The sequence below is a fragment of the Martes martes genome (assembly GCF_963455335.1).
Source record: "Martes martes genome assembly, chromosome: 2".
NCBI classification, from domain to species: Eukaryota; Metazoa; Chordata; class Mammalia; order Carnivora; family Mustelidae; genus Martes; species Martes martes.
The window spans coordinates 197083407-197227585 of NC_137889.1; the positions used below are offsets into that span (position 1 = coordinate 197083407).

At 35.5% G+C, this 144179-nt stretch overlaps 2 protein-coding genes across 4 annotated transcripts; both read right to left on the reverse strand.

Annotated features, from left to right (window-relative positions):
* Positions 1-12030: 12030 nt before the first annotated feature.
* COX18 (cytochrome c oxidase assembly factor COX18) lies at positions 12031-24029 on the reverse strand. Of its 3 annotated transcripts, none has more exons than XM_080797146.1 (6): positions 23543-24023; positions 22276-22376; positions 20089-20252; positions 18245-18366; positions 16006-16113; positions 12031-13312 (listed from the first exon to the last, which is right to left on the reverse strand). In XM_080797146.1, exons 1-6 carry the CDS (start codon positions 23882-23884, stop codon positions 13139-13141), a joined length of 1011 nt encoding a protein of 336 aa, XP_080653272.1. In that variant the 5' UTR covers positions 23885-24023; the 3' UTR covers positions 12031-13138. The 3 variants fall into 3 exon arrangements, with proteins under 3 accessions (XP_080653272.1, XP_080653271.1, XP_080653273.1); XM_080797145.1 differs by having other exon boundaries at positions 12806-13312; positions 18245-18369; positions 23543-24029; XM_080797147.1 differs by lacking the exon at positions 18245-18366 and having other exon boundaries at positions 12806-13312.
* Positions 24030-29211: 5182 nt separating this feature from the next.
* On the reverse strand, positions 29212-116208 carry ANKRD17 (ankyrin repeat domain 17; the record flags this gene model as incomplete). Its single annotated transcript, XM_080796380.1, has 34 exons — positions 29212-30701; positions 31390-31554; positions 31915-32093; positions 32763-33011; positions 41506-41703; positions 45665-47301; positions 48596-48745; positions 50692-50847; positions 51316-51763; positions 52927-53098; positions 62534-62650; positions 64143-64238; positions 66557-66719; positions 67843-68018; positions 68513-68726; positions 69253-69395; positions 72776-72921; positions 73074-73185; positions 81555-81703; positions 86186-86938; positions 88414-88516; positions 88910-89053; positions 89310-89437; positions 90979-91066; positions 92845-92954; positions 93321-93512; positions 96049-96286; positions 98432-98526; positions 101157-101390; positions 103252-103399; positions 103635-103782; positions 106294-106450; positions 114950-115103; positions 116182-116208. 34 exons carry the CDS (start codon positions 116206-116208, stop codon positions 30642-30644), a joined length of 7449 nt encoding a protein of 2482 aa, XP_080652506.1. The 3' UTR covers positions 29212-30641.
* Between the last annotated feature and the right edge of the window lie 27971 nt (positions 116209-144179).

The window sequence follows — 144179 nt, forward strand, 5'->3', positions numbered from 1 at the left end:
CCGAGTAGTTTCTGGTTACAACAGACGGAGAAGGGGAAAACCTTTTCTCTTCAGTATATGGAGTAAGATAAGAATGTTTTGATTTAATATCTCCCCAGGTCAATTATTTCTTTCCAAAAGAAAGCAAGAAATTCTGAACACTTTCTTCCAGCAGCACACAAAGGACTGACTGGGTGGTGGCAGGACTGACATCTGACCGACTGAACTGACACCCTTTTAGACCTGTTTGAAGATACCTGCCTTAGGCAGAGGACAGTATGCATTTAACATCTGAACATACCTGCAAATAAAAGAATGACTCTAAAGACCAATCAATATAAGTCCTATGGAAAGAAAATAAAATTAAAATAAAATAAAGGTCTAGCTCAGAAAAAAAGTGTTAACCCTACTTTAGGTGGAAGAAAAACACCAAATCTTGAAGTTGTATCTCTTTTTGCAGCTGAGCTAGAGAGAGTGTTTGGGAATATAAATTCCATGGACATAATGGTATATCTAAACAATCTCATTCTACTTGGTAAGTCTTTGGAAGAAGAGGAGACTTTAAGCAGCAGACCACCTCCAAGAGGCAAATTTGAAACTTTCCCAATTGTCAATTGTGCTATTTCCCTGTGAAGTATGTGGGACAGTGTGACCTCAGCCACAGACAAACACAGTCCCTTATAAGACCTCTGTTCAAACACCGGGCCTGTCCCATTCACTTTAGAGAGCTAGAGATATTATATTTGGGAGTTACAGGTGGGTTTTTTTTTTCTTCTTCAAGAATTTGGATTTCTAATTTCTCTATTTTGACTTGAGGTTACCCTTTTATTGGGTAACCACCTTGTCTTCTCTCTCCTGATGGCCCCTGCTGGCCATGGGCAATGGAGGAAGAGTGGAGTCACTGCATCCTGGTCCTTCTGGGGGAGGAAGCCTGAAGGCAAGCATTCTGTGTGTAAGTGGGAGAGCAAATGAACACTGAGCTCACGCAGGAAAGCCTCCTCAGGCCAAAGAGAAGTGACCATTTTGCCTAAAATATGACTCCTGCAGCCAGTACATTCATTTGAACATGTTACCCACCACAGGGGCATTCTGAGTTGATTTTAAATACCAAACTCATAGAATTTGTATCCATGGACCTTTTTCATAAAATCAGAGAGTAAAATCTGCATACACACTTCTGTTGATGGATCACTTCAGTCCCTACATGAAAGGAAGCCAAACTTCTAGCAAAGGTTTTACAGGGGAAAACACCTTTGCTTTATTCTATGTGATTAAAGGAAAACTTGAGAGGTGGTCATAAGAAATGTCCTACTTAGAAGGACATTTCCCCTTTAATCCTCAGGGGAACCTAAATTCTAAGAATTTTAATAAAACTTTATCAACAATGTCAGCAACTCTGCATACAGAACAAAAATGACAATGGAGTCCATGTGTGGCTTGCCATGCCTATAAGGCCACTGGGAATTACCAGCTGCATGGTTGCCTCACCATTTTTGATCTCTGAGTGTGTGTCCTGCTTCCATTAAACAACGTTAGGGTAAGTGACAAGGTATCAGAGATATTAAGCCAGGGGTGGGGTAGGAGAAATGAACATCTTATCCCTTGGGCACTGGGTTTTTGAGCACATCACTGAAATATAGATGACATCTGCCACTCAGGTGTAGCAATAGGTGTGGCAAGACAAATTACGGCATTTGTACATTCCAGACATAAAAAACAACTGACCTCTGGAAACTCATTATATGTGTGGTATAATGGAGCAGTCTCCTTGAGATGGATGGCATCAGAGATCAAGGTCAGGATTGTCTTGATAAGGCATTTTAATAACCTCCTGCCCAAAGAAGAGAACAAACCTTGCCTAAGGCACTGACATTAACATCCAACACAAAAACTGGAGGAATTACTTTAAATAAAAAAGCTGCTCTGCTCTCCCTACCACCATCACTGTAAGCAAAACAGGAGGCTAAAGATAGAAAAAGGGAGGAAACAGAGATGGAATGACTTCTTGCATCTAGAGGGTATGGGATTATCCACCACTGTGGTGTGGAAGCTAGAGAAGCATGTTCGTGTCCGCAGATCTGAATCAAGAAGTTCTAGGACCTGAGGAACAAGATCAATAAATGTGACTGAGCATTTTGAGATGGGAAGATCATCCTGGGTTATCAGGACAAGAGTCCTCATAAGAGGGAAACAGGAAGGTGAGCCGGAAAGCAGATGCAACAATAGAGAGGACACAGTGAGGCAGGTCAGGAGCCAAGGAAACTTCAGAAGCTGGAAGACCTAAGAAACCAGATTCTTGACTACAGTCTCCAGAAGGAACACAGCCCTCTGGAAACCATTTCAGATCTCTAACCTCAAGAATTTGTCAGGTAATAAATTTGTGCGGTTTTAAGTCACTAACTTTAGTGCTACAGCACCAATAAGAAAGTAACAAGTGGTTGCAATTTCAAATTTTGGAATTTGGGGCACATACGGGGGTAGAGACTGTGGGATCTCAGTCTCAGCTTCTTTTGCAAGATGGTGTTATTTTTGTCTTTTCTCTTCTTACGTTCTCTGCTAAACGTTCTCTGCTACCCTTGTCTTCCGTGCAACATCCTAGCTGTATAATGCCTGTGGGTTTGGGCTCGTGTGATGGCTGGTCTAACATGATCCACTTACCCAACAGACTTGGTTTCTTTGTATCTCTTAGGTCATATTTTAAGAAGAGATTTGATGGTCCTACTTGGGCTACATGAACAACCCAGATCCAGTTATCTATGGCTTGCCGAGTACAAGTTGCCATCACCTGGTGAAAAGCTACTCTATCTTCCATGTCACAGTGGTAGATAATACTGCACTCTCTAGATGCAAGCAGTCGCTCCGTCTCCATCTGCTCCTTTTTCTAACGTCAGCCTCCTGTTTGTTTATAATGGTGGTGGTACAGAGATCAGGGCAGCTTTTTTATTTAGAATAATCCCTCCAGTTTTTGTGTTGATGTTAATGTCAGTGCCTTAGGCAGGTATGTGGACACAAACAGGTCATATTTCTGTGCTCTGAGCTCAAAGAAATCCCTCCCCTTGAGAGGATTTCATCCCATCTTGTATGAAGACTAACTACAGGCAGGATGGATTCTGTTATCCTTGGAAGGAACAGAAACACTTATACAGATTAAGTCTCAGGTCCATCCCTGAGGATTTACCAGATTCTTATCCCCTGTTCATTTAAATGTGGGCTTGTCTCCTAAACACATCTCAACCAATCCAAATGCCTTCATACAACTACTCTGACCAATGAGAATCCATTTTAAATAATCCATTGTCTGAGCAAAATGCCAATTTCATCAATTAAAACCCTGTGACATTGTGATGAAATAAGAAATACATATTTGGTCTCCATCCATGGTTCCTGGCACACAGCTTCTAAAATCGTTGTAACTTCTTAAGTGAAAAGTGATAGAAGCATCTTTTGTTATATTTGGCCTTCTATGCTCCTGAAACAGCTCTTAAAGGAGCTGAATTTTGTTATTCATAATAAAAAGGCCCTTTTGACCACACCTAAATGTATACTAATGAGGCAAGTTTTGCCCCCTTCTTGGGGCACCTAGGGAGCTCAGTAGGTTAAGCCTCTGCCTTAGGCTTAGGGCATGATCCCAGGGTTCTGGAATTGAGACCCTCTTCCCCTCCACTGGGCTCTCTCCTCAGCAGGGAGTCTGCTTCTTCCTCTGCCTGTTGCCCTGCCTACTTGTACTGGTACTCCCCGTCAAATAAATAAATAAAATCTTAAAAAAAAAAAAAAAAAAAGCCTCTCCTTGATAACCACAGAATGGGGGCTGGTTGCCATGGGAACCAATTGGGGGAGCAGCAACTCAGAACTTTCAGCCCGACCCCTTGACCTCTCAGAGGGCAGGGCTGTAGATTCAATCACCAATGAATGGCCAATGATTTAATCAATAGTGCCTATATGATGATGCCTCCATACTGAGAATGGGAGCTCTGTGCACCCTGCCTGATGCACTGCCATATCCATCTTTTCCTGAGTTTTATCCTTTATTATAAATGGATAGTAATAAGTGCATTTCTTAGTTTTGTGAGCCATTTTACTTAGCATATTAGCAAAGCCAAGGCAGGGGGTGTGGGAACCCTCAATTTGCAACTGAGTCAGACAGAAGTTGCGGGTAACCTGAAGATCCACTACCTGGGACTGGCGTCTGAGGAGGGGCAGTGGTCTTGTGGGACTGACCCCTTAACCTGTGGGATCTGACGCTAACTCCAGGCAGTGGCAGAACTGAATTGAACTGTCGGACCCCCAACTGGTGTCCGCAGAGAACTGGAGAACTGCTTGTTGTGGGGAAAAAAATACACATATTTGGTGGCTAGAAGTGTTCTGAGGGTAGTATATAGAAGAAGAGTTTTCTGTTAGCTGGAGTTTTTCTTTTAAACCCATTCTGCTATGATGAACTGTCCCATTTTAAACTCTTTATATTCCTGACCATTACTTTCTGTAAGTTGGGAATATCGTGATGCCCGGTAATGCCAACATATATTGTATACTTTTAGCACAGTGACAGTGTCACTGCATAGTAAACACAATGTTTGCCATCTAATTCAATAACATAATTCACATTGTACTGTGCCTTAAATGCACGACATCTGAAGTCCACTCTTCTTATTCTGACTGAATATGAACTGGTAAAAAAAAATAACAAAAAGTCACAGTAGGGCGGCAGGCACAGCACTATAAATGTGGAGTAAAAGCTGCATCACTGAAATCACAGTGCGCTGAGCAGAGTAACAACCAGTCAGCTCTGCAGCTGAAGGGTGAAAGCCACAGAAATAGGTTAACAAATAAGCACAGCTGTGTTCCAATAAAACTCTATTTATAGGCACTGAAATACAAATTTTATATAATTTTTGTATATCACAAAATATTATTCTTTTGATTTTTTCAAGTATTTAAAAACATAAAAACTATTAGTTTTCAAGCTATACAAGAAACAGCAGTGAGGTGGATTTAGCCCCAGTGTCATAATTTGAGGACCCCTGATTTAAACTATCATATGAATATCATATCCCAGACACAGGTTGAAGAATAGTAAATTTTCATTCCTCGTGGTAGTTTTGTTCTGTAAAGCCACTGGGAACACCAAATCCGTTACTACCGTACTAAAGCAGGAGGCAAAGGAGGCTTGGACAAGTTGACCAAAGTAACGCCATTTTGGTTTTTAGGTTGACCTTTAACCTAAAAGTCAGCAGGTCATAAAGAGTCATGAGATTCAACTCATGAAAGACCGCAAGACCCCACTCCCTCTGACAGCGGAAGTAATAAAAGCTGGACATTCTTAAAATTGCTCCCCGTGGGGGATTCCACGACCTGAAGACAATGGAAAAACTGACCACCCAATGTAAGTGATAAACCCAAAGTTAAAGAGTAAGCCCCTCCCTATCCAGTTAGCTAATTAAAAAACAAAAACAAAAACAAAAACCAACTTATAAAACCCTTCATTAGAGGCAAAGGTGGGGGGGGGTTCCTCTTCCTTGCCTGGGGGGACAGACCACTACTTTGTCTGGGAAGCAGACAAAGTACTTCTATACTTAATAAATCCTTGTCCCTTTCTCCAAGTGGCTTGCTCTTGAATTCTATTTTGTGCAAAGCCAAGAACCTTCTTGGAGAGGGGCCTGAGGCCCTCTCGGGGCCCTGCCCGTCTGGCATCGATACTATTGTTCCTAGGGGAAACACACGGTTAGGTTCCTGCAAGCCAGTGTTCGTAACACTTTCATCAACCAAACAAGACAAGTGTTCTCCTATGTGTGTGCTTCTGCTTAAAGACATCTGATTTCATATATTTTGCTGTTTCATTAATACTGAACCCCTGGCCAACAGCACTGTGACTCAAGCTTGAACAAAGCTTATTTAACATATAAATCCTCTCCGTGAGACCACCAAACCTTTCTTACACTTGTGTTTGGGGGCCATTTTAAACAGAGACATCATCAATAAAAAGTATAAAAATGAGAAAAACGTGGCAGTAAATAGACCACGAAAAAGACACTTATTTACAGTATGAGAACTGAAACAAAACGGCAGACGGTCACCTTGTTGGATCCCAGCTGAGTGTGAGCACTGGACAGTGTGGGGGGTTTTTTGTTGTTTTTTCAAATAGGCTCCATGCCCCATTTGGGGCTTGAACTCAGCACCCCGAGATCAAGAGTCACGTGCCAGCCAGGTACCCCACCATTCGTATTTTTGCTGCTGTGAGCATGTATGTCTGCTAATACCAGAAAAATCATCATGAGGCTATCACAAATACATTTTAGTGAGTAGATAAACTCACAAATATGAATCTGTGAATAATGTGGACCAACTGTATTTTAAAGTAAAATAACACATTATCAGGTAGGTGAGAGTTAAGGATGAGGAACAAGATAATTCATTTCAAAATCCATACTTGGTTGCAACTGTAATTTACAATGGGAACCGTAGTTTTTATTTGGACCCCAAACAGCCCATTTATATTTGAAAACTCAAGCACAACTGAAGCTTTTATAATAAAACTTTACGGGAATTTCTTACCTGTAGCAACACATACAATAAATTTTAAACAGCATGGAATATGAAGCTGTTAATTCTTTCATAGATACAGGATTTATATTTTTAATACTCCTTACCCTCAGCAGCAACCTTCACTCAAAGAAGAGCCAGGAAGCCTGAGGTTATAATTAGAAGAAATTCCTCAAATGATTTGTGCTATGGTTGGGACACGGCAGAAATGCAGCTGCAATGAAAAGAATATGGTTAGGTATATTTCATAATTCATTGTTTTAAGTTTCCTTGGAAAGCTACAATTTAGCCAGAAGACAAAAACCAGACCTAAATTAAATACAGTGCTGCCTTCCCAACCAAGGCAAAACAAATGTAAATTGCCTTATCAGGGACACATGGAAAAAGCAGCACACCTGTGATATTTTCTCAAAATGGAAAAGATAAAAATGGGGCACTTTCCAAGAGACCTCTTTATCATGAAAATCTTGGCCCTCTGGAGTTAGCAGAGACTCTCCAAGATAGAAATTTCTTTTTGTTGCCTTAGATAGAATAACTCAGTAGCTATTTTCTTAGAGCACTTTTACTTTTATTTCAGGTGTTTCCATTAACGCTTTTGTTCCCAAGCACCCAGAACTCCTCATTTTATTAAATGAAACCAGCAGTACAGGACTAGGCAATTAAAAGTAAGGCTTCTCTGTAAAACTTACCAAAATACAGGGTGGTCAGGAAGGCAGTCAGTGGTAGAACACAAGGGGCCAGGGTTCTCTGCACCTATCCCTTTGGGATAGCTGTGTCAATATCGCCCTCTTGTTCAAGTTAGAGGAAGCAAAGCAAAAAGTTACTGTTTTTTTTTTGTTTTTTTTTTTTAAGATTTTATTTATTTGACAGAGATCACAATCAGGCAGAGAGGGAGGAAGGGAAGCAGGCTCCCTGCTGAGCAGAGAGCATGATGTGGGTCTTGATCCCAAACCCCCATGACCCTTGGGATCATGACCTGAGCTGAAGGCAGAGGCTTTAACCCACTGAGCCACCCAAGTGCCCCCCAAAAGTTACTGTTCTAAAAGCTAGGCAAGGCCTCTGTATGAACACACTTTCTTGATTCAGCTGATTCTTCGGGATTTTGTCGCCATTCGTCAGCTGGTAACTTTTTCTTTCTCTTTCTTTCTCTTTCTTTCTCTTGTGGCCAAGCCTTGCAGTTCCTACGGATGGGAATCAACCAGGATCAAAATGCTGTTATGCATTGCTCCTGAGACTGTGGAAGGCCTTCGGTGAAACAGATATGAAGGCTAGGCTTTCTGAGTGTGGGGGTGGAGACCTGTGGGGAAAGAGGACCCTCTGTGGGGCCTATTTCTTTCTCAGGGGCAATCCCTGAAGCCATCTTAGAAGAAAAACTTGAAAAAAAATCTATCTTCTGTGTCTCCACTATGTGGCAATATCATGAAACGATGCTTCACTTAAAACTATTTTTTAAAACTCCAACAAATACATGCAACAATATCCGCCCCTCGGGAGCATAAGCACCATGAAGGACGTTGTTACAGCATTCAAAGAAAACTTTGATACCTCATAGACATCATATATTTAACCTAACAATAAATTCTAAAATAACACTGCAGTATTAATAAGACCAACACAATTACTGAATAAAGTTAAAAATTTTCTATAATTCCTTTGGTTTTTAGACTATATTCCACCAATGATCCTCTAGTAAATTTGTTCACCAAATCGCTCACTATCTGTGGCAGCGTCGTCCTCATCTGATGAGGTTTCAGTTTGCTTTTTTTGTTGGTGTTTCAGCAGTGTGATAGCTCAAGGCTCTGACCAGGTGGCTTTCTTTTGTGGCTGTCTGCTGCCAGCCGGGACAGGGAAGAGTCTCCTGTACTCTGAGATGATGTAAAATACTCAAAAAGACTATCTCTAGAATCTGCAAAACAATCTTATTTCACAATTACGTGACCTGTGTACATTTTTTAATGACTATGTAATTATAAATACATAATTCACATGCATACTTTCTGGCTGAATAAGCTAATTCTTCACCTATTATTTAATTTCTAGTAGTAGTAAAATCAATGTACTTCTATATATTCAGTCACTATTTTTAAAAATTTGCTAAGTATTATCCTGATCTTTCAAGCTTCTTAAATTTAATTTGCTTTTTCCTAGACATGATATTATAAATCTTGTAATATTAAGATCCCTATACTAACTTAATGTTACATATTATCATACCATGGCTTACAGGTCTAAAGAATTCCCCCAATTAGATTAAGAGTACACTTGTTGTGATGAGAGCTGAGAAATGGACAGAATTATTGAATTACTATATTGTATGCCTGAAACAAAGAAAATACTGTACATTAATTATACTGGAATTAAAATTTTAAAAAACATGTGGATACACAAACATTTTAAACAATAAAAGAATTATACAAACATAAAATTTTACCATCATGAAAATACAAAACATGACAATAAAATAAAAGAAAGGATTCCCCCAATTAGCATTAGCTTGATCCCAGTACTAGTTTTTCACATTCTTAAAAGATTATGAGAGATACCTGGTATCTCTGCATTTCATACGATTAGCAAAGAATACATGCAAATTGTCCTTAAGGTTTGCTTGGAATGTTCATGGATGAAAATTCATATATATGAATACATTAAAAATATATATGAATGCATAAATTCTTATTTTACTTGTTGAAACACAGTACAGAAGTCCAAAATTTCAGAAGTATCTAGGTTTTATTACTGCACAAATTCAAATGTCCCAAAGCTAACTCTTGATTTCACAAAATTCAGTATTTAAAAACAATAATTAGAAAATACCAATTATTACAACTTTAAAATATATTCATAAGGTTCAAATAGAAAATTTTCTGTGGATTCCTATTATTTCCAGATAATTCGTGTCCTGGTAGAATCCGCTCACAGAAGAGGCGAGTGTCAATGATGGCCTATTGTAACTAGTCTCGTGTTTTATGTCATATTGGCATATTTAGCTTTAACACAGAAACCTAAATTCTTGCATGGACTCATAGGTCATACCTGAAATCTTAAATTTTGCGTTCTGTGGTAACTTCATTTATCATCCGGGGAAAAAACAAAGGACATTCTTTGTGTTTAGGATCTGAGTTACTACTGCTTTGGGGGCTTAATCTGGTATTAAAGCAATTTAAAAAGTGATTCTCACAAAAAGATAGATAGATAGATTGATTGATAGATTCCTGGAATCCTCAGAGGAGGAACCTATGAAGATACATGGATGAATTAAGCAGGTACAAAACAGAGAAATTACTGAGGTTTATTTGGGCCCTCATTTTTTTCCACTTTTCCCCAGAAACAATTTCCCCACTATGGTCTAGAACTGGCTGTATCTCTTCTGAGATGTGAGGGTTTGGTTTTTAGTTCTTGAGTGCTTCTGAAGGTACCTTAGAAAGGCTTGCTCTCTTCTCCGAGAGGTTCTGAAACCTCTCCTGGGTTATCCGTGAAGGTGGCAATCAAGGATTTTGCTTTTAAGTAAGCTTCATCTTCACCCCTATGACATCTGGTCCAGATAGGGCTGCTCAGGTTTTCTCTCACAAGGGTTCTAGGGAAAACCTGGGTTGTTTGGCTATGCCAGTTCCATCTCCTAACAGACGTTTGAGCTCTAGTATCATTACAGAATATAAACTGATCCAGGAATGAGTCCCTTTTCCTAACTCTTGGGCTGAGACACACCTATAAAAAAGTGAGTCTGGCCTAGAGACAAAAATAAGGCCCACGTGGAGTTAAAAAACAAACAAACAAACAAAAACCTCCCTTTCAGAGGAGGAAGACAAATAGACAGACAAATAGACTATGGTCTCCATCTGAAATAAAAAAAAAAAAGACTTCCTAAACTCTGCAGGGTCCAGGACAGAGCTCTGCCAGTCTCTCAGCAGCAGAGGAGAAGAGCATCCAAGGGATCTTTACAGTGTGTATGTCCTCCTGTTCCCATCCAATACCCACCTCCCGGGATCTTAGGCTCTGGAAGTGCTCCTGACTATGACAAACTGCTGGGGAAATAAGATCAGAGACCACGGACCTGGGAGTTTTCAGAAACATGACTTGCTATTTACTAAAAATCTGCCTGGAGAAAGAAGTGAGAGGAATATTTACCAGCTTGAAGTCAGGTGACTGATTCACCTCAGTTCATAATGTATCAGTTCTCTTCATTCACGAGTATTTTCAAAGATCCCAGCCACCTTCAACCCTACCAGAAATTATTTTGAGATCTGGGAGGAAGGATCTTGTATTTTCAAATAAATTTGCATGTATTGTCACAGCAATTCAAAATGCCTGAAAACAGGAGAGCAATAGGAAACAAAGTAAACCATCCCTTGAAAAAAGATGTTAAATGTACTTTCAGAAATCGAGGGGGATCCAAGGAAACAAGGTAAAAGCACACTCATGAGAGGAGATGTACTGGAAAAAGGAGTCACTGCAGTCCTTTATTTCTTCTTTTCAGAAAGTGACAAACTTATTTTGAGGAAGTCTGAGTAAGATGGGGGAAGAGAGCTGATTTCCTCCATCTCACTATGAGAGAAATATATGAATCAGTACCCAATGATACACATGGCGAGACTCAACTCGTTCCAGACATAGCCAAAACTTTTCTCAAATTCCCTTTCCTCTTTTTGCTATAATACAACCAGCACAGACATTTCTGCCTCTGCTTCCCTGATTGTACATGTTCCAAAAGGTCAATTCTTGTTATCTGAGGTAGTTATGTTCTGTAAAATTACCACAAACACTGAATTCATCAACACTAAACCACTGCTCCCAGATAATTTACAGGGTTACATTCCTATGAGCCTCTTGTCAAATTTTCAACAACTCATCAATATAAAATATTGTTGATTCACTAATGGTAAACTCATGGCCAACAGCATTGTAATTCACGCCTGAATGAAGTTCATTTAATGTAGGTATTACTTTGTCCTTAAGGAACATCACAGGATTCTTGTGCCTAGGAAAACTAGACAGCACTTCAGATGACAACTGTTGGAGGCCATTTTAAACAGTGAAATCACCAACAAAAAGCACAAGAATGAGAAAAAACACGGCACTAGACCATGAAAAGGACACTTGGTTATTATACAGTCTGAGACCTGAAACAAGAAGACCCGGTGTTGCCCTGTTTGACCTATCTGGGAACATGCACTTTGAATGACTCAAGTTTTTTGCCGCTCTATGTTTGTCCAAGAATAACATCAAAAGCACTGTATTGATTTGGGGCTTAAGCATAAATTTCAGTGTGTAGGCAAACCGGCAAATACAAAGTCTGCAAATCATAAGGATTGGCGGTAGGTAGGTTTCAATGCCTGCACTGTAATTAGAAAGACAGTTACCTCAATAGGGCAGTCACGACTAGGACTGGGAAGTCAGGAAAAGAGAACCAGGTCCCAACTGCCAACTCTAAATTTTCGGTGAGGTGACAACTAAAATACCTAAGATTTAACAGACATTATTAAATGACTTTAAAACATTAAAAATGACAGATTAATTCCGCTTTAGTTTTTGCTTTATTGTTAAACATGAGATGGGATACAGGGCCTCTCAAAATGAGGCTCATATTCCAACTCAATGACAACTTGTAATTTATAATCTTTTCAGATGCCTGTCAAATTTATTCATAAATATCCCAACTGCAGTTAATTTTATTATCCTTTCAGATCAAACAAGCAAAAAACTGGATCCACAATTTATATTATCTATTAATTTTTCCATCTACCATAGCCTAAGCCCATTAGAATTCTCAAACCCTCCAAATAAAGAAGTTTATAAAATCACCTCCATGACAGATGGCTGTCCTTCAGGTTTTCTTCCTTTGACTAAACAAACTTAACATTTAAGATTTTCTACTTTGGGCTCTAGCAGTACTTAGTGCTACACTCTAGTCCACTCATTCTTAAGATATAGAAAAAGGAATGTACCCTTCTTACATTCTTTGAGAGCAGGGTTGAAAGGCAACATCACCTACCATACTAGGTACTTTCTTGTAACGACAACTCTACTGCATGAATCTCAAGTCCATTTGTTTTAGAAGTCACACCCTAACTCATCATCATTGTGTGTTCCATTAGAGTAAGAGTAAAATTTCTCAACCAGGAATTACCAGAAAGCCTCAGGGCGGGGGAAGAGAGGCTCATCAATGAAGGCCTCATGTTCTGAGTCCCAGGATTTTTCTGAAAAGAAAACCATAGCCTTAGCAGATGAACAAATGGGTCTATGATCCTCCACACCTCCGAAATTTCAAGAATCACCTCACTGTGTTCTCTTTATAAAAGCTTTAATGGACGAGATTAGTCAGTGTAATCGGACATCATTCAGTATCTAATCCTGTCTTCCAAAGTTCTGGCCCCTCTAGGAAGGTATAATTTTATAAGGTACTTTGATTCTACTTTTATATTTTTAGGATACAACTGAACATACATTTCTAGCATTTAAAGGGTTTTCAGTATTGTCAAATATATTTGGATTATATCGTAACCCACAGTACTTCACACAATTCACGGTTTTAAATAAAGACAAATTAAATCACATCTGAATTTGTAAACGTAAATATATTGTGATAGTGAGACTTGCAATTGTTTCAAAATTAATGGAAAGCACGTCATTTTCTTGAAATGAACTTGGCGTAAAAGGCAGCAAAGAGGTCCTTATAAGGGGTGTCTGAATCTGACTTGGTCAACGGTATCCGGCAAAGGCGACGAAACCTGGGAGAGCGCAGCAACAAGTTCTGTGAAAGGCCCATGAGGCTGGAGCAGAGCCAGTACAGCACGATCGACTAGAAAGAGAAGAAAGCGCGTGAATGTCAGCACCTCTCAACTCTCCAAGGGTACCGTCGTCCAGACACTGGCAGGCGGTACAGGAGAAAATGACAATGTGGGGAAGCAGCAGTGGGCCAGGATGGCACGAGACCTGTGGCAGCTACCTGATACCTGTGATGATTCTGATAGGTAAGAAAGAAGGCTGAAAGGGCGAAAAAGTGAAAAGAAAGCAACAGGAGAGCTCTTCACAATAGGAAAGCGGACGACAGACAGCAGCTCTCGGGCAGAGGCTCGAGAGAGATCTCCCCTCTCCTCTTTGGCAAGAAAGCACCCTTTTCCCATACCAAGAGTCCTGACAGGCTGCTATACTGGAGGTAGGGCACCGGGGGCACAGCCATTTAGGCTCCCTAGACCCCATTTTCCTCCACACAGTGATCTATCACCCCAGAACTTCCCGGGAGTCGGTTTCTTAGTCGGGAAGGCATTACCTTTGCCTTTCTCAGAGACAGACAGTCTCGACATTATCTTCCACTTTCTTTCGTACTTCCATTCACAGTGATTTATTTCGGTTACTGACTACGTTCTGGAGCCTCTCAAAATCCTCCCACACCTACATCCGTTGCCAACTTTTCTCTGGCATCAGAATGTGATCAGGCCCCGAGGCAGGAGCCTGTGGTGGTTGAGTCCAGGTCCTGGAGCTGAACTGCCTGAACGGGAATTCCGTTCATTTGACCGCAGGGAAGTCATCTTCCTTCTGCTTCAGTCTCCTCATCTATAAAATGGGGACTGAACTATCCCCGCCCCAGAAGGCTGCTGTGAGGAAAAAGGGAGGTAACTCACACAGACAGGTCCGAACAGTAGGTAGCCCGTATTAAACACCTGCATTTGTTCCAAAGCAAGTTTTTCGGGGCAGAAGGTACCACAGCCTCAAAGCAGATTAGCTACCAGTTACAGGCAGGAGGCAAACCGCCTAGATGTGCCTGAGATACTTACGTGATATTAAGTATCATGTAATGGATGAGTGACCTTGAAGGAGCTTCTTACCCTCTCTGTGTCTCAGTTTCCTCAACACTAAAGTGGAGATTGTAATAGCACCTACTTCAGTGCCCACTGGATGAATTAAATGAGCTATTACATGTAAACATTTTAAAATGGTGCCTGACACAAAGTCAATACTGAATGAGTGTCAGCCATCATCATCATCACCATCTGACTTATCCCGTACGCAAAAAGGACTCTGAAACCAACTACGGTAAACTACAAACTGCCTACTAAGAATCCTTCTTCTTCCTTAGTAATAAAATTCTCATTTTAAGCTGGTATACGGCCATCCAAAAAAAAAAAGACTAATTCCCAGTATCTTCTGCAACCGGGTGTGCCGCAAATAACTAGGATGTGAGCACAAGTGTTTGGTGTGACATCTGGCAAGGCTCCGTAAAGGGGCTAAAGGCACTTGAAGCACCCTTTTACCATTCCTGCAAGAAGAGCTCCAGCGGCCGTCATGACCACGCTGTGGCCTTAAGGACAGAAATGACAGGCTGTGGATGGAGGGGCCTAATGAAAGAAGCAGTCTGGTTCCTCACGTCTTCACGGAGCTGCTACATGAGTTCTACACTAAACTGCCAAACTCTGAATTTCCTATATTTGGGGGAATAAACTTTGAGGTATTTCAGACATTGCTTTTGAGATCTGTTACTCACTTTAAACCCAATCCCTCACTGAAAATTCACTGCTCCTATTTTATTTGCTCAGACAGTTTCCTCAGTCACCACTGGTATTATTTCTCCCCAGAAATGCAGTGAGGCTGTACTGTTCTTTATTCACAGGGTATTTTACAGCAATGTTACTGTTACATGGAAAGTAGTATAATAAGCACTTGATGCTATTTTATTAGTTCTCACAGACATTACAAGGTCTATTTCAGAAATGTGGAAACTTACTTATTTTACACAGGATTAGTGGTAGTATTACATCCAAGGGACAGCTTTAAAAATATATTTTTGATGCTGAAAATGCACTGTTTCAGATTCCCAAGACAATGAAGTACTTTGATATATGCTGACAGAGCACTAACTGTCCCCAGTGAATGAATTCTACTTCATGGTCTATGTGCTGGCCCTGAGAAAAGACAGATATAATACCTAAGACAGCTTTTGCCTTCTTTGCACTAAGTATCATTCGGAAATAAGCAAAAGGCTAAAAATATGAAATAACTGCAAACCTCAGTATTTTTTTTTCTAATTCTATCAAAGTGTAATGACATACAAATGGGGGCAGGTGTACCTACCTCACTGAATTGTTATGAGGTTAAACAAGATTACATTCGAACCCGTACGGACTTGGCACAAAGTTTTGTTTCTTTTTTAAGAGCTAAATTCCTTGGCCCGGTCTATGCAGAGAGAAGGAATTCAATATTTCAACTAACCAAACAGAACAAATACTATGTTTACAGTGCTGTGCAAGATGAAAAAAAGAAAGGAAGAAAGAAAAAGGAGATGAGAGTTAACTCATATTCACACAAAGGAAGATTATCTAATCCCAAGAAATACCAAGTGCCACTTGGTAATATGAATTACTACAGAAACTCGGAAACCAGGAAGGGATTTAGCAGTCAAAGGCAGCTCAAAAGAAGACACGGAGTCCTAGCCAGTCTACGTTAAGTACAGAGAGGACTGAGCACATGCTACACACAGTGTGGCTGCTTACTCACCGAAGGTACCGTCGCGGCAACTGGAATCATCAACAACGATACGGCACGAACGAAGTACGTAACGTATGTCTGAAAACGAGACATTCCTATTTTTTGCAGAGCAAAAATCTGAGAGGGAGAATATAAATATACACAACGATTATTAAGCATATTAAATCAGACAAGCTTTAAAATACAATTTGATTTTTGCCTGGTCTCCACCTATATCTTAATAGAAGCAAAAAAAATTAAAACACTGATAAATGTATATAGCCGACCATCTATGTTTCTGGAAAACTTAATAATTAGGCAGATTAAAGGGAGCTTTAATCAATAACAATAAAGAAAATTCAGCTATATTAAACAGTATCATAGCATAATTTTTACAAATCAGTGTTTATGAAAATTTGTAAGACGGAAAGTCCTTTCAAGATAGGTGCTATGTATGAATCGCTACCCTTGTTTTAGTATTTAAACACAGTGCCTGGCATAAAGAAGGATCACAATAGGTATCTCAAAGGTTTGTGATCTGGCTGTACAGAATAAAGGTTAGAACCAGGCTAGGAAAAGCAGTTATGACTCATAAATAACTTATTTAAGAGACAGAACAATGAAATGATTATGAGCACAGACTCCAGATCCAAACTACCTAGATTTGCATGGCAGCTCTACATTTAACGGTTATAGGACTTTGTATAAGTTACTTAAGGCTTCTGTGCCTCGTTTTCCTCCACCTTAAAATGGGGATAATATTAGTACCTGTATCACAGAATTATTCTAATTAAATGAGTTAATTCATGTAAACTGTTTACAATAGTGCCTGACACACGATGTATATTATGTAAGAATAAGTTGTTTGGGTTTTTTTAAGATTTTATTTACTTGTTTATCAAAGAGAGAGTGAGCACTCACATAAGTAGGGGGAGTGGCAGGCAGAGGGAGAAGCAGACCACCCGCTGAGCAAGGAGCCTGGTGCGGGACTGGATCCCAGGACCTGAGCCAAAGGCAGATGCTTTCCTTTTTTTGCTCCCACCCCTTCCCCCCAAAGGCAGATGCTTAACGGACTAAGCCACTCAGGCGTCCCAAGAATAAGTTTTTTTAAACCTTTGTACACTGGGTTGTTAGCTGGTAAAAGGAAAGACTTGAGGACTAACATTAATTCACTGTGACCTTGTGTTTATCATTTTCTTCATTCTAATAAATATTCACTAAGTACCAACCACATTCAATTGTGCTAGGTGACCCTAGGGAAACATACTTGGACTACACATGGAGTCTTTCCTCAAGAAATCCTAGCCCAAAACATTAGAGTATCATCTTTATTCTTCTCATTTGAAAAAAAAAAATAAGAGGTTTGGGGCACCTAGGTGTCTCAGACAGTTAGAGTCCGTCTTCGGCTCAGATCATGGTCTCAGGGTTCTGGGACTGAGCCCCATATATGGCTCCCTGCTCAGTAGGGAGTCTGCTTCTCCTTCTCCCTCTGCCACCCACCCACCCCCCCACCACCGCTGGTGCTTTCTCTCTAAAAAAAAAAAAAAAAATCTTAAAAAAAAAAAAAATAAGGGTGTATTCGATTTCCCAAACAGAGACCAGTGATGGATCTTTGAGACAAAGTTCTAGGGATCATTTCTAAGGTTTCATAGAGTTCAAAGAGTCTATGTTCTACTCCATTAAGAACAGGTCCTTATACAAGTATAGGTTTGCTTCCACTAAACTGCTGAGTAACACAGCACGGGATAATGGTAAGACATAGTTGACAGATCATATTTTATATGTATGTGTTTTTCTATTCCATCACATAAAGAAGTATTGACTTCTCTACAGTCATACAGCTAAAAAAAAAAAAAAGAACACAATCAGACACTATGTTTCCTACTTGCAAATTTACATTTTAAACATATACACAAAATACCAATCTACTGTGAGAATAAAACCATACTGATTAACCATTTTAATTACTGTCTTTACCAAAAACAAATCAAAAAAGTGTGTGTATTAGATTCATATAATTGTAAAGAGACTTTAGAAGTGTTCTAACTCAGCTCTTCCATTTCAATTATGAGCATTCTGCCCCCAGAGAGGTTAAGGAACTGGCCTAAGACTTGCCGATGGCTGATCTATGACCAGAAACCAAGGCCTCTCAATTCTAGTTCAGAGCCAGAATACCACTACCAACTCAAACATTTACATTTGATCTTGGGACAGCATCAAAAATCCCAATAATTTAAATGGCACACAAATCTCATTTAAAACCACTGACCTCCACTATTAATAAATTGATGATACCAACGGAAATAGGCAGAATCCAAGTAGAATCCAGTGCAGTGAGATCAGGAAACCACAGGATTCCCTCAGTAGCTAACTGTTCCTGAACAGAAAAACCTGCTAAGACAGTTTTATAAATAAAACATAGAAGGAAATATACAACACATAAGTAGTCTAATTCAAATAAGATATCCTTCATACTAAAGACTTGCATTGGTTTCATTCACTTTTATTCCACAACATAAATTAGTCCTTCCTGCACTGAGAAAGCAGCAGCTCTCTGTAGCAAACAGCTGTAGGAGCAAAAAGATACATAGCAGTACTCTTTTCTAACTTATATTTATATAATTGTCTATAGGCTACTTTCAAGTCTGTTCAGGTGTTTTCTGGTTACAAATGCCTTTAGGCAATGCTTTAGTTTATAGTTTTTTGTTTGTTTGTTTGTTTTTACAGATTTTATTTATTTATTTGATGGAGAGAGAGACAGCGAGAGAGGGAACACAAGCAGGGAGTGGGAGAGGAAGAAACAGGTTTCCCGCTGAGCAGGAAGCCCGATGTGGGGCTTGATTCCAGGACCCTGGGATCATGACCTGAGCTGAAGGCAGATACTTAACGACTGAGCCACCCAGGTGCCCCTAGTTTATAGTTTCTTAATAAATGTTTACATTTATAACTGTTAATGCTTTTCTGGTCCCTTAATTTTACAAATGGAAAAAATTCTTGGCCAGGAAACTGAATCATGGAATTATAACACTAATTTTATTAGGACTTCCGTGAAGAACTATAGTTGACCATTAAACAATTCAGGGCTTAAGGGTGCCCACCCTGGTGCCGGCCCTCCGAGCAGCTAAAACTCTATGTATGGGGCGCATGGCTGGCTCAGTGGCAGAGCAGGTGACTCTCGATCTCAGGATTGTGAGTCTGAGCCCCACACTGGGTGCAAGATTACTTAAAAATAAAATTGTAAAAAAAAAAAAAAAAAAATCTGTGTATAACTTTTGACTCTCCAAGAACTACAGAAAGCCTATTGTTGTCTGGAAGCCTTAACAATAGCATTTATATGCTTTAAATATCATATACTGTATTCTTACAATAAAATTAAAGAAAAGAAAATGTTATTAAGAAAATCATAATGAGAAGCACCTGGGAGGCTCAGTCGGTTAAGTATTCGGCTCTCGATTTCAGCTCAGGTCATGATCTCAGGGTTGTGAGATCCAGCCCTGTGTGGGGCTCTGTGCTCACTGGGGAGTCTGCTTAAGATTCTCTCTCCCGGGGCGCCTGGGTGGCTCAGTGGATTAAGCCGCTGCCTTCGGCTCAGGTCATGATCTCAGGGTCCTGGGATCGAGCCCCGCATCGGGCTCTCTGCTTAGTGGGGAGCCCGCTTCCCCCTCTCTCTCTGCCTGACTCTCTGCCTACTTGTGATCTCTCTGTCAAATAAATAAATAAAATCTTTAAAAAAAAAAAAAAGATTCTCCCTCTCCCTCTGCCCCCATTCCCTGCTCTCTAATTAAAAAAAAAAAAAAAATTCATGATGAAAAGAAAATATATTTACAGTGCAGGACTGTAAAAAATGTATCTGTAAGTGGACCTGCCCGATTCAAATCTGTGTTGTTCAAGGGTCAACTGTATTACTGTTGTCCCTCCTAGATTCACGTTTTCTCAACATGGCTAGTTTGCTTACATTTAATATTTTTAAATCTATACCCTTGTAAGAAAGATGGTAAAAATACTCTAATTATGAAAAGCACAGGGATTTTTTTCCCCCCTTTTTTCTCCTTTAGACTACAAAGACAACGTTAGAGCACTTATTTGGGGGAAACAGACTTCTATAATAACTACCTTCTGAATGTGTGGCCCCTGTGCTAAAATTCCGGAGAGCAACAGACATGAAGATCCACATTGGAAACTGAATCCAGACCAATACAGTGGCTTTGAACGGGTGGCAGTTATCCCGAACATACAGTTCTGAAACAAGCCTCCGCATATTCTTTAGATAAGTGAGCCTAGTTTGAGAGAAGAGGGGAAAAAGGGAAAGGAGAAAGTATCATGCCCACAGCACAAACACACCCATGTCATAGTTAATAGCTAAAATTTTGTGTGGGATTTTCAGTGGTCATACACGATACTAAGGGATTGCCTAACAAGAGGCAAAAAAGCCTTTTAATGAAAATTCTCTAGCAATGTACATAAATTACATAACACTTTGATAAATTTGACATCATCAAATTATAAGCTTTGGCTCTGGTGGTCTTTGGCCAATTAGGTTTTAACAAGTGAAATTTTACTACTAGCATGGTATGACCAGTCTGTATCACAAATTCTAAAGGTGAAAGCACATTTAACTCAAATCCCTCCACTCCAGCCAAGCTCAATTACTCGATCCCTGAATATACCTTTGTAGCAATGTGATTTTGTAATATATATGCTCTTGACCTATCAAAATGGTTTCCATTCTTCAGCCAACTCTCTTATGAAGATTTTTTAAATCTGTTTCTCTGTTAACCTTATTCGTTATTCCTGTTTTTAAATCCCACTTTCTACAGTCTCCTTGAAGATCAAGTGTTGGGTCTTAATCTCTCAATCTCCTGTAGCATGTTTTATACAATGCAGACATCCAAGGGGCCTGAAGCCAATACACTAGAATTATAGTGTATTACTGCAATAAGACAGTACACGGACATTCCAGGCTTTATAATCTAGACTCTGCCTACTCTTCCAACTTTACCTCTTGCTACTCTTCTACAGACACCTGCATATTCTGGTGCCTACATGCATAGGCTATCCAATAAATCAAATTTCTACATCAGCACGTTTTGGAAGTCATTAAGTCATCTGCGTGGACAGTCCACCTGACAAACTCTATTTTAGCCTTCAAGACTCAGTTCCATTGAAAATGCAAGAAACTCTCGGATGTGTCCTCCCAGACAGTCATCTATATGTGCAAAGATGTGTCTGGACAATCATCCTGCCAATGCTGCATAAACAAGGTACCAGTCTTGCCTAGGCTGCATTTATAATTCAGATGAGCAGCTTCCTAATCTGTTCTTTTGGCCTGGAGTTATCACTCTTAGATTTCGCTGGTCAGTAAAACTTCAAAACTGTTAAGTTTGCCAACTTTCTATTTTTTACCAAGTAAAGATATTAAGCTACCATCATGATTTTTTTAAAAGTCAGATCTAACACCAAATAGAGAAGCGATTTCACACTGAAGAGAGCTGGCAAATTTATACACGTATAGGTAAAAATATACAGATAACCATATATACATTACATATATATATAATATAAAACCCTTATTTTTCTCATTGCTGTGAACTGGTGAACACTTAGTCACAGCCTAGTAAGGATTATAATTTGACTAAATACTAACTTGGGCTGACAGAAGCAGGACTTACAAGTTCCCAGTGGATGACTATAGGCACAGGACTGCAGCATGCAGTTAAGCACCTTCTAAGGGCTTTCTAAGAGCCCAGGCAGACAACTACACAGGGTAACCACAGCGGATAGACAGCACCTTGGCTATCTGATTTCTTCTACCAGAGCATTCACACTTTCTACCTCCCCCTTTTGGTGGGCTGCTATATCATTCTTTCCAAAATGGTCAAGTGTGTAAATAATCTGTATCATTTGCTGACTGAAATCCCAACAGACTAGCACAGTATCTCCATCCATGAAGCCTTCCCTGACTTTCCACTATGACTGAACTCCTTGTACATAACCCTTTTTATAGCACTTAATTTAATCATTATTTGATTACAGGTCTTCTTTAGGAGGCTGGAGCTCCTCATGAAGGAACTTGTTCTGTTTCTCCATTTCTTGCTTTCACTACACAAAACTCATACCACACAAAGTTCTTAAGATATTAAGGAGTGAAAGGACTACTTTGCTGCTAAAGCTACAGAACACCCAAAACTAGAATTAATATAATCACTTACGCAGAGTGTATATATATATACACGTATATATGCAAACACACACACACACACACACATATATATATGGTCTATATTCATAGAATTCGCTTACCTGGCAACTCTTTTGGACCACCTCAACTGATTTGCACGAACCGCAACTTCTTGGTTAAGATGCCTTGCAATGTTTTTTATTTCTGGCTGTAAATTTTCCACCTAGCTAAAGAAAAAGTAGAATTTGTTATGAGCACATAAAGGATCTTTATTCATAACTACTCAGAACTTTACTCTCTATTCTTCTCACTGAAAAATGTGGTTTACTGATAATCTCAAGAAAATTTAAGTCTAAGGATAAGGTGTCAAATTTGCTTAAGGCATCTTCAGTTACAACCAAATTCAAATTCCAGCTTATACTCTGAGCTATGTGATCCTGGGCAAGTTGCTTAAGCTCTAAAACTGTTTCCTCATATATAAAATGTTTAACAGCACCTACCTCAGAGTTATTATAAGGATTAGATAAGAACTGAACCCTATACTTTAATGTTTCATCCCTAGACTTCTGAGTAACGATAACTGAAAAAAAAAAAAGTCGTCAATTAAGTCTTTAAAATACTCTGTAACAGCCACAGTCACAAAAAGTTTGCATTTATTTCTGCTCTGTGTTAATTCTTTCTGTACAGTACCTCACTGCCTTAATGGTGCTGATGATTCCCTTTGCTCATGGGTTCCACCCCCATCCCCAATAATAATCTGAAAACATGAAAACCATTATTCTTGAAGTCTTACATTTGAATAATACTTTGCTTTCAGAGCACTTTAAACCACATTATCTGACTTGATTTCATAACATGGTGAAGTAGACCACGAAGCTATTACTATCCTGATTCCACAGGAGAGAGAGAAGCCCTGAAGCCCAAGTGGCTGCGACTAACCAGAGTTGTAGGTGGTACAGCCTGAATAAGGATACCAAGTTTGCAAACGGCTGGCTTAGCAGTTTTTTCTAATAAGAAAGATGAATCGGAATCCTCGGGACAAAAGATGCTGCCGACATACAGGCTGTTAGGATCTTTAAGACGGCAATTTTACAGGTTTCTCCATACAATTCTGCTACCGCTTCCTTTGTTCGTCTCATTCTCCAACAGCAAGCTTAGTAACCACTAGGGCTTTGAGCACAGACCCAGTAGGGTAAACGAAATGACAGGTACATGTGTCACCAAACATCTCTTAACTCACATACCCAATGCTAAATTTCTTAGCAAAAAAAGGGGTCACGATCATTTTCACTAAGCAACTCCAGAAGCACCCGGGGATTTTAAGCCCCCGGCAGACACACAGCACCCCTCACCGCCCAAGCGGTTGCGCAGGGTGCAGGTGCCCCTCACCTTGGCCAGGATGTAGTGTTGGTAGGCGGCCAGGGGTAGCGTGACTGCGCCGCGGAGGGCAGCCGTGGTGAGACCGATGCAGGCCCACCAGGGCAGACCTGTGGCGGAGTGCACGCCGAGCAGCAACTCCTCCGTGCCCTGCACCGGCGCCGACGTGGCCAGGGCCTCGTACCAGCTGCCAGGGCCGCCAGAGTCAACTGCAGAGACGGATGCCACCGCCCACACCGGCGGAGCAGAGTGTTTAATGCCGCCCGCTGAGGTTGGCACCAGCGGCGGGTCCCGGGCCCCCAGCTGCAGTACGGACAGCGGCCGCAGCCACCTACGGCCCAGCCGGAACAGCATGACTGCGCCCGGGCTGAGCCAAAACACCGGCCTCCGAGAATTGCGTCGGAGCGCGGGCAGCCTGGGAAGGCAAGCGCACGCGCCGGCAACCCCGGGCGGAAAATGGGCGCGCGCCCTCCCTCAGGCACGATTGACCTTCCCGGTCAAGGCAGTGACGTCTTGCGTCGCCCTCGAGATGACGCATTGGCAGGCAGGCCCCGCCTTTTCCACGCGGCACTGGGCGGGCCTTACTGCGCAGACGCAAAACTTTCCCGCTGCCGGCTTGGAGCTCCGCAGAGGCCGGACCGAGTTGCAGAGCTAGGGGCGGGGCTTGCTGCCTCGGGCCCGACTGGGCGGTCGCTAGAAGCCCTTGCCTCTTAAATCGGTCTTCAGCTCGTGCGTTTGCGGTCCTTTTCACTTAAAACCAGTCGTTTGCTTTGTAGTGGATTAAATTTGGTAGGTGGTTTTCGTGACCTAGAGGGTAGCCCCGCCACCTCTTTACGTGCAGCCTCATTGCTTCTGCGAGAGACGAGATGGATTATACGGCGGGAGAGTCAGCACGTCGCGGAACTGCAGGCTGGAGAGAGGCGTGCGCTTCTGGCGGACCTGAGTTTTAACGAGCATCTGGTCATAGTTCAGTATGTGGTATAAAGATTTAACTGGTTCATCTGTTCAGTTAACATTTTCAAACCCAACTGCAAACCGAGTGTCAGTTTTTATCTTCCATTATAAGTAGCAAAACTCAAGGATACCATACCATCTCCTTCCTTTCCTTCCTCGAGGCGTTATCACTGGCAGGGAGATGAGGTCTTCCCTAGAGCTTACATGTATCTTATATAAAGGTTCAAGAGCCTGAACAGTAACATTAACCGTCTTCGAGTTAAAAAGAATACGCCTCAACTATACGGACTAGTTTGGACTTTTGTGTTCCTGGCAACAGTATACAAACTGGAATGGAGTAAGAGTTTAATCACATAAGGGTCACCCCTAAGCCTACAGCCCAAATTGTGTTGTGCGTAATAAAATGCTGGTTAAAACAAGCCTCCGACAAATGTTGGGTAATGTTAAGTTGCAACTATGGTTCTTATTTAATTATGCACCTACACGAATTTTGAAATGCGTTTAAACACACAAATTCCAATTTATGCTATACAGAGATGTTCCCTTTTTAAGAGAAAAAAGGTACCAATCTATCTCCCTATCCATTTAAGTTTTAAAAAAGCAACCCCAGCGCCTCTGTGGCTCACAGAGGATCAGGTGGAGGTCCTCCAACGGAGGCCCCGCTTGGGCTCCGTGCTCAGTGGGAAGTCTGCTTGAGGATTCTTTCCTTCTCTCTTTGCTCCTCCTTCCCACTCATATTCTCTCTCTCTCTCTCTCTCTAGTAAATGAATAAGTCTTTTAAAAATATTTTTAGGGGCGCCTGGTTGGCTCAGAGGGTTAAGCCTCTGCCTTCGGCTCAGGTCCTGATGTCAGGGTCCTGGGATTGAGCCCCGCATCGGGCTCTCTGCACAGCAGGGAGCCTGCTTCCCTCTCTCTCTGCCTGCCTCTCTGCCTACTTGTGATCTCTCTCTGTCAAATAAATAAATAAAAATCTTTATAAAAATTATTTTTAAAAAACAAGCAAAAAATAAAAAAAGAAGCAACTGGTAGGTAGTGACTACTCGTTCAATGTGGGAACAAATTTTAAATGGAAATATCTTCGCCTAAAGATTGTGGAAGTAAAGGAGCAAATTCTATGGTGCTGCATTTCTCTCCGCCCAGAGAACTGACGTCATTGGAAATTGGTCCTTCCACAGTCGCAGTTAAGCCTTGAAATTCTAACCATTTAATATCCAGGAGAAACAGAGCTGATTAAGTTTCACCTTTTCCAGAGTCACATATTCTCATTCTAAAGTGTTTCATTGCTTGAGTTTCAATACTGTGACCTAAACAAAATTTATATTTAACTTCTGCTAATTTCATATTTATTAACATACATTTCTAAATTCATGTAATAGGGATGATCAGAACTTATCTACTTGGTAAAGAATGCCGGGGGAAGTATTTGTCAGTTATATAGCTCAATACAAAGGGAGTGTTAGCGCTAATGTATATGTACTGATTATCCAAAATTCTTGAGTTGCAGAGTACAGGACGATGAGACCATACAAACATTGAACAAACCAACTGTATCTTGTCAAATCTAACACTGCAAATGAACTTGTGCAGCACACTAGAACATTTGTTTAAAGTTCAGCATTTATAATTAGCCATTCTTGTCTTTACTATGTCACACAACTAAATTTTTTTTTAACTTTAAGCGCCTCAAAAATAGATAGTTTCATTTTTTTCTGCAGTTTCTGAAATTCTTACCCATCAGTGCTGAACAGACTGGGCTCAAAAATTCAAAATTGGGAGTACAGACTATTTACACATATAAACTATATAAATGTACATTTAAATTTCTCATTTCCCAAATATGCCCTCTAAAATGCTTGGCTAAAGAACTTATAAAAGGTAATTTTCATGAGTAATTGTTAAAGTGACCTCTCAGAATTCGATTTAGGTTGAATTTCTTTCCTACTCATTTAATGCATTGCTTTTAAAAACCAAAGTTAATGTAAAATTAGCTTTTCCTTTCTATTGAAAAATATTTTTTTTTTTAAAGCAGCACGTACTGTCTTTACTATCAAATGGAAAGGAGTGTAATTTTAAAGGTTTATTTATTTATTTATTTGACAGAGAGAGATCACAAGTAGGCAGAGAGGCAGGCAGAGAGAGAGAGGGAAGCAGGCTCCCTGCTGTGCAGAGAGTCTGATGCGGGGCTCAATCCCAGGACCCTGACATCAGGACCTGAGCCGAAGGCAGAGGCTTAACCCTCTGAGCCAACCAGGCGCCCCTAAAAATATTTTTAAAAGACTTATTCATTTACTAGAGAGAGAGAGAGAGAGAGAATATGAGTGGGAAGGAGGAGCAAAGAGAGAAGGAAAGAATCCTCAAGCAGACTTCCCACTGAGCACGGAGCCCAAGCACGGAGCCCTGCTGTAACCCACTGAGCCACCCGGGCGCCCCTCTCATCTTTCTTAGCATACTTCTTACTTAGCATGCAAAACTGATTTTACCTTTCAAAAGTGTGAATGCATTTAAAGATAGAAGTCTAGTGGCGCCTGGGTGGCAGTGGGTTGAAGCCTCTGCCTTCGGCTCAGGTCATAATCCCAGAGTCCTGGGATAGAGCCCCCGCAGCAGGCTCTCTGCTCACCAGGAAGCCTGCTTCCTCCTCTCTCTCACTTTCTCTCTGCCTACTTGTGGTCTCTGTCTGCCAAATAAATAAATAAAATCTTAAAAAAAAAAAAAGAAGTCTAATATGAAACCTCTTAAATACATCTTAGTCGTGTACTCCAACTATCATAGCACAAAGGAATTCTTATTTATGTCAGGTCATGGTTGCATACTTTTCACTCGCTTACCCAAAATACAAGTGATAGAATTTTTGCAATCAAGGTATGTAACATAGTAAGTCATATTAAAGCATTAATGAAGCTCACATTCTAAATTCATCATCTGGAATTAGCACTAGTTAACTGAGTGTTGTGACTTGAAGTGAGCATTTATCAGTGGAATGTATAGAGGTTTCCCGGCTATCTGAAAGTAGAGCATTCCTAGCAAATCTTTGATACGTCAAAACAGTGGAAAGCAGAGTATACTCTGCTTTCCAAAAGTTTGCATTATACTATTGCAAAAGTTCCGTAATGCCAGATATGCAGGAATGAGTGATTCTGAAAAACTCAAAAAATAGAGGAAATAAAACAGAGGCTCCGAAGAGGTTTTGGGATTTTGAGTTTCCCTCTTTAGTGTATCACTTTGTATTGTTTATTTAAAAAGTGACTATCATAGTGTGCAAAATAATTTTCATGAAATGTGTACTTAGGTCATTTGCGTCAAAATAAAGATGGAATAATATTTTCGTGAAGAACAAGACAGGATCTGTCAGTTAACTATACCCCCCTCCACTTTGTTCCTGAGAAGAAAAATGACAGTAAGTATAGTAATTTAACAAGAAATTAATTTTCAATTACTAACAACTTATTTTTACAGTAATAGTAAACAGAAGGGGGAAGTATCTTTCACGTGAATACTACAATTTTTGTTGAGTATGTTGATACCTGTTGAAAACTCATGAAATGGGGATTCTGTTGGTTCTGATAAAGGAAATCATCTCTAAAATAAAATGGTTGGTATTAAAAAGATTACACAATTGGGATATTATTTTTGCCATTTAAGGTGGGAGCTAACCCAAATATTATTTTCAACAGTTAAGTCACTTGTTAAAAGAATGAAAAAAAGGGGTACCTGGATGGCTCAGTCGGGTAATTGTCAGGCTTAGGTCATGATCTCAGGGTTGTGAGATCAAGCCCCATGTCAGGCTCCGTGCTGGATGTGGAGTCTGCTTAAAATTCTCTTCATATCCCTTTGCCAACCCCTCCTCCCACTCACTAGTCCCAGCTCATGGGCACACACTCTCTAAGAAAACAAAAATAAAAGACTGAAAGAAATACATTATGTAGTCTACAATTACACATACCATATACTTTCAAAAAGGAGGTAAAAAAAGACCTGTGTAATCTCAAAAGACAATGGTGTTTTTTTTTAAACTACTTTTCAAGTAAAAATGCACTGCATTACATCTGAAATATAAAAAAAAAATATTTGAAAAATGTTCCTAATACAGACTTCAAAAATCATGGTGTTGTACTCAACAAGACTGAGCTCCAAAACTAAATATGGAGCATGCAGTCTATATCGCCCCATCCCATAGGTTTAAAGTCAAGAAAATATAGGTTCTTTCTTACTAAGACAGCCCCAACTTAACAAATTCAATTTTGTGAATCAACACAGTTCACGTGTTGTAATAAATACTGGGTGGGGTATCTATTATCTAACAGGATTATTTTAATTATAATTAACACAGGAAAAAACTAAGCAAGAAATTATATGATAGTGGCAAAAGTCATATATAAAATACTGTTAAATAGCATTACACACCTTTCTTAGTAAAGTGCTATAATTTTATTGCATAGCTATGTTTGTAGGCTATCATTTAGCTTTTTCCTTAAATTTGGTCGTACCAAAACAAATTTATATATTTTAAGACCACCTCCTAAATTAAAAGATATAAATGTGTTGTTTACAAACTTCTAAGTATGTTTGAAAAATCATTTTACTCTTTATTCAGGCTATCAGAGTAAAGAAATTTCACTTACTTTACAGCCAAGGAACCATATTAATATTGTCAACTTTGGTGATTTATCTGAGTTCAAATTTCACTATTGTAGAATTTGTTTAATTAAAAAAAAACAGACTGGTGCATTCATTACTTCGCATTTATGCTTACTTTCTTTTATATTTCAACCATATAATTTATTTTTCCATATGAGACAGGGTAGGACACATATTCCTCTTGGATATGTTATTGTTTATTGTTTCAAGTGAATGGAATAGATAAATCCCACTGAGTAGTTTAGTGTGGCCCTGCATCTTACATAAATAGGTTAAATGAAGACATTATTTTGTATTCTGTATATTCATATATACCATAAATTGTCCTAATGACAAATACAAAATTTCCTTTATTACTTGTCCCAAGTTAGCTATTGATCCCTTTCACTGACAATATATATGTGTAGAGAATAAGAAGCCTTTAAAATTGGGGGAGGAAAAAAAGATACTTTCCACTAAATTACTGAAAATTGGAATTTTTATGTTGATTCTTGATGACTGGAAAGTCAATGTTAAGAACTGATATTATCCAATATAAAATAGTACATTGAATTATTTAATAATAAACAGTATAGTAAGAGCTTGTATACGCTGACTGGGAACCAGTGTGGCTTTTTAAATTCTCAGAAAGACTAAACATCTTATGGTTAGAAGAACCACAGGTGATGATGAAGGTGCTCCGCTTCTCTGTAGCAGCCATTACAATAAAAATCTTTATAAAAAATTATTTCATGATCAGCAAGAGAATTTTACTGGTATTAGTGGTAAAGGTAAGAAGAGAAGAGTGAAGAGAGAAGAGTGTATTGGTTTTAAAAGTGTGGCAAGGTAATAACATGACATGGGAAGGTAATAAATTTCTTCTGTATGTGCTCTGCTGCAAATAAACTCAGAAGAGAGCAAGATGGGTATTTTAAACAGGAAACATCCACTGATAATGCCCATTGTTTTACTTTATACTTAAATTACACAAGCAGAAAAGTTATGCTTATTAATAGTTTAATGTATGAAGGAAACATCCAGATTTCTGAATATGAAGGTACATATCTCACATTAATTTAAGTCTACATAAAGTAGAGCCTCTATACTGACATATTGAAATTTACTTTCTGCTTAGCCTTTTCTGTTATGTAAACAATTGTACATTTATTTGCCATTCTAAAACTTCAGGATCAAGTTTACATAATTTTGCTAAATTTCCGTGTTTGCTCAGAAGCAGTTTACAGTACTAAAACCAACCAGCCAAAGAACAGCTTCAACAGAAAGTTATGTCCAAAGGGGAAGAGGGAAAGAAAAAAAGAAAAACGATAAGAAAAATGCTAACTAAGGTAAAACGGATGTTGGTGGGGAATGGGCAGTCACAAATGTTCACAGAAAATAGGTCAGTTAGTAACTTCTTCTGCAAAAAGCCTACACACTTCAGTCAAGCACATCAGTAGAATGATTTGGGAGCATAAATTTTTTTCGGCCACTTGTGATTTCCTCTGAATGAAAAGGAATCTGCAGGCTAACAAGCTGATCCTCATCAGCCAAGCTGGTTCATATGCACACTGTTCATGTGAGGTGCCCAGGGTCCAGTCCACACCTATGAATGTAGAACATGCGTTTTATTAAGTATTACATATTTAACACATATTTGATTAAAAACAAAACTCAAAAATTAAGGAAGTGCTCTTAATATCTATGAGCTAAAACAGCTAAATCTCATTTACTTTGCAATATACTCGAAAACAATGAAGAGCCACTTTTATTTGTTTTCCTGCCTCTCCTATTTCTCAAACAAGATCTGATTTATTGTCATTTTTTAAAAACCATTACCTGAATGCATACAGACTGATGACTAAAGAAGGAAAATGGGTGAAAGATATTAAGCATACACCAACATAAGCTAAAATATACTAATCACTAATCATTTCTGTGAATTTTTAGTTATAATTATGCGCTGTCCTGACACTTATAATACATATAATGATAAATAACCTCTAGATGGTCCTTTTCATACTACTAGTAAATTCTGAAGTATAAAGTTACAACACTTTGTAATTTAAAATCGTTTACTTACCATCTGCTACCCAATGAAATATATAATGCCTTTTATAATTTTAGCTCCAATCACTACAGTCGGTACCATTTTTCATATCTTCTTGCTGTATTAAAGTTCCCTCAACTACCCATAATCACCATACTCCCTCACTAGCACGATTTACCTGTATCCTATTTGTCTTGGCATCTCATAAACACTAAAGAAATGTTCCCTGAATGATCAGCCTTACCGTTTGAGGGCCATTATTTTCTGTGGAGCTTGAAACCATCTTTATCAGGGAGTTCCAAGAGGGGTCTGCAGCATGAGGGCCATTAAATATGGGTCCTCCAGCACCATCAGGAATAGGTGCTACTGGAGGAATCATTGCATTCCCATACACAGAGAAAGGCATACCCTTAAAAAAAGAGAAAACAAAAATTATGCACATAGTCATATCTTCAAGTCACTGCTTACTTTCCCAAATAAAATCCATGGCCTTAAAATGAGACTTCATTTTATTTTGAAAAAGTATGTTATCGAAGTAATCTAAAAATTATTTTCCACTATATGATTTCTTCTAGCATTAGACTATACATAAGCCTACGATAGCCAAAATATTTGGTCAAAAACATTTCTCTAGCCAGATTTTGACCTATAATTAGAGGCTGACGCCTGCACATCATTTCATAAACACTTATCCACTTGGAAGTAAAACAAAGCTAATAATAAGAAAAACACTTAGAAATATGACAGTGCTTATTTAAGTCACCATTACCCCAACTTTAGGAAAGTCCATGTATCCTGCAGGAACATGCTGATGGAATGTACCAGAAGGAGTTACAATTCCTGTACTCTCTCGCTCCATTGCTTGATGCTGTGAAAACACTCCTGGATCGGACATTGGCCTATGAATCATAGGATTTCCCATACCAGGGTTACACCAGTCTACTTTGTCTGAGGGAAAACAAAAAGATAAAAAACGATAGCTGATCTTTAAAACCAAAGACAGCAAGATAAAACATTTACTCTATTTCTATCTAGAATTTTCCACATTGAATTGTGCATTCTTTCAGAATAATGACTTACTTTTAAATATTTACTGCAGTATTTCCATGTGTGTAGGTAGTGATACAACAGCCTAATAACAACAATAATCTCATAATAACAATTGTCTAAATACTTTGTGTTACAAAAGAAAAAAGCCAAGTTAAGATAAAAGCTAGAGTCCAAAAGGAAATATTAGCATTTTCTTAACATGATGAAATGAAGAGAGGAGTATGCTTGCATTAAATTCAATGAGAGCTAACATGATAACAAAAAAATGGCCTGAACTCTTAAAATTGAAAACCAAGAGATATGAATACAGATCTTTTAAGAATGACTGTTAACGTTAAATATTACTTACAATATTTTAGTTAAATCCGTAAATTTAAATTTAAATTAAATTCAATGAGAGCTAACATGATAACAAAAAGATGGCCTGAACTCTTAAAACTGAAAACCAAGAGATATGAATACAGATCTTTTAAGAATGACTGTTAACGTTAAATATTACTTACAATATTTTAGTTAAATCCGTAAATTTAAAACTTAATTTCTGGCAGGCAGAATAGCATGTCTTACCTTGATTGCCACCAATCCCTTCAAAGGACCAGATGCCACTATGCCCTACTGATGTGGATAAATTACTCCCAATAACAGATGGAGCTGAAGTTCCAGTTTGCCTGATACGTGCAGAACGTTCAGTCCCAATAGGGACTGGAACTTTTCTGTCCTGAGAGACATTGCTGGGCTTTTCTGACCCTAAAGGTACTGATGATGGGGCAGGCGAAGGTGCACGAACTCCAGAGGATACTGACTGTGCAGGAGAATCTAGAGAAAAGATATTTTGAAATAGTATACATGTCATCTATAGAGGGTGTCATTTTGTAAAACCAAATCTTACATTCTGAAGATACCTTATATATGTGTTCTCTGAGAAAAAATGAAATATGAGAATAATGTTTAAAAATTATGCATATTAAAATTTGGTTAAGTTCCATGACTTTGCAGTCATTTTTTAATTTGATTCACAAATTTTTAATTTGATTCCATTTAGTTATGTGATAGAATGTGAAGATGTCTGAATACAGAGGTAATATAACCCATTAAGTTAATTAATATTTAAATAAATGCTTGATACTGAGTAAAATAAACAACCACAACAATGAGAAGACAATCTTTAAATTTAAAAGGCTAAATAACAACAAAACAGAGGTGGAGGAAAATCATGCCTGTATTGGCAATTTCCAAACTGTATTCCTTGAGAACACACGGCCCTTGGTATGCTATGATGAAAACAAAGGGATTCAGGTAGGCAACAAATTTGGAAAATCTAACTTGAGAAAAAGTTTCTTTAAATCAGAACTTCACAAAAACTTAATATGCTGATAAAATACCAATATAGGGCTATCCCTCATTGCCCAATTTGTTTTACTGTATCCTGTATCACATGGGTATTCCACGAACAACCTTTTTAAAATGACAATTTAAGCTTTATATATCAAAACAAGGCAGGTTCTTAATATTTGGGAGTATTCTGTAGTGATTCAATTTCTTCATGCACTAGAGAGAAGAAAAAACAAGAACAACCCAAATTGTATTTCTTGTGAAAAATTTAAATATCAAGCACATTTAAGTTTAAAATAGGGTGTACATGGTGGAGCCTGAAGCTTGAAAGTCAAAAGAGATACCTGCTTATTTACAATTTACTCATAACTGCCGGACTGTATGCCCTAGATGCCCTAGGGATAGTCAAGAATAGTTTTCCATTTTTAATCATTTTTTTCATATAAGTTGTGTGTGTGTGTGTGTGTGTGTGTGTGTGTGTGTATGTATTCCTCCAAAGGGATTCAGGTAGTTAATAAATTTGCAAAATCAGTCAACCTATCTATCTGTACATGGGTATACATACACAAAAGCATAGTGCCTCTACTTCCCAAGGTACTTTTCAGGGAATTTGAAAGAGAAGAATTCAGAAGTATTAGTCTCAATGAATTGTAGTAATATTATTAACTTAAAAAAAAAAAAGGATGTGAAAATACTTTATAAATTGTAATTTATTAATAGGATATAGATATTATCGGGGAACAAAAACATGAAGCTTACGAGCTTATCTGCACAAGTAAACCAAGAAAACTGTTAGTCTCTAATGAAAAATTAAAATATATCATCTGTGGTTATGGATCCACTAGCATTCTTAACAGTATTAATTTTAATGAATCGTAAGAAAATAGAAAAGCCATATGTGTCTTTGAATAATTATACCCATTTCTAAATTCACCTTAAAACTGCACTGGTATAAGAAGGAATTCTAAGATGGAGGTGTAGCAGCACAAGTTTTGATTCTTCCAAAATCTTTCCATAAAAACAAGCTACCAAGTTAGCAAAGCCAAACACCTCTAGATAAAATCTATAATAAAACTAACAAAATAGGGGCACCTGGGGGGCTCAGTGGTTAAGCATCTGCCCTCAGCTCAGGTCATGACCCCAGGGTCCTGGGATGGAGACCCAAGCCCCGCATCGGGCTCCATGCTGAGTGGGAAGCCTGCTTCTCCCTCTCCCACTACCCTTGCTTGTTCCCACTCCCCCTGCTTGTATTCCCTCTCACTGTCTGTCAAATAAATAAACAAAATCTTAAAAAAATATATCCAAACGAATCAAAAGATATGAGTAAATGGGGACAAATCACTGAAGGCTACAAGACCTCTGTGGTATCAACATCTGTGTGGAAAGCAGCAGTTCTCCAGACCTAAGAACAGAATAGGAGAACAAAACAGTCAAAGGTACTCAAAGAAAAGCAGAGAGCAGGCCAATCTGAGAAGAGCAGGTGAAGCCAGGAGAGTTCTGCCTACGCATGGTAACTGCAAGGAATTAACAAAAAGGTCTGAAGAAGCTGGACCAATTGTGACCCTATGAACTCTCAAAAATATCTGCTGAAGCCTCATTCCACGATAAAGCTTCACACTACTAAGAAACTTCTGGGAACATATTCCAAGTTGAGCAGGAAAGGGACAATAGAAGCAAAGCAGACAAAAGATCCAGTCAAGAGTGAGGGTGGTGGGAGGGTAAGGATAACAAAGCTAGATTTAATAAAGTATTAAGGCCATATTTTTGCATACGTGTCTAAAAGACGAAATTCTAGAGCCTTTAAGCTAGAGAAGATAACTGATCCACTTATCCTTTCTAAAAATTCAGGAAAGTTCATTTAATTTAAAATTGTAAAACAAAATAGAAATGCAATCAAATTCCATACAAAGCTATTATATGAACTAAGAGATATGGACCCAGAACATCTTACAGATAATAAAAGCATGCCAAGAAGAAAGCTGTATTCTAATATTCCAAAGGTGTATCAGAAAGAAAGCTATACTCTAAAATTCCAATGTGAGCTAAAAGAAATGAAAGGAAAACATAGGAAAGAACAGCATAATTCAGAATTAGTAAAACTGGAAACAATGAAAAAATTCAGGAAAGCAGTAGAAATGAAAGAATATTCCAGAACGTATAAGGAACACAAGAGATAAATAAAGTTTTGGTATCTTTAAAAAGATTTTATTTACATTTATTTGACACAGAGAGAGGCAGTGAGAGAGGTAACCCGAGCAGGCAGAGTGGGAGAGGGAGAAGCAGGCTTCCTGCTGAGCGGGGAGCTTGATGCAGAACTCGATCCCAGCACCCTGGGATCATGACCTGAGTGAGCTAAAGGCAGATGCTTAATGAATGAGCAACTCATGTGCCCCAGTGTTTTGTTTTTTAAACTGTATATTGAAAGGACACATTTACAAACCTGAGAAGAATCAACCCAGAACAACTAATGCCGAGACAAAGTCAAAGTTGGCAAGCTGGCAGGAAGGATGGACAGATAGGACAGACAAATGAATTCTACCTCTCCTAGACTCATCGCTGGGAACCTACCCTATTGGTCAGTGTTAGATCTAGTTTCTCTTCCCTTTCCTGAATCCTTCCAAAAAGCAAAAGCAAAGTAAAGCAAAACACCCTCTATATTCTGTTTAAATGAATGGAATAGCTAGGCCTGCCTAAAGACAAGCCCCATTTAAGAGATTTGCCCTCTTTACAACCATACTTTTATCAGGAGACAGTTTTCTGCTTCTTCCCTGCAAGCTTACTGGACTAATGACAGGTGTCTGACTGAAGAATAATCCATTTCAGGCTAGCAGCAATCTGTGACTGACATGGCCTGACCTGAACATAGGAGGTAAGCAAATCATATTCCTCATCCAGAAAGGTACAATTGATAAAAAAAAAAAAAGAAAAACTGGCTTAACTAATTATGAATTGAATCTTTGAGGACCATATATAAGATGAGATTATGAAGAAGGATAGGCAAAGAAGGAGTAAACAGAAGAGACTCACAAGACACAGACCATGAGTCTGTCATAAATCCTCTAAAGAGAGAGAGAAGGAATAGCCGGATGGCTCTGAAGATGGCCCTGGATCAAATCCTGCATGGTTCTTTAAAAGTCAGTCCTTTAAAAGTCAGTACCATTTGGCTCTGAAGATGGCCCTGGATCAAATCCTGCATGGTTCTTTAAAAGTCAGTCCTTTAAAAGTCAGTACCATTTTCTTGGAGATTCCTTTGGTGGGTCTATGTTCTTTGTCATAAAAAGCACTGATTAGTACAATCTCTTTTCTCATCTCTAATTATGTAATTAGAAAAAAAAGCAAAATTTAATTCAGAGTCATCATGTTGTTTTAAAATATGCCAAATATACTGAAGAAAAAACAGGTTTTAGAAGTTCTGTGCACTCTTAAACAATTTTGGGAACCTTCTTTAGAAAAAGAATACCAAACTGCAAACACAAAATTAGGTATAGGACCTTGGCAGGGTCCCTTGTAAAAAAGGTAGTACCCTGAAGCTGAAGCTTCACTGGCTTCATGGTAAATCAATTTCAGTTTTGAAATGACAACACGTCCTGAATTCAAAATGAAAGAGCAATGTGACTTACAAATTTAAAAAATACTCTTGTAGGAAAATTACTGTACTTTCTTCATGGTTCTGTTCAGGTCATCCAGATGAATGTGGTTGGTCATGACTAGCTTACAAAAAATTTTTTAAAGGTTACAGAAAACAGAATAGAAAATACCAGCATGAAACATACATTGTAAGGATAAGTGCTATTTTGTAAATGTATTATTTCAGCTATCCACTCACATGACGTGTCTAGGCTCACAACGTAAAATTACTTCCTTCCTTTCAAAATTTTGTTTTTACTGCTTTTTGATCTGATAACAGTTTTATAACGACTGAATGTCAAAATGATCCATTGACTAAATGTGCCAAGAAATGAAACTCACAGACCACAGCCAGTGATCAGTAACCAATGCACGAGCTGGCTGAGTGTTGGTAGGATAGATCTTAGCAGTCTGAGTGGAGTAAGGGCTCAGGTGATCTCTGCCCAGCCTTTTACATGCAGAAGGTTCTTAGGCATCACCAATCTACTGCTCTGGGGCCTAAAGAAAGGATTCTTTGTTTTGTTTTGTTTTTTTGTGTTCTAAAAAAAATTTTTAAAGGAAGGGGCCTCTGTCCCCCACATCCCAACTTAATTTGTCAGGGTCCTAATAACATATCTTTATATCCTAAAGGAGAGGGAATGAGAAGAGGAACATGGAGAAATAGGACAGAACATGGAGAAATAGGACAGAACCTGTTCAAGTACATAAAACCAGACAAATTTATTATGAAAAGTAAATCACATGCCTCCACAGTTAGTTCTACAACAGCATCCAGAATGGCAACTTTTAAGGAAACTATGTACATAAACACTGAAAACAAAATTTTGAAAGACTGTAATAAATGAAAACACAAAGTTACATTCCTGTAAACAGATTACCTAAAAAAAAAGCTGAAAGTCTGACAAAACAAACGAAATGGTCAATAAAAAGTAACAGTATTAAAATTTATATTGAGGAAAATGCAGACTAGTTAAAAATTCAGTTTTAGAGGTAAAAGTGGGAGTCCTGCGTAAATCACTTTAACGATTGCAAAACAAAGACTCTAATTATAATTCCTTCTTTATGTATGAGCTGTCCTTACACTGTAAGGAAGAGAGTTCCCTTCCCTTCTAAAATCTTAAATTCTTAAAAAAATGTTTTTAATTAAAAAATTTAAAAAAAGTCTTAATCATTATGGACTTATGGATTCTTAGACTTTATCCAGTGAGCTGCCATTATTCACTTTGGTGGTCAAAATTTCCTGAATTTGGCCAGTGGGAGTCCCTCTAAAGCTGCCTCATGTGTCCTGACATGTCCCCATAATTTTGAGCACTTAAGTACTCTCTGACACCCTAAGACTTCGCCGGCTCCCAGTATGCCCCAGCTCTTGAGTCAGCTATTTCATGGAGAAAGCCTAGTTTCTTTCAGTGGACAAACATTTTTAACAGATAGATCTGGCACTGAATGTGCTCACTGCTGATGAACATTAATTGCTTCTAGGCCCTTTCAGTAGATAGAGCTGGTGGGAAAACAGCAATTTCATACGATTTACTCCAATATACAAGTAACTGAAAAATCGTGAGTTCACACTGATCATTTAAATCTAATCCAATTTCATAGGGTTCTTCTTTGCTTTACTCCATTTCACACCGCCTCTTCTCACAGTGAGGACTATGGATTATATCATTAATACACTCACTTGCTCAAACTACAATAAACCCCATAACTTCAGAATTGCTTATCCATAACATTATAAAAAGCCAATGTCCTAAGTAGAATTGAAGATTTGTTTGAAATCTTTTTGTCTTTAAAATGAGGGCATATAAAGTACTATGCTTTAAGAGTTTTTTTGGATTGTTTTCTTTTAGTAGGTTTATGTTAGTAACTTGAAACACAGGTAAGTTTGTTTCCATTTATGCTCAATTTTAGTGTTTTTCCCTTCACCAAAGTTAATTTTTTTTGGAATTTTATAAACATTAACCTGATTACAAAAGCAAAACTATTATTTTTACTCAGACAAGTACTACTGCTTTGCCTGTTCCCTTATTACACTGTCTCCAAGTCTGATGAGGAATAAGAACACAGTGTCAGAGAAACTCTCCACAGATTACTTATTAATTACAAAGGGAAAAATGATAATTTGACAGTACAGAAACCTGGCATACATGATCTTAACCAAATGATCAAAGTTAACAGAACCAATAACGGTACAAACTAACATATTATGCAATATCATGTACTGAAAGGAAGATACAACATTGACTATATAGTAATATTCCTGTCAAAAACACGTAACTTAAATTTAATCATGAAGAAATATCAGAAAAACAAAATTAAGGGGAATTTTACCAAACCATTGATCTGTAATCTTCCAAAGTCCTTCTCTGAAAGACAAAGAAGGCTGAAGGAACAGTCCAGATCATTTGATACTAAAAAGACATGGAATTGAATGCAATTTGTGATCCTGATTTGAATCTTGGATGAGAGGAAATAAAAAATATTACTGGGACACTTGGTGAAAAGTGAATATGGAGTATTATGGATAGTACTGTCCAATGCACAATTTGCCACCTATACCATTGCTGTGGACAGAATGTTCTTAAGAAATATTATCATTTAGGGTATTCAAGGGAAAATCAGTTGATATCCGCAACTAACTCTAAAATGGTACAGAAAAAAAATTCTACACACCTACACACCCAGAAATATACTGCAGGGAGAGAGAGGAATGTGGCAACATGTTAACAATTGGTGAAGCTGAGAAAAATATATAAGCGTTCTTTGTACTATTCTTACAAGTTTAAAATTGTTTTTTTAAAGTTAGACTTGAGAGACATAGTCTAATGTAATACATTTACCTTGAGTGATTCATAGTTCAAAGGGGAAAAAAAATCTATAAAAACTGTTTTAGGACAACTGGGGATACTTGAATAGGGACTGAATATCACATGATATTACTAAATTAATACATTAACTATTTGACAATGGTATTGTGGCCGTGTAAGAAAATGTCCGTATTTTTAAGATGCACACTGAAGCTTTTAGGTCTTAAGTATTATATCTGAATCCTACTTTCAAATGGTTCAACAATAAAAAAAAGCAAAGAGAGAAAACAGAGCAAAATGTTTAAAAAATTGGTAATTTTAAGAAATTACCAATCAACAGGAATATGAATGCTTCTTAAAGTATTCTTGCAACTTCTCTGTAAGTCTGAAAATTTCTGAAAATTTTTGAAATAAAAAGAAGTTGGAATGCATCAGTGAAAATTTTAATGACTTCAATGACATTCTCTATCAGCAATGTATTAGAAAACCTAATCTATATCGTTGCATTGTTACAAAGAGCACAATGTTTTCAACAAAAACAAAAATCAAGTGAACATAAAACTAAACCAAAAAAAAAAAACAAAAACAAAAAACAAACAAACAAAAAAAAATGAAAAGCCCACACACTGAATTTACAGGGCAAAACAACCTATCATATTTTGTGAATTTCACCCAAAAATTTCTGAATTTATTTCCTAAAGTAAAAAATATTAGCATCTAAAGTAATAAAAATTAATATCAATAAGTATGTTTTTATTACGCTTAAAAACATTCTCTGCTTCTAAGAGTCCATTCTATTTTAAAGATTAACTACCAAAAAATTTCAGGTTAACACTTTTCAATGAGCAGTCATGTTGCAACTTTAACTCCTTTTCTCCCAATTCCTCTTTTTTCATGAACATAAAAATAAAAAACTATCCTTATTTTTATATATAAGTAAGTGAATATGAATCATCTATATGTATATATCTTTAGAAATCTGTATTCCTATGATGGTTTAATTTCAGCTCAACATACTCAGAAGGCACTAACCCAGATCTGTTACATATTGAGGGATAAAAATTAATTTTAAGAGGAGTTAAGAAAAAACCAAGTAGGTAAAATCATTCAAAAATAATGATGTATTTCAGACTTTTTATTTATTTTTAAAGATTTTATTTATTTGACAGAGAGAGACACATTTATTTATTTGACAGAGTGAAGGAACACAAGCAGGGGAACTGGGAGAGGGAGAAGCAGCAGGCTTCCCTCTGAGCAAGGAGCCCAGTGCGGGGCTCGATCCCAGGACCCTGGGATCATGACCTGAGCTGAAGGCAGAACCTTTAACGACTGAGTCACCCAAGCACCCCTATTTCAGACTTTAATCATTTGCTATATATAAAAATGTTTGCTCCTATGTTCCCATTTCATTAGTCTTGATATATTTAAGACTTGCTCAAAGCTCTTAAATCATTTTTTACTTTGTCTTTTCCCACTTAAGAACTGTTGCGTTTCAAGGAAACATATAGACAAACTCTTCTTATGGAATTACAATGTAAAATACTCACCATTCGATGCTGATGAACAAGGAGTCAACAAACTAAGTGGGGAAAAATGTTGTCTGTTAAAGTTAGCAGCTGTGGGTGCTCCTCCAAGGGGTGCCCCAGGTCCATACATTTGACCTCCTGAAAGGTTTGAGGCAAAGTTTCCCAAATGTGTAGAAGAAGGTGTTACAGAACCATACGGTGAGTCCATATTGACAATACCTATAATTAGAAGATAATTTATAATTGTTACTTGCAGGAGAAAAAAAATTTTAAAAAACCTAAAATTCCAAGAGGTCCCTAATACCCCAAATATTTTAGATGGCTAAAAATATTTCTCCTTGCTTATTCTCCCAGTCTATTGACTCATCATTTCCCTTTCTCTAAAGATAACTATAAAAAAAGAACAATTATCAGGGGAAATTATTTTTGTATTTAACTTTAATATCTGATATTTTAATTAGTTATTATAGAATACAAGTAGATTTCATATCAATGCTGGAATTTAAATTGGCTTAATGGCCAAGGAATTATATAAAATTTTATCTTTCAAAATACTCAGGGGGAGGGAGAGAATGATTAGGCAAAGCACAATTTTTAAGATACTGAAAATACTCTGTATGTTACTATACTGGTAGATCCATGTCATTGGACATTTGTTCAAACCCACAGAATGTACCAAAACCAAGAGTAAATACTAATGTAAAACACAGACTCTGGATGGTAATGACAACTTAACTTAGGTTCATCAATTCTAACAAATGTACCACTCTTGGTGGGGAATGTTGATAATGGAAGAGGCTATGCCTGTTGGGGGCAGGAGGTATTTGGGACATCTCTGCACTTTTCTCTCAATTTCCTCTGTACTTTTCTGTGAACCTAAATGTGCTATTTAAAAAAAAAAAAAAAAGTCTTAAAAAAAACTACAGAGGGGAAAAAAACATGGCTATCCTTCTACGATGGACAGATCTGATGATGAGCACTTTTACTAAGTGGCCATTCTTTGTAATAGGTAATAGTGAAACAATCTTCATTGAATGCATCCTGATGCAATGCAGTTTGAGGTTCAAAACATCACCCATCCAATGTTTCTGCCAAAAATGTTTGACCTGAATGTAATCATGGACTTAGGAAACAGATGAATCTAATCCAATATGTGGGGCATTCTTCAGAACTGGACTCTGCAAAGGATTCAATGTCAAGAAAAACAAAGGAAGGTAGTTAAGATATTTTAGACTAGGGAAGACCTCGGAGACCTAACAGCCAAAAGCAATGTGTAAACCCTGACTGAATCTTGGATCAAAAGGAAAAAAAAAGAAACACATAGGCATAATGGATGTATGTGGTATGATGGTACTGAATACTGAGTGGTACTGCTGAATTAATGTTAATTTTCTTGAGGTAGTAATAGTGGTGGAATTGTAAAGGCAAATATGCCTGTTTTGTTGACCTGAATCAAGTAATATTCCCCTCCAAGGGACTCTAAAATTAAACTTCAATGTTAATTTTGGTCTAATAACCTGTACACCCCCAAAAACCTCACCTCCCTTATAGAGCTAGCTTTTTTCCTATACCTTTCCACAATGTAAGAATTTTTTTCTCTAAATCTTAATTTTAGTCTTTCTCAACACAGTACCTAGATTTCATATTTTCTGAAAAGTGAAGTATTTTCAACAAATTTCAACAATCATAAAAATGAAATATAAAAACATTTCCAGTGTATTAGTATATAATGCTCTTTTAAAATTAAATTATATTTATTTTAACATTTCAGTACTCAGGAGAAATTATGCTATTTTTAAAGTACACACAAATATTTCAATCAGTCCCCATACTGACCATGTTCATTACACTGTATTCACATGTCACAGAAATAGGCAAAATAACATCCAGTCCACATTAAATTTAGAAATTTTTGGTCCCAGTATGTCATCTCTACAATAACACAGACCGGCAACCTTTCTGCAAAAGGCTAAATAGCAGTATTTTCAGGCTATTATTAGAACATGAAAGTAGCTATAACACAACATGTAAATGGGCATGGTTGTGCCCCAATAAAACTTTATTTATGAAAACTGAAGTTTTAATTTCCTATTTTTTTGTGTCACCTATTATTATTGAAAAAAAATTTTTTAAGTCACTAAAAAAATCTTACACTATTATTGAATCTCAGTTTTAAAAAGTTACAAATGTAAAAACAGACAGCAGGCCATATTTGGTAGTTTGTCTACCTCTGGAATGGCATATCTTTATTTATTTGAAATGTTCATATTAAAACACATAGCTCTAGATGCAACTTGGTATCCTGGATTGGACACTGCAACAGAAAAAGAACATTACTGAAAAAACTTGTGAAATCTGAATAAAGTCTGTAGTCTAGTTAATTATACTGCATCAATATTAATCTCCTAGTTTTAATAAATAAAGGATTATATAAAATATTTACATTGGGGAAAATTGGGGTAATTATAGAACTTTTCCATAAATCTAAAAAACATTTCAAAGTAGAAAATTAAAAAAAAAAAAAAAAAGCAACCACTCAAAACCGGGAGATCTTTAAATCCTCTAGAAATATCAGCATTGTCCAATAGAACTTTCTATGATAATAAATATATTTGATATCTGTACTATCCATTATGGCCGCCACTAGCTATATGTGCTTACTAAGCACTTGAAATATGGCCAGCTTAGAGCCACTGTAGAAAACAGTATGGAGATTCCTCAAAAAAAATAAAAACAGAACTGGTATATATGATCCAGCAATTCCACTTCTGCGAATATATCCAATGGAAACAAAAGCACTAACTCAAAAAGATACCTGCATTCCTATGTTCATAGGAGCATTATTACAATAGCTAAGACATTCCTCAACAGATGAAATGAATAAAAATGCTGTGACGCACGTGCACATGTGTGCGCACACCCACACACAGGAATATTATTCAGCCATAAAACGCAATGAAATCTTGCCATCTGCAACAACATGGATGGAACTTGAGGGCAATATGGCAAGTGAAATAAGTCAGATACAGAAAGACAAGTACTGTATGATCTCATCTATGTGGAATCTAAAAACAAACAAACTCATTGACAAAGAGATCAGATTTGTGGTTACCAGAGGTGGGGAGTAGGAAGAAGGGAAATTGGAGGAAAGTGATCAAAAGATACAAACTTCCAGTTATAGGGTACATAAGTACTAGGGATGTAATGTACAACATGATGACTATAGTTAACACCATTGCATGATATGTATGGAAGTTGTTAAGCAAGAGTAAAATCCTAAGAGTTCTCATCACAAGGAAAAGTATTTTTCCTTTTTTCTTATTGCATCTATATGATGATGGACGGTAATTAAACTTATTATGGTAATCGTTTCACAATATATGTAAGTCAAATCATTATCTTGTACACCTTAAACCTATACAGTGATGTCAGTTTTATTGTAATAAAATTGGAAAACAAATTTTAAAAAATATGGCTGGCTTGACTGAGAGGAAATTTCTAATTTTATTTAATGTTAATTTAAATAGCACATATGTGATTAGCAGCTACCTTATTAAAACTATGTAGCTCTGTATTTTTCTCATTATTTTAAAAACAAAAAATCAATGAAATGAAATCAAATTTTAAAACGCTTTATTATTTTACGGGGCACCTGGGTGGCTCAGTGGGTTAAAGCCTCTGCCTTCAGCTCAGGTCATGATCCCAGGGTCCTGGGATCAAGCCCTGCATCCAGCTCTCTGCTCAGCGGGGAGCCTGCTTCTCCCCCCTTCTCTCTGCCTGCCTCTCTGCCTACTTGTGATCTTTGTCTGTCAAATAAATAAATAAAATCTTTAAAAAAAAATAAAAATAAAAAGCTTTATTATTTTTTAAATAAAACTTCTCATGGCACTCTCTTATTAAATTCAAACATAAGAGACTATTTTATCTGAGACAGAAAAATATACTTGATAAATTTATTTATGGGAAATTCAAGATAAAAACCACTGTGGCTTCTAAAAAGATTTTTTTTTTTTAAATGCCATACTCAACACATCTAATACTCAAACAGCATTTGAGGTAAGTGAATTCAACAACCTCTATCTGGCCCAGCCATAGAATAAAATTATTAGAAAATGACCAAGAGTTTTCCTATCACTTGTATAAATCAGAATATACAGAATGTGAGAAAATATGAACTCACCTGAGGGACTTGGAGCGGGTCTCTGTAATGGCGGTCTAAAACCTGGAGCTTTGGAAGTATCAGACTGATGTAAAGGATCTGAATTTGGCAAATATGAGGATTTTCCTGATAGCATAGATTCTGGTGTTGACTGAGATGAAACAACAGATCCTCCCCAGAAGGCATGAGCAGAAGTAGGGCTGTTTTCGAACAATGTGCTAAAGGGCCCAAATGGTAAGGGGGCACTGAAATTGGGAGCAATAGGCTTATTTGCTGGATGTACTGAATTCTGACAAGCACTTTGTGTACTTAAGGTTGAAGGTAGCTGGACAGAAGAGGGAACACTGTGAGGTCTTTTAATGTGATTGACACTGAGGACTGCAACAGATGAATTCTGCACTGGAGCTGGATTCTTGTGAGGGGCAGTTGTGCCATGGGAGGGTGGTCTAATAGCGGGGGTTTCCATTTTAGGAGCAGGCTGGGAGCATCCCATTTGTGTCTGAGGCATAGGGTAAGTCACTGGGGCAGCAGAAGGCACCGCCGCTGGAGCAGAACTTGTTGTTGCTAAAGGAGGAACAGTCATTCTAACTTCCGGGGGAGGAACCTGAGACTGCTGAAGAGGTGGTCTTGGCTCCTGAGAAACAGATCCCGGAGGCTGCTGCTGAGCAGAATGAACTGATGAACTCCCAGAAGAACTGCTGCTGTTTGAAAGTCTACTGTTTGTAGTTTCTACTACTGGTGGACTACCTGCTTCCTGTTCAGAGGAAGATGCCCCTTTGTTTGGAGATGCTGTTCCACAATCCAAAGGGCTGTTCCTAGAAACCCCTCCTGACTGGGCTGGTGGTGATGGGGAAGATGGGGATGATACTGGGTAGTGTTCTTTGGCAGTAGGCATAGGATATGTGGCATTTGTGGGTGCAGTGCTATTGTTGCTTGCTGTCGTTGTGACTGTTGTGGTGGTGGCATTGGATGTCTTCACAACGGTGACGAAAAGCTGCCTTCGGACAGAAGGTGAACTTGGACTGCCATTTGTAGATGTACCAGGCACCGTTGAAGCTGATGAACTGGTTGTAGTTGTTGGACTTGAAGTTAAAGAACCTGCTGAATTCACCTGAGAACCACTGCTATTCTGATTGCTATGGCGAGGCACCATGTGAGGCTTAGGCGAGTTAGTAGCTCTGGCAGGGCTCAAAGGCCTGACAGGAAAAGGACCCCAAGTGGATTGAGCTGGTGGAAAAGTACCTCCAAAGTGGGTCATGGGCAACCTTGGTGGACGGATCTGCTGGAAAGTCTGAGCAGCAAGCAAAGCATGTGCAAACTGTGGAGGAGGATATGCTAATGGAAGAGAAACTGGAAAACCAGGCCTCACATTATTCACCGGGTTCTTAATGGTTTTATGAGTAGATGCAGAAGAAATTGCAGGCACAGTGAGTGCTGTGGCAGTTTGAGATGTTGATGACAGAGCTACAGTCGTCATTTTAATTCCCATTAAGGAACTGTTAGCAGCAGTGGTGGTAGGTGCTGATGACCCTATTTTGGAATTTGCTGAGGAGCTTTTCAAACGATTCTTTGGAATAAGTTCATCAATTTCTTTGTCTGGATCCTTGATCAGAGCATTGATCAACTGAGTCGCTTGTCTTGTTGATTCAGTGCCACCCCTGTGATTGACCAAAAAAAGAAATTAGGCCCAATTTCCCCTACATTTAAATAGGTGAAGCCTAAATTCATTCATGTATGTGTAAACGTACATACAGAGAATAAAAGTTAAGCAGCAATTTTCTAACTACTCTTAAGATATTCTGAAAAGCAATAAACTGCCCTGACGTGCCACTGTATTTTTCAAAGAGATAGTAAATGACTTTTCAAAAAAAGGTCATTTTCCTAACATAAAATACATTAGTTAGAAAAACCACTATACTCAAAAGCCTATGTAATCCATAACGATAGTGTAAGGTCAAACAGCTGATCAAAGTTAAAAGCAATATAAGTAAACAACAAAAAAAACTGAGTAAGAAAACAGTATTTTATTTTAAATCCTGGTACCTAAGATGACCCCATCCATGACTAATCTCTGTTAGTAGAACAATTTTTATAATTATTCTGGGAAGATGTCTCAAAATGAGAGTGGAATCTTGATAATGCTAACAATGGCCATAAGGTCAAACTGTAGTATTAGATCTTCAGGAAAATATCTGACTGCAAGGAAAGCCTTATGGAAACCCTAAGGGGGAAATTACTCATAAAGGATACCTACTTTCCTCTTCTCTAGATAAGGCAGGTTGTGACTACCCACCTATCCCAGGAGAGGGAAAAACAAGATAGGAGAGATAGGAGAGGAGGTTAAGTATAAAACAGAAATGGCTAACTGCTTCCTTCAAAGTAGGCTATATAGCTATTAGACTCCGCAATGGGGCACCTGCCTCTCACAATCGAACTTATGATTTCTTAGAATATTGTATGTTTATTTTAAGGGTATTCAGGAACAGACATATTCAATACAAGACAAATATCCACTACAGATCTCTATCTATGACTGAGTTCATATTCTAAGGATAGAATCTTAGAATAATAAATCTCAAAAGCCTATAAGGGAAAAAAGGGAAACTTATTGCTTAAAATGGGTGAGAAACCTATTCCCTCTTAAAAAGTCTCAATAAAATTTTAAGAATGCCATACGAAAAGTTTATGTAAGGAAAAGATTATCTAAACCTTTCTCTCTCTCACACATACACATGAAAAATTCTTTTAAAGCCCTTTGACATATTTCACAAGAGCACATGAATTAGAGGAAAAGAACTGTAAAGGCTATCTTCTCTCATACTAATCAAATTCCCATTTTAAAAAGTACACTATTAAATACAAAGATCCACCGAAAACTCAAAATACTTGTACTTCATTAAGGTACAGTGCGATAAAACACAGAAGGAGAAAACATAAGAGACAAAGTTTTGCCTTATAGTTATTATCCGGTCTCCTGTCTTGTCTTTCTGCTTATCAATATCTATGTGTGCACCAGTGAACTCCCGAATAGCATTAATATTACAGCCTCCTCTTCCAATCACTCTGGATATCACAGTTGACGGAACAGATACTTTCTTTGACCTGTTTAAAAGTTGCAAAGATAAATTAAGATTATCATTAGTACCAGCAGTTATGATTAAAATACGAGGAAAGAGGCTTACTAAAATACATTTCTGTAAATACAGAATAAATTATTGTTGAGTCAGCCTCTTCTTTCTATTCTTACTTTAGGTGATAAAAGGCAACTAACAGTGACAGAAGAGAGAGACAGACACAGAGTGAGAGACAGAGCACACAATCAAGTGTTAAACCACAGCTTTTCATCTCATTACCAAAAACTGTTTTTTTTTTTTACCTTCAACTTTCATTAAGAACTATAAAGCACATACTGTGTAGACATGCACTGTGTTAATGCAAATACTAATGGCAAATAAGATAAACATAGGTTCCTGCCCATATATATTGACTATGTAGATGGCAAGCAGGAAAGCCACAACAGCATGCCACAAGTGCTCTCATAGGGGGTCATAAAGACACACTGGTTGGGCACCTAATCGAGCCTGAGGAAACAAGAAAGGCTTCTGGTGGGTACTTCTGGGTGTCTGACTCACATTCTTTTTATTGTCTAATACGTAACTGAAAGAATGATATTAAAAATGCATTGTTTCCTTTCATTCTTTCAGAGGCCTTAAAATGATTATCCACCAACACTGGAAGCTTGCTAAAGGATGTTTAATGGTGTGAGGAAAGAGAAGAGCCTGCTCAAATTTCAAAGACAAAACCTGTCTTAACATTTGCAAAACTGCTTTATAGTTCTAAACATTCACACTTTAGAAAAGGTACATATACATTTTTGACCAGCCTAAAAAAAGGATGCTTCTAAAAGAAATATAGTATAATTCTCAATAAAGAGAATGAGCCAACTATGCTTTATTGAACAAGTACATTATTTATTTAGAATGGGAGATTAAATATTAAAATGTTACATTTTTTAAAAGGTTAGCTATGACCCCTGCCCTTCTATATACATAACTAAGTTACTTGATAATTCCTTTTTTCTCTAAAGGGCAATATAATCAGTCAGAGATCATGACTTTCAAATTAGTTAAGAATTTCTTAGTATACCACAGTATAAAATACATGCAGAAAAACTGAATTACCTTACTTTTGGCTAGATAGTACTCTAATGTTGTGATTGATTTAGTTAGTTCAACAGAATGTGTATACATGAATGAGTGTGTGTGTGTACATGTGAATGAATATAAGATAGAGACACAGAGACCGATGACAGAGATGGTGGTAGGGGGAGGCCTTGGTCAATAATATGAAAAACAAAAACAAAAAACCAAACAGTGCATTTTGGGATTAAGAGGAATAAGTTTGGTTCATTACAGCTCTTATTTCAAATATTCAAAAGCTTAAGTTTTTGTTGGAATTTCTGGGAAGTTCTTTAAAATAAGTCATTAAAGATTTACAATAGATGCTCTGTGGTATCTTACTACGTTTTAGTTTGAGATACTGTTTTACTTTTTGAGACATAATTCAAAATATCCCAAGCAAAACATAACCAAATATTTCAGTTCTAAAATCCTTTAAATAAAGGCATCATGTTGCTTAAAGAAAAGAATAGTTTAAAACCAATACTTACTCATTCTTCAAATATTTACAAGCATGTAGAAGATACCACATGCTGGGCTCTGAGATTACAAAATTGAGTAAGACACAATCTATCAACTTAAAGAATTTAAGTTAGTTCTCTACCAAATAGCAATACCTGGGAGTCCAGCAAATACCACAATCACACCTTGTAATTTTTTCGTGAAGTCTCTGTACTTTTTATGTAAAATCTCCTAATTTCAGAAGTACTAGTGCCTACTTTTTTTTTTTTTTAAATCTAAAATATGGTGTACGCTATCTCTGTTAGCCAGATTCAGCCTTGGGCCACCAGTTCATATGCTGAATCTAACAGTAAGGTAAACAACACCTCACATAAAAAGAAGGAGAAAAATAAAGAAACAATCACTTACCTTCTTACAACTTCCTTCCATCCTTCCTCTCTCTTTTGTCCACGCTTAGGACTTGCTACTGTTAACTTCCCATTTGGAGAGGAAAGGGGAGATGGACCAGATTTTGTACAAGTAGACAGAGAATTACTGGTTACTTCATTGACAGTCTCTGACAATCTTTAACAGAGGGAGAAAAATAATTAAATACAGAACAAATGTAGAATTTTAAATGATAGAGGCAATCTATTACATAATTTTGTTTTATTTATTTTTAGAATATGGTAAACAAGAGAGGAACTTATTTCTCACTTTTTAATACTTAGCATAACATGAGGAGTCAATTAGAGGTCAAAATTAGCAGAGCTGAATTATAACAACCTCTAAGAAACCATAATCAATACTTGTCATGGGCTAAAATTTAACAACCAAAATAAAGAAGTTACATAGTAAAAATAATTTTCTCTTTCATTAACAAAAAACTTCAAAAATAGCCTATTCTTCCGTTAAAATGAAATTGTGACTTCTTTAGCACAAAGACAAACCCTTGTTTTGCCAATTGTTAATTTGCTTTTTTTACTAAAAAATTCAGCAACAAAGAATTTCATGATGATACTATAAATAATAAAAATGAAGATTAGAACTAACTTTATTGAAGCCTTGCCAGAAACAGATTTTCTCTCTTCCTTTGGAAATGTAACCAGAACTGATGGCTGCTTCTTGCTGGTCATGGTGGTGGTCACCACAGCAGGTGAATGATTGTCACTCTTTCGGCTGCTGTTGCTGTTACTGCTTTCATCACTGCAGCTGGAAATCCTCATGTTATCACTGTCCCCACTCTCACTGGTACTGCTGCTCTTGGACTCTCCGTTTACCTTCTCTGGCTGACTATATGAGATTGGTAGTGGATCATCAAATATAATCTGAACATTTTCTGGAGTAATTTTATTTTTCCTGTTTTTCCTCTTTGAACTGGTTGTAGTTATGGTGTTATTTCTTTTACCATGGGAACCTGCCAAGGTTGTCCATGTTGCAGATATACCTATGGTAGTAGTGGTTGTGGCACTTGGAGGCTCTGTCAAGACTTCAGGCTCATCTGTAAAAGAAGCCAGTACCAGCAATACCAAATTAGCAAGGTCTAAACATTTTTAGAGTACATTTAGCTTTAAGCACTTGAAAAACAATAAAGACAGGAGTTACTCTGCGACTATAAGATGTAAAGTCATCAATCATTCCAGCATTCATTAGTAATTAGATGGATATGACACCCATTATCTTCTCTGTGCTCAAGTCCTAAAAAATGCATAGTAAGCCATTATAAAAAATATTTTCGGAACAATTTGGGAAATGTGAATATGTACTGTATATTACATATTATTACATTATTAAATTTTATGTAATAATAATGTTCCTGTGGTCACATAAAATAATGTTCTTTTTCTGGGAAATACATATTCAAGTATTTAGTGGTAATTTTGCATAGGGTGTCCAACTTACATGTAATCTGTTCAAAAAGAGAGGAAAAAAGATAAACTAAATTAATGTGCCAATGTTTTAAGAATCTAGGTGACAGGTGGTCATTGTACTATTCCATAAACTTTTCTATAGTTTGGACATTTTTCAAAATAAAAGGCTGGAGGAGAGGGAAATTACATTCTCACACACACACATTGCATATATATTTGGTGGTTTAATGGCAATGGTTTCTCCTCACAATATCTTTGTATCAAATAATCCTTTAGTTAGAACCTAGTTAAAATAATTCCCTCATTTTGGGAAAAAAATCTAAATATGGTTAGGACAATAAATGATACTATGGAATTACTCTTAATTTTTTAGGTATTATAAAAGGTATTGTGATTATGTAAGCACATGTCATTCCTAGGATATGTATTGAAGTTTTATAGGTACAATGTCAGGATGTGTGCAATTTACTTTCTGACAGCTTAGAAAATAATATGCATATATACTTAGAGAGAAAAAAATAAAGCAAATATGGTAAAATGTTTATTTTAAAAATCTAGGTGGAGGGTACTGAGGTATTCGTTTTATCATTCTTCCATCTTGTCCTGTAGCTTTTAAATTCTTCAAAATAAAAAGCTAGGGAGAAATCAATAAATGAAAATAGTATATAAGTACTTCAAGGGCTTAATGAATTAGAAATCTACTTTTACCTTAAGTTATTGATAGTTAAGGAAATATAATTTTGATTACAGTGTATTACATGAATCAAATTAGATGGTAATCTAGAGAAAATACCTTCAACTTTATGTTTTTCTTTTTCTTGAGCAGCTTGGAGTTCAAAATTCTCTTTATTTTTGGCTTCAATTTCTTCTAGTTTTCTTCTTTGTTCTTCCTTTTTCTTTCGTCTCTTCTCCTTTCTCTTTTCTCTTTTGGCAGCCAAAGCCAGCCTCCTGCTTTCTTCTCTTAACTGTTAAAGAATCAATAAACAGAACTGCCTTGTAAAAAAGTTCTCACGTAACGTCATTTTATCATAATGGAACTAGAATATCATAAAATTTGAAGTCATCTAGTTCAATTTATTGTTTGATCAAGGTCATAGTCAAATCACAGTAAAGAGAAAATATTTTTAAATGTCAAGATCAAACTAATGATAAAAAACAATCTAATTTTAAAACGGGTGAATGATACATAATTTCTTAATCACTGAAGAAATGTGCATATGGTAATATGCTCCCAAATTACGCTGGTAAGAAGAAAAGAATACAAACTGCGGACCAGTGATCCCATTTATTGGGAAAGAAACCCTTTTATGTAGCTCTATTCGTAGAAACAGAAAAAAGGTGAAGAGGATACAAATCAAAGCTACTGACTACAGTGGGACTGGAAGAAGGGTAGCAGAAAGATGGTGGCTTTCAATTTTATTTAATATAACTGTTCATTGTTTCTTATTTGTGAAAATGGTTACTCTCATCATCAAAAAAATTAAGAACAAGTTTAAAAGTATAACATCTCTTAATAAGTGATGTTAACTATTAAATTTTCCTCTTTGAGTCATAAAGGGAGAAAGTCACCTTCAAATCGTTTCATTTCCATGTTCTCTAAAAGACATTTTCAAACTATGTACTCCGTGCCCATAATCCCATGTTCTGTGTATTATGTGTGTGTCTTTGTGTATTTTAAATATATGTATCAAAACAATGACAATTTATGGAAAATATCACAATATCCTAACTAATAAAACCAGAGCTCAAATATGGGCTCCAAAAGCAAATCAGACTTCATTTCATTTTTTAAGTTTTTTAAGTCTTTTGCTTTTGCTAGACATTTCTGCCTTTTCAAATTATCCCTGTTAGATAACCTGAAAGGTTTTGTCCCCGTTGAAAGTTTTTACACCCTCGGGCAGTGCACCATAATTACATTCTCTTGAGTGAAAGAAAAATCTTTTGTCCCTGGAAAGAGGAAAAATCAAAGAGAATCTGCAGAACACTGATACTTTCTCAGGCAGAGGGATTGCAGGAAGAATACAAATGGGATGTTAAAGATCTAAAAATTGTCTGCATGGTAGCCCTGGAAAGTTTTGCTAGTCTTCCAGAAGTACACAAACTCCAGTCTGAAGACAAATACAAGAGCAGTTTTTCACCTTACAGAAGAACTGAGAAGAAAACACTGGTGACTTCACTCCCTTACTACACAGGAAAAGGAATATCATCTGACTGAAGCCATTTGAAAGAAGGAAGTAAGCGTATGTGACTCTGCTCCCTGAAGCCTTGCTTAAATAGAGCTAGCTGCCTGCCCTCAGGAAATGTGCTTTCTCCCTCTCAACTCCAGTGAGGTTGTCCTGTCTGAATCTGACTTTGACAGGATGAGTAGGTTAAGTGGAAGGGAAAGGAGGAGTAGAAGGGGGGTGAAGGGTATGCCAAGAAAAAATTTTCAAAGCAGTTGGGGCCAAATAAAACACATTTTATCTATATCATATCTGTATGGACAGAAGAGCCTTGAAAAAGGTGTATGGGCCATCAAAATAACAAGTGAAGTTTAAGACTTATGGTTAAGCCAGGATGGATTTTTGGATTTGCTGATTTTTTGTCTGGTAGTAGGAGGTCATTTATACTGGTATCAAAAGGAAAAAGAACTATTTTAAGAATAGAAAATTTTAAATCAGAAAGCAGACCCATTTGGTCTAGATGTGGGTGGGGGTGATGGGCTAAGGTAGGTCTTAGTTTATAGGTGCAGTTGGGTCTTAGGTATGCAGGTGCCCTCAGGCCTTAGAGAGTTCTAACAGTGGAGGACAATAGTAAATCTGGATTATCAGACTCATGGTATAGGAGTTCGGCCCTAAAGGCAAGGCATTTTCTCTCTAAATCTTAAAGTTCTATGGCTAGTATCTGGGTAATCCCATAGATGTACTAACCCTTTCAACTCACTAAAAAGTAGAGCACAAATTCAGAGGTCCCAGGAAAACTATTTCTTTCCAAAGGACATTATTTCAGACTACAGCTGTAAAAGAAAGTATCTACATGAAGGTATCCAAAAACTTAAGCAGAATTAGAAATATAGATATACATTTATTAAGAGGCATCATAAGTTTGCAGGTATATGAAACCAACAATTAGATGAGATCACCAAAGGGAAAAAGTTATTAATTACATGAATGTGTATTTTTGTGTGTGTATTATATATATATAGGAGAGGGATATCCAATATTTAAAAGGAAGAGCAAATGAGACTTTAGGAAGGCAAAATCAGATAGAGGAAGAAGATTTTATGAAGGAAAGTGATCAACACTGATAAGTATCACAAGTATGATTAAGAACTGAAAAGAGGTAGCAAAATTTGGCAGTTAAGATGTCACTGGTGATCCCTGCTATAGAGTAGGAGGGGAGTAGGCAATGGATCCTGGGCTGAGAATTAAAAATTAAAAGTAGAGTCAAAAAGCACAGATTATTCTCTTATAGTATCTGGAAAAGGCAAACAAAATGCTAAATTTGAGGTAAAGTTTCATTATAATAGTTACCTTGATTAAGTTGTAGGCAGAGGATAGGAGTTAGTGCAGCTGCAGACACTAAAGATAAAAGAATATGGGAGAGGTGGTAACAACTGATACAAGATCCCAAAAAGAACAGATGAAAGCAGAATAAACCATCAAGTCTGGAGGTAAAGAAAACAGGTTTAGAAATTCAGTCCATATCCTCTATTTTCTCACAAATGACCTCATTTCACTTACAGGGGAACTGCTATATGTTTTTGAGACTATATGAGGGAGGGGAGAGGCTTTGAAGAAAAAAGTCAAATTGTAGAATAACCTCAGTGTGAAAAGGAAAAGGCCCTAACTCAACCAGTCATTTCTAATTGAGGTTTCAGGAAACAATGTGATTTTGAGAGTTGAGCTTTTTAAGATGAGAACTTAAGAATCTGGGGAGAGGCAGTCCAGACTAAAAAAATGCTATCACATATTTACATATATGAAAGTAAACGAGATATGTGAGCATCAGAAAACAAACAATAGTGAGTGATGAGCCTAGAGAAGTAGTAAGCTGGGAGGACCTGAATGTTTGGATTTTCCCATGTTTGGATTTTCCCACGCAGAAAATAGAGACTGACAGTTTCAGAGGAGGGGGTAAGGTAATCCCACCTATGTATAAGAAAACTATGGGAACTGTGGAAAAGTTACATTGGAATGGAGAAGGATTAAAATAAAGGCAAAAAGGTGACAGAGACAAAAATACTTATTTGTAAGAAGCCCACGGCAATCCTTCAGGGGACAAATGGTAACTGAGAGGAGAGGACGGAACAGAGGCGCAATTGCCAAAGCTCAAATGAAGGCGATGATGATGATGACAGTAATATGGTTTAGTACATGGAGCGTTTATACCAGGCACTGGGTTGTTAACTTACTACATGAATTCATTTGCTAGATAGACGGAAGCAAGGATTAGTGAGCAGCTGAAAGTTACAGCAAGATTTCATTACTGACTCATGAGTAGTGATACCAATAACAGAAAAAGAGGTTAGGGAGGATCAGGGGAAGGGAAGGGTAGGATCCAGCAAAACTTTATTGCTAATTTGCTATGTACTAAACATGGTTCTAATCTTTGAACTAATCAGTAAACTAGACAAAAGATCCCTACCTTCATGAAGCTTATAAAACTTAACATTTAGTTGGGGGGGGCACACAGATGACAAACATAATAAATACATTACATAGTCTTCAAAAATGTGTTAAATACAATGTAAGATACTAGAGAAGGGGAAGACAAGTACGTATGTGGGGAGAGATAGGGGATTTTGATTTTAAAGTGGTTTTTTTTTGTGTTTTTTTTTGTTTTTTTTGGAGAGAGTAAGTAAGGAGGTGGAGGGGGGCAGGGAGAGAAAGAGGGAGACAGATTCTTAACCAGGCTGATCGCACACAGGGCTTGATTTAATGACGTGGAGATCATGATCTGAGCTGCAATCAAGAGTTGGATGCTTACCTGACAGCCACCCAGGAACCCCAAGGGGTTCTGATTTTAAATAGGGTGGTAAGTGTAAGCCTCACAAAGGCAAGGTTTACAGGAACATCTAATAGATTTGAAGGATTTCAGGCAAAGAGGACAGCCAGTGCACAAGCTATATAAGCAGTTACAAGTCAGAGTTGTGGTTCTGGGGTAAGCAAAGATCAGGAGCTCACATTTGGACACAAGTATGAGATCTCTAATTGGTATCCAAATGGACAGGCTGAGTAGCTAGTTGGATATGAGAGTGAAGTTTAGGGAAAAGGTCTGTGCTAAAGATATATATTTGGGATCAGCTGGTATATATTTAAATTTAAGAAGCAGGATGAGATGACCAGTGCAAGAAGATGATCATATAAAGAGCTAAGGGGCTTGCCAACTAAGGGAGAAGAAAAGGAAGAAGTAGCAAAGGAGACACAGAAGGACCATCCAGGGAGATAGGAGAAAAACCAAGCTAAGAGTGTGTAGAGCAATAGAGGTCAAGTGAAAAGAGTACATTAGATGTTAGTGGCATAGTGAGGTAAGAATGAAGCACTGAACACTGGATTTGGCTACATGAAAGTCACATGGGACCATAAAAGCAGTTTTGTTGAGGTTGTGAGAGTTAAGAGCCTGACAGAAGTAGATTTGAAGAGGATGAAGAATTCTAGGTGCCTGGTGGCACAGTTGGTTGGGTCCAGCTCTTGGTTTCATCTGGGGTCTTGATCTCAGAGTCATGTTATCGAGTCCTGTGCTGGGCTCTACACTCAGCATGGAATCTGCCTAGGATTCTCTCTCCCTCACTTTGCCCTTCCCCCTTATGCTCTCTCTTTCTCAAATAAATCAATCTTTAAATAAATAAATAAATAAATAAATAAGGATGAAGAATTGGGAATAGCCAAAATAAGACGACTTTGCTGTTATTGTTTAGCTGCAAAGAGGAGCAAAGGAATGGGCTTATAGCTGAAAACTGGGGAAAGGGAGTTGGAGGAATCAAGGGGATTTTTACGTTTGGAAACTAAGCTTATATGCTGATAAGAATGACCCAAGAGAAGAGGAAAAATGACATAGGACAAAGAATAAATTGCCACAGTGTTTTTGAGTAAGGGAGACCAGATCTAGTTCACTAAATGGACTGGATACAAAAAGTTTACTTAGTAAATGGGAGGAAGAATATGGATAGAAATTCGTGGGTGGGGAGATGGGGTGGGGAAAGTCTGACAGTTCCGAAGCTTCAGTTCTCTCACTGATGTAGAATGCAAGGTAGTTAACTGAGGGTGAAGGAGAGGATGTACTGGAAGTCAGAGGATAAAAGAAAGTAACAGTGGTCTAAATGAGTGGGACAATGAAATAAATTAGGGAAATACAGTATAAATAGGCAGCATTAAAGAATTTATTGTCACCCATTTAAAGTAAAATTCATCATCAGGGTTGAATTTTTTTCTGTACATTTAGTTACCAGGGTACAGGTAAGAAGAAGAAAAGAGTGAGGAACAGTGAAGGGGGGTAGGATAAATGAATCCTACAATATACTGGTAGGCAATGTTGTCCAGATTGTTGGAGGGAGAATTCAAGAGGCAGTAAAGCTGAAAAGATGATCAGAGAATGAAATGTATAAAATTAAGATTGTGGAATAGGCATATTAGAAGCTTCAGGTGATGGCAAAAAAAGCCAACTGAAAATGTCTAATAGAAATATTTTTAAAGTACACTCTATACACTCCCTAAAAGGTAATGCAAGTTTACAAGGAAAAAAGTAGGGGAAGAAATAGTAGGTAATAAAGTTGAGGGGTGAAACAAATATATCAAAAATGCAGACCAATAATATTCACTAAGGATACTAACAGTTAGTTGTTAATGCCCTAAGAAAACAACCAATTAACTGACCAGATAAAATGCTCCAAAGCAAGGGCTCTTCCACGTAGTAAATGCTCAGTAAATAAATGTTAGCTGAACAAGGATAAGGAAATCTGATAAATGTAATGGGTAGTATTTTCAGCAGCAGTTTTTATAAACCTATAGACCCAAATTTTCAAATTAGAAAGGCTGACCAAATAATCACTTTTATATAAGCAATAAATTACCTATACAGAACATTCAACTTAGACCAGACAAGACCAACTCCGGTCATGTTCCTAAATTTGATATGGTGGAGCCAGAATACACTGTGTTTCAAAAGGTGCAAAAAAAAAAAAAAAGTGTATTTTCCCAGATATAAGTCATAAGTAAAAAAAATGAACCAGACCCTATCAGACTATCAGATCTCAATCCGATAATTTTTCAAATAGAAATACTGGTCTAGAGTTCAGGAGAGAAGAACCTCCTCTGTAATACAGAATTTTATCTCTACACTGCCCCCATTTAAACTGTTTATAAAGTGCATGAAAGTGCATGAAAAAGAATCGATTTACATCTAATTAGTTTATCACTTTGAGTTTTAATAGTGTGGAGAAATATGCAATGACATTTGAAAGACGTTTCTTTTAATTTGCTTTAAACCTGAGGTTCTTGAAAGCAGGAACATCAAGGTTAAGAAATATTGCAAAGAATTCAAGGAAATGACACTTGTGTTGAATATTCTAGAAGTACTAAATTTAAAATATTGACCCAAGTGAAGAAACTTATTCTATAAAAACAAAATCACCCAAATATAAGGGAATACATGTAAGGATTTTTATTGTAACATTATTTGTAGTGACAAAAAAACTGGAAACAAACTTTCTATGGAGTATATTCTGCAGTTAAAGCACTATCAACTGCCAATATCAATCAATTACTGAGAGAGGGAAAGGCAAGTATTAATGTGTTCATAGGATCCTTTTTTTTTTTAAAAAAGTACACCATATCCATATGTGTGAATATTCATTTGCCCAAGAAATACCTATTGACCGCCTGTGACATGCCAGGCACCATTTTGTGGTACATGCACTCTACAGTGGTAGAGTCTAACAAGATAACTAAATAAAACACAGTATTTAGAATGTTACACAGTGAAAACAGAGAAGGGAAGAAGAGTAGTAAGAGTGTCTGTGGAAGGGAGACTAAAGTAAGAGGCAAATGAAGGGACAATTAAGGCAGAAGGCACAGTAAGAACAAAAAGAGGATGGTCAGTATTGACGGAGCAAAGTGACCAAAGTAATAAAAAATACATACATATGATCAGGGGATGTAAGAAGTATCATGAGTGGGCAGATCACATACATTCTTAAAAGGCTTAATAGGTAACTGCAGAGGTGCAGACTTTAGTTATCATACCAGGTTTTTAATTTTAGTTAAATGTTACAATGGTGACATAGTATTTTCTTTAGTTAATCTTTGCATATTTCACAGTTTAAACTGAACACATTGTAATAGAGAAAAAAAAAATGAAGTTGATTGAGAAACAGATATCTTCATAAAGATGTCTCCTATAAACTGCTTCTTGACTTTATAATCTATAGGTATGCAATAAATTCCTAGGTGCATTTAATGTAATGTACAAATATCAAGGCATAAAAAAATTAAAAGTTTTATTTAAAAACAGGTATCTATGTCTCAGCTATAGAAAGGATGCAGATTTTTTAAAATGCAAAAAAGAAATAGTATCATGAAACAACTTAGAGTCAGGAGAATTCTAAGATGTAAAAATAGGAGAGTAATGATAAAACAGGGTATTATAGTACTTTAGGAAGAAAGAACTAAGAGGTAGTTTATGTTCAATTAAGAGTGGGAACCCGGAGGCGCCTGGGTGGCTCAGTGGTTAAGCCTCTGCCTTCGGCTCAGGTCATGATGTCAGAGTCCTTGGATCAAACCTCACATTGGGCTCTCTGCTCAGCGGGAAGCCTGCTTCCCCCTCTCTCTCTGCCTACTTGTGATTTCTCTCTCTCTCTCTCTGTTTAATAAATAAATAAAATATTTAAATTAAAAAAAAAAAAAAAGAGTGGGAACCCGGGAATTTGGAATGAAAAAAAACAAAACAACAACAACAAAAAAACTGGGTTCAAACCCTATTCTAGTTTAAGCAAGTTACTTAATTTCCCACAGATGTAGTTTCTCCATCTGAAAGAGGAAGGTAGTAATATTTTTTAGTAAGAAGACTAAAATAATACATATTTTATCATACCACTTGGCACTATTATATTGCTTGGTATTTAGTAGGCTTTAAATAATTAGATAAGACAATATATAAAAATAGGTCAAATAATAGTTATAATGGTTATAAATATCTATCTCTCAATGTGCTCATATTCTTTTAAAATTACAAAATGGCCAAAAAAGCTAATTTGTTTGATCAGAATTTAAACCAGATATTTTTTTTAAGATTTTATTTATTTATTTGACAGACAGAGATCACAAGTAGGCAGAGAGGCAGGCAGAGAGAGAGAGGAGGAAGCAGGCTCCTTGCTGAGCAGAGAGCCCTACGTGGGGCTCCATCCCAGGACCCTGGGATCATGACCTGAGCTGAAGGCAGAGGCTTTAACCCACTGAGCTACCCAGATGCCCCTAAACCAGATTTTTTTAAATAAAAAACCTCCAATATTAAATATATTTTCTAAAAAATAAGTGTAGCTTCACACTTGAATTAGAATAAAATCTTGAAAATAATTCATTTTTTGTTTATGTAAGTTGAAATTCATAGTTTAACATAAGTCAGCAAATACAGTAAAAAAGGGAAATAACTCAAGTCAAAAAAGGTTAAAATTATCACTATATAGCCTTTATAAATTTAATCAGTACTTTTAAGTTTGATAGCAGGTAAAAATTTTTTATAGCATTTTTAACCTTTTTATAAAAGATCAAACATGGTAGAATATGTATTCCAACTCTTTTTCCTGCTGTGATTACTATTTGTGTTACATTCTAGAATACAGACTCATTGATAGGAAGGGGGAGAAAGTGAGCTAGAAGACTGCAAAACCAAATGTTGTCTGTAGTATTTTACTCCCTGTGGAAATAGATGGGAATGATGCTCTGCCTGAAAGAGAAAAGTACAAAACAAATCATCCATTTAAAAAAAGTACTCATTAAACATTCCACAAAGTGGTTGTAGTTCCCTGGTTGGTTATGTGATGGTAATACATTTGGTATGTCTGATAAATCTGTTGGCAATCAATTACAAAGTCTAGGATCAATGAAAGATCAATTTGGATGGGGATTAAGAGATCATTTGTTGATATAAGACTAAACTTGATTATTGAGGTTAGGTTTTCTGACTTGCAGATCAATGCAACTCCTGTAATAAAATTTTGTTAATTTGATTACAAAGAAAGTTACTTTAATGGTATTTAAAATAGTCATAATTCCCTCTAACTGAGCCATACTTGGAGAAAAAAACATGTGCATTGGTTAAAGCAAGAACAAAATGAAATAAAACCAAAACACAACAGATTACCAATTAGGTGGAAGGCAAAAGAGGAAAAGTAAGAACTTTTCATATGTAAAGGTTACCATTACCTTTTCCAAGTCTAACTCCTCTAATAAAATGCTGGCATTTTTGTTTGCTTCAGCAGCCTGTCTATCTTTGGCTTGTACTATTGATTCCATACAAAGATGACACTTCTTCAGCATCTCCTAAAATAAAAAATTAAGATGTTTGCAGCCTCAAAAAACAATTCACACTTAGAGAGATTCTGAAAACACAATAATTAAGGTACTTGAATGAACATAAGCAATAAAAATTAGTGGTAGGGCAAAAAAGGGTACAAATAATATAAATGGTGTACATCTTTAAACTTTATTTCTTTATAATCTCTACACCCAACATGGGGCTCGAACTCAAGACCCTGGGATCAAAAGTCTAATGCTCTACTGACTGAGGCAGCCAGGAACCCTGTCATGTGTTTTTTAAAATACACAAGCAAGAGCCTTTACTGTCCTTCAAAATAATATCCATTTGACTGGTACTTTGGAAACTAAAATTATTTACTCCTAACATTTCAATGGACGAAATCATACAGCAAACAGAGCTGCAGTAATTTATGCCAGCTGGCTAATGGGCTAAAGGAAAAGGTCAATGTCAACAATGAAAATGGGTTTAAAAAATGTTAAAGAACTTTATTGGCAGACACTGTTCTCAAAGCTTTAAGCTTTGCTGCTACAACTTCATGTGCAAGAATCACGCTTAAAGAAATTATAGACATGGGTACTTACGTACTTTTCTCAGTGATTTCATTCTTAGAACACACTACTTAACAGGAAAGGGCTATTTCCCTATTGAGAGTAACACCTTATTTTTAATCTCTCCACCCCTCCAAAACAAAACAAAACAAAACAAAACAAAACAAAAACAGGAATGGTAATTATCACAGAGGAATGCAGGGGCAGGCAAGACAATGAATTACCTCTGTAAATAAAATCCATGAAAAAACAGTGCTCACTATCATGTAGTAGAAAGACATTTTTGGATTAATTGACCTCTTTCCATTTTCAGAGGCATGTCTTAGGATTTTATTCAAACCTAAGTATAAACCCCGAGTCAAAACATCACCAGGGGAATATTCCAATTAGACGTCTAATAGGATTTATTTAACCTTCTCTACTTTTCCTGCAAAAATTCTGGCTAATTCATTCTTAAGCTGACAATTACTCCAATACTGAAGACATTAAAAGTTTTCTTGCCCATGACTATGCTCAGTTTTGTTTAGGTATTTAAAAAAAAAAAAAAAAAAAACTACTGGGCTTGTTCCTCTCAGAAGAGGTTATCAGTTTGGATAAACATACATATAAATTATAATACTGATGAGTAATAACAATATTTGCTTTAGACTGTTTAGTGTTTACATAAAAAATTAATTAGTTCAAGTACTATTAAAAACTAAAAATTCTATTAGAGAAAGTTTTATTGCTTCTCCAGGTAAGTAAATAATCTGAAGTATCTTTGAAATAGAAAAGTTCATTCTCAAATATTAGATAAATGAAAACTGCTATAAGCCACACATTATTGCTTAGACTAAGGCTTTTTTCTTAGTGGGAGACACACACATATGTATGTATATGTGTGTGTATGTATAACCAAATGGGATCCCTAGCTCATAGAGTGGGATGAGTTTAATCAGTGTATTACCTTATCAGTGATGGTTGCTATGTATCTCATACATTCAGAATCTGATGGAAACTGATTGACTTCTTTGACTAAGTAGCGCACCACCTTCACATGACCCTAAAAAATAGATACCAATGTCAGATTGAAAACAGATTCTAAGAGGATTCAGTATATCTACAGTCTGTCTTATCTAAGATTACTTTGGCATCAGTGCCACAAAATAAAGTCTTAATTAGATATTATTTGCACTGTAAATGAAAAAAAGACAGACTCTGGTTCTGTTAAGTTAAATCTATACTGTTCATCTTCATCCCACCCTCCCAAGTACAGAATAACCTGACCTAAAATTCTAAACAACAATGAATTAAAAAAAAAAAAAACAGTATGAAGAAAAAAGTTTTTCTTTCTGAAAAGAAAAAAGACAAAAACAAAACCTCATTTGTTTCTAGCTAACTCATAAATGAGCATCCTAATTCTAAGCATTAAAAGAGTAGAAATAACAATTTTGTTCTTTCAGATAAAAACTGAATGTACAGCACTGTACTAGAAGTGTAAAAGGATTAAAATACGCTTTCCTAAAGCATGAGCTATGATTATAAGATTCACTGTAACACAGTTCACCAAGCTCAAAATCATTAGACCAGCGCTCAAGAGACTCTAACTTTATCCAGTTTACACTATTACTCTCTGAACACAACACCTACAAATTAGCCAGTCCATTTAAACAGACCATGTTTAGTATATTTCTCTATCTCTTCCTTTCTATCTTTTCAAATATTCCTATCTTTTAATGAATAGTTCAATGCCATCTGCATCATTCCTTGATATCTCACCAACACTTCTACAGCACTTAAATTATATGGGACACTCACACAGTTACCTGACTTTGTGTGTGGATCTCACCTCCCCAATTAAATTCTACATTTAAAGAGTACAACTGCTGCTCTCTGTACAGTGTACTATCCCAACCATTACAGTTGCACATGGTAAGGTACTAAAAAAAAACGGAATGAATACAGAAGAATATAAAAGATGAACACTATTCTTAAGGAACTAAGTCTATCTGGAAAGATAAGATATATGCATGTTAGAGTAATAATTACAAGGTAATTTGAGTCAAAATGAATAACAAAAATAACAGATGGCAGAACTTCTACAACTTTTAGGAGATTAAGTATCTTACTGTGAGCTCAAATAGGATTGGAAGAGTTTCTGCCGAAGGGGAGATTTAAACTATACCCAAAGAATGAATAACTCTGAAAATGAGGAAGGACATGAGGTTTCTGAGATGAGAACAAAGGTGATGTGAGAGACAGCAACAATGAAAAGACCAAGCAAGGAGAAGACTCTCCACATCAGGGACTCATAATGGGAGATGAGCTTGAAGAGCACTCGATTTATGGTGGCTCTGAATAACAAACTAAGACTGGATTTCAAAGGATGACAAAAAAGGAAAAGGCTCTAGAAGAGGATACTAACGTAGTGGAGAAGTTAGGAAGATTAACTTGGTAACGATATATGTTAGCTTGCTTGGAGAAGAAGTAGATAGTCAATGATAAAGCGTAAGTTTGACTGGTGGGGAAAGAAACATACAGAGTCAGTGTCTAGGTAGTCTAGAATACCTAGGGAAGAGGTGGCATATAGTACAGGAGCCAGAGAGAATTAAAAGACAAAAAGGAGAGAGATGATTTTTTGCAATTTTATGTTAGAAGTTTTTAATACAACAAATAATTTTCAGTCTACCAGGGGATTTTACCTACCTGTCTCAAAATGATAAAACTCAAAATTATAAACCCTAAAACAGTAACCCAGTTTTCCCAGTAACAAATTTAAACCGTATTTAAGAGACCAACAAAAACATTAAATGAAATTATACACAGCTCTGTGCTATGCATTACAGGAAGAGAAAAAAAGTTTCTCTTTCACAAAATTTATTTCTATTTCTGGATGCAGTTCATTTGATATTCAATCATTTCAAAATACTGGTAGCTGGGTTTTCATTATTTATTTCATTATTTAATTCCCTAGTAATTAAAGCAAGTGATTATAAATAAAATCAATTTAAGTTAATTTTTCCCTGCTGTACTATTATAAGAAAACATCCATCCATAAGTAGTTACTCTTAATTGGATTTACATTTTGTGAAAGATTAAGTTTGCAACTAGATTTTGAAAATACTATTTAGAACAACTTTTTACAAGTTTACTTAGCTTTATTTATCAATATCAACATTAAAGGTTTTTCTGGGATACCTATATCTACCTTTTAAGTGTTGCCATCAACACAGAAACACATCAGTGTTTATTTGCATAGTATTTTACTGCGTTCGTCACTACTGTTAAGTCCTAAAATAAGAGTCTTTAGTGATCACTAAACTATATACCTTCCAGCCTAAGTGAAAAACGTTCAAGTGAATGAAGATGAAAGACTTCTACCTTCCTAAATGCCGCCATAAGAGGAGTTATCTTGCGGTTGTCTGCTGCATCCACGTCTGCACCTGCTTGCACCAATAACTGAACCACATCAAGATGTCCACCATTTGCTGCTAGCCACAATGGAGTGTTCCCCTTCTTGTTACGTACATCAATGTGAGCTCCCCTAAATGAATGACACAGATGTCATTGTTAAAATGAAATGGAATTACAGAAATAATAAAAATCAACTATAAACTTACGAAAAATATTCCATGAAAGTGAAAAATTATTTATATTATTGAGGGACTAAAATACATGTTTCTCTCAAAATTATGAAGAATTTCTAATCATCAAATTTAAGTCATCAAATTAAAAAAAATAACATACTAATAATTGCTTTTTTAATCTTAAAAGTAATGACTGCGTAATTCCAAGTTTCAATCCTGAGAAAATGTGAATTTTATTTAGTAAAAAATAAGTACTTCCTGTTAATAGCATAATCAATACATTAAATAAACAGTATGCAAGAGACACAAACAGTATCCTACGAGGCACTTGTATCTATTTCAGGTTACTTGTATGCATGTATTTGTATTATGTGGCTTTGGAAAAGAATGAATCCAAAAATAACATGCAGGTTTAGCACACAGTGGGCAACACGGTAAGTAAGACTCAAGGTGAGTAACAGGTGACAGAGCCACTACTAAATACTATTTCTTAGGATACCATGCAAATGTCTTTAAGACTGTTAAAGCAGGAAATCCAATTAAGCAGACAAGTATCTCTGGAAGACTGGCAGGCAACTTCTGAGTGACTCAAAGAAGAAATTCTCCTGGATTGTCTGATACCATGAACAGTTCTACAACTGTCACTTAAAAGCCCTCACTGTTATTTAACCAAACAAGACAAACGAAAAACTTTCGAGGAAATCAACAATAAACTTTAGATTGCTGCTAGACTTTAAAGATTTCAAGTGATACTCTTTTTCAAAAACTCAAACTATATGGGAGATGTGAACATGGATGACAACAGCTGGATGTTCAAACAGCTTATTATAGTGCTTTAAGAGTATATACACACCCAAGACAGGAAGAAAAGAAGTATTTTTAGGTTATACTGAAATAAATCAGACAATGAAATGTAACTCTGGATAGGTGGGAAATAAAAGTAGGTTTAAAAATAAAACATGCACTTGTAGTTCACAGAGGAAGTAATCACATTTGCTTTTTTAATAGTACCATATAACCTGACAGAATAGTAATCACTGGTACACACAGTCATGTATGAAGAGTATGGTAACATCATACCTGCCAATGAGAAGCTCACAGAATTTATAATGCCCTTTATCTGCTGCTATGGTTAAAGCTGTATCTCTCGAAGAGGGCACTGGAGGGGCATTAACATCAGCACCTTTATCCAAAAGAACTCGGCCCACCTCTGCATATCCACCAGAGGCAGCTTCCATTAGCGGTGTGAGGCCAGTCTAGGTTTAGTGAAAACAACAATACCACCACCACATAAGAGACTGAAAAGAGCTAAAATGTTTAAAGAACAATCTGGGGAGCAACATGATATAGTTGTTGCGAAAATTCACAACTAAATTTCAGCACTGACACCACTAGCCTGAGTTAACAGTGTGATTTACTGAACGATATCCTACATAATGCCAATTTATTGTGGGAAAAAAAACTGTGTAAGATGCAAGCACTTGGCATAACTGGTGCTAATAAATGCTTCCTCTCTTCTCTTTCATAATACTATGTATTTTCTAGCTAATAACCCTAATGTCATTATTACCTATAAAAATTTATTACTGAGGTATTTTCAAGAGTGCTTGAGTACACAGAATGATTTCTGATTAAATACATATAAGACATGTTACTAGAAAATACTAAAATTATAATTAGCATAATGCTACTGCACACCTTAAATACTGAAGCAATAAATCCATGTATAAATCTCAAGACTTTTTCTTACCTTAGCTCTGTGTTCCACATTTGCTTTTCTATCAAGCAGAAGACTAACCACTTCAGTTCTTCCTTGGAAGCAGGCTAAAGTAAGGGCAGTGTTCCGATTGGTTTCTATTTGAGCATTTATGTCAGAGCCCATGTCTAACAGGAGCTTAACAGCAGCTGTGTGCCCATTCATAGCTGCTAACATCAGAGGAGAAATGCCCAATTTGCTACCAGTTCTGGGGGTGGAGGTATGGGGAGAACAAAGGTAAAGAATATAAATTTCTATAGAATTCTATTTCAGGATTTAAGATTCTTTGTTTTGCAGGATTATTTAAAATAGTTTTTCTCAGCCCTATATGTCTGTGAGATACGACCAGGACTCCATTAGAAATTGTTTACCACCTTAGAACTAGAATACTTTCTGTATCTCATTCAACATAATAACTTGGACTGAAAAATGATTATTAAATATTAAGTTATTATTATGATGGATTTTCCATCCTAAAGCATATACTTTCTTAATAAAAACTCCTAAGAAAACTGTGTTTACTTTTAATACCATTAGAAATACAGTAAGTGATGTTTTTTCAAGTTTATATCAATAGTTTTAAGTATTTAAATAAAATTAAAAATCTCCCAACAGTTTGGATTCTAAATTTGTAATGAAGGCATTTCCTAAATATTGCATTAAAAATATAAGTGTTCTACAAATAGCTTATCATAACACTCTTAAGGGGCTTATAGAGAGAGAATAAAACTTGCCTAGAATTAATCTCAGCTCCTGCATTTAGTAATATTTTGATAATGTTCACATAGCCACCAGAAGCAGCCAGGCTTAGAGGTGTGTAATCAGAAACATTCCTGTGCTCTTTGTTTGCCCCTCGAGCTAACAATAGCTCCACCACCTGAAAAGAAAAGAGGAAAAGCTGTGTTTTCTTCTTATGGTGAAACAATTTGCAAGGTGTCCATTTCTGATTTCTTTAGTTTTCTGATATATCGTAGAAGAAAAAAACAGGAGAGTCATTTTTTAATCCTTTGCACAAAATTAGACTCAAATAATAGCAAGAATTCTTAGAAGCAACAGTAAGCTAGCTTCTCAATTAAAATCTATTTTGAAATTGTTAAAATGACACGGTGTGTTCATGCAAGGTCTGGATCTCACTGTGTTATTGTGCAATGCTATTTTAAAAAGTATTATTTCTGTTACTCTATCACATAGCAGTAAAATAAGATTTTTTTCATTTATATATATATATATGTCTTTATGATATATTTTGAAGATTTTATTCTTTATTTTTTAGTAATCTCTACACCCAACGTGGGCCTCAAACTTACAACCCTGAGATCAAGAGTCTCATGCTCTACTGACTGAGCCAGCCAGGTGCCCCTCTTTAAAGTATTTTTTTTTTAATTTATAATCAATAACTAAATGTTTAAAAACTTGGAATAAAGTTAATGCTTATTTTTTCCTAACATTTTATTATGAAAATTTTTAAACATACAGAAAAGTTTAATAAATTTACACATACTCACTACCTAGATTCTACCATTAATATTCTACTACACTTACTTTATCATATCTATTTGTCCATTTTTTGATATATTTCATTTCAAAGTAAATTGTAGAAAGCTGAAATTTCTTTAAATACATCAACATATGTATCATTATTAGAGTACTACTTGTTTTCAAATTTGGGGGGAAAAATTTCTAACTTACAGCAAATGCTCAAAACTTCAGTGTACATTTACTGAATACTGACAAATGCATAAAGCTGATGTTATTTAAATCCCTGTTATTTACTCATGCTTCTTTCTCAGTCAATCCCACCTATAGCCTATTTTTATCTATATCTATCTTAGATCTTCAAATAGATGAAATCACAGTGTTTGAGAGTCATTTCTGTGTATTGCATAGCATTTCATCACACAAATATAATATAGTTTATCTATTCTCCTACTGGCGACTACCTTTGCAGTCTCTAGTTTTTGGCAATTTTGAATAAAGTCGCTATTCTTTCAGTAATATATTTTCACTGCTCATGGGCTCTAAGTAGTAGAATTTCTGGGTATATGTTTAGTTTTATAAGAAATTACCAGACCTTTTCTGAAAGTCATTGTACCATTTACATCTCCACAAATAATAAGCGAGTCCTGACTGCTCCACATCCTTGGCAAGATTAAGCATTGCCGGTCTTTATCATTTTAGCGTAACCCACTGGGATCTTAATTTGCATTCCCTGATAGCTAAAAACTGGTTACCATTTATTGAAGTACTTATTGGCATCTTTCATCCATTATGCCATTTAATGCACAAAACAACTCTTTGACACAGGTACTAGTATTTTCACCTTCATTTTGCAAATGAGGCAGAGAAAAGTTAGATTACCCAAGATCATAGCTCTTACCTTGCTCTTAGTACTAGTAAAATATCCTAAAATGCTAACTGGGAAATAACAAATAATGTTAATGAACAGTGCTTTGTCTTAACATATAAGCTGAAACTTTACTCATTTGAATAAAGCTATGTATGACCAATTTTAGATTGTGACTTCTATCCATCACTTTTTTGCTTTTAGAGCCAGTAACACTAGGTGGCTTATGTGACAAGGTTATGAAAAATAAGACCAAAAAATGGCATTATGCTGTTTTATTTTATAGAGTCCCTTAAACAAGAAAGTAAAAAACCCTAATCAAATTTCTAAAGTTATTAATTCCATTATGCAAAGATAACTGACCTTAGTTATCTCTCAAAGGGAATAGTCTCTTCCCAGAAAGTAATAAACACTCAATATAAATTAGTTTGTGACTTTATAGTAAAATGAGTTTCCACTGTTTAATAACTTCAAAATACTTAACTGTTCCAATGACACCAAATCAAAGCAACAGAATGTTATAGGCAAAATTATTACCCTAAAAGACTTCTGTATCTGTTACAACCTCATTTGTTACATTTTAGTAAGAATATATAAAGATTATAGTATGCTATAGGCTTTAAAATTGCTTTGAAAGAAACCAACTGATTTATTAGATTTTCCATTCTTTCTGTGCAAGAATTATTCTATCTCTTAAAGAACTTTTATCTTCTAGTTTACTAAAAACTCTAGTGGGTTTAGCTGATTCAAGTTCAATATAACCTGATATGATATGATATGATATGATAGGCAAAGGGGGGGGGCAGTTTAAGGTATGCAAACAGGGAGGTAATAATCTACCATTTCATTGGCCAGAATAACTTTAGACATAATATTTCAGGAGGGATACAGACATAATGGGTAGAACAGCCAGGTGAGAGATTTAGAAAAGGTATCTTCAAGCTAATAATCAAAAGAACAGGACACGCTTCAAATGGAGAACAGGTAACTGGCAGATAGAGACTCAAATATCTATAGATACAAGAGGATATAAACTTCTTTCCATTAATTCAAAGAACAGAATTAAGAACAGTGGGGAAACTCAGGGAAGGTATAACTCAGGCTTAATAAACAGGAAAACTTTGTAACAGGATGGTGAAAAAAAAAAGTAAAACATTTTTAAGCTGAGTAAGAAAATGACCTGCATGATCTAGGATACTTCTTAAATCTTAAGATTCAAGAATACCCTAATTGAGAAGTTGCCAGTCCACAGAGACAGCACAACTGGCTAATCAAAATCCTTACAACTAGACTTTAAAAATGGACTAAAAAAAAATTAGGTTGCCCAGCTGATCATTAAATGCCAGAAGAAGACATACATGGGTATAGGCTATAAATTCTTGGGCCTACACCTGATCACACCAGTGGTTCTACCCTACTTAAAAAATGAAAAGGTCATATAATCTCATCTGAGAATCTTTCTTTCAGAGTTGAGTGGGGAAAAATGAAAAGAACAACTAAAAATTGAATGCTCTTGATTCCCTACTAATCTTATACACAGAGAGCAATAGAGGCTGAGCTTAAGTACCTTTCATGCCAGGTACTCTGAGATAGGAAAAGACAAATGAATATAGTCCCTGCTTATCAGGAGTTTACTGATTTGCTTTGAAATGGCTTAATCACTCCCTTAGCCTGAATGCAACACACAGGAATTCCCATGGCAGGTACTACTTTTAGATAAACATAATAATAGATGTAACTTTTCAGACTCAATGGCTTATGCTAACACAATGTTTGAAATTATGACCTATTAGCAAAAGGACAGTTACTGTGATAAATCCAGATGTCAACCCATTATTCCCATCAAATCATGTAAGTTAAAATATGTATTTGCTAAACAGATGGGACAGATATTACACTGGGGAAAATGTTACCTCCTGTCTCCCCCCAGAACAAGCCAAAGATAATGGTGTGTCCTTGGTTCTTTCTGACTGGGCTTCAATGTCTGCACCGTTGTCCAGCAATATTTCCACAACACCAACATGACCAGCTGTGGCAGCCAAGATAAGTGGAGTAAAACCTGGAAAAAAATGATCTTCTCACTACATGTTAAGCAAAAAAAAAAAAACCCCACACTGTTTTTCATTGTATCTATCACAACAGGGCTAGAAGTAGTATTTCTTCACAGAACACAAATATTCCAGAAAAAACATTAACAAAAGTAAGCCCTACCTTTCTTGTCTCGGTGCTCAATACTAGCTCCTCTCTCTAGCAGTGTTTGTACCAGCTCCTCATGACCACCAGCACAGGCCAGTGTTAGCGCTGTATCATGATTACTTTCAGTCTATAAAAAATTAATTTTTTGATTAATTTTAAAATTACATCAATTATATAATATATACTTAAACTAAATACAGACACAGATGTCCCATTCTACTTTATCAAACATTTGGATATTAAGTTATTTTTTTCATTAGTGGCTAACGTGATTTTGTAAAGGCTACAAAATAATATTTGAACTTTATGGGCAATTCTTAAACATGAAGGGAAAAAAGTATGATTTTCAACCATATGCTATTTACAAATACATGATTAAAAGAAACAGTGTTGGATTCACTTTTGCTTCTAGCATTAACGGAGTAGCACAGAAAAGATCTGTCTTCCTAACTCAAACAACCAAAAAGGAAAGGACGAACTATCTGAAATGATAGTGTTTAGATAGGCAGTGTGCGGCAGTGATCACCGAGGGTAGAAATGATTAAACTCAGTTTGATGCCTGGAGAGTTTCCAGGCTGCTGTGCAGAGAGGGTACCCAAATACAGCCTGGCAATCTCCCTGAGGTGAGAAGACAGAGTCTGGAGCGGTCAGATGGCTAGAATTCATTGGGCAGACTACTGGATAGGAAAGCACGACAGAGTACTCTAGATATCTGCAGAGGGTCTTTGGCTGAGTCTTTCAGCTGAGTTCTGATTAGCATATGTTCATGAGGAAAATTGAGAGGCCAAGAAAAGACCACCAGCAGGCATAACAAGACCCAGAGTTTACACAGGGCCAGCAATAGTTTGGTTCCCACCAGCCAGAGTAGAAAGACCTCAAAACACACAGAATATCAAGTAAAATCCTCAGCAGTGGAGCCAAATTAGCTGTTCTAGGCCTACCTAAGAAAGCTGAAAAGCAAGCCCTGATATAGAAAAAGGGCTTCCAAGTAATTTAATTGCAGTTGAAAACAAAGCCCCCAAATACTTAAAGGAACAACAAAGAAAAATATACAGTATACAGAGTATTTTGAAAGACAAAGACTATCATAATTGAAACATGATGCTTTATATATGATTTACTTCTGACTTCTGCTAATGATACTCTATTATAGTTTAAAATGCTTGTCTCATAAACAAAAACCTCATACTTTTAGTACTCTAAACTTGTACTGTTGAAGAAAGGTAACTACTAGCAGTATGTAGCTATTATACTATAAATATAGCTAATGTGACTGAAAAACTGAATTTTAAAACTTAAAGTTAAAAAGTGATACTCATTTGGTTATTAGAGAATTTTTCAGTATGGAGCACTCTGAGTAAATAAATCTACTTTCTTAATTGTACATTTAGTCAAATCTAAATGAAACCCAAGTTGAGATAAATACAGGCTAACAAACCATCCTGGATTTGCATAGGACTGAGGGGGTCTCCAGCATAAGGAGCTCCTGGTGCTAAAATCAAGAAAGTCCCAGGAAAACAAGGATGATATGATCACTCTAAGCTGTAAGTATAACACAGACTGAATTTTGAAGACCTTTAATATGAAATAAAAATGTAAAATATCTCAGTAGTTTTTGGTATTACTGATTACATGTTTAAACAGTATTATTATGGACATATGAAGCTAAATAAAATATATTCTTATGATGCATTTTACCTATTTTATTTTGCTTTTTTAAATATGGTTACTAGAAAATTTTATGTGTTTCACATTATTTTTTCTGTTACACAGCACTGTTCTAAGCTACTTTTCCTCATTTTTACATATGCATCTCTATTACAACACTTATCACCAGTCTTCCTTATGCTTATATCAGTATATGCCTATCACTCTCAGAGAACTAGAAATTCCTGAAGGTAATAAACATGTTTTATTCATGTTTGCATTCTCCACCTGTAAATGATGCTTTTGCCTAGGAAACAATAAATGATAGTTAAGTTCAATGAATGACAGCGGCTATGCAGGGTCACAGATTCAAAGGCTATTTACTAATAAAACAAAAGGCTACATATAAGAAATATATTTATTGTGTTTATATTTTTTGTAATATTTATTATATTTATATAATAAATACAAAAAGGAAAGGCATTTTCTCCCAGAAGGTCAAGTCTCAAAACCAAACTCCATTACAAAAAATGAGTAACAAGAGACAAAAGGCAAAATCAACAGAGTCAAGAAATAAGAAAAAGCCTACTAGTCAGTGATGAAGAGGGAGACCGCAAAAGCTGCTCTGCAGAAGAGGCTGGCAGAGAGCAGAGCTACTGACTGCAGAGATCAGGGATGGCCACAAGGGAGAGATGCACCAACTACAACAATGAAGAAGGACACGAATACTTAAATGAGTGACAGCTCTGACTGTGTAATAGTATTTGATCTTCATTTCAGGTTTTGAGGAAGGGATTATTATGCTGATTTCAGAAAAAAAAAAAGAAACAAAGGCTTAGAGAAATAATCCTCCAATAGTCATACAAGCTAGTAACTGATAAGGACTGGCTTAAAAAAACCAAGGAGATCTTGGATAACAAAATCCTGCTTTCCCTATTACATCATAAAGCAGTGCTAAACCAACTAGGCCAATATAATGTTTAAGTCTATCTACCTTATATACTTCCTATGTTAGTGACAATTAGAAAGTCAACTTTATGATGAAGAGTCTACTTTATAATGAACTTTATTAGGTTTCTCAATGTCTTCTGGGGGTTAAAGAGTAATTTAGGAAAGCAGAGCCAATCTTAAATAGAGAATGAAGAGACAAAATTTGAAAAAGATAAGCATGGAATATTTTAGTGGTTAGTAAAATACTGGTCCCCCCCCCCACACACACACATTATAAAACATTAATTCAACTGACATTTATTAAGCACCTTTTACATTCAAAGTACTCTGCTAGGTACTTCAGGGTTGATAAATATAACTAAATACAGTCCCTGTTCACTAGGAGCTTAGTGCTTACAGCATAGGGCAAATTTAGGTTCAAACTATGGAGAGAAATATAAACAAGGTATTAAGAGAGTTGAATGAAAAAATACTTAAAACTAAGAAAAGAGGGCTTGTCAAATTCCTTGGGGAACTTAAGAGTGGGTAACTTCATGAACTAATATGAAATCTTCTAAAAACAAAAATGAAAAAAATTAAAAGATTCTGAAGTGAGGTTTCCACCTTCCTAACGAACACCTATACAATCCCCAAATGGTAAGACACACTATCCTGATTTTTAATACTTCAAGAAACAAATTAACTGAAGGAGAAGTTTGGGCTAAAGTAACAATGACTAACATGATATAGAATAAAAAAATACATGTTTTGAATATTACTGATAACAATACAGGTGATGGCTTCCTGAAAGGCAATGTATCATTAAAGTCATGTTATGTTATACTGGTTAACAAGTCACATACAGTGTCATGTATCTGTAACTAAGAGAAACCTGAAAGGGAGGCCGATGCCCAGAGGTTTGTTAGGAGCTCATTTAGGTTTACATTCCTTTTTTTTTTTTTTTTTTTTAAAGATTTCACTTATTTATTTGACAGACAAAGATCACAAGTAGGCAGAGAGGAGGGCAGAGAGGAGGAAGCAGGCTCCCTGCGGAGCAGAGAGCCCGATGTGGGGCTCAATCCCAGGACCCCGGGATCATGACCCAAGCTGAAGGCAGAGGCTTTAACCCACTGAGCCACTCAGGCGCCCCCAGGTTTACATTCTAAAGAAATTTTCATTTGGCCCACAATACCATAAAATACACTATTTTGTATGTGACAGATGTCATTATGATGATTCTGGCTTATAAAAAATGCTAAAATTATATTCAATGTAGAAGTACTCTGTAAATTGACATGACTATTCAGGTTCGTAAGACTGAAAAATAAGAAGGAATCATGAGACAAATGCAGAATTAATGGAAAAAGCAACTTTTAATAAGTTGGAATGCCTGAAAAAACATAACAGAACTGTCTGTTAAAAAAAAAGGCAGGGGGAAGTGGACCTATTAATTACATCTAAGTAATTAATTTACTTTGAAAATCATTAGAACTTAAAGTGCTAACCTTTTTGTAGACCTCCATAACCTTCATAATTCTAGACATCTCATTCTCTGAACATGTCAGAGGTCATGTGTAAGATACAAAAAAAATAAAAAAGTAAAAAGGATAGCATTTAGGGAGAATGAGAATAATGAAAATAGTCAGTAAAATAGTAAATAACTTGCTTAAAACCTCACATAAACAATTAAAATGCATGCATTTTAAGTAGAATGCTTAATGGCAGCATATTACATATCACCATTAACTCATTTTTCTTGTCTCTTCAATTTTTCTCATTAAAATAATGTGATCGAACTATTCTCTGTATTATAAAACCTACAGGAGAAAAATATTCAAATAAAATTTATACCATTAAAGGCAAAACATAATTTTACATATTTTATAATTTCAGCCCTGATATCTAAGTCAAATTTAATGCCTACCTTCTTTAAAAAATAACCATGGACAGATGTTATTAAAAACTGGAAAAAAAGCAAAACTACGTAAGGCAGTATTTATTTTTCTCTTTTATAAAATGTACTAGAACCGGCTACTCCAAGTTTAAGGAAAGCCTTTTGAAGTTTGTGAATAAAAATGACAATCAGTTCAGAAATATATGAAAAACATGTGGTAAGAAAATGGGAGGGGATGGGAACACAAGTTTTACACCCATGAACAGAACAACTGGTACTTTCTCACTTTTGTGGCTGTTAGAGTCAATCAAAATCTCACACAAAACACAGAAAATATTTAACTCAGTAGCATTCAACTCTAACCTTCAGCCAGCTTTACTGTTTCATACAAAACCAATGGTTCTTAAAAGTCTGTAAATAATTACTAATTTCTATATGTAGAATACCCATTCTAGCAAAATAAAAATTAGAGCTATGCTATTAAAAGATGTAATAAAAGTCTCAAATAATTCCTTCAAATTATCATTTACTGATGTTCCCTAAAATGAATTTTGATAACAGTTCAGTATATGGTATTAAAATATATTATAATATAAATATATTAAAAATATCCAGACAAGGGCCACCTAGCTCACTCAGTCAGTAGAACATGCAACTCCTAACCAAGCCCCACACTGGATGCAGAGCTTAAACAAACAAAAAACCAAAACAAAACGGATAAAAACAAAATACATCAAAACAAACGTGACTCAATAAAACTATTACATGAAAGGTAGAAAGCCTGTGGCACATACATGCACACCAAAGGTAATTTCTAGTTATCTTACGTAAGATTTGAGGAACCTTATAAAGAATACATTCAGCATTCTTCAAGTTCCAGAAATTAAACATGATTTCGCTAATCCCTGTTAAAAATATTAGTTTCTGCATATAATGATCAATTAAAGAAGTTTAAAGTATGACCATTTTAAGAATCATTAGCATTTTAAAAAGAGACATATACTGAAGGTTTAAAAAATTTAACACTCCTTTTGTTCTTCTTTAAATTAAGATTTGATATAAATATGAGGTATGGCCAAGGAAACATGTTGAAAAACTGTAAGGATGAAAGACACTCAACCCTTTGCCATCCAGGTGGTAGACCTATTTTCTATAATCTAATTTACCAGGTTAATATAATTAAATCAACATTCACATCTAAGATAAAAACTGAAAAACAGGTAGCATAGTGCAGTGCTTAAGAGTATAGAATCTAGAGCCAGAATGCTAGGGTGGATGAAAGCTGGCTCCACCATAAATTACCTATTGGGCAAATAGTTAACATCTGTAAGTCTCACCTTCTTCACCTATAAAATGGGAATAACAATAGTACCTACACTTCATGAGGTTGTAATAAAGGTAAAGAAGTTAGTATCCTAAAAGTGTTAAGATTTCTTAAATAACCAAATAAAAGATTCAAATATTAGAAAAAGTTTAATCTTTCTAAACAGAGTTAGAGTCTTGGTATGAATTTATCATATCACTTGCCTGTTACAGCACAGTACTATCACACATAAACCACAATATCTACTACGTAAAATCGCATGGAATTTTTATTTTAGAATCTAGAAAAAACTTTAGATGAACTGAGTACAAAAGGATCTTTATAACTGCTTAACATGCCTGCTTGGTACCATAAAAACTAATAAATTTTAAAAACTAACATCAAAAATAAAAGAAGAAATAGCAAACAATTATTTCTGAATGTTTATTTGGTATTACATTTTCCAAAGCAGAAACTTCCTAAACTTCTAAACAAAAAGAAAACTCCTAAACTTCCTAAACAAAAAGAATAACTCATGATAGGCTAACCAAACTGAAGAACCTTGATACAGAGACCAGATAAAAAGGAACAGATATTTAAGAACACAGTCAAAATCTTTTTTACATAAGCATGTCAACTAATATGAAAACATAAGGTTTTTTTTGTGTGTGTGGTTTTTTTAGATTTTAATTATTCATTTGAGAAAGAGACACAGAGAGAGCACAAGCAGGAGGAGAGGCAGAGGGAGAAGGAGAAGCAGATTCCCCGCTGAGTCAGGGGCTTGATGCAGGGCTCGATCCCAAGACCTGCGGATCATGACCTGAGCCGAAGGCAGATGTGTACCATTTGAGCCACCCAGGCACCCCAAATGTGAGTTTTTGGAAATTTTTTAAAAAAATTAATTATTTATATGTTTCTTAGAAATTAATTTATAATAGAGCAATAGCTGGTTGAGTAGTATAGTTCAGTAAAATTTCACCATAACTATAAGAATTTCAAATTAAATAAAATCACGATCATACTTGGAGGAACTTTTTCTGATTTTATTCAAAATAATTTTTCTTAAATCCTTTTATATTTTGGTGAAGTTTTTAGTTTTGCTTATGGTTCAATTCTTGATTCCATAAAAACTAAAAAATATAACTCTCCTTAAAACAAAATAGCCATACAACATAACAACCTCAGAGCAAAAAAGACTGGAGGAAAATAATGCAGATTCAATACCAACTTCAACCCAGTTCTATTATGCTGTATTTTTATTTATTTATTTACTTACTTGGGGGCGGGGAGAGAGAGCAAGAAAGTGTGACCAGTGGGCAGGTGCAGAGGGAGAGGGAAAGAGAACCCTAAGCAGGCTCCGCACCCAGTACAGAGCCCCACATAGGGCTCAATCCCATAACCCTGAGATCAAGAGTCGGGTATGCTCAACCAACTGAGCTACCCAGGTGCCCCTATAATGCTATATCATTATTAAATATAAATCACTGTAGATCATCAAATGAATACTTTGTAATTTTTTAAAAGGCTACAGAATGTGGTAGTTAAGGAGGTTGCTTTTGAAATCAGACCCACTAAAGTTTGACTCTCAACCCTCACTTCTTAGCTAAAAGAAGTGCTCTTAAGCAAAATGTTAAATGTCTTTCTCAGCCTTGGTTTCTTCATCAGGGAAATGGGTATTTAAAAGTTGCTACTTCACATATGTGGTCTGAAGACAACACAATTCCTTAAAATTGCCCTTGACAATTTTAAGTGCTCAAAAAAAAGTTAGCACATATAACACAATGAACATTTGGAAAGCAAGAGTAGAAGTGAAATTTCTTTTTCTTTCACAATATTACCAAGAAGCATTTTAATGAAAAGGAAGCTTTATTTTCATAGGTTAAGAGTACACAGTCTTAATAGGACACAAACACACACACACACCCACACACCCACACACACACACACACACACACACCCTTCCTGAAATTCAGGTTTATAAACAACTGATCATTTACAAAATAAAAAGTTTTATCATGTATACTGCCATCTTCACCTATGTTACCTCCTCCCCACCCCAGATATTAATCAAAATACAAAACTAAAATGCAAACATTTCTCAGTCCTGAATAAGGACACATAACCTTTATCTTGTTCAGCAGTCTCCTAAACTAAGCCTCTTAGCATTTCTTCAGGACAAAACACCAGCTATCCTATCTCCAACTTCACTCTGCCCTGAGATTACATGGTAAACTAATTTTTTTAAAAACAGGTGTTTAGTTTTGATTTAGTGCTACAGACACAGACACACAGATTCACTACGTGTTTCAGTCAGCAAGATCAGAACTTTCCAAGACAATATAAATGTAACTGAGTATATATGCTACATCAATGGAAGAATCTTTTATGTGTAATCCATTACGAATTAGAAGCATATCTTCTAATTCAAGATTAGAATAAAATACAAACTAATCTTAAAGAGTTATTTCTTTTAACATCCTCTTCTAAAGTTAAAAAAAAAAGTTACTTGACAACTGTGGAAACCAAACCATCACATAATTATCAAAAATAATCTGCATTTGGTATTTTACTTTTTAAAATGTGGATTCTAATTTATTCATAAATGTGACACAGATTTCTGTCTGGAGACAAAGCAGTCTAAGATGATTTAAATCACTGACTAATGTTTTTACTGATGGTATGATTTTAGTTAAAAACCATCCCTCCAGAATTTGGAGCTTACCTGTGCATCAATATCAATGGCAGGGTAGATAGGAAGCATGGCTGAAGGAGAGATGATAGGACTTGGAGTTGGAGTCTGAGGTTGGGAAATGGAAGCAGCGATACTGTGGGTAGGAGTGTTTGACATTGCAGATGCTCTTCCACTGACTGCTGTTGAACAAAATAACTGCACTTAATAAGGATGAAACATTGTTAGGGAACAGTAAGAAATAATTATTAGAAAATATTCAAAGATTTTTTAAAACAAAATGTCTATAGGTAGAGTGCCATAGCACTAATAACTCATTTTTCTGGTTATTTTATTTCTGACTTTGGACAACAGTCTAAAAATAGAAAGTATATTAAGAATAACCCATTTTCTAAATAATAATCCATCTGAAAATAAAATTCCCCTCTTACAGTATATAATCATAAAACCTCAATTCAGAATAACCCTGAAAACAAAAAGGTCTTATAAACTAAAACTGAATATAAATGCAAATGGATAGTTGTCCATTATATCTTCTTAATCAGAAAAGGAATAAAAGGTAAAATAGTCAAGTTCAGAGGGAGAAAAGTATGAGTTTTAATCTGCCATTTTCACACCTCATATTCTAATGAAAGTAATTTCACTGTTTGGGGTGAACCTCACTCTCAAATCATTTAAAACACTCCCTACTCTTTTACTAATTGCAGGCAAGGGGATGATAATGTTCTGAATGGTAGCCCTTTACTATGACAGCACAGTAAAATATGAAAATTTGAGCCTCACACAGAAATATAGTTTCTCACACGTAGAATTATTCTGTGGGGGTTAAAATGCCCACCAATCAATACAGCAATCACACTGACTTATGAGGACAAAATTAAAAGATTAAGGTAGAAATAAATGTATGCACGCAATAAACCTTCAAATATAGATTATTGTTAGTTCTAAGTATATTGTTAGTTCTAAGTATAATTTTCCCTTCATATTATTTTAACCAAAATATGCAAATTAAAAAGGGGCTAATTAGGTCAGTACTTGAGGTGGGAGAACTCTAAACGTCGTGGTAACTGAGGGTATTTTATTCTCTCATGGATTCACTTCTGGAGTTGATAAGTGAACATTAATCCTTTTCTCCCCGCCGCCATAAAAAATACTATAGCACTGAAGTTTGGGCATTAATCTTTGAATGGTCAACAGTAGTTTGGATGTGTGTTAGCAATATACTTATCAACTACATCAGACAGAAAACAATCATGATTCACAACTGGATCTGAAACCAGGCAAAAGAGGTTATGATCCTGCCAAGAATAAAACTGAAATTGACCTTATTTAACAATTATAAACACGATTGTCAATTAAGAAATCTATTTTACATGAAATCCTTAGTTCAGGCACAAACATACACTATATACATTATAGCAACACACATTCTATAATTATACATTTTTAAGTCCACTTAAAAGCTAAAAGAAAAACAAAGAAGGAAACAAAACAAAACAAAACAGTTTGAATCCTTAGGGATCCAGATTAATAGGAAAGGGCATGTACTAATATACTAAATTGATCAATGGTTTTGTATATTAAGAAAAAAAACAAGATAATTTAAACGTACATATTCTAGATATAAATTTCAAAACCATAAAAAATCTATGGCTCTTAAAATAGATTCCATAATCTCCTCTGATTGGATTGATTTTCACAAGTGAAAATGCTAAATACTAAAATTAGCTTAAACAGAATGAATACCAATCTGTCCAAAGAACTGATATTTATTTCACGATACTAAACAAAAAGTCTAAGCTTTATTGTTAAATGACTATATTGTTATTTACATTTTAATGGGAATAAGTTCTTTTAAAGAACATATGAAAACAGTTTTCTTATTTTTGGTCAAATTGTTTGTTCTTATCATCTCATCTAAAAGGAGATAAGAAAAACCAGTTCCCTCATTTCACTTCCTTTGGGGTACTTATGAAATTAATGAAATAACTGCTTGTCACTCATCCATCCCCTAGAGTGAAAAGTAACAACTTGTAAATATGCAGGGATCTGAAGGAACTCTGGTACACATCTTTACACTTGGTATTTCATTTTAGGGTTAGATTTTATTTTATTTTATTTTTTTATTAAAGATTTTATTTATTTATTTGACAGAGAGAGATCACAAGTAGGCAGAGAGGCAGGCAGAGAGAGAGGGAGGAAGCAGGCTCCCTGCTGAGCAGAGAGCCCAATGAGGGGCTCAATCCCAGGACCCTGAGACCATGACCTGAGCTGAAGGCAGAGGCTTAACCCACTGAGCCACCCAGGCACCCTAGGGTTAGATTTTAAATGAGAACCAGATGCTCCAGAAAAGTTTTACATCAGGTAAGGAAAAGAGGAACTTGAGAGCACAGCAAAGGCAAGGCGTTAAGACTGGTTAAACCGGGAACTGATTTTGCTATGTAAGTACAGAGAACAGGAAAGACAGAAGATTTGGGCCAGCCAAGTACTAGAGAAAGGGACTGAACCTTTCAAGAGCAGTCTAATAAATGGGAGTTAAAGAATAAAGAACAGGTCATACTGCAGTGGGGAAGGAAGACTGAGCCTAAAGAGGTTATAAAATTTTAAGAAACCCAAAGAAAGAAACGGAAATGGTCATTAGTCAACCTAAAGAACAAGTACTAACACAAGTTGTTTAACGAAAAGTTGTGGAAGTGAGTGCAAGAGTATATGTATATGTTTATGCATGTGCACATGCATGATGACAGGGATGGACTGCAGGTAAGTGGCTGATGTTTTTAATCCTGTTCTTCCTTCTGGTCATTTCTCCTCTCTCCATATAAATGGGCATAATAAAGGGATAAAGTATTTTTATAATGAGAAATATTTGTCATTATTTCCTGAAAAGTTACGTGCTTTTGAAATTCTTGTATATGAAAACACCTGAAACATATAGGCAGAATTTGTTTTCCTTTGGTAAACCAATCAACAGAAAAACTACTTTACAAGTCTCCAGTAATTCAGATCAGTATAAAAATTGTACAACTGGCAAATCAACGTTGATAAGTTTGCCCAAGAACATAATGTAAATTCTAATAGCATATCAAAAAAATTTTAAGTATTCATTGGTAGGAATGTCCAGTCTTCATTTAATTGGATAAATAAGACTTAACTCTCTACATTCTTTGGTAGTTCAACTGACAAGAGAAAGAACACTATTATGACCTAAACTAATGGCCAGTAATAGCAAACTTGGGACTTTTGGATACTGTGCTCCAATTTTCATAAGATACTAATGTTTCTTTAATTGTATTCCCAATTATTTTAACCAGCTAATAGTGATTAACAGTAATTCTTAAATCTACAGAAAAGCTTTATGTTTATCAATATAAGAATCTTTACAGTTCTTACTAATAATTAATACCATTTTTTCCAAGGCAGTTACTATACCCTCTAAATTAGCAGAGATCTTTGTTCCACATAATACTGCTGGGATGATAATAAAGAGAACTAGGAAACTTAGGAGCAATTTGTTAAGTATAAAATCTGTCTCATTAGCTGGTGTCTTAGTTTTCTGAATGTTAGCTAAATATCTCAACACTATACAATTTAATTTTTTTATTCTTTTAAAAGATGAAAGACAAATTATATGTAATTTCATCATAATTTCTAACATTGCCCCAACAGTTTCAAAAAGTAGAAAAACTCAATCATCTTTTAAGTGTACCAAAGAATAAAAAAAAAGGGGAAGACACCAGATAAAAACTACCAATTGTCAATGATTTACTGCCTTTGTTTTTCCCTTTTTCTCCCTTTTCAAATTTTCTTTATCTTTTTCCTAAATGAAGAAAATTACCCTTCTCAATATAGCATTCTTATGGTTTATAACCCTACAAAATCTCATTTTACTACTTTGTTACAGAACTCCTGAAAAGTACCAAAAATCAGAATCATTAAAACAACCTTCTAAAATATTTCCTCTTGCCAATGAAACTAATTATAATGGAATAAATTTTCTTTGGCTACACATTTAAGATATATCATCTATGATACTGTCAGGGGATAACACCTTCCCATAATACAATTAGAAAGAGACTACACATTAACATTCACAGGGGATAAAACCACTGACATACAGTATAAACAAACCCTATTTGGTATGGTACTTTATTATTGTTGTAAAGGTGTTTAAATTTTCTTTTTTTTAAATATCCATCAGGTTTGAAGTCTGATCCATTAGGATATAAAGTATTTCTGTTCACAAATAAGCCTCCTGATGTGTCCTACTAGTTTTGCACTTCAAGTTCTATCAATTTTCCAGTTTATTGGTGTGAATACAGAAGCACAAAAGCCAAAATTGAATCTTAATATTCTGAACTTAAAGAGAAAAAATAAAAACAAAAACAAAAACTCAAACATCAATCCCACTACTGAAAAAAACCTAGATTCCCAGCCTACCCAGCTAAGCCAAAAAGTTTCAGTCATTCGTATTGCATGAGCTAATCTTTAATTCGACCTGTATCCATCTGAGAACTTCTGAGATTGAACTAGTATTTCTAAGGATATACATGGGTCAAGAGTCCAAAAATAGTTCTCAAGTTGGGTAATGGCAAAAAATTCTGGCACACTCTTACTCGCCTTAAGCAAATCATATTTGATACCTGCTCATAACAATATAAACCCACCTGCCATGATGTCATCCAGCGTGTCATTGAGGGTCTGAGCAGGGCTGGCTACCATTAACCCTTGTTGTGTTTCTGTCAGAATTCCTTGCCCCAGCCCTGCCAACTGTGCTTGGCCCAGTACTGGCTGTCCAACTATCACTCCTTGCAGTTCTGTAAGATTTGCGATGGACCCTGGAGGCAAGGGACCTGCCGCCAGAGGCAAAGCTTGAGGCATGGCCAGAGGCTGGATTGGTGCAAAACCCATCTGAGCAGCAGTCTGCTGGGGTTCATCTTTAAGCAAAACAGGATCCACTTGCTGTAATCGTGCATAGTCTCCCTCGGAAAGCTGTTCTCCAACCCCAACAGGAGTCAGTAGTCCCAGATGTTGGCAAGACTGTTGCTGCTGCTGCTGAAGTTGAATTCTTTGAGCTTTAACCTCTAGATACTGCTTTTTTAGTTGCTGCTGAGTTTTCAGTTGTAACTCTCGTTCTACTTTCTGTAGTTCCTCCAAAATCTTTTGCTTCTTCTGAATTTGTTCCTCCCTTGTTTTGTTCAGCTCCTCGATCTTCTCCTTGGTAAGTTGGTCAGCGTGAGCCAGTTCCAAGGACTGCAGCTGTGCATTCTTTTCTATGGCTTCTTTTATCCTCTGTTCCAGTTCTGTTAACTTTCCCTGAGCCTCTTCTACAATGCTCTCTGGAGACTGATTGGTGATGTAACCCTGTACATCCTGGCTGTTTGCTGGCAAATGGCTGCTGGACTTTTGTTTAGAAGCAGCTGTGTGAAAAAGAAACCCCCTCAGAAGTGCACATGAATGGCATCCTCATTACAGAGTTACTGTTGGGAGGTTTAGTGCCAACAGTTATGCACCAAGTTATCATATCCATAGAAGGTGAAAATGTACTGTTAAGGAGTTTAAAAACAAATCCACCTTCTTTATCATAAATATAGAATGTATGTATTTTATGTGCATAGAGTAATCTTTGGGAAGTTAATTTTAAAAATATTACATGGCTAAAATTAGACAATAGAGGGATGCAGGTCTGTGATATCGAAGTGGTGCAATTAAAGTAAAATCTAAGGCTTTGTGTAGACACTTCATCTGGTCATAAAGATGTAAAACCGTATCATAAGAACAGAAAAATAATGCTAGATTATTAAGATGTAGGGAAAACTTAGACCTCTAAGTTAAGGTTTTTCCACATTTGACAGTCTATGCCTTTTAAACACACACACATACACACAGAGAGTACCCAAACCACTGAGAAGTACCAGGAAATTAAATCCAGCTAAAATTTGTCTTTGTTGGGGGCCTACCATCTTCAAGACTGATAAAGGCAAGATATAAATTCACATATTCACACAGCTACCTGGCCAGTAGAGAACTGGGATTCAGTTTCCCTGGAAGAAAAGATGCTGGACTACGCCATCCACTGTATCTTCTGACAGCCAGGTGAATAAACAGATCTGGCTATGGGTGAGCAATCAGCTGTTTGCTACACTAACTGAAAAAGGTGCCAAGGCTCTAGACTGGTAGTAGTGACTGTAAAGAGCTGGTGGAAATACTTAGTATTCTTGTTGGTAAAATAATATAGGTAGCCAAAAGCCAAAAAATTATAACTGCATTGGTTCTTCAGGTGAAACTTTTTAAAAAGAAAAACTGATTCAAACTGGTAGCTGTAATGTTTTGGGACATAACTTAAGAACATGCATGGTGTAACATCCACAAGTCAAATATGGACCTCAGAATTCTAGAGAAACAAACAAGCATATCTGAAGTAACTTTTAATTATTGGTTAAGAAAAGGTAGCCCAGATATAAAATCTATATCAAACCAGTTATTCTAAAATATATTTTAATTTTTATCTAAATTGTTAAGCCTTATATCACTACAGAAATTTAAGTAATTTACAAAAATGTCATCCAACTATACCCAGCCCTAATATTTTAACATGAATAGAAATGACCAGTTATTACAGGAAATCGTGGATAATCAGAACTGCATCAAAGATGAGCATCTGAATTTCTCCTAATAATACTGATAACTCTAGCATAAATTAGTGCTATTAACTATCTTCTCTCCCAATAACATGCCTTATTCATCAGTAAAAAAAAAAAAAAAAATCTTTATGTCAACTTAGTAAAATTCAATTTTTGTGGAAAAATAATTATAAATGGATAGGTTTTTTTGGTAATCTTATCATTTTTACCCAGGTAACATGTAAAAGACAGTCTTCAGAAGTGTAACTGACCTTTATTCCTGATGGGAAGAGTAGTGGCAACATTGGCAGGTGGTTTGTCAGGCTCCTGAGGTGGGACAACCATGGGCAGTGCTTGAACTGGGACACGAGGAGCCTAAGACAAAGGAAACTGATTATGTTTCTGCTTTTCCCACACACTCCATTATTTAAATTAAGAATAAGTTACAAAGACTTCTTCAAAATATTTGTAATATGGTATTAGTCTCAGACATTGACATATTTACTTAAAATATGTTGGCACCAAATTATTTTCCGTAACATTTTTTTAAGGGACTTTGAATTTGAACGGTTATTCTGGCCATAGTAAAAAAGCAAATCAAAATCACATCAATCTACAATCTGAATGTTATACCAGATTATATCTTTAACCATTTCAAATTAAGAAGCTGTAAGAGAACTACATATAACAAAAAATAGTCAAATCTAGTTTAAATTGAAACCATGAGCCAAATAAGAAGATATAAAATAATTTAGTTTTGAATCTTACCCTATTTAAATCGTGGGATGGGGGGGTTAACTGAGTGACATCTGGTGGAGGGGCTGAAAGCAAGTTATTAGGATAGTCCAAAAGATAGCAAACAACACTTGTATGGCCACCTTTCGCTGCTTCTATCAACATAGTTGAGCCATCCTAAGAGTGGATATGGAAGGAGAAAAAATATTTTATAAAAATAAGTTAATTTCCAGAACCATTTAGGAAGATAAAGCCAACAGGCCCCAGACATATTCAAATCTTAAGTTTGGTAAAGAACATTTTTCTCTAATAAAACAGAAAAATATGAATATGCTTAAAATGACATTATAAATAGAACTGGTAGATGATATCTTCTAATGTTCAAGAGGAAGAATTAATTCACAACGCTACCTGAAACATTTGAATTACATACTTTTAAACGATGAGTAGGATCTGCCCCATGAGCCAAAAGTAGTTCCACCACTGCCAGATGACCCCCTGCACAAGCCAGGGACAGTACAGTGTGGTCATTATTAGCTGTGGTTCTATTCACATTAGCTCCTAAAACAGACAAGACATGGAAAATCATGTTAGTAGACTGCTATTTCTTAAGTTATGGTAAATTCCAAAATCATAAAGAGTAGAGAGAATAACATAATGAAAATCCACATGCTCCTTATCCAGCTTTAGTGATTATAAACACACAATCTCACTTCACATAAACCCTTATCAATTCTCCTCTCCCAACATGAATTACTCTAAAACAAATCCCAGACAAACAAATCCCAGACAAACATGACACAACTTCATCCATAAACATTTCAGTATGCACTGGCAGAAGATAAGGCTAAATGTATACATTACTTCTAATGTAATCACTGTTCAAAAAAGAAAAACCTAAGACTTTATCTACATGTTAAATTCTTCCATTAAAGAAAAAATGATTAAAAAGCAATAAAAATAAATTACATTTCCCTCTATGGGCTAACTACATAGACAATTAACAAGGAATAGAAAGTAAAATTACTACCAAATAGAAAGTAATAATACTATTGATTTCTTTCACTGGGAAATATCTGAGAATGAAAACAGGTACACCACGCCCTCAATATGAATTTACCTCTGATTTAAAGCATTGTACTTGGCAATGTGGGAAATGGAAATAAAATAGCAGGAAGAAAATGGAACCAGAGAGAGATTTATCAAAGAGAGAGGATGGTGATTAGGTAAATAACCCCGTTCTTGAGAATAGTACGGTATAAACATACAAGTGTTCAAACTGCCTAAAATAATTTGACCAGGGTTATTTCTCATTTATTTTCTTTTCCTATAAACAATTACAAACTTGAGATTTCTTCAGTATTTATGCTAAGAAGGAAATAGTATATATTGTCTTTTTAATTATACAGGGTTTGCACAGCCTCTTTTATGAATGTTGAACCAAAAATAAAATCTTTCATCTTCTGTACTTAAGAACAGGAGGAAATCTGCATAAAAACTGTTTCAAGTTGAGCTTATGTAGTGAATACCTAACAAATAACTTAAAGGAATTAATAAGATGCTACTTTTGTCATTTAAAATGGCTTTTGATATTCAAAGTAGAATTACTGACCATAGATGAAATCCTCCATGCATTTTGGCATTTTTGTCACATTTCAATTTTGAATACTTTTGTGCTATATCTACGACTATTTCTATATTTTACAAAGAAGGAAACTTAGGGCCAAGGAAATGTAAAGTAGAACAGTGACCTGCCCTTAAGTATCTCAGTGGCATAAACATAAAAATACAGGTTTCAAGATATATTATTAAATAAACAGAACAGATTTTAGGTTATCTAAACCCTCAAAGATTTACATAGAGAAATTTTTCTTTATAAAAGTGTTTCTCAACAAGGGTGGTATTCAGTATCACAATTCTTCCTAGTTTGGAAATGTTCTATGCATTACAGGATATTTATCAACCACCCACTCACAAAATCTCAGTAGCATTCCTCCACCAGTGATATCCCCCAAAACATCCTTTACCTCTCAATCTCTAAATAACCCAGGACAGGGAATAGACATCTTTGGGGAAAAAACTACTGCTTTACACAAACCTACCTTTACTAATTAAGAACTGAACAGTACAAACATGACCAGCTCTTGCAGCTTTCATTAAAGGAGTCCTTCCACCTTCAGATTCATGTTCCTATTAAAAAAAACGTAATTTAATTGCTAGGGAATAGTTGTTCTTTTTCACGATTATCAAAAGGAAAAGAGTTGGACTAATTTCTGAATCTAAATATATTAAATATCATGCTTTGAAACAAATTAAGGAATACATCTTTAAATTTTAAAAATCCCAAATTAGAAACATGTTCTACAGATATAATTTAAGAACTGAAGTTATATTCATGTGATTGTGACGCCCTCATCTAAATCCATCTGGGTAATTTTTCCTTCTCTAGCAAAAGGACTGGGTAACTTGAACAGTGAATAGCACTTTAACACAGCCCTCTCTAATCAGCATTATCAGCATTATCCTTAACCACTCCAAGTGATCTTCCTTTTGTTAGTTTGTATCCCACCTATATGAATTTCTGCAGTACATCATTTCCTTCTTTATAGACTTCCCATTAACTCCATGTTACCTTATATGAAAACATCAAAGTTAATGATTTCATATCCAGAAAATCACCAATTATAAGGTATTACTAGAGATTTCAGGGTCTCAAAAGGATGGAGAATCTACTGCACTCTTGTGATTGCTGAGAAATTGAAAACACTATTAGAGAAATTTTCAGATCTTAGAATATAAAGGTTGAAGAAAAAAATACAGTTTATAAAGCATTTTATTTATATATATATGTGTGTGTGTGTGTGTGTATATATATATATATATATATATATATAAACATTCACATCTGCTTAATAACTTGATTTTTCTCTTAAGCCACACACTAAGTTGTTTGAATTGCAATGAACTAATAAACAAGGTTACATTGCTGTATGTTTCACAACTACGGTGGTAAACACTGGAAATACAGTTCTTAAGCTGAATAAATTCAAAATCTAATTTAGAAGAAATATGCACACAACTAACAAGAGTATAACGTGTGTCATAACTGCTTCAAGAGCTGTGCCAACACATGCAAAACTGAAAGACACAACAGTAATCCCACTTCTAGTTTCACGCTTTCCTTCCATAAATGAGGAAAGAGAAATAAAAAAAAGTTTACAAAACTGATCAATGGAGTCTTTTTCTGCTCGCATGTATGAATTTTTGTCATAAACTATGCTCTTTTACAGGAATACAAATTTGCTTGTTAATCTCAGCCCCATGAAAATATGGTTACTTAAGTTTTAACTACCTTTCCATGTCCCACTTCTACTCCCTCACATGCTAAACTAGAAGAGTATTTTCCCCATACATGTTTGCTTTTGCTTCCCTACGTCTCAGGCCGTGCTCACACTATTTCTTCCAACTGGAATATCACAACAGTGCCCTATCTACCTTTTTTAAACCTTACCCAACCCAAAATACATTCTCAGATGACTTCGTGACCTCTCCTGAGCTTCTTTACTGCATGTACTTTATCTCTTTATAATGTACCATACAATGACTTCAGTATTCCATCCTTTCTACAGAATTAAAAATTATTTGAGTGAAAAGACTACTTATTAAATACTTACCTTCCAAAAATAGCTAAGTACCTAAGAAAAAATTAATTTGTACTAACACATTAATATAAAATTTCCCTTTTATTATGGAGAACAAGGGGTAATAGACTGGATAATCCTGCTATCAAGAAGAAGAATAACAGAACCCAAACAGTGTGGAAAAGAAAAAAATGCCCAAAAAAGAGAAAAAAATGGCAAAAAGGCCAACAAAAAATTAGAAGAAACACTTTTGTCTGTAATCTCCTAGAGTTTTAAATTAATTTCTTGTCTTGGTTTTAAGTATTAGGATTTAAAAAGTGACCTTACCAGATCTGCTCCTGCCTGAAGTAGGACATCTGCTACATCAGTATGACCATTTTCACAGGCGTACGTTAGTGCTGTATCCCCTGTTGCTGTTGTAGCATGAACATTAGCTCCTGTGGTAGTATTAAACAATACAGAGACTTAGTAAAAGAACCATAAGACATACATAATGGACATAGAAATTTCTTCTACATAAGTCACATCTCCTCAAATAGCCCTATCCACTTCTAGAAACAGAGAATATTATCAGCATTTTAAAAGCAAGAAAAAAACATAAATAATTACTGCTTGAAATTAAAGCTATAGATACTTCAAACTTCATAAGGTAAATTATTTATTCAGGATACACACAACAGTCAACCACATTTTTACCATTTTTTAAATACACATTCAGTGTGTAAGAAAAAAATTATTTGCATTGTGAAATTTTTATTTAAATAAATCGTGTAAAAACTCCTCCCAAATGCAAACATGCCTACCTGCAGCTAACAAGTATTTAACCAACTCCAAATGACCTTCCTGAGCAGCTTCCATTAAAGGGGTAGAACACCCTAGTTCAATATCAGCTCCTGCCTTTATTAGAAAGTCTGCCACTTCCAGAAAGCCTCCACAGCAAGCCAGAGTCAGGGCAGTTTCTTGAGTTTCTTCTGTCTGTGCATTGATATTAGCTCCTAGAACAAAAATTCTAATTATTTTAAGAAAGTCATTAACTTATTTCAAATAAGCAAAACATGTTGTTTCCTAATAACTATACTTCAAAAATGAACATTTGTATTATTTTACTGTTTATTTTCCTAAATAATAAAATGCTTCTCCCCTACTCTGAGGCAATTACAAATAAAGAAAACTATTAAAAATATACCCACAAGTCCATATTTGATGCACACAGCTTCAGGAAGATTTATTCAGCCAGAAGGTACAAAACAGGTGATAAAAGGACTTAGAAAAATAAACTACACTCCCTTGTTATAAAGATTCAAAATTAATGATGATGATGATGATGATGATGATGTTAGCTAACATTTAATACACTATTACTATTTGCCAGGTAATATTTGAAAGCATTTTACATGTTCTTATTGGCTCCATTTCACAGCTAAGGAAATTGAGGTTCATTAACTTGCCCAAGGCCACAACATTATCATTATCAGTACTACCACCATTCACCATAGAATACTTCTGATATTTAATTTTGTTACCTGTAGGGTTGTTGTGAACGTTTATATATATTACATATAAAGATTTTTGAACATTGTTTGTCATACAGTGCACAGAAGGTTAGGAACTTGCCTAAAGTTACAAAATTGGCAAGCACTGGAGCTGTGATTCAAATGTAAAAAGTATGATACAAAACCTCTGCATTTAAAGTTCTAGCCAATATAGTTGTTTTTTTTTTTTAAGATTTGATTTATTTGACAGAGAAAGACACAGCAAGAGAGGAAACACAAGCAGGGAGAGTGGGAGAGGGAGAAGCAGGCTTCCCGCTGAGCAGGGAGCCTGATATGGGGCTCCATCCCAGGACCCTGGGATCATGACCTGAGCCGAAGGCAGACACTTAACAACTGAGCCACCCAGGCGCCCCCTAGCCAATATAGTTTTTTAAAAATGTGCCACTCTTCTTAAATTTGTCCAAACAAAAACTTTACTACTAAAAGAGATTATAAAACTTGGCTACAAATATACAGAGAGATAGGAGATTACTTCTAAAGGTATATTACTTAAAAAAAAAATTTTTTTTTAATATGTTATGTTAGTCACCATACAGTACACCAGTTTTTGACGTAGTGTTCCATGACTCATTGTTTGCGTATAACACCCAGTGCTCCATGCAATCCATGCCCTCCTTAATACCCATCACCAGGCTAACCCAACCCCCTACCCTCCTCCCTTCTAAAACCCTCAGTTTGTTTCCCAGAGTCCATAGTCTTTCATGGTTCATCTCCCACTCCAATTCCCCACCCCCTTCATTTTTCCCTTCCTTTTAATGTCCTCTATGCTATTCCTTATGTTCCACAAATAAGTGAAACCATATGAAAATTGACTTTCTCTGCTTGACTTATTTCATTTAGCATAATCTCCTCCAGTCCCATCCATGTGGAGGCAGAAGCTGGGTATTAAACCTTTCTGATCACTGAGTAATATTCCTTTGTGTATATGGACCACATCTTCTTTATCTATTCTTCTGTTGAAGGGCATCTCAGCTCTTTCCAGTTTGGTTATTGTGGACATTGCTGCTACGAACATTGGGGTACATGTGCTCCTTCTTTTCACTATATCTGTATCTTTGGGTAAATACTCAGTAGTGCATTTGCTGGGTCATAGAGTAGCTCCATTTTTAATTTTTTGAGAACCTCCACACTGTTTTCCAAAGTGGCTGTAGCAACTTGCATTCCCACCAACAGTGTAAGAGGTTCCCCTTTCTCCAACACTTGTTGTTTCCTGCCTTGTCAAATTTTCCCATTCTAACTGGTGTAAGGTGGTATCTCAATGTGGTTTTGATCTGAATTTCCCTGATGGCTGATGGTGATGACATTTTTTTCATGTGTCTGTTAGCCATTTGTATGTCTTCATTGGAGAAATGTCTGTTCATGTCTTCCGCCCATTTTCTGAGTTGATTATTGTTTTTGGGGGTGTTGAGTTTGAGAAGTTCTTTATACCTCTTGGCTATATAAGCCTTTTGTCGGTTAAACTAACAGTACCTTAATAATGCAAAATAAATGTGTCACTTTTCCCAAACATAAAGTCCACTGTGTGTTGACTCCTTGACAGCTTCTTACAAATGCATTCTTGCATTCTCATCATGTCAGTCCTTATGGTAGGACTGCCCAGATTTTGTTTCATGAAACACTAGATACATTAAGTATTTATTATAGGTGTTTATCCCCAAGAGGAATTCTCTCAATATATTACTTTGAGAAATGCTAAATCTCTTATATGCCCCTACATAATCTATAACCCCAACTCATCCCCAATTCTGTCTCTACTCACAAAGTGCATGATGTCTGAAAGCTTTATATTAAAAAAGTCTATTTGGTTTTGTTTTGCACAGTTCAGAAGCTATTTTCAAAGCAAATACCTTTCATTCATTTTGTGACAACATCTCATTACAAATCTACTAGAAAGATGAAACAAAGAAACCCAATTTTATAATATTGCAATCTTACATTTTAAATATTTGTGCTTTAATGTTTTCACTGGTATAGTTACCTTGGCCTAGAAGTAATGCCACCATTTCTTCATGTCCTTCACGAGCTGCTTCCATCAGTGGTGTATAACCTTCATCATTGACCTCTTCCAGGCTAGCTCCTCTTTCAATGAGTAAAGCCGCAAGTTCCACATGACCACCACATGCAGCCAAAGTCAATGGTGACTCAAATGAATCAGCAGGCATGTTCACTTGGGCTCCACTGTCAAGAAGTAACCTAGCTACTTCAACATGGCCATCCTAATTACAATGCAATTAAAAAAATTAAATCAGCACCATTAAAAAAAACATTAAAATGTGAACACTTCTCAATTACTATACAACAAAGGTTTACTAATCTCCATTCAAATAAGAATTAATAAATCTACATTTAACAGTTGAGAAAGCAAGTATTAAGTAAGACCATCTGTATGTCTGTGGCATAGACCATGAAACAGAGATTGAGGCTATAATCTTTTTTTTTTTTTTTTAAAGGTTTTTTTTTTTTTTTTTTTTAATTTATTTGTCAGAGAGAGAGAGGAGCGAGAGTGAGCACAAGTAGACAGAGTGGCAGGCAGAGGCAGAGGGAGAAGCAGGCTCCCTGCCGAGCAAGGAGCCCGATGTGGGACTCGATCCCAGGACGCTGGGATCATGACCTGAGCCGAAGGCAGCTGCTTAACCAACTGAGCCACCCAGGCGTCCCTTGAGGCTATAATCTTATAGAACAATAATACCACCCTTCAATCAAGAGGCTTATTAACCTTTGGGGAAAAAAGACATTAAGTACATGTAACAAAAGACTACTATGAAACAACACCAGCACTGCACAATATATACTTAAATGCTACATGGATAAAGCTTAGAAAGGGAAAGCAGTATTTGTGTAGTAACTTTTGATTAGGTAGAAAAAGAAAAATCCAATACTTTTTGGAGAAGGCCAAGAATTTAGATGATGTGTTAGGGGAAAGGAAACACAATTTGTACACAGTACTTCCTTTTGTTGTTCAACATTCAAATGCCAGTGAAAATTAAAAGAAAAAAGAATACTCTCTTACTATCTTCTGTCTCCTTTGCTAGTCTCCCTTTCCCACAACTCTCCTAACTATAGGCAACTCCAAGGCTCTCTTTTCTTTTTCGCCTTTGATGTGATTTTTCCTTGTATATATTACCTTACAGACATTTCATCTTCTTCTGAACATGTCACACCCATTTTTTACCTCTGTATTTGCCACACTGCACAACTTTAATGCCCTATTACATTGGTTACTTTGTGTTCCTTTGGCTCAGAATTTTCTCCCTCCATCATTAACTCCTGTATTTCCTTTAAAATCCAGATTAAAATCCCAATCTCTTGGCAAGATTCAAAATGTCTGGCCACTACCAGTATCTTTCATCTACTTGTAACACTTCCAGTACATGCTGATTAGGTCTACAGAATGCTCCATTTTGATTTCTTAATCTACATAGTTCTCTAGTGGTTGTCACAAGGATGTTTTAAAAGTTCCTTAGCATGGGGATGTTATTGATGTATTTTAAATACATGACATTATTTAATGCTCACAAAACCCTAAGAGAAGGATATTACCCTAATTTTAACAGATAAGAACTTAAGACCCTCAAAGAAAACTTATGTTTCTGCAAATGATCATTTATTAAGACAAACACTGACATGGCTAATTCAAGTCTTAATTAACTATCTGGTATTTTTAAAAATTAGTAATTAAAATTTAACATCCTTTCATTGAGAGAAGAAACTTAAATTCATTTGGGGCCTTTTTCTATCTTTGGCATGTTTTTCTCAAAATCAGCCTATAATGTTATTCTGATTCATTTCTGTGCCACAAATCACAGACTAAGATATAGAAGTTTAAATAATAGTACTATTATTACCTGTTCCTAAGTATAAATCCTAAAAAGAAAGTTCTTAAAAAAGAAATTAAGGGCTCAGGAAACACCATACATAGAGGGGGAATTATGTTACACAAATAATAGTCTAATTTCCAAATTTTCATTTTTCATTCAAATTTAAATTATCAGTTTGATGAACATGCTCTGCTTAGTATTATGTGCATACTTTGTGGATTATATTCTTCTTACTATCCCTAATTAACTTTTTAAAAGTTGCTTTTTGTGCCAACTGTTTAATACCAGCATAGTTATATGAGAATGAGAAAATAAAAGTAGTGCTATAAAGCTCCAGAAAGTATCTTTAATAGAAAGAAGTTAACGCTACACAACTGGCTCTGAATGCTACTGATAATTCAGATAGCTGAGGTTCTGCTCTATAATAATAAATCTATGATAAACAAATCTTTGAACTCAAGGAAAAGGTGCTCATCATACACTAGCATTGTCTCTATGAATTATATATAGATATATTTCATGTATGTATTTCACCAGTCTTACCATGCAAGCCTCCATCAGAGCAGTGTGCATTTCATCTGTTTTATGCTCTTGATCTGCGCCTGCTTCCAAAAGAAATCTCACCATCTCTAGATGTCCTAAACCAAAAATGTGTAAGATTACTTTAAAATATTTTATTATTCCAAAAAATGTAAGAAAAATTTATAATACTTTGAAAATTTATATTTAACTTATAGTAATAAATTTATAAGCATAATACTAAAGTCAGCTGCAAACCACCCTCAACAGTAACACATAAATTATACAAGTGATACCTGTAGTTCTACGCCTTACTCTGTTGCCAATACTACAATCCTTGCTGCAAGTGAGTAAAGATGCCATTAAAATCCAAAATCCAGAATATCCCCTCTACCACCTTTTAAGAGCTAGGGCACGCTATATTTATTTATGTTACAGAACAAATTAGCTTTCATGAATTAGTAGCCTGGGATAATAATAACTGAAGTTATTTCTAAGAGGAAATGCATTTTAAATTTCAATTACTAACTCATAAAGTTTTTAAGAATAATCTGTTTATAAATTGGAATTATATGCATATATATATCTCTCTCTCTGAAACCACATCATTTAGTTTATACTTATTCATCTATTTAGATATAAACATACATGCACATACATATATACAATACTCATATATTTATATTTATGCAGTTTCAAATAAACCATATGCTTCAGTTCAAATAAAGACACCTTATTCATAGTTAAAAAGACAAGATATTTTTTAGGATTTCAGACACTATGTAAGAAACAGTAGAAAAATGACTAATTTTTTTCCAACTTTATTTGGAAGGAATTGCAATCAATTCTCAATCAATCAGGACTAAGGGGAAGCAGTGGATGGTAAAATCATAAACAACTAAAACTAACTTCAGTAAGTAACTGTAACATCTGCCGAATCTTGTTTTTGCTAACTACCTACCTCCCTTTCCTCTCAGTCTTTTTCCCTTCCCAAAGATCCACACCAACGTTCAGTCTCAGCCTGAGTTCTAGCCCTTCCCCATCTCCTCCTTGTCAATCTATATCCTAGAAGACCTCACCCGAAATAGAGGAAAGGGAGAGGGTCCATGGATCCTTGTAAGTAGCAGAGATGTTCTCCACCAGCTCAGTTCTATATCCAGCTTCTAATTAAAGCCTGCAAGCCCCAACCTCAGACGCCCCTTGGAAAGCAGGGTGGGGCTACAAGCAAAGGAGAGAGGGAAGAGTAGTTATATGTAGCCCCATCTCAAAGCTCTTCTGGCCAGCTGGGACCCAATAGTAAAACACAGCCAGTTCCAGGTTCAAAAGTACTTGTGAAAAGGGGAGAGAGCCACCCAACCAATCAGCTTGCCTGGAGAGGCTGTCCCAAGGCTTTAATTCCGCTCCTCCCAATGAAGATAAGCCTCTGCTAATTACCAAACAGTACTGGGGCAGTAAGGGACCTCAGCTGTGTTTCCTAACCATCCTTAATCTGAGACTCTGTTAACACCAGACAACCGAAAGTAGTTTAGATAGAGCATATTTTCACATTTAACTTAAATTTTAGTCATTTATGTTATTTTAACCATGTTTTTAAAGGAAATTATCAGGGGACCTCACACAACCTTGGTCACTCTGAAATAGAACGGAACAAAACACCACCAGAGCCACAACTAGGGTGTGGCGATCAAAGCCTTAGGTGTATAATTTAAGGAGGTTTTTCCCTCACAAGCTTGGTGGGGGAAGTGATTCAAGCCATTGAGAGTGAGTGCCCGCTTAAATTCTGTACCTTATCTTGTAAGAGTTTTTACTTGATGCCTCGAGGTCAAGAATTTACCGCTTATTTTATTATACAAACACGACAGCTGCAGAGAGTATGAAACACTGAACTGAATGGCTATGCAGACATAAAATTTACCTTTTAAAAAAGTTCCTTGGTTTATAGCCATTCATCTGTCAAAAAGGTAGTCTGAGAAGCATGTGGTGGCTCTGCGGCTCTCTTTTTAGAATCTAGAATCTAGAGCATTTACTAGCTGAAGAATGAGCAACTTTCCAGACAATTGTCTTGCCCTCTCAAAGGATGGCATTTTTAGGTATTACCAATATTTTCAGGTTGACTGACATCATTTAAAATATCATATACCCCTTTTGTACAGTTAGGTACGTATAGGTGGGTGTTTTTGTCAATTTCAACCAGCTCTTCCTTCTAACTTTATTAAATGTGTTGATGACATTCCAACATTGTTCTTTAGAATTCAAACTCTCCTCATACCACTTTTCATTTCTCAAAACTCCACCTATCTCTTCAGCTTTTCTCCTTCTTAGTGTCATGCGAAATAGCTTAAGCACCTTCTTGTTAATAGAAGCTACTTTTATTGTATTTACTTTTAAACTTACAGGTTAAATACTTCTGGAATCAAGAGGATTCTTTCGTGTGAACCACGCAAAATATTCTGACACAAAAACCATGAAAAATTACAGTGCATAATTAAAATTAACCATTTCTGATAAAATAACTGAACCATTTAACAGCCATTTTTCACTGACAATATATTTATAATATTAAGTCTGCATTTCAAAACTTTACATATTAAACTGAAACATTTTAAACACTTTTCTTTAAGTTAATTACATATAATATTCTATTACCACCTCTTAAATTAACTTTTTAATTTAAAAACTGTATTATGTAAAGTAATAGTCATATCATGTGTTTAAAAACTTCATTTTAAGAAAATGTTTTATGCCGTACCTTTGTAACAAGCTAATGTAAGGGCACTCTCTTTAAATTCATTGGAATGCGTATTAATGCCAGCCCCATTTTCTAGCAGCAATCTGGCTACTTCCACGTGTCCAGCACTTCCAGCTTCCATAAGCGGAGTATGACCATTTTCATTATGGTCCTCAATACTAGCACCGGATTCCAAGAGCACCTTTACAACATCTACATAGCCTCCAGCACAAGCATATGTAAGTGCTGTATTGCCTATTTTAATAGAGAAAAACAAAAAGGTATTTTATATTTTTAATTATCATGTTCAATTAGCCAGCATATAATACATCATTAGTTCTTGATGTAGTGTTTAACAATTCACTAGCTGTGTATAACACCCAGTGCTCATTATACCACACATGCCCTCCTTGATACCCACCACCTGGTTACCCCATCCCTCCACCCCTCCCTTCTGTAAACCTCAGTGTGGCTCCTGGAGTCTAGAGTACCTCATGGTTTGTCTCCCTCTCTGATTTCTTCCCATTCAAGGAAAAACAAAAAGATATTAACATAAAATACTAAAATAAAAAGAGCCTAATTTATCATCAAGAAGAAAACTAAAATGGGAGATGATAATTTTTTTTCTTAAGATTTTATTTATTTGTCAAAGAGAGAGAGCACAAGGAGGGAGAGTAGCAGGCAGAGGGAGAGGGAGAAGCAGGCTCCCCACTGAGCTGGGAGCCCAATGAGATGTCAGACTCTAGATCCCAGGATGCTGGGATCATGACCCGAGCCACAGGGAGATGGGGAGACTATAATCTTTATAAATTTAGATAATACATATAATTCCTTTCCCATTGCCTTTGACCCTATTGAAGTCAACTCCCAGCTCTTTTCCATTTAATATCAGTGTCAAATATATATTGAAAATAAATTCACTTGCCATAACTGTACATTTATAAAAGAACTGAGCAATTCTAAAACTTAAACTTTTCATATGAGGAAAAAAAGTTATGTTCATTCTAACTTTAGAGAAAAGTTTCACATGCTTTATTTTTTGTGATTATAATTATTCATCGTATATAGATATATCTCATACTGTCCCTTTAATCATACATATTTGTTTTCACTGTAACTTCAAACACCAGCTAACTATCAAAGCTAAAGTAATTTCAAAAATGTTCCTCTGGATGATGAAAATCTCCCACATTACAAGGCAAAAAAAATTAACATTCTGGGTAAAATAAGGGTTTCTAAAACCCCTTCAAACCAGAACCTGTAAGCTCCTAAAAATGATTTAAAATATTTAACAAATTTGGGGCATCTGGGTGGCTCAGTTGGTTAAGCATCTGCCTTCAGCTCAGGTGATCCTGGGGTGTCCCGGGAACCAGCCTCACACTGGGCCCTGCTCAGCGGGGAGTCTATTCCTCCCTCTCCTTCTGCCCCTCTCCCTCTGCCCCTCCCCCTGCTCCTTCTCTCTTGCTCCTCCTCATTCTCTCTCAAATAAATAAATAAAATCTTTAAAAATAAATAAATAAAATATTTAACAAATCTGAAAATCTTACATGACAAAGACGCATAAAATATATTTTCATATAATTTTAGAACTTTCATATAAATCCATCTATGCCCAATTTTGAAAAAAAATATAAAAGTTTAAAAAAATAAAAGTTTAAACTAAAGTCATGTCCCCCTTGTGGGACACAATGTTTTCACAATACTTTGTTGTTCTATAGGCCACAATTTAATATCAGTAGACAATGACAGACCTGCCTTTCATTCCACAGCCCTCTTGTTCTACCTATCTTCCCTTCCACTCTCCCCTGAGAAATAGGAAATCTGGGTTGGAGCACTGTAGCCCATTTCCAAGAGGGTAGTCCTTCTAACTGAGCAAACATTCAATTTAATCTAAAAGAACTTTGAAAGACCAAGTGATCATCCTTACACACCAAAGAGGAAAAATTTTATTCAAAATATATTCTATACATTAAACCTAATACATAACCTTATGCAAACATGCAGCACTTTGTAGTTAGAGAATTGCAAGAGCTTTATAAGCAATGATTGTCATGTGAAATAATTATTACCAAAGGGTCTTCATATTTAATGAAACTGAAAAAGAAATATGCATAACCTGTTGAAGACTGTGCATTGACATCGGCTTTATGAGCTAGCAGCAACTTCACAATTTTGACATGTCCTCCATTAGCAGCAGCCATTAAAGGTGTAATGTCACCTTTGATTCCCCTATCTTCCACATTTGCATGCATTGCCAACAAAACCTTATGAAAGAAAAAGGTTAAATGATATTAGAAAATGATATGTTCATAACATTTGGGACATACTCACACTAACACCCACCTAGTCATTTGTAGTAAAAGAGCCAGCAACCACAAAGTGTATCTAACAATACTATTTGTTGAAATGAACCTAATGGTTGAGTTTTATTATTTTCCTACCAAGCAGGCCAGATTAAAAAACAAAAACAACCCGTGTGATTATTTTTATCATACGAACCTGTGCAAGCTCATAGTATCCAGCAGAACAAGCTAAACAAAGGAGGCTCTCCCCTTCCTCAGTGTGCTCATTTACACTTCGCCCTTCAATGAGTAACTTTCGCACAGCATTTACATCTCCTTCTGAACAGGCTTCTGCCAAACTGCGGCTATTGGGAAGAACATTATAATATCAGGATATAAAAATATGAAAAATTACACAGCGTACTGGCTTTTGAGGTAAAAATTCCAACTATGGACACTTCTAAAGAGTCTCTCAGTTCCTGGATAAAATCCATCCTAAGAAAACACTAAATCCAGTGCTATTAATATTCTCTTCATTTCAAATATAAGTCAATTCTTACATCATCCTCTTGTAGGTCCTGTCACTTCTGGTACTAAAGGCATCCATGGGTAACCTCTTTTCTGTATCTCTATTATCACTACCACCCAGATTCAAGAACATCATGTTTAGCCCAGATTATGGCAAAGTCTCCTGAATAGCCTTCCTGCTGTTATCTTTGTTTTCCTTCAAACTCAACAAGGCAGTCAATGAGATCTTATTTAAAGGAAAGCAGATCATCATGTCACTCCTCTGCCCAGAATCCTCCATTTGGCCTCTAATCTCAGTCACACTAAAATCCAAGTACCTATGAGATCTTTCCAGTGATAGGGTCCCACAGTCCTACTTTTTACCTCTCTGGTTTCATCATCTACTATTCTCACTCTTACTCTTGCCACATTGATTGGCTTTCCTTTCATAAAAAATGCTAATTAAGCTCCAACTCCAAGATGTATGTATTTGCTGTCCCTCTGCCAAGACAGCTTCTCTGTCAGACACAGTTCACACTCTTACCAACTTCAGCTGTTTGCTAAACAGCCACCTTTTAAGTGAGGATTTTCCCCACTACTCTCTTAAAAATGCACTGCTCTCCAACCCTAAACACTGCCCTAGCACTTCTCCACTCAATTTTTCCCCATAGTTATTATCATTGTGTGTCATGCTATATATTACTCTTACTGGTTAATTGTATTATCTCCTTACCAAAGTCAAAGTCTTGAATAGCACTTAATATGCTTGTCTCATAATTTCCCATTTTTTAGGACACTGACAGTCCCCAGACCCAGTGTTCTCTATTACCTTTAAACAAATTTAAGACAAATCTTTCCCACAAGACATGTCCTTCTAAGAACATATCTTTTCTCTCTTTCAAGTGGGCTCTTACTCTTTTTCTCTTCCTGAGGCACATACATACACTCCTCTACTATCCCATTTAGATTTGCATTCTATTTCCTTATGTGTGTGCTAGCTTTAAAACAAGCTTACCAGAACTACTGTAACAACAGTTGGAATTCCAAACTTAAGAGCACAGGGTACATTAGATCCGCACATGGCACCAAACTTAACTAATATAAAATCTAACATATAACATCACTGCACTCCACTATATCTCTCAAGTTTTGCTGAATAAATGACTGTCACAAACATGCTCTACTATTCTTCTAGTATATTCAATGCCAAAGAATGTGTAACTTCTTCTTTTTCTATTCTATTTCCTGTTTGAACTAGCTTTAATATACTCCTCAAGGCGTTTTTAACTTTCTTTCCTGCCAGTCTCAGCAGGCACCACATTTAAGAGAGTATCAGTAATACTACAGGGTAGTAAAACTGATCATTAATCAAGAAACAGAAGTTGAAGTCAACTGAAGGAGGGTCAATCCATGAGAAGAATAGTAAATTAATAAAAACACAAAAATCTAGACAAATGAAGATTAACTCAGAGCCAAGAGAAACAGTAAATTCATATTCTTGTTAACACTATACAACCTCTCTTTCGTGCTCTTTAAAGATGTCACACAAAAACACTATTATATAAAAGATAATCCTTAAATTCTATTTTTTAAATTCTCTAAACCCATGTATAAAAGAATACTCCCATTTTCTGAATGGTTTAAAGGCTACTGCTAAAATAAATAAAATGGCTTCATTTCAGTTAGAGGAAAACAAGCCTCTGAGGAAGCAAAAAAGGTAATTTATATTAATTATTTTCTATTTGCTTTCTTGGAGCTTATATCCATTTTTCATATACTATCCATAACATTTTTATATGAAATGGTATAAGATCATCAGAAAAACTTAAAAAAGCAAAGTCACAAAATATAAACTGAGTCCTTACTAACTATAAAGTACTATGTAAAAGTAATTGTAGGACATACAAACATTAAGTATGTGGGACTCACATTCAAATTATGGGAACTAAATCTATGACATTTTTGAACATTCATAGAACAAACAAATAAAAACCTTGCTCTTTAAAATGATAACTATACACATGAACTAGAAAATGGCATGCCTAATTAGAAAGCATTTATTTCTTTGTCACCAAAACATTAAAAGAAAACAAAATCTAAAGAGTCAAAAGGTCTTAACTTGCAGTCACTGGTGTCCCAGGTCTGCTGCGTGTCAGCTATTTGATCTCAATTAAATCATTCACTTCTCTTGAGGTTTTCAGAATAAAAGGAAAGTAAAACAAAATTCACTGCCTTAAGGCTTTTTGTGAGTGAAAACAAGATATTACATATAAAGTAGTTAGCTCCATGCCAAGCACAAAATAAAGGCTCAGTGAACATTAGCTATTAAGAAAACGTTTTTATACTGATCACAGAGAAAATGTACTTACTTGTCCGACTGCCCTGCATTCGCTGTGCTTTCAGCTCTCATACGGGTAAGTGCAGCAGCAGCTTCATCCAACGCACAACTAACAGATGATGTCAACCTCCGAAGCACTTCAGGATCTGCAAAGGCTTTACCATCAGCTGTAGATAATTTGCCTATTCCTATTATATGATTTTCACACCAATAAGGATACACCCAAAAGGAGAAACAAAGCAAAAGTCAAGTTACTTAATTCTATTTATTTTAATGAACAATCTTTAAATGTTACACTTCATGTATATACTATCCGTTTGGAATCTTCTGGAAAATCACTGTTCTCCAATTCTGTAATAACCTTATTCCTCCCGTGTGGTCTCGAAGTGCCTGACCCCATAACTCTCTGGTACCAGAAATGTGTCTTTGGCCTACGCTGGGACAACTAGGAGTCCCCACCCAGAGTTTTGCCATAGGTTTGGAAGAACCTCTACGTTCAAAGCTAACTGAATTGCCAAGACGTGAGTCATGAGCTTATGGCCAGTTTCATGATCATAAAGACAGACAGACTACCCAAAATAAGTCAATATGAAGGAGTGCAGAACAGAGAAACAGAAAGTAGTTCTGATAAAAGTTATGGTTGACTCATTGAGACCAGTAGTGCCAGAAGCCAGAATTATCCCCATTATTTTTAGTAGATGCCCACTTTTGTTTAAGACTGTTTAGGTGGCTTACTCCACTTGTGATCAAATATGGTCAAATAACACATTACAGGCCATATAAAAGTTAATATAAGTACCTAATTCATTTCAAATTATGTCTACAATTTATTACATGTTCTTAATAACATCTAAAAAACATCCAGAACAGCTAAAGAATAAAAATTCGTAAGTAGAACTGGTTAATAACTATCTGCATGAAAAATATCTTATTGCTTTTCTGGATATCACTATAAAGCAAATTTATCTCTAACTTTCACTATTCTAACTCAGTGGTGCTGCCCATCAGTGGAGCTTTTCAAAAATATAGATGCTAAGCTCTTCTACATCTAAGGATGTAATTCAGTAAGTAGGAGGTGGGGCCTAGACATCTAAATATTTTTAAAGCACTAAGAAGAGTCTAATGCATAGCCAGGATTAAAAACCTCTGCTGCAACTTGAAGATAAATACCTAATGTTATAATGCATATTATACATCCCTGTTACTCAGTAAGTGGTACATGGACAAGAAACACTGCTATTATCATTTAGGAGCTTGTTAGAAATGCAGAATCTTGGGGGTGCTCAGTTGGTTAAGCATCCAACTCTTGGTTTTGGCTCAGGTCATGATTGCAGGGTCATAAGGTCAAGTCCTCAAACCCATGTTGGGGTCCCTACGTCAGGGCGCCATGTGGGATCCACTCTTGAAGCAGAGTCTGCCTGAGATTCTTCGCTCCTACACACCTTGCTCCTCCTTCCGCTCCTGTGCACACATGCATTCTCTCTCAAATAAATAAATAAATAGATAAACAAAACCTTAAAAAATAAAAACCTGCAGAACCTCGGGCCCTAAGATTTTCTGATCCAAAACGTGAATTTTTAAAAAAGATCCCCCAAGCAATTCAGATGCACATTATAGATTAAGAGGTTATTATTACAGGTTTTAAAACAAACTACTTAACTAAGACATCAATCAAAAAAAAAAAAAAAACCCAAATGGTAATAATAAATGTATCTGTACAAATTTCTTTTTACAGTGGAAGGGCTTAATAACATAATATAAGTTTGTGTTTAAACTTTACAAAAGTTTATAGTTGTTTGGTTCTCTTTCTGGAAAAATCCAAGATATCAAATACTATATCTTATGGAACCAAAAATACATCTGGCCTTTATGATTTTATATACAACAAATGTTCAAAGCAGTCAAAGTTGGTATCTGTTACAATCAAGATGTGCAAAGAATAAAGACAGTCTCAGTCTGATGAAAATGATTTTAATTTGTGTCACTAATATTAAAAACCAACCACAGTCTGAATCTGCTATAGCAGTATTTATTCAGTAAGATATCTGTGGTTAGTTAAGTATCCTAACACTATGGAAACCAAGGTCACAGATGCATTTTCACATGAGAGAATGAGTTCCAATTGTTTAGCCAATCCAGATCAGCATGTAACAACTATTTGTCAATGACAGCAACAGAACTAGGTAAGAAGATATATCTAGATTAGTAAAAAGTAATCACTGTATTAAAAAGAAAGACCATCAAAAACAAAATATTCCATATTAAATTTTTACGAGCTTCTCATATCTTCATAAGTAATGGTACTATTTTAGTAAAGATAATTAGTAAGTAACCTAAGATACATACGGTAATTCTTCAAATGAATAAACAGTGACTGAAAATTAATTTATTCTAGTTACTCTGGATTATGATGATCCTTTTTTACTAGTCTTATCCAGTTATTAGGTATTAATGAAGACCAAAAACAGAAAAGATACGTGATGATCAGATTATTCTTTCCCAAGTCTAACATTTAATCAATTGAACAACAGAACCATGTAATTTGTGACCAAAAATGTCCTAGTGAGACATTAGAGGCTATATAAATGATAGAAGAGAGTGCATTAAAAGATTACCTAGATTTCAGATTTTAAGATAATTACCTTTCCCTTTTTTTCCTCTTGGAACTTACTCAACTTAATTCTTATTTATGAAGACAAAGTTTAGAGGAGGTGTAACTGACTTAACAGAACAAACAGAAACAGGGATATCAAAGAGAAACAAGGTGACCAGCCCAAGAGGGCTCAGAAATGGTAGGTACCAGAAAGAGGGGTGAGGCTTGGGTCAGAAAACAGAGAGACTAGCTGAAAACCTGAGAGGAGGAGTCAGACACTCGAAGACTCCATTCCCAAACTGCACAGCCAGATGATTCTTCTCTTTAGAAACCAAACCAGAAAGGCCCAGGATTAGTAGTCATTAGACAGAGAGGAGAAAGAGATGATATACTAAAGGGAAATAAGGATTAAGTGAATATATGCATGATAAACAGTGAGATCCTCAACCCCTCCCACTTTAAGCTCCCAAAATACAGGTAGCCAGGTTTATCATTCACCAGATAAAAACTGGTAAATGTGTCTCTCAAGAAACTGAAAAGCCCCAGAAAAAAAAATTTAAAGATACTGACATCTGGAGACTTCTCAAAGAAAGGGGTCTCTATCCAATCACTGTGTAACAGGAATTCTAAAATGTTACCAATTTTACCCAGCTCTGCTGTACTCACTCTACGTAATCCATGGGACTGGGAATTTGATAGCTTTTATGCCCATAATTAGGTTACGTTATATGGTACAGTTGACCTGAAGACAGGAATATTATCTGGACGGGCCTGACCTTATCACATGAGCCTATGAAAAACTAAAAGATTTCTGTGGCTAACTGGAGAAAAGAGATTCAAAGCATTAGAAGGATTCTACTGTGCTGGCATGAAGACGGAGGGAGCCACATGCCAAGGAATGCAGGCAACCTCAAGAAGGTAAGAGCAGCCCCAGCTGACACTCCATAGGAAATCAGGATCTCAGTCCTGTAACTACAAGGAACTGAATTCTGCTACCAACAATAAACCTGAAAGCATATTTTCTCCTATAACCTACAGATGAGAACTCAACTCAGGGGTTACTTTGATTTCAGACCATGAGACCCCAGGCAAGAGGATCTAGCCATACTATATGTCCAGATGTCTTATTTACAAAAACTAAGTGTGTTGTGTCATGCCACTATGTTTATAATAAACTGTTAAACTGCAGCAGGAAAGTAATTATATAATGTACATAACTTATAACATATAATATGTAATAAATACTTCATGGTGAAACCCAACCACAAAACAGGCACATGCACCTTCCATTTTAGCTTTTTATGACATTGCTAATAACTACAAAAAAGGACAGGCTTCACCAGACATTTGAAGAAAATCTGAAATGTAAAGGATAGCCAAAAATATTCAAAATGTGAGCAAAATTTTAAAATGCTCCAAATTCTAATGCTATGGAGAAGGATGAGAAAAGAAAAGTTGCAAAGATAAGAGAATACTATAAATTAAGTGTGGTGTTAACTTTCTGAACTGCAACACCAGAAATCAGGAGATAATGGAGCAATAATTTCAAAAGTCTGAAAGATTTTTAAACTAGAACTCTATACCTTCAAACTATGAAGTATGAAGATAGCATCAAAGGTATTTTCAGGCAGTCTCAAAAACTTTTACTTCTCAAACACCTTTTCTCAGGATACTTAAACCATGATCAATCTCTACACCATAAAAAGAGAACCACCAGAGTAGTTCTGTGATGCAAAGGAAATATAGACACCGTGAATGACTATCCTTGCCAAAAACAAAACGAGTCTGAATCTGGTCAATATCTGGATTTGAATTCTGATTTACAGGAAATACAACATACAGTGGTGCAACTAGCAAAACTGATAAAGTGGAACAAATGAATCAATTTCTTCAGTAAATGGGGGGGGAAAGGAAACTGTTATGATTAAAAGACACTTAAACTAAATAACATGAAAAATATAAAATTTTACATGCAAAAATATGTAAATATGAAACAGGTGAAGGGGATTAAAGAGTACACTTACTATGATGAGTATGTACAGAATTGTTGAATCGCTATATTGTACAAAGAAACTAATATTACACTGTATTTTAACTACTGAAATTAAAATTAAAAACTCAGGGGTGCCTGGGTGGCTCAATCGGTTAAGCATCAGACTCTTGGTTTTGGCTCAGGACATGATCTCATGGGTGGTAAGATGGAGCCCCAAGGCAGGATCCCACTCAGCGGGAAGTCTTCTCGAATATTTTCTCTCTCTGGCCCGTCCCCCACTCACACACGCACTCGCTCTAAAATAAATTTTAAAACCCTTAAAAATATTAAAAACTTAATAAAAAAAAGTAAAACTTGTTTGGGTCCTAATTCAAATAAACCAAGTAGAAAAAGAGCATTATAGGGTGCCACCAACTCTCAATTTCACCAGGTCATAAGCTCGGGGTTGTGAAATCAAACCCCGTGTCAGGCTCTATACTGGGCGTAGAGCATGCTTAAGATTCTCTCTCTCCTTCACCCTCTGCCCCCACTTTTTCTCTCTCTCCCTCTCTAAAAATAAATAAATAAATAAATAAGCAAGCAAGCAATCTTTAAAAAAAGACCATTATGAAATAACTGGAGAAATATAAACACTGATAGGATATTTGACAATATTGAGGAATTACTACTATTTTTATTTAGCTATGCAATGGTATTATGTTTATTTTATTTTTTTTTAAGTTCTTGGGGTGTCTGGGTGGAGCAGCCAGTTAAGCAACCAACTCTTGGTTTCCACTCAGTTCGTGATCTCAAGGTGGGGAGATCAAGCTCCCTATAGGGCTTAAGTTTCTCTCTCTCTCTGTCCTCCCACCGTGTACTTGCTCTTGCTCTCTCTTAATCTAAAAATAAATAAATAAATCTAAAAATAGTTCTTAATTTGGAGTATATACTGAGGTGTTCATTTATTTATTTAAGATTTTATTTATTTTAGAGACAGAGCACGCAAGAGTGGAGAGGAGCAGAGGGAGAGGGACAAGCAGACTGCAACGAGTGTAGAGCCCCACACAGGGCTTAATCCCAGGACCCTGAGATCATGACCTGAGTCGAAATTAAGAGTTGGATGTTCAGCCAACTGAGCCATCTAGGTGCCCCAATACTGAAGTATTTACATATCAAATTATATGTTTAGTTTGCTTTAAATTAACTTGGGGCGTGGGGCATCAGCAGGGTGGTAGTAAGTAAAGAGGAAACAAGGCTGTCCATACACTGATGGCTGTTAAAGCTGGATGATGGGTATTCCCTCTGGGCTTATGTGTTAACACTTTTCATTCTTAAAGGAAGGAAATAAGGGAGAAAGGGAGAGAAGTGATAAAGAAGATGAGGAAGGAAGGGAGGGAGGAGAGAGGCTAACTTGTTGGCTACTGTAAAGAAAACAGAAAAAAAATGGGAATAAACACAGAAATGAGAAAATGAGGCAGCTATTAGCATCCTATGAAAAGAAACTCTACCCCCAAAAGTAACCCCTCTCAGCTGAAGTCCACTCTCCTGTAGCACTTTTCAACCTGGTTCTGCCTCTTGGAGACACAAAAACAAATATCCCTCTTTTATTCAACCTGAGTTTTCTCATCTTCAGGAGAAACATTATCTTTTCCTCTTATGACACTTTCAAATAATTTCACAATCCTCACTTCTTTCATATGAACTTCTAAAGCAACACCAAATTCTGGCAAATGCTAAATTCTGTATCTACAATTTATTTTTAAGATTTTACTTACCTGAGAGAGAGACAGAGACAGAGATAGCAAGAGAGAACACAAGCGGGGAGGAGAGGAAAAAGTAGGCTCTCCACGGAGCAGGGAACCCAATGTGGGGCACAACCCCAGGACCCCTAGATCATGACCGGAGCCAAAAGCCAACCGACTGAGTCACCCAGGCGCCCCATATCTACTCTCCTGAACAAATAGTTTCTTATACTCGAGGACTGGACCTTGCATGTGCCCTACTATGTTTTCATTTGTACTTGGTCAAGATCCCTTCAATAATCCATTCTAGAATTAAACTTAGGATAGAAATCAAATTTAACCATGAGTCCTTCGAATTTTTAGATACTGTTTCACAAGATATTTATTGAAAGGATTATCAAATAGTATTAGGTTGGTCTTATGCTATAATAAAGCAGCAGTTTACATGCATTGTATGTACACTATACAGGAAATCAGGTTGCTAAAAAAATGATCAATTAATGTTCACAATATATTTATTTCCACCTTAGAAAAGTTAAGAAAATATATGGATATTTAAAAAGATCAGAGATTTAGAGTTACTATTCCCTTATACTTTAGGCGTAATTATATATATGTATATAATCTCTAATTAAAACACTATTCTTATGGGGACAATATAATAATGATCCATTTTACAATAATACAATGATCCACTCTACAAGGTTTTAAGGTTTCAAGACTATGACAGAAAAGAGGGAAATTGGGGCGCCTGGGTGGCTCAGTGGGTTAAAGCCTCTGCCTTCGGCTCAGGTCATGATCTCAGGGTCCTGGGATCAAGCCCCACATCGGGCTCTCTGCTTAGCAGGGAGCCTGCTTCCTCCTCTCTCTCTGCCTGCCTCTCTGCCTACTTGTGATCTCTGTCTGTCAAATAAATAAATAAAATCTTTAAAAAAAAAAATAAAAAAATAAACATTTAAAAAAAAAAAAAAGAGGGAAATTATAGACAGTCAATTCTTATGATTCATGGTCACTGGGAAAACTTAATTAATGAATACTGAGCCATTGCTCCTAGGGAAAACACAGAACTAGCTTCCTGTGAGCCTCTGGTCACAAAGCATTTGCATTAACCAAACACTGTCTTATGTATGTTTTTGTTTAAAGATGACCTTATTTAATATACAGTTGATTTATTAACACTGAACTCATGGTTAACAGCACTGTAACCCATGTTGAAGAAGCTTATCTAACACAATGTGCTTTCTCCATTAGGCACATCACTACCTTCTCACATTTAGGAACACTAGATAGCACTCTCGCATTATACTTGGAGACCATTATAAACAATGAAACTGCCAACAAAAGGCACACAATGTCAAAAACATGGGTCTAAGTAGATTGTGAAAAGGACACTTGTTTACAGTTTGAGAGCTGAAACAAAAAGAGCTTCACCTTATTTCATCTCATCAAGGAACATGTGTGTAGGACAACTAAAATTTTTCATTATGTGCATTTTTAAAAAAAGATTTTAATTATTTATTTATTTGACAGAGAGAGACAAAGCAAGAGAGGGAACACAAGCAGGGGGAGTGGGAGAGGGAGAAGTAGGCTACCAGTGGAGCAGGGATCCCAATGTGGGGCTTGATCCTAGGACCCTGAGATCAGGACCTCAGCCAAAGGCAGACATTTAGTGACTGAGCCACCCAGGCACCCGTATTATGTGCATTTCTATGAAAGACTAAGAGTATGGTGAATACCAATTTTAGGGTATGAATACATGTTATCAAGTAGGCAAATTTACAAGTATGGAATGTGTGACTAAATAAAATCGACTATATGAAATCTCTCTTCAAGGCTGACAGCAGTATGTGGATTTTACTTGGGTAATGAAAATATGCTTTTTTTTTTTTTTAAAGATTTTATTTATTTATTTGACAGACAGAGATCACAAGTAGGCAGAGAGGCAGGCAGAAGAGAGAGGGGGAAAGCAGGCTCCCCGCTCAGCAGAGAGCCCGATGCAGGGCTCGATCCCAGGACCCTGGGATCATGACCCGAGCCGAAGGCAGAGGCTTTAACTCACTGAGCCACCCAGGTGCCCCTGAAAATATGCTTTAATGAAATATTCCATGTAGAAATTCTCTAGAAAGCAATCCATTAACTTTTATGAACAGTATTACCCTAAATGTCCAAGACCTTGTATTTATAATAATAGCAGCTTTTTGTTACTTTAATAAACTCTACACCCAACATGGGACTGGAACTTATGGCCCTGAGATCAAAAGCCGCATGCTCTAACAACTGCGACAGCCAGGCACCCCTAATCATAGTAGTTTTTATTAGATTTATATGTACCTTTGAAAATTATATAATCTAATTACATATGTAAGGTCTGCAGACTTACCTGCAGCTTCTAGTAAAGCTTCCAGTCTAGCTTGTGTTTCTGGATCTACTGTCCTGAGGTCTGCACCATCAGCAGTACCTGACAAGAGCAACTTGGAAGCCGTTTCCAGCATTGGATTTTCCAAATCATCCTGATCCAAAATGAAAGATTCCACCTAGAAAACAAATACCAAAAAAAAGGAAGGAAGGGAGGAATGAAAGTAGAAAGGGAAAGTGATAAGAGAAATAAACAGAAGAAAAAGGAAGAAGAGAGAAAAAATATTTTAATGTAAATATCATGATAAATACAATGCAATTCTAAATAAATTCAATATAATACATAAGCCCACACTGTTTAAAGGAGAAAATTATATTTGTAGAAGAATTTAAGAATGTGCTACTCATATACAGCAAAGTCTCATTTTTTTTTCCTTTTACTGAAATTATGTATTCTTTCTATTTTAATTTGGTAGGATAAGGGCAAGATGGGGGACCTATGAGGTTAATGATTAAACGTGAAACCTTTGGCTTTAGTAGAGGACCTAAATCAGCTGCTCTTGAATGTTTTGCTCTCAGGACCCCTTTATACACTTATAAAATACTGCCCACCCCAGACCTTCAGATAAGGGCTAAATTTATTAATAGTCACCATACTGAGAAATCAAACTACAATATCAAAAAATCACATTTGTTAGTATCGCCACCAGTGATATTTTCATCAGAAAAGTTTTTAAGTACTGTGAAGCCCAGGCAAACACAATTTAAAATTCTAATCTGTGCTTGAAAGCTTAATTTCATCACTGGTGACAAATACTGTCAATCACTCTTAAAATGACAAATTCACTTCCATCATTTCTGATAACAACATTTGCCAAATACCCAAGTCTGCTAAGTGTACTGGGCCTCTCAATTATATTTTCTAGTTAACAATGGCATTTCATCCAAAAAAAAAAAAAAGGAATGGCTACTTTACCTTGCATCTCAAAACACACACACACACACACACACACACAACCACAGAAGTGCTTTATGTGTACTTCTCATTTTGTCACACACAGTAATATTAAAAGGACACGTATTCAAAAGTGTAAATTTCATAAAATTAATATTTATTGCTTTATCAAGATTATTCTTAGGTAAAACAGGATCTTCATTTTCTTCTTTTAACTGTGAGTATGCAGAATTGAAGAATACAATGACACTAGTACAATTTGATGCCATGGCCTTGACTGAGGGGCCAGCAGTTTTACCTACCATTGCTTTTACATTATCAGTGCACATGTCAACACAGTAAAGGAGGCAAATAACATGTCAGTACTGTGATGAAGGGGTTTTGACCTCTTAGATATCCTGAAATGGTCTCTGGGACCTGAGGGACCTGTGGACCATTCACTGAGAACCACTAATATAGTCAACATGAGATTCAATAAAAAAAATATTTAAAGAATTAGAACACAGCAAACACTGAAGACATGGGGAAAAGTTTTGTTGTGATATCCCTTATTATAGGCTACTTACAAATAAGTACTAAGATAGTTCTTTCTAGTTTGCTGATAAAAATTTGACAATTATTATATAAACTGTCACTATTTTACATGAAATTTACTTCATAAATCTAAGGTACTTCTAGCAGTTATAACTAAAATAGATATAAAAGTAATTATTAACCTAGAACACAATTATGCTCATACCTAGTATTTAAATGTAAGAAATCTGAAAAAAACCTTAAGGAATAAAATTTTAACTACTATAACATGAGAAACTCTGAGTCATTTCATCTTTGAAAGTCACCTATCTAGTAACCAGGAATAACCAACACATATTTAATACTGAAAGTTAAATCTGGGAGGAAACAGTATGTTTCTCTCCAAATTTCCATTAGACTAACACAGTTTAACATGATTTCAGATTTCTAAAATTTCAAATACAAATAGACACTGGATACCCTGAAAATAATCTCTGTAAATATCTGAAAATTTTCACAAAACTTTGCAGTATAATAACCCATCAATAACGACTCCCTGTTAAGATGACAGGGAGTTAGGAAAAAAAAAAAAAAGAATATACTCTTTTTAGTTTTAAGTTCTCTTTCAAGGTAGTAGCATAAATGTTATACTTTAAGAAGTAGACTTTGGGAATATATCTCAAAAACAGGGGGTGATGTGCCTGGGTGGTTCAGTAAATTGAGCCTCTGACCAAAGGTTTCTGCTCAGGTCATAATCTCAGGTTCCAGAGATTGAGCTGTACCCACCCCCCCACCCCTAAGGTTCACTGAGCTCAGCAGGGAGTCTGCTTCTCTCTCCCTCTCTCTCTATCCCTCTCCCGCTTGTATGTTCTCTTTCACTCCAGAAGAAATAAATAAAATCTAACAAATTAAGTAAACTTTTGGGACATGAGTTGGCCATAGCAAGATGTGATTCAAAATTATAGTATAATAAAAACTATGTCTTCTTATCTTTAATGAAGGTCCAGAAGATGAGTCATTTTAAAGAAAAAGTTGCTTCCCAGTGAAATTTTCTCTGTGAAAATATCTACAATTTTCCAACCCAATGGGAGAAGATGAAAGAAAACAAAGGAAATAAACATGGAAAAATAAATATCGGTAAAATAAACAAATGAAAAATTAATAATATTTCAGACTAGAGTTTTAGAAAACAAAATATTTCAAAGGCAGGGCACGGTTAAATGCCAAGTTAAGGGTATAGATCAGAGGTATTTAAATCAAACAAGACACTGCATAAAGATAAATATGAAAAGATTCTGACCAAATTAATTTATGTAAGACAACAGGAGAAAAAGGAATGTAACACTGGTAGACAGCTATAAAATTTCTGTATGCTAGAACAGAGTATTTACTGTAGGAAAGGTAAGAGACTTAGAGGTTAGATCATAGGAGATATTAAATTTCAATTAAAAATGAGCCTCTGACATAAAGTGCCCAATGCCACACTATGTCCTAACTGAGCTTGGTGAAAATTTATTAAGAAAAATGCACCTCAATCTCTTCATGAGGGATATTAATTACAGAAATGTTTTCTTACTGATTTCAAATATCCACAGAAGTTACAGTAACTTTTAAGTCCACTATTCTTACTTTGTAAAAAAAATTGGTAAGTTAAAAACAGTAAATTCAAATGACTATGAAATTCTATGTACAGATTTTTTAAAAAGGTATTGGGGTAAAAGAGAAGAACAGGAATGGATTTATATCTCCCCCACCCCCAGTTTGTTTAATACTAAGAAGAAATTAATTTCAAGGATACTGTTAGGATCTAAAGACCAAGGTACCTTTACTGGTTCAGATGCTACCTATGAGACCTAAGCAAGTATCTCAGCAATCTCTAGATCCCTATTCTACATAATTTTTTCATAAATTCATTACACTGATATATTATAAAATTTATTACCTTTCTAAACTCCATGAAAACAGGGACTTTTAGTAAATAAAAGACGGTTTGGGGATTCTTCCCTTTCAGATTCTAAAAGGCTACAGTGTATTTGGGGAAGGGAGAGGTAGTTACAAAAAATAAATTTAAGGTATATCTTACAGATTATTGAATATTTGTATATTAAGTAATAGGTAGGGCAACATCAAGTAGCAGGTAGGGCAAAATGCCCATCACTGGCCAACAGTCTTTGTGCAAGAGATACTACAGTTAACTAGCAGAGGAGCTACAGAGATGTGTGAAATCAACTCCACCATCTAGGAACTTACTTCTTTAATGAGAGAGTCAAAGTATGTGCATAAATGAACACTTTTACAGGTTAAAAAGTGTAGAAGGTAAAGGGTAGGGGGAAAAGGCTGTTAGAATTTAGAAGAGTAGAAGTAGAAGAGAACTTCCTCCTCTAACACTAATTCCTCTTTCCTTAACTGGAAAGATTCTTGCACTACATTACAGAACAACTGAAGAGAGACTGACATAAGGACAAGCAGTCATAAAAATACAAAAATAAGTAATCCTTATGTATTCATAGGTCAACTAAGTTATGATTTATGAGCATATCCTGCTCTACCATGTACTGAGCGAAGATAATTCAGATTAAATACTAAAATGTTTTCCCGTTGAAACCGTACTCATTTTTATTACATTTCTACTGAAAAAAAGATTCATTTTGATCCATAGCCAAATTCTGGAATATTAAAAATGCTCTGAATAAGAAATTCACGTAAATATTTTGAAACATTTTCTTTAAATGAAATGTAAAAATAATTTCCATGAAGAGGGGAGAGACAGAAGGAAAGGTATGTCCTTATTAAATTTATTCCCTAAGGGAAATAACCTATCAAAGTTATCAGTAACTCAAAGCATGACAAGTTATATTTAAGCTATTTCGGATGTACTGTTTTCACTAGATGGATATTTTATGAAGTGATGCTCACGTTTCAAATTCTTGTCTAATATAAAGAACCACCAAATTGTTACAGATGAAAAAACAGAAGCACGGGACTGTTATTTAAATAGCAAGTTTCTAAATATCTAGCACCAAGAGACCAGTTATCCAATTAACTAGTTCAATATTCTTTCCATTAGAAAATTCCATGCTGAAGGGTTTTTTTCCACTCTGCTCTAGAAAAGCTAACTTCAAATTCTATATTTAGGGACAAAGCTATACCTACTGTCTAATTACTAAAAGGAAGAGAACTAAACATTATATATCTCTGATTTATGTAACATAAAATACACAATACCACCTATGACATATTCTTGCCCCTCTGAAAATAAACAATAATCTATTTGAGCCCTTAGAAATAATTTCCAGTTTGGGGACACCTGGGTGGCTCAGAGGGTTAAAGCCTCTGTCTTCGGCTCAGGTCATGATCTCAGGGTCCTGGGATCGAGCCCCACGTTGGGCTCTCTGCTCAGCAGGGAACCTGCTTCCCCCTCTCTCTCTGCCTGTCTCTCTGCCTACTTGTGATCTCTGTCTGTCAAATAAATAAATAAAATCTAAAAAAAAAAAAAAAAAAAAAAAAAGAAATAATTTCCAGTTTGTAAAAATTAATAAGGCAAGTATTAGGAACAAGTCAAATCAGTTTTTCAATCCTGGTACTATTAACATTTTGGGCTGGATAATTTCTTCATTGTCGAGGGCTTGCCCTATATATTTCAGAATGTTTAGCAGCATCCCTGGCCTCTACCTACTAGATGCTAGTAGCAACTCTACCAAAGGTTGTGACACCAAAAAACCTCCAAACAATGCCAAATGTACCCTTAGAGGAAAAAAAGAAACAAACAAAAAGACCCTGGAGGGTGATAATTTGAGAACCACAAAGTTAAATAGGAAAAAACACAACTAAAATGTGGAACGTGTTTTTTTAAATAAAAAGAGAGAAAACAAAAGGAAAGAAAAGCTCTAAATTAAAGAGACACCAAAGACATAATTAGCAAAATAATATAGACCTTATATGAAATTTTCAAGATAAGTGAAGAAATCTGAATATGCACTGGGTATTAGACAGTCTAAAGGAATTATTCTGGTTAGGTAAGAAAATGCTCTTGTCTTTTTTTTTTCTTTTTTTTAATTTATTTGACAGACGGAGATCACAAGTAGGCAGAGAGGCAGGCAGAGAGAGAGGAGGAAGCTGGCTCCCTGCTGAGTAGAGAGCCCTATGTGGGGCTTGATTTTAGGACCCTGGGATCATGACCTGAGCCGAAGGCAGAGGCTTTAACCCACTGAGCCACCCAGGCGCTCCATAAATGCTCTTATCTTTTAGAGATGCATCCTGCCATATATAAAAATAGAGTCAGAAAACCGCCATAAAATATTTCCAGAAAACAAAGTTGTGTGGCAAATTCTTGATAATGCTGAATCTGCGAAAAAGATTTATAGTGGCTTTATCATACTTGCCTCTACTCTTTTGTGCAAGTTAAATCGTTTTGGTTTTGAAAGATTTTAAAAGTGAATTTTAAGGTGATATTTTACTACGTTAAATCGTTTTGGTTTTGAAAGATTTTAAAAGTGGATTTTAAGGTGATATTTTACTAGAGGTTGCTTTTGTTTTAAAATATTACTTAACAGTAATACTATTTATTTAAATTAACAAAGTAATTAAATATCTCCTTTACTTTCTTCCCAAAATAAACTTAACACAACCACTCAACAATGAAAATCAAGGTCTTTTAAGAAAGGTCAAGACTGAAGGAATTTGTTTATGCCATTAATGGTACCCCCAGTCCTTCTATAGTAAAACAAAAAGTCATATAAAAATTTGGAAATATAGGGCCATGTGGACGAACGTGAACAATAGAGTTACATTTCAAACTAACTTCCTGTCAAAATAGATAAATTATCAATGTTATATTAGAGAAGAGTAGTTCATCTTGTAATAAACTGGCATTTAGGGTGCCTGAGTGGCTCAGTCGGTTATGTCTGCCTTCAGCTCAGGTCATGATCCTGGGCTCCTGGGATGGAGTCCTCCAACAGGCACCTTGCTTAGAGGCGAGCCTGTCTCTCCCTCTGCCTGCTGCTCCCCGTGCTTGTATTCTCTTTCTCTCTTTCTCTTTCTGACAAATAAATAAAATCTTTAAAAAACTAAAAATAAAAAATAAACTGGCATTTATTTCAAAGGATAAAGAAATTTTTATTAACTAGACATCATATATACAAGTTCCATTCCATTTAACAAATATTCACCCCCAATTACATATAATGTGCAAAATGCAGTAGGGCAGCCAAAGGAGAAAGGAAATATAAAAATGATTTTATTATAATCAATGCCTTCTACAAATATACAATACAGAAAAATGCAACTCTATGTGCAAAGAACTAACTATACCAAAGATTAAAAAACAGTACTAAGTAGACACTAATATAGTTACTGTACAGAGAAAAAGGAAAAAACAATTCTGAATGAGAATGGTAAAAAGAATAGTGCTTAAGAAAGATGGGGCCTTTCAATATTGTACCAAGTTCAGAATTTATATGGTAGCTTATTGAAGGATTAAAGTATTAAGATAATCAATTTTTTAAAAAGATTTATTTTCTTATTTGAGAGAGAGGAAGAGAGAACAGGGGTTAAGGGGGAGGGGCAGAGGGAAGGAGAGTCTCAAGCAGATTCTACGCTGAGCGTGGAGACCAACACGGGACTGATCTCACGATCCTAAGATCACGACCTGAGCTAAAACCAAGAGTGGGACACTTAACCAACAGTGCCACCCAAGTACCCCAAATAAGTAATTTTTTAAAAAGATAATTAGAGATCATGTGAAAGATGGTTTTGTATAGATGTGACAACAGAAACAAGGAAACCTATTTATAACTTACTTCAATATACCAAAGGAAAGATTATGAGAGGTGGGGATAGGAAAAAGTCAGTCTTTGAGGATAAACATACTTTAAAATATGAAATGCCAGCGGGGCACCTGGGTGGCTCAGTGGGTTAAAGCCTCTGCCTTCGGCTCAGGTCATGATCTCAGGGTCCTGGGATGGAGCCCCGCATCAGGCTCTCTGCTCAGCAGGGAGCCTGCCTCCTCCCCTCTCTCTGCCTGTCTCTCTGCCTACTTGTAATCTCTGTCTGTCAAATAAATAAATAAAAACTTTAAAAAAATAAATAAATAAATAAAAATAAAATATGAAATGCCAGCAACTCCAGAATTTGGACTTCTTGACCTTTAACACTCCACATCCTCCCATCCCATCCCTATCTACCAATTAATTACTGCTCTTGTTCAGAAAACTACCCTGTCCATTTTCATTTAATTTAGAGCAGGTAGTCTAAATTTCAAGTTAATAATCTATATTCCAAGAAAGATAATCTAGATCTTGATTATATTAAAACATTCTTTTAAATAACAAAAAATTCTCACACTTGCTCCAGGAAAACACAGTATCTTCAATCCAAAACTCACCATACTTAAAATCTGAAGAGCTCTTAATCAAGTCAATGCAGAAAAATCCTTCCTAAACAACGTTTATGATCATTGCGTATGATTTTTACTTACAGTAAATGTTAGTGTTTAATTTTTATGACCAATTTTGTCATTTCAATGACAGTGGATTTTAAGAACACAGATCATAATTGATTCCATTTCACCTACCAAAAATAAAGACTCATTAGAACAACCTGACTTGAGGTCATCATCATGGACTGAATTACATGATAACTCAAGTGTTGTTGCTTTTTCAGTGATATGCAGAACAGGCTATGTAAACCTAATTCAAAGAAACAATTGCTGCTTCTCTTCTGTACTCGACCCCAAAACCTAACAAAAATTTCTTTGATCTGTATTTTTTGAAGTCTTAAATAGGGTAAACTTCAGGTAAAACACGACAATTCTTAAATTAATACATTTGGATGTAGTTTTTCCGTACCATTAATATAATGGTATGGTCAGTATGGTCACTGGACACTGATCTATGTATACACTGAAATAAAACAGCATAAAATAAACCACTTAAAGTCCTTATTGTAAAAAGAGTATCAATTAATAATATGACTCATTATGGTGTCAATATCCTGAGATTCAAGTAAATAAACTAAAATGAACCTGACTAAAAGTAAATTTAGCTTTCAAAAAATCTATTCATTAAGAAAACATTGATTCATTCTACATCATTTCATTCATACCCATCTACCCATCTAATAAAATTTTAGTTAAGATCTAGGAATGTGTTAAGAACTAGTGATATAATAGTTAACATAGCACTGTTCTCATAGAGCTAAAACATAACTCTTTTTCTTAAGCTTCAAAGTACTTATCTGCTACACCTCAGTATGAAATTATAATTCAATACGAAATTTTTAACATTAACTGTAAATTTTATAAAGTGAACCAAATATGAGTATTTAAAGTAAGTAAAATTGTATAGAATTCTCAAATCTAAAGTTTGTAAGTGGCTTTTCTGTAATAGAATTAAGGCCACAGATTTTAAAAAATTTACCCCAACTCTAAATATCAATAGTATGATGCAATTTAATTATTAATTTAACCTGTCTCTGGTATTTATTATTATTCATCAATTATCATAAAAACTGGCTCAGAATAAAATGACTCTTATGGCTTTACAATGCATACGTAGAAATACACACTCATTCTCAGATACAGACACACACAGTCATAACCTGATGGAATTTGAGCACTCCAAGGATATTTTAAGTGTAGTAAGTTTGTAAGGCAAATGGTTAGTAACAGAATTAAAAATCAGATTGATATCAGAGTCTAAATATGACCCAAGATGCTAGAAACCAACTCTGCAACTAAAAGTTCTAAAGTATAATTATTTTAAAAGTAAAATTCTAAACTGTAGAGTAAAATAATTTTTTAGATATGTAAGCAAACTGAAAATTTTAAAACCACAAATATTTCTGAATTTAGAGTTCGAATCCAAGAAAAGGACAGCCTTGGGAATCATAACACTAAGCATCTGGAAAAGAAACTAATATAATACAAGCTAGCTTTATCATGTCGGGTAGTTGTTAATAAATAATTCCTTAAAGTTAGAAGAGTAAAAACGTATTATAACATAAACATATTACTAAAATATCAGTTCAGCCAAGACTGAATGATATAATGCCAAAAACCTATGTTCAGCAAAGAGAACAACTAGTTGAAGATACGGTTTATTTCAATTCAATGCCTGCTGAAAAAGAGAAATGAAACACAGTTTTCAAAGTGGGTAGTAAACAAAATAAAACTCAAATTCAGCTAAAGGCAAGGGGTAGCAGGTGGATGTGGAGGGAGCGAGGCTGGGCGGGTAGGCAGCGATAGCAGGAAAAGACCTCTTCACAATAACCTTCAATGTGAGGAAAAAGACCAAAGACCAAAAAACCAAGTTAGTATAAAAGCAAGTGGGAAAACTTCTCTTATTTGAAAAAATGGCACACAGATTAAGATTTAAAAAAAAAGAAGGAAAAAAAAACCCTCAACTATATGCTATCATAAGAGAACTAAAATTTTTAGTCATAAGGCTAAAAGCATGAAAAAAAATACATGAAAAAGCAAACCCAGTCAAGGGTACAATTATTATCAAAGAACTCAAGGCAAAAAGCATTACACAGAAAAAGGATATTTTATAATGGTAATAAATTTATTTAATACACCAAAGCGTATAATAGCCAGAGCATGTAATAGCCAAAATATAACAATGAAATATATAAAGTAAATATACTTGAAATAAAAGCAACTAGAAAATTCACACAACTTAGCAGGAAACTTTTCACATACCTATGTCAGAAAATGAAGAGAGTAAGTAGATTATGCAAGGACATGAATGATTCAGAAATAGGTTCCATAATGAACTATACTTATATATCATAGTGAAATAGAATTTAGTATATCATGAACAGAGAATGTAGTGTTTTATAGCAAACAAAGGCCTGACCAAGGAAAAATCTCAAAAGATTTTTCTTTTGAGATATATATATAGGTTACATTCTTATATAATATATATTTATATAATTATATATTAAATTAAATATAATATATATTTATATAACCTATAAATATATATATAGGTTACATTCTTAGTCCATAAAGCTAAGTGAAACTAAAATTTAACAATAATACTCTACTTAGAAATTTAAAAAGAAAAGAAAAAAGCCTACTAATAAACTCTCAGAATACAGGGAAAATAAAAATTAAAATCAGTAAGCATATTATTTCCTATGGGATTTGGTCATAGTTGTCCATAAAGAAAAATTTAGATTTAAGATACATAAACTAAAAATCTTCAAAAATAAAATCCAAGTCGAAATGTATCAAAATAATTTGTAGTAATAATAGATATGAAGAAATTGAAAAGAGATTCAGAAGTAATTCCTAAGACTAGTAAGTGCTTCAAGGATAGGTCTAGCATGAAGAGACAAGCCTTTGGTAGGCCTGATTAGAGAAAATGAGAGAAAAACAAAAACCATAAGGAGCTATTAAAATCAGAAAACTAAGCAAAGCTATAAATCAAGAAATAGGAAAGTCTAAACAAAATGGATGATTTTCAAGAAAATTCTCTTGAAATTGAATATTTGAATATTTGTACACACAAAAATAGTGACTTTCCCTTGCCTGGAATGCTTTTCCCAAAGCTTTCATTCTTCAGGTCTTAATTTGTATTTTACCCTCTCAGACTGTACTACCCAAGAAAATACTCATCTCTCTACTATACCACTAACTTTATTCCCACCATAGTACTATCACAGCCTAAAATTATCTTGTTCTTGGGTATCTGTTTTTTATCTGTCTTCTCCAATTAAATACAGGAACCATTCAGAACTTCGTGTAGCAAAGTTCCAGTGTGTAGCAAATGACCAATGTGTAGCAAAGTTCCTGGCACAATGCAATATCCAAATAAATACTTGCTGAATAAATATTAAAAATGAAAAAATCATAACCAGTAGTAGGTAGATGTATTAGTGTAATTCACGACATTAAAATTTAGAAGTAAAAAGAATATGTATCATCTCAACAAGAACACATAATAAACACAATATTCATTACCATGAAAATACTTAAGTCAAGAAGGAAACTTTTGTTCCATCCAGATAATATGCACCACCAGAAATCTAAACCACATGTAAAATGTAAAAGTTTAAAAATTAGGATGCCATCAGGAAAGAAGCTCAAATCAGAGCTAGTAGTGAACAGATTTGGTAGCCTAACCAATGTAGTATGACCAGAAAAAAACAAACAAAAAATCCCCTAGAAACATAATACTGAAAAAAGGAAACAACAAATGCTATCATTTGCAGAATGCATAATCATCCTTCTGGAAATTTCAAGAGAATCCAATGCAAACCAAGTAAATGGTAAGATCGACAAACAAAAATCAATAGATTTCCTATATATTAGCAATAACCAATTGAAAACAACATGTAAGCTGGAAGAAAAGATGTAATTCACAGTAACAATGAAAACTACAAATACCAAGGAATAAACCTAACAAGAAAAGTCTAAGACCTACATGAAAAAAACCATAAAACTTTACTAAAGGACATAAAAGAACACCTGAAGAAATGGAGAGGCATACCATGTTCCTGGATGGGAAGAGTCAATAGTGTAAAGATGTCAATTCTCCCCAAATTAATCTGTAAATTCAATGCACTTCCAATCAAAATCCCAAAGGGATTTTTAATGGAACTTGACATGTTGATTCTAAAGTTCATCTGGAAGAGAAAATACACAGAAATTGCCAAAAATTTTTTGAAAAAGACAAGGGGAGGGGTACCCTATCAGATGTTAAATGTAAAATGAAAATAATTAAAACAATAGAGTATTAGATCCAGAAAACACATATTTTGGACACTTAAAATGATAGAGGTAGTATTTCAAGTCAGTGGGGGAAAAAAAGATATTGTTCAATAAATTATTTTGGGAGAAAGGTTAGGAAACTGGAAAAAACAGGTCCTTACCACAGGGTGGCAATATATATATATATACATACATACATACATACACACACACACACACACACACATATATGTGTGTGTGTGTGTGTATGTATGTATACACATATATATACATATATACGTATATATAAAATTCCAGATGAATTAAAATCTACTAGAAACATACATAAAACTAAAGAAGTCATAGGAAAAAAATATGAGACTAAACTAATATAAGAAGGCTTTTCTGGAAAGACACAAAATCTAGAAGCTAGGAAAGAAAAGAGTGAAAGATTTTGACAATATAAAAATGAAAAATCTAAAGATTCTATAAAATAAGAAAAGTGACAGATTAAGAAAAAATATAAAATATGATGTATCTATTATAAACAGAATAATTAAAAAATCCTAAAATCTCAGTAAGAAAAAGACAAACCCCACAATGGGTACAACTGTATAAGTAGGCAATAATGGAAGAAAAAACAAATGATCAGTAAATACGCTAAATTTCATTGGGATTTGGGTAAATACAAATTAAAATGAGGCATTTTTCATCTATTGGCAGATAATGTCTAATGTTTTGGAGGATAATTTCACAGGATGCATAATCAGTACTTAAAAATGCAATTTTCCTTTTAAGAATTTAGTTTATAGAAACACTTGTACATGTAAGCAAAAAAATATGTACAAGGATATCACAGTATTGACTAAAACAGAAAAAAACTTTAAGTAATACATATGCCCATCAACAGAATAATGGTTAAATAAATTACACTATGAAATAGTAAATACCTATCTGCAGAATAAAGCAGATCTAGATAAAACATTCTATACCACAACTATCTAATGCACTTTTCATCTTTTTAGCCTTCACTAATTACCTTCATGAAACTTATCAATAGTAACATTTTCCCCAAATTTATTATCTTCTTATTTGAATATCAGTTGCTTGGACAAGGACCATATTTTTTTCCTTGCTAGCCTTAAATATTAAGTACTTAAAAATATTTACTGAGTGAGTGAATATACGATACTGATCCAGAAAGATACCCAAATTACATGACCAGAAAAATACAAGCCCAGGAAAGCAAACATGGTATGTATCCTTTTAAGATGATTTTAAAACCAAAATGTATGCATTGTACAAGGATACAAACAAAAAAATTTCCAGATGTCGAAACCCAAGTTGTTAACAGTGGTAATTGAAGAGTGAAATGAATTTTACCTTTTTACTTGTCTGTACCCTACTATATCGCTTACCTTAAGAGAAAAAAGACCACACAGTTTCTTACTGTGTGATTTTAGCAAATAATTAAGGGGGAAAAAAAAAAGACCCTTCAGAACTTTAAAGAAAATATCAGGAATAATCTAACCATTTCCATGTTTCTTTTTTCTTTTTCTTTTTTAGATTCTATTTATTTATTTGACAGAGATACAGTGAGAGAGGGAATACAAGCAGGGGAGTGGGAGAGCCCGATGTGGGGCTTAATCCCAGGACCCTGGGATCATGCCCTGAGCTGAAGGTAGATGCTTCAGCTCAGGGCATGACTGAGCCACCCCAGCGCCCCCATTTCCACATTTCTAACAAAAATTCCAAAGAGTTGAAAAAAAAAATTCCAAAAGAGCTATCACAACAATTTGTATTATTTTTAGATACATAGACTTAATTTGTTGGTATATGTAATTCAGTTTTTAGTATGCATATGCAACCTAATTATTTTTAAATGAATAAAAAAAGTCCTGGCAAAATAAAGTCACAGTAAGTTTCAGTTAAAGTAACTGCCTGTTTTTCAAGAGAAGCAAGACCAAAAAAATATTATATTCTCTTCCTTCAATCTTTTTCCTTCTGTATAAAATTAAGTTTTTTTGGAAAGTCAGGCTTATTGAAGTAATTTTATTGAAGTATAATTTTGAATAAAAATCACCTTTTTAGTTGTACAAACCTATGAATTTTGGAAATTTTTGGACAGTCAGGCTAATTGAAGTAATTTCATTGAAGTATAATTTTGAATAAAAATCACATTTTTAGTTGTACAAATCTATGAATTTTGGAAATTTTTGGACAGGTTTATTGAAGTAATTTTATTGAAGTATAATTTTGAATAAAAATCACCTTTTTAGTTGTACAAATCTACGAATTTTGAAAATTCACAGTTTTGTCATTACCACCACAATCAAGATAATTATTTCTTATCACTGAGAAATTTCTCTTGTCCCTTTGTAGGCAATTCCCTACCACTACCCTCTGCTACTAGCAACCATGATGTTTTCTGTCACTTTCAGATTTTTTTTTCCAAAATGAAACGGAATCATCCAGACTTCCGACTGCAACTTTCACAAATACATAATGCCTTTAAGATTCACTGATGCTATAGCATGCTTTGGTAGTTCATTCCTTTTTATTACTAGATAGTACTTCATCATATGGATGTACTGCAATTTGTTGAGCTAATCATCAGTTAATGAATATTTGAGTACAAAACTTTATGTGAGCATGTTCTAATTTCCCTTGGGTAAATACATGAGAAGGATATGCCATATGACAACTGTATATTTAAATTTATAAGAAATTGACAGACTTTTCCAAATTACAGTAGCATTTTGCTTTCCTACCTGCAGTGTATGTTCTGGTTCCTTTGCCTTCTCACTAGTATTCAGTTATCAGCAGTTTTTTCCTTTCTTTTATTCCTCCTCTCTATTCTAATAGGATAGTATCACATTGTGATTTTACTCTGCAATTCCTTAATGGCTGAGGGTACTGAGCATCTTTCCCTCTGCTTATTCGACATCAGTATATTTCTTCAATAAAGGATCTGTTAAGAGCATTTTCCCCATTTTCTGTTCAGTTGTTGTTCCCTCATTATTGAGCTGTGAAAATTCTTAACATATTCTGAACATAAATCCTTTATCAGATACATAGTCTACAAATATTTTCTGCAAGGTGATGGCTTGTCTCTTCAGTATATTCTGAAGAATAAAACTTTTTAAATTTGATGTAATTCAAATTACAATTTTTTCTTTTATGTTTGATTTTTTGTGCCCTATCTAAAATAGTTCTGCCTAACCCAAGGTCACAGATTTTCTAGGTTCTCTTTCAGAAATTTTATTGTTCCAAATTTTATACCTAGGCTTATGATCCAATTCAAGTCAATTTTTCTATAAAGTGGAAAGTATAAAAGACATGAGTTGAAGATCCTTCCATAAGAAGACATCCGTATGTTTCAGCATCATTCATTGAAAAGACAACATTTTTCTTTATTGAGAAAAGGTGTGTTGGCACCTTTGTCAAAAATCAATTGATAACACACAGATCTTCTCCAGATTCTATTCTGTTCTATTAATCGATGTGTCTATCCTTTCATCAATACACTGTCTTGGTTAAGACAACTTTATAGTTAAAGTCTCGAAATCCTTCAACTTTGTTCTTTTCAAAGTTGTTTTGACTATTCCAGGGTCTTGTCTTTTCTATATAGTTATCAGAAACAGCTATCAACTTCTACCCAAAATAAAAACAAAACCCAAAAGGCCCTGATAGGATTTTGATTGAGATTATCTTGAATTCTTCAGGCCATTCCGGGATAAGAGGGATGGGATTTACATCTAAAAAGTACTGAGTCTTCAAAACGATGAATATACTATGTTTTCATTTATTTACATCATCTTCAATTTTCTCATGAATGTTTTGTAGTTTACAGCTTACAAATTATATACTTTGTTTATCCTTAAGCTGTTGCATGTTGTTTTTATTTTAATTGATGTTTTAAATTTTCATTTTGAAATGTTCATTCTTAATATACAGAAATATGAGACCTTGCTAAACTCACGAATTAGTTCCATTATCTTTTTTGTAGGTTCCATCATATTTTGTACATACAATCATGTCATCTATGAATAAAAGACATTTTATTTGATTCTTTCCTATATTTGTGTTTTATTTTTTTAACTTACCTGCCTGGAAAATCCAGAATTATGTTGAGTAGGAAGGATGAGAATGGACATCTCTGTCTTGTTCTTAATCTTAGTGGAAAAGCATTCCATTTTCACCGTTAAGTATGGTATCAGCTATAGGTTTTTCATAACTTCACTTTATCAGAACTAAGGAAGTTCTCTGAATATTCCTAGTTTACTGAGAAATTTTTTATTAGTGCATGTTAAATTTTATCAAATTCTTTTCTGTATCTATCGAGATTATAAAATAATTTTTCTTCTTGAGTTACACTGATTGGTTGGGAAATGCTATAAACTTTGCATATATACACCATCTGTTCATGTTGTATAATCTTGTTTATATGTTGCTAGATTCTATTTGTTAATATTTTATTAGGATTTTCCATCAAGGCTTATAAAATATATTCATCTATAATTTTCTTTTTTTTTAATAATGTCTTTGCTCATTAGGGTATCAGAATAATGTTAATTTCATAACATGAGTTGAGAAGTAATCCCTCATCTATTTTCTGGAAAAGTTAGTACAGAATTAGAATTATTTCTTCCTTTAATGTTTCATGTAATTCATGATGAAGCCATTTGGACATGGAGTTTTCTTTGATAAAGGGTTTTTAATTAGAAATATTTCTCTTAGATATATTATTATTCAGGTTAATTATTGAGCAAAATTTGTATTCTGTGTTTTTCACAGAATTTGCCTATTTCATCTCAGTTAATTTTGTTGGCAAAGTTAGACATAATAGTCCCTTAATAATCTTTCAATGTATAAGGGTGGGATTTGTGGTAACATCCCTTTTTTAACTGCTGGTAAGAGTAACCTCCCTGTGTCTGTCTCTCTCTCTCCTTCCCCTCAGTTTGAGTAAAGCTTGCCATCAGAGACTATGGACTATGAGAAACAAACTGAGGGTTTTATAGGGGAGAAAGGTTCAGGGAAAGGTAAGCCTGATGGTGGTTATTAAGGAGGGCATGTATTGTGTGGAGCACTGGGTGTGGTATATAAACAATGAATCTTGGAACACTGAAAAAACAAAAAAAAAATTTTTTTTTTAAAAAGCGCTTTATCAGTTTTAATGATTCTTTCAAAGAACCAACTTTCAGTTTTATTTTCATTATTTTTACTTTCAATTTCATTGATATCTATTTTTATCTTTATTAATATCTTTATTCTGCCTGCTCTGATCTAATAAGTTCTTTTTGCAGTTCCTTAATGCAGAACTTTAAACTGATTTGAAAACTTTTTAAAAAAAAACAAGCATTTAATGTCATAAATTTCCCTCTAAGCACTGCTTTTGCTTCATACCACAAATTCAGATATACTTCATTCAGTTCAAAATATTTTTTAATTCCTCATGTGGCTTCTCCTTTGAACCATGTATTACTCTTAAAATGTGCTATTTAATTTCCAAATATTTGGGGACTTTCCAGAGATCTATTTTTTACGTTAGTTTAATTCCCTTATGGTCAAAGAACTTTTTTTTTTTTTTTGAGCCCAACATGGGGCTTGAACTCATGACCCTGAGATCAAGACCTGAGCTGAGATCAAGAGTTGAGCTGAGTCACCCAGGCACCCCTCAAAGAACATTTTTAACCAAAATAAAAATATTTTTAAAGTTCATAGAAATTTTAAATAAAGTTAATATAAAGATAATTGGCAAAAAGGCATACCGTACCAAAACCAAACAGTAAAAATGGTATATTTTGTTATGTACATATTACCATTAAAAAATCAGGAAAAAAACAATTGTTGGTTTGCAGATTTTACTGTTCAATAGACATTAAATTTAAGAAGGAAGTTAAAAAGTCAATTTAAAAAAAGACAACTGGCATCAATATTTCTTTTAAATTCAACAAAGAAAGAGAAAAAACATAAATGCTCCCTTCTAAAAATCCTAAAATTTTGGAGGAAAGTATCTTAAAGATAACCTCCTCAAAATATGAACCTATCCTCATAGTTATATCTTGAACACTTATATCTTTTTATAACTTTGAAGTTCTACATTTTATTAACATCTAGCCTAATTCTGTAATTTTGTTATTATTCTCTATTAAATATGTTCTTAACTGCATTCTAGGGACCTAAACCTTCCCTCTTTCATTCAGTCTATATGTTCTCCTATGGATCATTTTTTCCTGTATGGCTCACAATTAAATGTGCCCATCATCTCAAGTATTTACTTTTTTCTTTCTTTCTTTGGTTTTTGTGTTTTTACAAGTATTTTCTGATCAGGCCCTTCTGGAGATTCTCTTCCTTGGCCAAGTCATTCAAATACTGGTAATGTTCCTCCATCCCACCTTTAGCTTTTTATTTAACCTATACACCAGGGTAACATCATCCATAAACACAAGTTTTAACTATGACTTGTTCTACTGATAATTTTGAAATATTTTTCTCTACAAAACAGACTTCTCTGCTCAGCTTCAGTTCTGTATTATCTAAACTGCTGATATTTCTTTCCGGACGTGCTATCGATACCACTATTAAGCCCATCTTAAAACATTATCCTTCTTTTTCTTTTCCTCATCTCCAGGAAAATAGAGCTCTTCTTCTTCCAGGGGTTTGTTCTCAGAGGAAAGTATAGAGTCTTGCCTTCACTGTCCTGATCTTCTCATTGCTTCCACTGATCAAAGATAATACTCTACAGAGGGCAGCAAAGCAGGAAATTTCTAATAGACTATCATTACCCAAATAAACAATTGAGCCCTATCTTAAATTTCATATATACATAATTTATATACAGAGAGAAAACATCTAAATCTTAATCAAGCTCAAATAAGAACAGTCAGATTTCCAAGTATTCCAACACTCTTTAAAATATAAATAAGATCTGGGGCGCCTGGGTGGCTCAGTGGGTTAAAGCCTCTGCTTTCGGCTCAGGTCATGATCCCAGGGTCCTGGGACCATGCCCCACATCGGGCTCTCTGCTCAGCGGGGAGCCTGCTTCCTCCTCTCTCTCTGCCTGCTTCTCTGCCTACTTGTGATCTCCGTCTGTCAAATAAAATCTTAAAAAAAAAAAAAATATATATATATATATATATATATATATATATATATATGATCTTATCATTCTTTTGTTTAAAACTGTCCATGGCTCCCATTTCACTTAAATCAGTGCCAAAGTCTTCACAAAGTCTCAAGATGGCAAAGATTATCGTTTCAGTCACTTATGTAACCCAAACTCCAAGAACAAGATACGTACTCAAAATATTTGCTAAATGAGTAACTTCAAGGTTGGGTAAAATCCAACAAAAAAGAATATTCTTGATACACCAAATAGTAGTAAGCACGAGTAACATTAGAATACTTGTAGACCTGCTCACTCGTAGTGAGTATATAAGTACAATACTTCACAAATTTCAGTAATTACCAAAACAGATAATTGCTGTCTATTATAACAAATACTTTACCTGCTAATTTTATGAGCCTAAGGAAAATATATAAAACTCACATGCCAACCTTTTTCAAGCAAAGAGAAGTAACAAGATTAAAAATGTATTCCTGGTTTTCAATCTAAACATCAGATGTCATTATAAAGAAATCTTTTAAAGGCCACTTTTTTGGGGGGGTGGGGCAAGGAGAGAAGGGGGGAGAGAGAGAGAGAGAGAGAATCTTAAACAGACTCCTCCTGACATGGGGCTTGATCTCACAACCCTGAGATCATGACCTGAGCCACAATCATGAGCTGGACACTTAAACAACGAAATCACCCAGGAGTCCCTAAAGGCCACTTTTAAAAAAACTATCAGTAAATGATTTCGCTATGGAGGTCAAAAACAGACAACTACACAGAAGAAAATTGAAAACCCCAAGTGTCCTAAAGGTACAGGTGTCTGTGGCTTGAGATACGATCATCAAATATAGCTGTGACAGTATGTTATATTACACATCTTAAATTGAAGGGAAGATGTGCTTTGAAAAACTGTGTTAATGACCCAAAACACTGATTTAGTGTTAAAGACATTAATGTCAAAGGTATATATGAAGAATCAGAATAAAAGTATTTTATAAAATGTTAGAATGGACAAGAAGCAGTATTTCTCAAAATTACTTTATAAAATAGTAGATATTGAAGTAGTTCCTCTATATCCTAATGTTTATATTTAAATAGCTATTTTACTAGATTCCCTGCTTATCTAGCACCTGACCTCAAGAACCATTTCTAAGGACTGAAATATACTAAGAGTCTTCCATAACTAAGTTTGTGGGGGGTTTTTGGCACAGCCAGATAAAACACTCACAACATTATTCAAATGGCCTCTGGAAATCATACTGTTCCTTGCAAGCTATCATTAAGTAACTCTTATTTTGGGATAATTTTACAAGCATAAATAAAATCACAATCATGAAAATACATGCCTAAGGGAATTCATCATAACTTGCCCTGTCTTGGTTTCCCCACTGAAATCTTTTTAATTCACTGATTCTGTTGTCTGAACACAGACAAGAAGCAGTAGGCACGTGGTTTGAGTCACAGTGTTTCCACAAAAGACCTGTTTTCATCCTAGGGGTAGGATTATTTTGCAGCTAATTTAAGCAAATATGAAATTTAAATATCTTAAATGACAAAGATTAAAGAATACCATTCACATTATTAAAAGAATCTTCATGAGGAATTGAATGGATATTGTTTAATTAATTAATTTAGACATGAGTCTCAATGTTAAGATCAGTAACTCCTGCTTGATAGGGTTTATGCCTGGGTCTATGTCTATGTCATCTCTGTTTTCACCACAGCACTTTATACATCATAGGTCATATATAAATGCTGGTAAAAATTAACATAAAAAGCACATTTTATTTCCTGTACATAAAATGTTTGAAAGAAATTAATATTCAATTTTCAGAAGGAAACCTAAAAACATTCTCTGATTCAAATGTTCTGTTTGCTGCTTAGGGAACTCAGGATGTATTATGAGTAGGTACCCTTTGAGCCCCCAACTCCCCACTAATTAGTCTAAATTAAACAGCTCTGAAACACTTGCTAGATCTTGTGCTGCTAATACATCCCATCTATAGCAAGATTTCTTATGGCAGAAGATGGAAAAGCAGATACTATGCAAACACCACTCAAGGCTTATATTCCGATAGTCATATAGCGAATATGGTTTACATTATGTAATGTTTATAGCAATAGAGACAATTGTGTTATAATGCAACAAATGCTTCCTGACAAACCTCACATCCTGCAAATGGCACGTTAAAATAACATGGCTCAGGGAAAAATAGAACTGGGGACATTTCAAAACTTATGCAACAGTCATCAAAACATTAAGAAAAATAACTACTAGAATAAAAATACTAGCTTACTAAAAAGACATATTAACTTTCCACGAATAAGAAATTACTACAGTAGGGGTGCCCGGGTGGCTCAGTTGGTTAAACGACTGCCTGCAGCTCAGGGCATGATCCCAGGGTCCTGAGATCCAGCCCTGCGCTGGGATCCCGGACCGGCAGGAAGCCTGCTTCTCTCTCTCCACTCCCCCTGCTTGTGTTCCCTCTCTCGCTGTCTCTGTCAAATAAATAAATAAAATCTTTTTTTTTTTTTTTTAAAGAAATTACTACAGTAAAAATGTCATAACTTTTAAAAGAAGAGAACCCTGTAACAAGTATTTTCAAGAGAGAACTATCAGCCTAACTAAGCCAAGGCAAAGAAATTCAGGTGAATGAGTATCTCATTAAACATATTATTTACTGTTTGACTTGATGTATCCAACTGTGATTGCATACTTGGCATTCAGCACCTGTTACCTAATGATACAAAACCCCGAACTATTGGGAAAAACCTGTATGAACCAATGTAAATTCAGAGTTATACTGCCATCACTTCCCTAACTTTAGAGTACCCATATATATAAACTAAAACAAAACATTTTGAAACATTAGGGAAAAAAGTATAAACTAGTAGTATCCCAAATGAACTGAAACATATGGGTATTCCATATACCTACTAATTGTATATAGGCATTTGTTTTATAGAAACATTCAACAGAGAATAGTTTTACTAAAATATCACCAATTTTAATCTATTACCTAGTCATGATAACAAAATAATATGAATTATCATTTAATTAGCAGTAAAAATATATGTCTATATACTAAAACCCTTAAATTACCCAAACACATCATTTACTTTAGTTTCTCACAGCAAATGAAAAATCACATTTGGTACACTGCTAATGTACATCAAACAAATTAATTGAATAGCCATCAGTAATGTGTTTCATTTAATAAAGACTTAGATTATTGATGGATAGCCCCACTTAACTTTCAAAAACTCAAGAATTCCTATGAAATGTGGCTAAGTTGTCTACATGGTATACTGACGAAGTAGCTTTAAAATACATACATATGCATAATTTCACCCCAAATCCATATTTTTGTAAAAGAAAAAGAGAACTGAAATGCTGTCACATAATTCAGTATTACAACCTCAAGAATAATTCTTTAGTATTAAGTCTAATAGAATAAAAAAAGGTAATTTACTTTAGTATACTGTAACTTCACTAAGATTAAACCAAAATTATATAATTCCTTTTGTTGGACATCTGGCCCCCACTATACATCCCCCAACAAGATCAAAGACTTCCAAAATAATACTAACACATGTTCTCCATAATAAATTAGATGAATCATGATAAAAATATGCTGTAAATTTTAGGAACTATGAAGATTAAACATCCTGGTTCAGGAAGATGACCTAAAACTTTCAACACATAAGAAAATACACAAGAATTTGAATAGTTCATTATCAAAAAACTTAACATGTGGGGCACCTGGGTGGCTCAGTGGGTTAAAGCCTCTGCCTTCCACTCAGGTCATGATCCCGGGGTCCTGGGATCTGAGCCCCGCATTGGGTTCTCTGCTCGGCAGGGAGCCTGCTTCCCTTCCTCTCTCTCTGCCTGCCTCTCTACCTACTTGTGATCTCTGTCTGTCAAATAAATAAATAAAATCTTTAAAAAAAAACAAAAAAAAAAAAAACAAAAAAAAAAAACTTAACATGTAATTCCTATTCCCCAAGAGCAAATTCAAGAGAAAGTGGGCTGTACACATTCTAAAAATTCCCAGTCTCTTCCCAACATACCTCCTTCTAGTCTTGGCTCCATTTGCCTCAAATTATGCCTCAAGATTATTAAAGAAGGCATCCCCATGCTTGCCCCAGGCCCTTCTCCATTGGCTGCTAAATAAATAAGTAGTCTGGTTGTATGGGGGTAGAAAGCGGGGCATGGGGGAGGTATAAAAGGAGACAGGAAAATAAAAGCAGAAAACATGAAAAGAAACCCTGAAAGACAGGGGCACCCAGTGGTTTAGTCAGTTAAGTATCCAATTCTTGATTTTGGCTCAGGTCATGATGTTGGGGTCATGATACCAAGCCCTGCATTGGGCTCAGTGCGAGTCTGCTGGAGATTCTCTCCCTCTTCCTCTCCCCTCCCCCCCCAGGCCCCCCCACTCTCTAAAAATAAATAAATAAATAAAGTCTTGAAAGAAAGAAAGAAACAAACCAACCAACCAACCCACCCAGAAGGACAAAGAAAAAGTCTGGAGAGCCTTCCCAGGCACCTCCTGACAAGAAGTCTTCTGGTTAACTGAAGAAAACAAATGTCATAATTTCCCATTATCTTACACAAAATACCCTCACTAACTCTGCTTCTTCTAACATCCTTCAAAATATTAACTAGGCCATAGCCCAGGAATTCACAATTACAATTCCCTCTGTCTGGAACTCACCAAGATTTTCAAATGGCCAGCTTCTTCTCAACATTCAGGTTTCTACCTAAATTTGTGGTACTTTCTGACCCTATGAACAGTATCTCCTCCTCTCTGTCACAGTCTACCCAATTATAGCTTCATTTTTTAATAGTATTAATGACTGTAAATTGTAATGACTAAAAACTGTATTATTTTCTAGTCAAATTGTACACTGTTAGTCTTTCTAATAACAATGGAAATTCTATGAATGTAGGAACTTCATCTTTTTCACTGCTGTAGTCTAAGCCAAGAACAATAGTGCATAACACCTAAGAGGCAGTCAACAAATATTTCCTGAATGACTATTATATCACTGAAGATATTTAACTTTGACAAGCCCTTTATTTGGAGGGCTTGGAAATACATTACTATGCCTCCTATATTTTTCATCTCCTTAAAACATTTTCTGATAGCAGACTGTATCTATGAAGTGTATCTCTTACATTTAGAGGAGTACTATTGCAATGAAAATTTATATTGGTTTAGTATATATCCTTTTTGAAGCTACAAAAACATTAAACACCAAAAATATCCTCATGCTAACTGAAATTTACATATATTTTCAATCCATCATAAATCTGAAAATCCAAAAAAAAGAAACACTGAAGAGCTTTTGTCTCTATTTGCATCGACTATGTAATAAAACAATGTGGATTATAAAATAAAATAGAGAAGGAACACTCTTCTCCAGATTATCTAAATACTAAAAAAGTCTACCATGACAGACTATGGAATCTCCCCATCTGAGAATTTTTAGAAAGCACCAGCCAATTCAAAGGTCTATTTTCATCAAGCATTTAACAAAGAAGCAATTTTACTTCCTTGGTGTTATGGGCTAAACTGTGTTTCCTTAAAATTTCATACATTAAAATCCTATCCCCCAATAATGGCATTAGGAGGTGGAGTCTTTGGGAAGTAATTAAAATTAGATGTCATGAGGGTAGAGCCCTCATAAATGAGATCTGCGCCCTTGTAACAGTCATGAGACTGCTTGCTTCCTCTCTGTTCTCTACCACATGAGGGTACAAAGAAGTCAGCAGTCTGCAACCTGGAAGGTCTTCACCAGATCCCAACACCATGCTGCAACCCTGAGATCTCCGAAGTCCAGCCTCCAGAATTATGAGGTTGAAATTTCTGTCGTTTAATAAGGCTCCCAGTCTTTGCTCCTTTGTTTTAGCAGCCCAAATTGACTAAAACACTTGGAGAGTTTAGGAACACACTGCCTTAAATTCCCTTTATCCATAATCTTAAAGCAGTGGTTCTCAACTTCAGCTGTACACTAGAATAAACCAAAAAACAAACATACAAAAGTATTAATGTCTGTGTCATATCCTCAGATATTGTAACTTAATCATTCTGGGGTTTGGCTTGGGCATAAATACTTTTTAAGCACCTGAGGTGACACTAATGCTAGAGCAAGTTTAAACTCCTGCTTAAAAGATAAGAATTAATAGCGACATCATGAAAGTTTTATTATATGAAGATAAAAATAACTTTTCTTAATTGAAAGGCATTTGAGCATTCTGCCTGGGATTAGCTTTGTTTATATTAAAAAATAGCCAAACATTTTCTAAGTCACAAAGAAGCCATCAGAACCTTTCTTTCTCATGCTTTCTCTCAGGTATTAAACACTTCAAAATACCTGCACTCAGCACTATGCTAAGCACGGATAAGGAAAAGAGATTCCTGTACTCTTACAATCAGGCGTCAGTCTCTACATTTCAGATGTCCCCATCTCAACCACCATGATCATTCTTTCCTTTCCATCAAGGGATAACTGTATTAGGAGCACAACTATAAGGCCAAATGTATACCTTTTGGGGACTAATGTTCAGGTTGAACTACAGGTTTGTTGCATGTCAAGCTCTGTTTTTACTCAAGGATTAGTCACAAAATTTTGTCAGTATTAGTTAAAGAAAAAAATAGATATCATTCTGTAAAGAATAGATATCCTGGAATACAAAAGGTATGATCTCGGGGTGCCTGGATGGCTCAGTGGGTTAAGCCTCTGCCTTTGGCTCAGGTCATGATCTCAGGGTCCTGGGATCTAGCCCTGCATTGGGCTCTCTGCTCAGCAGGGAGCCTGCTTTCCCCTCCCCCTCTGCCTGACTCTCTGCCTACTTGTGATTTCTCCCTCTCTGTCAAATAAATAAATAAAATCTTAAAAAAAAAATTTTTTTTAAAAAGGTATGATCTCACTAATCATCTGCGTAACTAGCCTGAGGGGAAAAAAGTTAAGATTCTTATCAGATCATGTATTATAGTTCAAAATAAATTCTAGACAAGAGTTGATAAAAAAATATATAGATGAATAATCTAATCTCCAAGAGGAAAAAGATTTTTCTAAGAGAAATTTATCACAAGGGAAAGTATGTAAAATATATCAAAGTTTTTCAAAAAATACTTTTAACAGAAAATATAAATTAACAAATTCAGGAAAAAAAATTTTTTCTCACATTTGATGAAGATTCACATCAATACATAAAAATTACCTAAAAAAATTAAGTCACACTTCCATTAGCAAAATGGCCAAAGGGTATCTTAAAAAACTTTTTCCCCAATCAAAAAACTGGAGATAACCTAGATGTCCATCAACATAAACACACAGTAAGTTATATTCTCAAACTAGAATATTAGGTAATCACCAAAAGGATTATTTTCAAAAAAAATTAATAACATAGGAAAAAGCTCAAGACATATATATACTTAAAAAGAAAAAAATTTTCAAGCCTAGTAAAAATAATTCAGATGTAAACACAGACTAGAGTACAAATATTAAAATATTTATATTTCTTTTATGCTTCAAAATCTTTACAATGAGTATGTACTAAAGTAATTAACAGAGGTTTCAAAAATCAATATCCCTTGATCTAGAAATCTATCAGAGTTTTCTGAAATCCAGAAGAAAACAGAATACTCACTGTAGTATTATTTATAATAGAAAAAGAAAAACACAAAAATAAATTTGAAATATTTTTTAGATTGATACTTTCAGTATATATTTAAAAGAGAGGGAAATATAAATAATGTGTGAGGGGAAAAATCAAGACATACAGTATTTTTTTAAAAATATGATCCTAGGGGCGCCTGGGTGGCTCAGTGGATTAAGCAGCTGCCTTCTGCTCAGGTCCTGGGATGGAGCCCCATATCTGCCTCAGCGTCCCTGCTGAGCAGAGAGCCTGCTTCCCCCTCCCTCTCTGCCTACTTATGATCTCTCTTTGGGGGAAAAAAAATGATCCTAATTTGTTAAAAATGTGTGTATACCCATATCTGACACAAAGAATGTGCTGAAAGGAAATATACCAGAATGTAACATCATTCAACTTTCTTTGAACCATTCTACAAATCCTAAGTTTCCTATGAGATTTTATTGTAATTAATGAAGATTTCCATCCCATTACCAAAGAACTGACAATAGAATGTTTACCATTAGTTATAACCTGAAACAGATTATTTTAAATTACCTCAAAATGTATTCACTTTTCTCAACACAGTTGAGAGCAACTTTCGGAATTTTTAACTAAATAGGTGTAGGCCTTCTTAAAATGTACTATGAAATATGAAACATAAGCATCTTAGATGTGCTATACAAACATGGTACACTGGCAGTCATCTGTGGCAGGAGCATCTGCAATGGAACTGCAGTGACACTGCATCCACTGAGTACACATTGCTTACATTTGACTAAATGACTTTACAACTAAATAGATGAGGGCTAGAAAGACTATAGGATGTGGCACTCTGTTAGTCATGAAAGATATTTTACTGCAAATTTACCACAGCTTATTCAGTCTATTTAATATAATTCTCTCCACAACCCAGCAGTTTAAATACAGTGACTATACAGTTTACAGTCCTAAGAAGATAACTGGCACCTAGTGAGGCTTCCCATATCTTTTCAAATAATGAACAACAGGCATAACAAAGGAATGATCAGAAAAACAAAAAGCAAAAAACCAAGAAGTGAACTCTACTACTTTCCCATCTTTTTACCAATACCCAGCACTATTTGAGGAAGACAAAGCATAGAACTGATGAAGTGCTACTTAGCTCAGGAGACAAAGATCAGAGACTGGAAAAGCTAAGAAATCCAGTATGTGTGAGAAAACTGGAGAGAAGAATTGAGAAAATAACCTCAAGGGAACTGCAGGCATTCCCACAGGGTTGTGATATATCCATATCCAACCAGCCAGACAGGGATTTCTACTGAAAACCTGCAATATTTGGCAGAGAAACCAGAAAGGCCACACATAACAGTAGAACTACACTAACTTTATAGTACAGGCTACTAGAAAGATGCCTTAACAATGCTTCGAAAGCTCAAAAGAATTAAATTGAAAGAAAGACAAATACCACATGATTTCACTCATATGTGGAATTTAAGAAACAAACAAACAAAGAAAAAAGAAAGAGATAAACCAAGAAACAGACTCTTAAAACTATAGAGAACAAACTGATGGTTACCACCAGAGGGAAAGTGGGTGTGACAATGGATAAAATAGGTGATGGGATTTAAAGAGTACACTATACTAGAATTAAAAGAAAAAAAATTAATAAAAATAGATAAAGTTAAAAAGAAAGTTAAAAAAGAAGAGGGGAATAAAAAGAATAAAGTTGATTCACAAGTAACCTAACTGCTAGTCCAAAATAAATTCCATATTCTTTAAAGGGCAGTAACATTCAGACATTCAACAATGTAGTGTCAAAATGTCAACCATCAAATAAAAATTACTCAGACCGCGAAGAAGCAAAAAATTGTGTCCCACAACCAGGAAATAAAGAGGTAAACAGAAATAGACCTTTAAATGACAGGCATGGAATTAGCAGACAAGGACTTCTAAACTCTTTTATGTGTGCTCAACAATTCCAAGAAAAATGTGAACATGAAAAGAGAAATGAAATCTATAAAAATAAATGATCAAATAGAATTTCCATAGCTGAAAAACAGTGTTTATTATTAAATTTCAATGGATGACAATGCAGAAAAAAGGAACAGTGAACCTGATATAGAGCAACAGAAATTATTCAAACTCAAGCATGAAGAGAAAAAAAGGCTGAAAAAAAGTTCAGAGGCAACATTACATTTAGAATACCATATAGTGTGTAATTGGAATCCCAGGAAAAAAGAAGGGTAAAAAGATATTTGAAGTCATAATGCCTAGAAATTCTCAAAATTTAGACACAAAAATATTAACTCACAAATCTAATAAGCAAACAAACTTCAAGCAGGACAAACGTAAAGAA

What these genes read in the sequence shown, in the direction of transcription:
- COX18 (XM_080797145.1), bottom strand. Translation starts at nt 23,884, where the DNA reads ATGCTGTTCCGGCTGGGCCGTAGGTGGCTGCGGCCGCTGTCCGTACTG. An exon ending in AACACTACATCCTGGCCAAG is followed by an intron (nt 22,377 to 23,542) that starts GTGAGGGGCACC and finishes TTCTTTAGCTAG; the next exon opens with GTGGAAAATTTACAGCCAGA. An exon ending in TGGTCCAAAAGAGTTGCCAG is followed by an intron (nt 20,253 to 22,275) that starts GTAAGCGAATTC and finishes CTCTCAAACTAG; the next exon opens with GCTCACTTATCTAAAGAATA.